A 144179-nucleotide genomic window follows, 5' to 3' on the forward strand; every position below is an offset into this window, starting at 1 on the left:
TATTTATTTACAGACAATACATTCTGGTGAGGCAGGTGCTCTGATCTGAAATGATAGATGTTCATTGAGCTACTGCAATTGGGTGAGAGTGTTTCATCATCATATGACCAGCTTAACTATCAAGTAATCCCAGCTAAAGTTCTACTCAAGATCATACCAGTCTGACCAGCTAGACCACTGTGACCAAACCAGCTATCCCGACCAGCTAATGGTGACCAGCTAGACCACTGTGACCACCATTTTAACAGCTAAACCAGCTATCCCGACCAGCTAAAGTGTCCAAAACCCTCTTAACCAGCTAATATTAAACCAGCCAGAGCAGCCTTGTTGGTCTAAGCTGTGTTTTCAGCAGGGACACTGGTTATGCCATAGTAATTAATGCTGCAAAGCTGGGTATTAGCTCTAACGCCATCGAATGGGACGTATATTTACCTTCTTTCTCCTACCGAATCGTGTGAAGTTTGTTGATGATGATGATTGTAAAGAAGTCTTGAATGTAGCAGTAACGACTGTAAAGTTGGTAGTAAAGTCGTCCCATTTGTTCCATTTAGTTTCGACAGAGCAAACCAAAACGAGTAGCGCTTCAATACAATCTGCCATTGTTGTTGTTGTTGTTGTCGATCATGTGAGGTGTTTCCGCGCGGTTTGGCTTTATGCAGGCACGCAAACGGTTACGTCATGACGCAAAACGATGACGCAATGACGCAGCACGGAAAAGCTCTAGCACGGAGCAAGAAGGGGAAAAGCCTTGGGGCCCTTCTCACTTCGGTTAAATGGATTCCTTGCGTCCCTCACTTGCGTCGTTTCCCTGCGACTAGTCCCTCCCACCAGGGAAGCATGGAGAGACGCAAGGAAACCACGAGAAGCAGGGAAATTAGTTTTAAGAGCAATGGGACGTCCTTTCCTCCGGAGCGTCACGTGAAGCGACGTCCGTTTGTGATGACGCTACACAGCTGATCGTCTGACAGCAGCCAGCTCTGTCCCTGTTATTTCCACACACACCCCCGCCTCTAGTACACATTTACTGACACAAACATTTGTATCATCTGTTGTAGACCCAAATACATTAAATAAAATAAGAACTAATTCTCAAAAAAGATAAACGCCATGCTTAAAATATAAACGAAAAAAGCGATCATGAAAATGTTTCCAATAAATGAAGAAAATGATTTTTGACCACTTTGTTGTTCAGACATATGTGTAACTAAATGATACATTAATTGAAACAAAACACGTATAAACTGAGGAGTGACTCCCGTGAGGTTCATATTTTCTTCACTCAGCTGGGAAACTGCTCTCATGTCAAGAAGCATCAGATCAGTGCATGCACTGCCTCGTCCAATCCAACACACTCTCACTCCATAATCGTCCAGGAGCGACGTTTGGTCAGTGTCCGTGGCGTGCAGTTGTGACGCTCCTAGGCTCCTTCAGCTTCATAAAAGGGACGCAAATAGCTTTCAACTGATTGCAATGTATTCCCATCTGCGGCGGGATTTGACGCTCATGGAAGCACGGCATTCGTTTGTGTCGGCTGCCCTTAAAGGCAATGTGAGCGTCCATTCCCATTGGATAACGGAGAATTGTACACCCGGAAGTAAGTATTCCCTTTATGGGTGACGTCACGGACCCTACGTCCATTTATATATACAGTCTATGGTCTTGACCCGTAGTGTCTTACAAAATATATAGCTATATAGATTGTTACAATATATTTAAAGGTCGAAAATTAGAGGAAGACATTTTCACCTACAAGACCTTCAAGTTGTATTCCTGTCTATATTCTGAAGCTTTCTAAAGATGTTATTTTTTTATATAATTCACAGACATCTGTTTAGCTGTTGACATTTAATGGTTGTGATAAAGCGTCGGCATCAGCAAAAATATTGACATTAAAATATTGATTAGAAAGAGTTATGTTATCTAATGAAAAAATGAATGGACCAAGGATAGACCCCTGTGGAACCTCTTTCTGATGGTAAAATGGCCTGAATGAGTACAGTGAGCAACGGTAATAGTTTATGGTTCAAAGCGACACTCTATCTAGCTTATATGAGACTAAGGCTCTATGCACACTTTTAGAAATCAGTAGGCTTTAGCTTGTTGTTAAATTACCACATATTTATAACATTATTACATTTAAGTGACTGTTGCCTTGTTCTTTAAGGAGCTTTGTGTGTGTGTTTGCTGTGGAAACAAATACAAGTTGACAACTGAAGTGCATGCATTTGAATATTATTGAGAACATTTGAACAACTTTCGAAATCCAAACAACATCCTTTAACAGTGAGTTGTGTCAAACAGTCCACCTCACTCTTGCTGAACAGTCAGTGCACTAGTGAAGGTGTTCTCCCATGTGGTCTGGTTCTCTGAGACTTTTCTCACAGGGAGCACAGACGTCAGGTTTTTCTCCAGTGTGGGTAGGCTGGTGGAGCTTCACACTGTATGAGTCACTGAACTCTTTCTTCCACTGGTCAAAGGAGTGGATTCGCTGGTGGCGCTTCAATGAGCGTGAGTCCCTGAAACTCTTCTCACACTGGTCACAGGTGAAAGGCTTTTCTCCAGTGTGGGTTCGCTGGTGAATCTTCAAATTGCCTGACCGGCTAAAGCTCTTCCCACACTGGTCACAGGTGAAGGGCTTTTCTCCAGTGTGGATTCGCTGGTGAATCTTCAAATAGCCTGACTGGTTAAAGCTCTTCTCACACTGGTCACAGGTGAAAGGCTTTTCTCCAGTGTGGATTCGCTGGTGAATCTTCAAATGGCCTGACTGGTTAAAGCTCTTCCCACACTGGTCACAGGTGAAAGGCTTTTCTCCAGTGTGGATTCGCTGGTGAATCTTCAAATAGCCTGACTGGCTAAAGCTCTTCTCACACTGGTCACAGGTGAAAGGCTTTTCTCCAGTGTGGATTCGCTGGTGAATCTTCAAATAGCCTGACTGGTAAAGCTCTTCCACACTGGTCACAGGTGAAAGGTTTTTCTCCAGTGTGGGTACGTTTGTGGCGCTTCAATATCCCTGAACTCCAGAAACTCTTCTCACACTGGTCACAGGTGTGTGGTTTTCCTATTGTGGCTGTAGCCTGATGTTGATCCAGCCGTTCTCCGATGATACTCTTCTCCCCCTCATCATAAAGTCTATCTGGGTTTTTGCAGGTCTCTTCCTATAAAACAAAACAACATAGAAAGTGACACAAGTGTATTAGGACACATATGAATGTCTTGATGCAAGTTAAAAATGGACGTGACAGAAGTAAAGTAAGGTTTTTAATGAAACCCGAGAATGCATTCTGACTCGTTGTAGCCTAAAATACCACTGAATAAAGGAAGTATAAATATCTATTAACTTGATACAACAAAACAACAAAGACACACTGATTGGTTGTGTGATTCAGAATGACTTGTTATTTTTAAATGAATACAAAGGGGTTGGCTCTCACAGAGACATTTTTTTAAATATTATTCAACATGCTAAATTTAAATGTGTTTTTTTCAACCAATATCATGATGGAATATTGCTTACTTATCTGTTGTGTAAGGTTAGAGTTATGTATAGCTAAATACAAAAAACTAAAAGGGTTGAAGCACACAAACTATTTCATTGTTTTATAAATTAGTTATAGTATCCAGGTATCACTATCTATTACAATATCTACACCGTGAATTTGAAAATAATTAACATTAAATGATCACATTATATCAGTAAATTCAGAGGTAGGAAGTACATTTACTCAGGTACTGTACTTAAGTACAATTTGGAGGTACTTTTACTTGACTTGAGTATTTCCATTTTATGCTACTGTGTACTTTTACTCCACTACATGTATTTAATACCTTTAGTTACTTCACAGATGTGGATGAATGATGTGAAATATAACCAAGTGTTAAATCAGACTTTAGTTCCATCTGGAGTAAATCCACCAGCTACCCTGCAGTCTACAAAGTCATTCAGACTAGCTGCACCTTCACCAGCTTTGAGAACACTTTCATGATCAATCATTATAAAACATATCATATATTTATTCTGAATTGGACCAATCTGCACAATCACTACTTTTACTGTCGCTACTTTCACTATATTTTGATGAGAATACTTTTCTACTTTTACTTCAGGAACATTCTGAATGCAGGACTTTTACTGTAACAGAGTATTCCTTCATCTGATACTCCTTACCTTAAGAACTCATTATACCCTACTGTCCTACTAGGGCATTGCGTTCCAAGAATGCAGGGTTGTTGGTTGTTCCTAGAGTCTCTAAAAGTACAATGGGAGGCAGAGCCTTTTCTTATCAAGGTCCACATTTGTGGAATCAGCTTCCAGTTTGTGTTTGGGCGGCAGACACCCTATCCATTTTTAAGAGTGCGCTTAAGACCTTCCTTTTTGATAAAGCTTATAATTAAGGCTGATTAGATTCAGCCCCTAGTTTTGCTGATATAGGCTTAGTTTGTCGGGGGACATCTTACTTCTTCCTTCTCTCTGTCTATACCTGTGTACTCTCATGTTCCGATTAACCCAGCTTCCCCAAATGCCTTTCTTTTTGGTGTCTATATACGCCGGGATCCGGAGTCATGGATGATCCTGCGGTCCAGTGCCCTGGATCACGAGCCCTGGATCTTGAGTCGTGGCTGTGGTCCTGGATCATAGGTCCTGGATGGATATCCTTGTGGATTCATCTTCCTATTATACACACATGCATTTCCAAACATTTGGACTATCTATGTTGCAAATGTATTATCTTTTCAATTTACACACGGCATCTATTGCACGTTTGTCCGTCTGGGAGAGGGATCCCTCCTCTGTTGCTCTCCCCGAGGTTTCTCCCATTTTTCCCTTTAAACTGTGGGTTTTATATTCAAGTTTTTCCTTGTACGATGTGAGGGTCTAAGGACAGAGGGTCTAAGGACAGAAGGTGTCGTATTGTCATACTGATATTCTGTACACACTGTGAAGACCACTGAGACAAATGTAACATTTGTGATATTGGGCTATATAGATAAACATTGATTGATTGATTGATTGATCTGAGTACTTCTAGTTTTACTCAAGTACAAGATCTGAGTACTTCTACCACCTCTGAGTAAATGTGAATGATCAGATGTTAACAACTCCTTGTCTATGCTACTGTAGCTTTAGCACTCACTATTTTCTACAGGTGACTTCCTGTTTACATCTTTGATTGATTTTGCCAGATGTTTCCGAGCAACCAATATGATTCACTCAATATAACGAATGCTTTTTTAATTCTTCATTGTTTGGACTCAAATGTAACCATGTAAACAATTCTGAAAACTTAAATCAACAGGACTCTAGACGGCTAAACTTTAAACAGAATATCATTGTTTTCACTCAAATATGAATAATTATTTAACCCGGATTTTTACTTTTAAAAGTTAAAGTAACTTACCTCTGCTGATGAAGTCATTCTGCTGCTTGTGTTATCGTCTACCTGAAGTTCAGCCATCTGCAATAACAGAGATTACCATATTAGAAGTTAAACTTTAAACATCCATGACTTAAACACTTTATCCAGGATCAAAGCCACAGAGCTGCACCTGCAAGGTGAATACAGCTGGAACAGAACAAGTGTTTGAATGCGTACATCAACAGGTTTATGATATCACTGCCCCGTCCAAGACACGATCTGACTTTAATTACATTTGTCTCGAGTGTTTCGTCAACTTAATGTGTTGCTCAAAATAATACTTCTGCATACAGTATGTGACACTGTGAGTGTTGCACGGCCAGATACGGCTCAGCTGACTCAGATCAGGAGATATATGATACATTATGAAGTGATATGCCGCGGACTGTACTTAATGTACTCTGATCCGGTTACTTATGTTGTGGCAGATATTTAATTAAGCTTTCTTAACGGTAATGTTATAATAGTCAGATTGCTCTGAAGATGGGAGGTGATATTCTATTAATGTTCACGTTCACACAGTCGGTGATTTGAACTGCAACGGCAGTTTAAACTGTATTTCCTTTATCCTGTAATAGGACTTGATCGCTTTAAACTCTGCACACTGTTGTTATCAGCTGTTCCACCATGATTTCTACCTCAACCTGTAATAGATGTATCCTTATTGAAACGGTTACATTCAATGAAAAATAAAATCAATGTGAACACTGTTCTTCATGAACAATATGGGCAGTTTATACATTAAATACATCAACAGTAGGTGGCGATATGCTCCAAGTGGAAGCGATCCGCCATTAAAGCAAAGAAGAAGAACTCCGCACAGTTGAGCTCTTATCCTGGAACCTATCCTGCTCCGGCGCAGGCTAGCCGTTCAGAATAAGTTATCTAGCCCGCTAAAAAGAGAACCAGCTTCGTAGGACCGGAAATCCCAGAAGTTAGCTTGCTAAACGAAAATCTTGATTCGTAGTGTTGGCCCCAGGTTAGCCGCTCAGCGTAAGTTACCATGGAGATCTATCCCGCTAAAAAGAGAACCAGCGTCGTAGGACCGGAAACCCCGAGTTTTCCCTGAAGTTAGCCCGCTAAGCGAAAATCCTGCTTCGTAGTACAGGCCTCATGATAACATTTCAGCTTCAACATTAGCTTGTTGATAAGCTTGGGATATACAAGATCTTTTTGTAGCCATTCGTGGTGCTATTGTATGCATTATTTTTGACCCAACATTTCTACAGGCATGGCAGAATATGGCACTATTTTACATTCATATTCTAGCCAGTCTATTTTGATACCACTAGCTGCAAAATGGCCGCCTTGTTTAGATATACCTGAGCAGAATCTGTTTTGTCGTGGTATCCTGGCACACAAGTTAACGGAGGGTAACGTGGCGTCCCCATCTGACCTGTTGCTACTGTCTGCAGTAGATGCAGTGTTGCTGGCGTTTAGTGATGGTTGCTTTAACCATTTTCGTATAAATGATTATCCACAGATATGTGTCACTGCTGTGGAAGCACTTTGGAAATGATGCACGCACAGCGGAGCAGGTCACGCGCACCTGACACAATTTGTTGTTTGTATTTTTTGCTCCGTTCTCTTTTTTGAATAGAGGGTGCATAACATTCAACTGGGGGTGCAATGCATGCCTATGCACCCCCGAAGATCCCGACGCGAAGCCTGAAGGGTAAACACCAGGTTTACTAATCTACCCGCACAATTTTTCTCTGGTGTCGGAATGTCTCGCTATGTTAAATATTATCTCTTAAAAAACAAAACACTAGGGATGCACGGTATTGTTTAAACCAATACCGATAACTTCCTGCTTCTCAAGACCGATACCGATAACCGACAATAATAGAATATATAAATTAAATGTACCTGTAGTTTTTGCACACCTGGTGGTAAAAAAAAGACTAGTAGTGAGCAAATGACATGAGCATTTAGCATTTTAGCATTTAGCAGCGCAGGCGTCTTCGTACGCTTTTAACACACCATCGTAGCCATGGCGATGTTTCAGGTGACTAATCAGGTTGGAAGTATTATAGCTCGTTGTCCTTTTCCCTCCTCGTGGAACTTCTGCATTGCATTTGTTAATACAAATAGCAAGCGAACCATCTAACTCTGAAACTGTGAAATAGTCCCATACTACCGACGACATGTTTGTTTACTGTCCTGGCTTCACGGCCGCACACCATTTACGTCACAGCCAGGCACGAGTTAGGGAGCGCTGGATTTGTGAAAAACTCCCCTCTTCCTAAACCACTAATACCACAGTACTGGCAAAACGGGACAAGCGCCCCTCATCCCAATCCACCCACACCGCAGTATCTTTTTCTTTTTTTACCCAAAAAATATATTGTATATTATCGGGGCTATTAATACTTTTATCGGGTTTATCGGGATGACGTCATAATTCCTAATATCGGGCCGATAATTATCGTGCACCACTAGTATATATATACACACACACATCGATCAGCAATCAATAAAACAAATCATCCAACACAAAATAGAAGAAATCTATTTATTTGTATACAACAGCATCTATTGGGACTGCTCATTGATGTCATCAAGAGTCTCCCTTTTGTAGTCGGCCTCTCAGAATGTTTATAATATCTTTGTCTCTTAACATTCCTATAATAGTTTTTTTATTGTTGGTATTGTTTTGTTCTTTATTTTTATTGAGAGAATCACTTTGCAATTGTGTAAGTGCTATATAAATAGTTATACTAATGTTATTGTTGTTACCATCATTAACAATGTTTTCTTTGTTTTCTTTATTCATCGCTGCAGAAAGGATCATGCCAGCCCACATCAAACACCTGATCAAGAACTTCAGGCAGAAAAGATGAAAGCACCTGTTCAAAGTTCCAGTTCCCTGTACATCGAACCATGCCTGTCCTCTGTTCCACATGTCTTCAGTCAGTTCTGGACCCCATGACTCGGACACTAGTTCTACCAAGGCTCATTAGAGGTAAGCAGTGGTAGGAGAGTGGAGTTATCTTTGTATTTAGGCTGCAAGTCGACAAGAATAGATTTAAAATCGCTTAAAAAATGGTTCAGACAAGAAGGACCATGTGTTACGCAGGTGTGGCGCTGATATAGTCTATATAATATGCGGTTGAACTTTAAAATTAAATTATTTCCGGTGCAGAGACAAATACTTGAGGTGGATGTATAAAGTATATACTGGTGTTAATAAAATATAGCGTATATCCCTCAATTTATCGAAATAAGAATGACAATACATACTTCCGGGTGTAAAGTAATATATCCATCATATGTAGCAGGGTGTCCGTGGGTCTTAAAAAGTAGAGTTGGGTACCGAGAACCGGTTCCGAACCGGAACCGTTCCAACCATTTCGATTCCAACGGCATCATTTAGAAATGTGAATTTCGGTCTTTCCGCTTTTCGATGGCTGAGGAAATGTTTCTTCTCGCCGCTCTCCGTAGCCTACTGTATGACTGCGGCAGGGCGGGAAATGTAGCGTTGTACCCATAGATTATATATATATAAACACATGTTTATATATATATCTATGGTTTGTACCCAGCGCCATATTCTATTATATTATACTATTTAATGGCTCTGGTTGTACCTACACTTCCTACAGCCGGCGTAACCTGAGACCAGGGCCAGCCCGTCGCACTGGCGTTATAGATGTTCGCCTAGGGCGCCAGATCTGTGGAGGCGCTGCGCTGACAGCTCTGGGGAGAAAAATAAATGTTTTGAACCGTTGGTACTCATCCTAATGTTCGGCCTTGATGTAACAACATTCATAATTAAGTAATGTAACAACCCTTTTCATTCATCCCGGTTACACTTCATTTGCCCTGTACGATGGCCGATGCAAGTGATGAAAATGGGGATGTTGGCTTATCTGGCACCCGCAGCTCACAGCCAACGTGCGAGTGAGCGAGGGAGAAAGGGAGGGTGCACCGGTACGAGCTGTTGTTATTAGCAATCTGGTGCTAGCTGCTCTAATGGAAGAAGAAGATGTTTCTACAATGATGTGGAGGGAGAGTCCTCTCCAGTCAGACTGAGTGGCTGATAACTACAGCTCAGTGAGGTAAAGGACTCTGAGGGTTTAGATAGTTCACTTAAGTCTAAGTTATCTCAGTGGGTCTCAAACGTTTTGATCACAATTCACAAACAGATTGAAGCATTTTACTTTAAAATGTTCAAACATTTCTTCCCGGTATACCTGAGAAGGCGATATGCTTGTTTTTCTCAACAAGAACTGTTTTTAAATGGGGGGGGGGGTCCTTTAAAAGTTGGACTGTTGCACTGTAGCTTCAGTGGTTCTCAGGTTACAGTTACATAGCAGTGAATATAAACAGACTGATTAATGTGAATATTACTCTAAACTAACCTGTGTAAAGTTTCTCGAATAAATGTAATTTTTTTGGTGGAAGAAGCATGTATAATTTTTTTACCCTGCCCCTCAAAGAATCGGAATCGAGAACCGTTAAGAACCGGAATCGAAAAGTAGAATCGGAATCAGAATCGTGGAAATTCAAACGATACCCAACCCTATTAAAAAGTATTAAAAGTTGATAAATCAATTTAGCGACATGTATCTAGCAAATGTTTAGCAAAATATTAGAAGTGAGGCTACTAGACTAACGTTAGGTCTACTGTAATAGCCTCACTTTTAATAGTTTGCAAAACATTAGCCAGCACTAGTGTTTTTGCAGTTGCTAGCAGCTTATTGGGATGTTATGCTAGATAGACAGATATAATAAATTAAGCATTATTGTTAGTTAAGCATGTCAGCCTGCAGCCCCACTTCTTGTCTCTCTCTAACTCATTGCAGATGGCTGCACTAAAGAAAAGGGCACAGAGAGGAAACCAGTTGTAAGATGTTTAAAAGTTAATTAAACATAATATATGCTTAAATGCATTTCAAAGAAGTTGTATTGAAGTTTGAGTTATTCTACATTTTGACGCCAAGATTTTCTGATTTTACTGCAAATGTATATCGGTTCCAAATATCGGTTATCGGTCTCCTTGATTACTAATAATCGGTATCGGCCTTGAAAAAGCCATATCGGTCGATCCCTAATCAGCAGCTACAGTGTAGAAATGTCAATGAAATTCTTCTGACCTGAGCTCCTCCAACAATGCAACATAATAAAATACAAAATAAAAAGTAGTGCAAAAAGTTTATATACATTTAATATAATATGATATTTACAAGAGCAGAATATGGAATTAAATAATGTAAATTAAGAAAAAAATGTAATGCGGTGTATTGCGTGGATAATAGACCCAATCACAGTGAATGTTCAAAACAAAATTTGATACATTTTTCTTCTCACAGTGCACATATTTCAGTAATCATAACACAAAGCTAACAGTTAATCTGTTTTTCCTTTCTTTTTGAAGAGCGCTTCAGAGGATGGCTGAATTTACAAAACGTGGAGAAGATCGAGAGGGAGAAGTTGGCCGGTTACTACATTTCACAAAAAATACAGGACCTTGTGAAAAGCGGAAAGAAACAGTTGAAGGAAACTGCTTAAAAGTACGAAGTAATGGGTGTTTTGAATTTTTTTGTGAAATGTGTGTTAGTGTTCATTGTGTGTTATAAATTATTTACCTGCTTCTAATCATTTGATGTATGAGTATTTATTTACAGACAATACATTCTGGTAAGGCAGGTGCTCTGATCTGAAATGATAGATGTTCATTGAGCTACTGCAATTGGGTGAGAGTGTTTCATCATCATATGACCAGCTTAACTATCAAGTAATCCCAGCTAAAGTTCTACTCAAGATCATACCAGTCTGACCAGCTAGACCACTGTGACCAAACCAGCTATCCCGACCAGCTAATGGTGACCAGCTAGACCACTGTGACCACCATCTTTTAACAGCTAAACCAGCTATCCCGACCAGCTAAAGTGTCCAAAACCCCTCTTAACCAGCTAATATTAAACCAGCCAGAGCAGCCTTGTTGGTCTAAGCTGTGTTTTTCAGCAGGGACACTGGTTATGCCATAGTAATTAATGCTGCAAAGCTGGGTATTAGCTCTAACGCCATCGAATGGGACGTATATTTACCTTCTTTCTCCTACCGAATCGTCGTTGAAGTTGATGATGATGATTGTAAAGAAGTCTTGAATGTAGCATGTAACGACTGTAAAGTTGGTAGTAAAGTCGTCCCATTTGTTCCATTTAGTTTCGACAGAGCAAAACCAAAACGAGTAGCGCTTCAATACAATCTGCCATTGTTGTTGTTGTTGTTGTCGATCATGTGAGGTGTTTCCGCGCGGTTTGGCTTTATGAAGCAGGCACGCAAACGGTTACGTCATGACGCAAAACGATGACGCAATGACGCAGCACGGAAAAGCTCTAGCACGGAGCAAGAAGGGGAAAAGCCTTGGGGCCCTTCTCACTTCGGTTAAATGGATTCCTTGCGTCCCTCACTTGCGTCGTTTCCCTGCGACTAGTCCCTCCCACCAGGGAAGCATGGAGAGACGCAAGGAAACCACGAGAAGCAGGGAAATTAGTTTTAAGAGCAATGGGACGTCCTTTCCTCCGGAGCGTCACGTGAAGCGACGTCCGTTTGTGATGACGCTACACAGCTGATCGTCTGACAGCAGCCAGCTCTGTCCCTGTTATTTCCACACACACCCCCGCCTCTAGTACACATTTACTGACACAAACATTTGTATCATCTGTTGTAGACCCAAATACATTAAATAAAATAAGAACTAATTCTCAAAAAAGATAAACGCCATGCTTAAAATATAAACGAAAAAAGCGATCATGAAAATGTTTCCAATAAATGAAGAAAATGATTTTTGACCACTTTGTTGTTCAGACATATGTGTAACTAAATGATACATTAATTGAAACAAAACACGGTATAAACTGAGGAGTGACTCCCGTGAGGTTCATATATTTTCTTCACTCAGCTGGGAAACTGCTCTCATGTCAAGAAGCATCAGATCAGTGCATGCACTGCCTCGTCCAATCCAACACACTCTCACTCCATAATCGTCCAGGAGCGACGTTTGGTCAGTGTCCGTGGCGTGCAGTTGTGACGCTCCTAGGCTCCTTCAGCTTCATAAAGGGACGCAAATAGCTTTCAACTGATTGCAATGTATTCCCATCTGCGGCGGGATTTGACGCTCATGGAAGCACGGCATTCATTTGTGTCGGCTGCCCTTAAAGGCAATGTGAGCGTCCATTCCCATTGGATAACGGAGAATTGTACACCCGGAAGTAAGTATTCCCTTTATGGGTGACGTCACGGACCCTACGTCCATTTATATATACAGTCTATGGTATTGACCCGTAGTGTCTTACAAAATATATAGCTATATAGATTGTTACAATATATTTAAAGGTCGTTAAAATTAGAGGAAGACATTTTCACCTACAAGACCTTCAAGTTGTATTCCTGTCTATATTCTGAAGCTTTCTAAAGATGTTATTTTTTTATATAATTCACAGACATCTGTTTAGCTGTTGACATTTAATGGTTGTGATAAAGCGTCGGCATCAGCAAAAATATTGACATTAAAATATTGATTAGAAAGAGTTATGTTATATCTAATGAAAAAATGAATGGACCAAGGATAGACCCCTGTGGAACCTCTTTCTGATGGTAAAATGGCCTGAATGAGTACAGTGAGCAACGGTAATAGTTTATGGTTCAAAGCGACACTCTATCTAGCTTATATGAGACTAAGGCTCTATGCACACTTTTAGAAATCAGTAGGCTTTAGCTTGTTGTTAAATTACCACATATTTATAACATTATTACATTTAAGTGACTGTTGTGCCTTGTTCTTTAAGGAGCTTTGTGTGTGTGTGTTTGCTGTGGAAACAAATACAAGTTGACAACTGAAGTGCATGCATTTGAATATTATTGAGAACATTTGAACAACTTTCGAAATCCAAACAACATCCTTTAACAGTGAGTTGTGTCAAACAGTCCACCTCACTCTTGCTGAACAGTCAGTGCACTAGTGAAGGTGTTCTCCCATGTGGTCTGGTTCTCTGAGACTTTTCTCACAGGGAGCACAGACGTCAGGTTTTTCTCCAGTGTGGGTAGGCTGGTGGAGCTTCACACTGTATGAGTCACTGAACTCTTTCTTCCACTGGTCAAAGGAGTGGATTCGCTGGTGGCGCTTCAATGAGCGTGAGTCCCTGAAACTCTTCTCACACTGGTCACAGGTGAAAGGCTTTTCTCCAGTGTGGGTTCGCTGGTGAATCTTCAAATTGCCTGACCGGCTAAAGCTCTTCCCACACTGGTCACAGGTGAAAGGCTTTTCTCCAGTGTGGATTCGCTGGTGAATCTTCAAATAGCCTGACTGGTTAAAGCTCTTCTCACACTGGTCACAGGTGAAAGGCTTTTCTCCAGTGTGGATTCGCTGGTGAATCTTCAAATGGCCTGACTGGTTAAAGCTCTTCCCACACTGGTCACAGGTGAAAGGCTTTTCTCCAGTGTGGATTCGCTGGTGAATCTTCAAATAGCCTGACTGGCTAAAGCTCTTCCCACACTGGTCACAGGTGAAAGGCTTTTCTCCAGTGTGGATTCGCTGGTGAATCTTCAAATAGCCTGACTGGCTAAAGCTCTTCTCACACTGGTCACAGGTGAAAGGTTTTTCTCCAGTGTGGGTACGTTTGTGGCGCTTCAAATTCCCTGAACTCCAGAAACTCTTCTCACACTGGTCACAGGTGTGTGGTTTTCCTATTGTGGCTGTAGCCTGATGTTGATCCAGCCGTTCTCCGATGATACTCTTCTCCCCCTCATCATAAAGTCTATCTGGGTTTTTGCAGGTCTCTTCCTATAAAACAAAACAACATAGAAAGTGACACAAGTGTATTAGGACACATATGAATGTCTTGATGCAAGTTAAAAATGGACGTGACAGAAGTAAAGTAAGGTTTTTAATGAAACCCGAGAATGCATTCTGACTCGTTGTAGCCTAAAATACCACTGAATAAAGGAAGTATAAATATCTATTAACTTGATACAACAAAACAACAAAGACACACTGATTGGTTGTGTGATTCAGAATGACTTGTTATTTTTAAATGAATACAAAGGGGTTGGCTCTCACAGAGACATTTTTTTAAATATTATTCAAAACATGCTAAATTTAAATGTGTTTTTTTCAACCAATATCATGATGGAATATTGCTTACTTTATCTGTTGTAAGGTTAGAGTTATGTATAGCTAAATACAAAAAACTAAAAGGGTTGAAGCACACAAACTAATTTCATTGTTTTATAAATTAGTTATAGTATCCAGGTATCACTATCTATTACAATATCTACACCGTGAATTTGAAAATAATTAACATTAAATGATCACATTATATCAGTAAATTCAGAGGTAGGAAGTACATTTACTCAGGTACTGTACTTAAGTACAATTTGGAGGTACTTTTACTTGACTTGAGTATTTCCATTTTATGCTACTGTGTACTTCTACTCCACTACAGTTCAGAGGTAAATTGTGTACTTTTACTCCACTACATGTATTTAATACCTTTAGTTACTTCACAGATGTGGATGAATGATGTGAAATATAACCAAGTGTTAAATCAGACTTTAGTTCCATCTGGAGTAAATCCACCAGCTACCCTGCAGTCTACAAAGTCATTCAGACTAGCTGCACCTTCACCAGCTTTGAGAACACTTTCATGATCAATCATTATAAAACATATCATATATATTATTCTGAAATGGACCAATCTGCACAATCACTACTTTTACTGTCGCTACTTTCACTATATTTTGATGAGAATACTTTTCTACTTTTACTTCAGGAACATTCTGAATGCAGGACTTTTACTGTAACAGAGTATTCCTTCACTCTGATACTTCTACTTTTACTAAGTACAAGATCTGAGTACTTCTACTTTTACTCAAGATCTGAGTACTTCTACTTTTAGTCAATTACAAGATCTGAGTACTTCTCCTTTTACTCAAGTACAAGATCTGAGTACTTCTACTTTTAGTCAAGCACAAGATCTGAGTTCTTATACTTTTACTCAAGTACAAGATCTGAGTACTTCTACTTTTACTCAAGTACAAGATCTGAGTACTTCTACTTTTAGTCAAGCACAAGATCTGAGTACTTCTCCCACCTCTGAGTAAATGTGATTGATCAGATGTTACCATCTCCTCGTATATGCGACTGTAGCTTTAGCACTCACTATTTGCTACAGGTGACTTCCTGTTTACATTTTTGATTGATTTTGCCAGATGTTTCCTAGCAACCAATATGATTCACTCAGTATAACGAATGCTTTTTTAATTTTTCATTGTTTTCACTCAAATATGAATAATTATTTAACCAGGATTTTCACTTTTAAAAGTTAAAGTAACTTACCTCTGCTGATGAAGTCATTCTGCTGCTTGCGTTATCGTCTACCTGAAGTTCAGCCATCTGCAATAACAGAGATTACCATATTACTTATTAGCCAACTACAGGAATTAAAATAAACATTTTGTTTTTCTAAATGTTAAAGTTGAGACCATTCATTTGACAAAAACAATCACTACCACAAAGCTCAAAGAGAGATGGAGTCACTCCAGTTAGACACTTGCACATCTGACACATAGAGACATATCTTGTTGTGCTTTAGTTTGTGCATTTTTTAAATAAATGCAGCTTTAAAATGAGGTAAAGCCATATATCACAAATATAAATGAAGACAATAAGTCAGTCTTGTGCAGAGAAACATACATTTCAGTCGCAGTATCCAACATGCAGAACAACAAACTCTATATTCATAAAATATCAAAATAAGTTTGAAAGAGTAAAATAAATCTCCCCCTGCCAGCCAAACAATAGCTCCCGTAAACATCTCATAGAAACGACCCAGCTGCAGAAATGCTGTTTTTCTTACCGTTGATGTGTGAAGGTAGTTTCAATAACTCGTGCCGGTTGATGGACGTCTTCACGTGGGTCAGGTTTGAAAGATGCAAAGGTGTTTCCATGGTAACACAATTCAAAGGTTCCAATTCAAGTTTTATTTTGATTTGTCTTTGTTGTTGTATTTGTGTCATCTGTTCCCTCTAGCTTAAATAGAGGGTTGTGCTGTGTATGTTACTTTGATGTATTGTATGCAAAATCCACCATTGTCCCGAAGTATACTTTTATCCTGCTGAAGTGTGTTTCAGGTTCAGGGGGCAGAGTATGATATGGCTTTTTCCCAAGCTCGGTGAATACTGAGGGGACGGACAGAGTGATGTAATTTTGAGATCGTAGTCTATAGCTGTACTGTTTGTGTGATATGTAGAGGGGCAGCAGTCCAAGCATGGCGGTATAGATGAATTTGTACCAGTGCAGAGATCTGCGCATTGATAGTGATGTCCAGTTAACTAAAACGTACAGCGTGCAATGGTGTGTGAGGGGTTAACAATTGGTTATGAACCTCAGAGCCCCATGGTAAACAGCGTCCAGCAGATGAAGGGAGTGAGCTGAGGCGTTCATGTACACAACATCCCTGTAGTCCAAGAGCCGCAACAATTTGGCAGCTACAAGCCATTTCCTAGCACTTGTGGAGAAGCAGGCCTTGTTTCTTAAAGAAAAAATCCCAGTTTGAATTTCAGTTTCCTTAAAAGATAGTCAATATGAGGTTTAAAGCAGAGGTTTTCATCTATAGTGATGCACAAGTATCTGTAGCTGTTAACAGCTTCTATGGGGTTATGCTGTGCAGACTTGATGCAGGGAAGAACAGTTGGTAACTGTTTCTTCTTGGAAAACAACATGACTTTTGTCTCGTCTGAATTTTACACCAACCTGAGGTGGAACAGGTGTGACTGAAACGTGTCAAAAGCAGACTGCAGACGTTCAAATGCAAGGGCAGCAGTGCTAGCACAACAGTATAGAACAGTATCATCTGCATATAGATGTACAGAGTAGGGCTGAACGATTAATCGATTTTAAATCGAAATTGCGATTTGAAATGATGCGATTATCAAATCGCAAACCGTGCGATTTTGTTTTACAATTTTTTTTTCTTATGTGTCAGTCATCCACACCAATCAGAAGTGCTGTGCTCCACATATATCAGCCATTGTTAATCAATCAGAAGTAGCCCATGATAGAAGGTGATAGACAGATTGATCCAATCACCTGCCAAGTGCTTCTGAAAGTGCCTGCTCTTTCCAAATGGCTTCCAATGGAGCTTTAGATGGTTTGGTGAACCATCTGGGTCAGGTTAGTAATGCTCCATCACATGTTTCTATTACAGGGTGAATCTTAAACTGAAGCTTGACTTTAAAGCAACCCAACGGAAGTTTCATGTAAGTTTAGTTTTTTCACTCGTAGCTCGGGCTGCGGGGGTGCTAGAGACGGGAGCACGTTGATACGACCTTCCTAGCTGGAGTTATGGCCGCATTTTACAATAAACTTCTGTTGGGTCGCTTAAAAACAAATATCGCAATTCGAATCGCAATATTTGTCAGAAAAATCGCAATTATATTTTTTCCCAAAATCGTGCAGCCCTAGACTGAAACGTGTCAAAAGCAGACTGCAGACGTTTAAATGCAAGGACAGCAGTGCTAGCACAACAGTATAGAACAGTATCATCTGCATATAGATGTACAGAGGCATCAATATGTTGACACACATCATTTATATCAATTGTAAAAAAGGGTGGGTCCCAAGACCAAACCTTGAGGAACACCTCTGGGCACATTAAGAAAGCTTGAGGAGAGACTGCTGAATTATACACATTGCTTGCGATATGAGAGATAGTTTGAAAACCAACCAACAGCTTGGTCAGACGGGCCTATGGGATAACTTCTGGTATAGAATGCCATGTCCACAGTATCAAATGCCTTGGATAAGTCTATAAAAAGGGCAGCACAGTAGCTCTTTGCGTCCAAGCCTTCAACAATGTCATTCACTTCTTTCAAAGCAGCCGTTACTGTACTGCTTCCTAAAGCCTGACTGGTGAGGAGATAGAATGTTGTTCAAGCTTAAATATTCTTTGCTTTGATCATTCACCATTATTTTGGTCTAGGCCCTTTAGAGCCTTACAAACCTCCCCAACAGAGAAAAGGTCGAAGGAGAAAGTCTGGCTACTGGAAAAAGTTAAGTAACATCTAATGTAAACATGAATGGACCAAGGATAGACCCCTGTGGAACCTCTTTCTGATGGTAAAATGGCCTGAATGAATACAGTCAGCAACGCAACGGTAATAGTTTATGGTTCAAAGTGACGCTCTATCCAGCTTTTATGAGACTAAAGGCTCTTTGCACACTTTTAGAAATCAGTAGGCTTTAGCTTGTTGTTAAATTACCACATATTTATAACATTCTTATATTTAAGTGACTGTGGTGCCTTGTTCTTTAGTGAGCTTTGTGTGTGTTTGCTGTGAAAAAAACAAAACAAGTTGACAACTGAAGTGCATGCATTTGAATATTATTGAGAACATTTGAACAACTTTTGAAATCCACACAACATCCTTTAACAGTGAGTTGTGTCAAACAGTCCACCTCACTCTTGCTGAACAGTCAGTGCACTAGTGAAGGTGTTCTCCCATGTGGTCTGGTTCTCTGAGACTCTTCTCACAGGGAGCACAGACGTCAGGTGTTTCTCCAGTGTGGGTAGGCTGGTGGAGCTTCACACTGTATGAGTCACTGAACTCTTTCTTCCACTGGTCAAAGGAGTGGATTCGCTGGTGGCGCTTCAATGAGCGTGAGTCCGTGAAAGTCTTCTCACACTGGTCACAGGTGAAAGGTTTTTCTCCAGTGTGGGTTCGCTGGTGAATCTTCAAATAGCTTGACCTGGTATACACTTTCTCACACTGGTCACAGTAGTAGGGTTTTTCTCCAGTGTGGGTTCGCTGGTGAATCTTCAAATTGCCTGACTGGTTAAAGCTCTTCTCACACTGGTCACAGGAATAGGGTTTTTCTCCAGTGTGGATTCTCTGGTGAATCTTCAAATCGCCTGACTGGCTAAAGCTCTTCTCACACTGGACACAGGTGAAAGGTTTTTCTCCAGTGTGGGTACGTTTGTGGCGCTTCAATTTCCCATAACTCCAGAAACTCTTCTCACACTGGTCACAGGTGTGTGGTTTTCCTATCCTGGCTGTAGACTGATGTTGATCCAGCTGTTCTCCGATGATACTCTTCTCCCCCTCAACATAAAGTCTATCTGGGTTTTTGCAGGTCTCTTCCTATAAAACAAATCAACAGAGAAAGTGACACAAGTGTATTAGGACACATATAAATGTCTTGATGCAAGTTAAAAATGGACGTGACAGAAGTAAAGTAAGGTTTTTAATGAAACCCGAGAATGCATTCTGACTCGTTGTAGCCTAAAATACCACTGAATAAAGGAAGAAGTATAAATACCTATTAACTTGATACAACAAAACAACAAAGACACACTGATTGGTTGTTTGATTCAGAATGATTTGTTGTTATTTTTAAATGAATACAAAGGGGTTGGCTCTCACAGAGACATTTTTTAAATATTATTCAAAACATGCTACATTTAAATGTGTTTTTTTCAACCAATATCATGATGGAATATTGCTTACTTTATCTGTTGTAAGGTTAGAGTTATGTATAGCTAAATACAAAAAACTAAAAGGGTTGAAGCACACAAACTAATTTCATTGTTTTATAAATTAGTTATAGTATCCAGGTATCACTATCTATTACAATATCTACACCGTGAATTTGAAAATAATGAACATTAAATGATCACATTATATCAGTAAATTCAGAGGTAGGAAGTACATTTACTCAGGTACTGTACTTAAGTACAATTTGGAGGTATTTTTACTTGACTTGAGTATTTCCATTTTATGCTACTGTGTACTTCTACTCCACTACAGTTCAGAGGTAAATTGTGTACTTTAACTCCACTACATATATTTAATACCTTTAGTTAATTTACAGATGTGGATGAATGATGTGAAATCTAATCAAGTGTTAAATCAGACTTTAGTTCCACCTGGAGTAAATCCACCAGCTACCCTGCAGAATACAAAGTCATTCAAACTAGCTGCACCTTCACCAGCTTTGAGAACACTTTCATGATCAATCATTATAAAACATATCATATATATTATTCTGAAATGGACCAATCTGCACAATCACTACTTTTACTGTCGCTACTTTCACTATATTTTGATGAGAATACTTTTCTACTTTTACTTGAGGAACATTCTGAATGCAGGACTTTTACTGTAACAGAGTATTCCTTCACTCTGATACTTCTACTTTTACTCAAGATCTGAGTACTTCTACTTTTAGTCAAGTACAAGATCTGAGTACTTCTCCTTTTACTCAAGTACAAGATCTGAGTACTTCTCCTTTTACTCAAGTACAAGATCTGAGTACTTCTACTTTTAGTCAAGCGCAAGATCTGAGTACTTCTCCTTTTACTCAAGTGCAAGATCTGAGTACTTCTACTTTTAGTCAAGCACAAGATCTGAGTACTTCTCCTTTTACTCAAGTACAAGATCTGAGTACTTCTACTTTTAGTCAAGCACAAGATCTGAGTACTTCTCCCACCTCTGAGTAAATATGAATGATCAGATGTTACCATCTCCTCGTATATGCTACTGTAGCTTTAGCACTCACTATTTGCTACAGGTGACTTCCTGTTTACATTTTTGATTGATTTTGCCAGATGTTTCCTAGCAACCAATATGATTCACTCAGTATAACGAATGCTTTTTTAATTTTTCATTGTTTTCACTCAAATATGAATAATTATTTAACCAGGATTCTCACTTTTAAAAGTTAAAGTAACTTACCTCTGCTGATGAAGTCATTCGGCTGCTTGTGTTATCGTCTACCTGAAGTTCAGCCATCTGCAATAACAGAGATTACCATATTACTTATTAGCCAACTACAGGAATTAAAATAAACATTTTGTGTTTTTCTAAATGTTAACCTTGAGACCATTCATTTGACAAAAACAATCACTACCACAAAGCTCAAAGAGAGATGGAGTCCATCCAGTTAGACACTTGCACATCTGACACATAGAGACATATCTTGTTGTGCTTTAGTTTGTGCATTTTTTAAATAAATGCAGCTTTAAAATGAGGTAAAGCTATATATTACACATATAAATAAAGACAATAAGTCAGTCTTGTGCAGAGAAACATACATTTCAGTCGCAGTATCCAACATGCAGAACAACAAACTCTATTTTCATAAAATATCAAATAAGTTGAAAGAGTAAATAAATCTCCCCCTAGCCAGCCAAACAATAGCTCCCGTAAACATCTCATAGAAACGACCCAGCTGCAGAAATGCTGTTTTTCTTACCGTTGATGTGTGAAAGTAGTTTCAATAACTCGTGCCGGTTGATGGACGTCTTCACGTGGGTCAGGTTTGAAAGATGCAAAGGTGTTTCCATGGTAACACAATTCAAAGGTTCCAATTCGAGTTTTATTTTGATTTGTCTTTGTTGTTGTTGTATTTGTGTCATCTGTTCCCTCTAGCTTAAATAGAGGGTTGTGCTGTGTATGTTACTTTGATGTATTGTATGCAAAATCCACCATTGTCCCGAAGTATACTTTTATCCTGCTGAAGTGTGTTTCAGGTTCAGGGGGCAGAGTATGATATGGCTTTTTCCCAAGCTCGGTGCATACTGAGGGGACGGACAGAGTGATGTAATTTTGAGATCGTAGTCTCTAGCTGTACTGTTTGTGTGATATGTAGAGGGGCAGCAGTCCAAGCATGGCGGTATAGATGAATTTGTATCAGTGCAGAGATCTGCGCATTGATAGTGATGTCCAGTTAACTAAAACGTACAGCGTGCAATGGTGTGTGAGGGGTTAACAATTGGTTATGAACCTCAGAGCCCCATGGTAAACAGCGTCCAGCAGATGAAGGGAGTGAGCTGAGGCGTTCATGTACACAACATCCCTGTAGTCCAAGAGCCGCAACAATTTGGCAGCTACAAGCCGTTTCCTAGCACTTGTGGAGAAGCAGGCCTTGTTTCTTAAAAAAAAAATCCCAGTTTGAATTTCAGTTTCCTTAAAAGATAGTCAATATGAGGTTTAAAGCAGAGGTTTTCATCTATAGTGATGCAAAAGTATCTGTAGCTGTTAACAGCTTCTATGGGGTTATGCTGTGCAGACTTGATGCAGGGAAGAACAGTTGGTAACTTTTTCTTCTTGGAAAACAACATGACTTTTGTCTCGTCTGCATTTTACCCCAACCTGAGGTGGAACAGGTGTGACTGAAACGTGTCAAAAGCAGACTGCAGATGTTTAAATGCAAGGACAGCAGTGCTAGCACAACAGTATAGAACAGTATCATCTGCATACAGATGTACAGAGGCATCAATATGTTGACACACATCATTTATATAAATTGTAAAAAAAGGGTGGGTCCCAAGACCAAACCTTGAGGAACACCTCTGGGCACATTAAGAAAGCTTGAGGAGAGACTGCTGAATTATACACATTGCTTGCGATATGAGAGATAGTTTGAAAACCAACCAACAGCTTGGTCAGACGGGCCTATGGGATAACTTCTGGCATAGAATGCCATGTCCTCATCGGGATCCCTAACAAAAGCATCCAGAAGCTCCAGTACATTCAGAACAGCGCTGCTAGGATCCTGATGAGGGTGCGCAAATATGATCACATCACCCCCATCCTTAAAAGCACTACACTGGCTCCCCGTGGAACTGAGGATCGAATTCAAGGTCTCCGTCCTCACCCACCAGTGTGTCCATGGAACTGCCCCTCCCTACCTCAAGGAACTCCTCACCCCCCATACCTCCTTGCGGACCACCCGCTCCAGCAACTCCAACTTCCTCAAACCCCCCAGGACTAAGCTCCGTACTATGGGAGACCGGGCCTTCTGCTCGGCTGCTCCCAGCCTGTGGAATGCTCTCCCCGACCAAATGAGAGCACCACAGACCGTGGAGGCTTTTAAAAAAGGCCTCAAAACCCATCTCTTCAAAAGAGCCTTTGCCTAGACATTTTTATCACCCTTTTTATTTTTTTTATTGCTTTTTTTTAATTAATTCTACCGTGTTGTGTAATGTTTATTTATACTGTTCATGCTCACTACTTGTAGCACTTCGGGATTTGCATTCAAATATGAAGTGCTTTATAAATGGAACTCATTATTATTATTATTATTATTATTATGTCCACAGTATCAAATGCCTTGGATAAGTCTATAAAAAGGGCAGCACAGTAGCTCTTTGCGTCCAAGCCTTCAACAATGTCATTCACTTCTTTCAAAGCAGCCGTTTCTGTACTGCTTCCTAAAGCCTGACTGGTGAGGAGATAGAATGTTGTTCAAGCTTAAATATTCTTTGCTTTGATCATTCACCATTATTGGAGTCTAGGCCCTTTAGAGCCTTACAAACCTCCCCAACAGAGAAAAGGTCCCCGGAGAAAGTCTGGCTACTGGAAAAAGTTAAGTAACATCTAATGTAAACATGAATGGACCAAGGATAGACCCCTGTGGAACCTCTTTCTGATGGTAAAATGGCCTGAATGAATACAGTCAGCAACGCAACGGTAATAATTTATGGTTCAAAGTGATACTCTATCCAGCTTTTATGAGACTAAAGGCTCTATGCACACTTTTAGAAATCAGTAGGCTTTAGCTTGTTGTTAAATTACCACATATTTATAACATTATTATATTTAAGTGACTGTGGTGCCTTGTTCTTTAGGGAGCTTTGTGTGTGTTTGCTGTGAAAAAAACAAACAAGTTGACAACTGAAGTGCATGCATTTGAATATTATTGAGAACATTTGAACAACTTTTGAAATCCACACAACATCCTTTAACAGCGAGTTGTGTCAAACAGTCCACCTCACTCTTTCCGAACAGTCTCAGTGCACTAGTGAAGGTGTTCTCCCATGTGGTCTGGTTCTCTGAGACTCTTCTCACAGGGAGCACAGACATCAGGTTTTTCTCCAGTGTGGGTAGGCTGGTGGAGCTTCACACTGTATGAGTCACTGAACTCTTTCTTCCACTGGTCAAAGGAGTGGATTATCTGGTGGCGCTTCAATGAGCGCGAGTCCCTGAAAGTCTTCTCACACTGGTCACAGGTGAAAGGTTTTTCTCCAGTGTGGGTTCGCTGGTGAATCTTCAAATAGCTTGACCTGATATAAACTTTCTCACACTGGTCACAGTAGTAGGGTTTTTCTCCAGTGTGGATTCGCTGGTGAATCTTCAAAGAGCCTGACCGGCTAAAGCACTTCTCACACTGGTCACAGGTGAAAGGCTTTTCTCCAGTGTGGATTCTCTGGTGAATCTTCAAATAGCCTGACTGGCTAAAGCTCTTCTCACACTGGTCACAGGTGAAAGGCTTTTCTCCAGTGTGGATTCGCTGGTGAATCTTCAAAGAGCCTGACCGGCTAAAGCACTTCTCACACTGGTCACAGGTGAAAGGCTTTTCTCCAGTGTGGATTCTCTGGTGAATCTTCAAATAGCCTGACTGGTTAAAGCTCTTCCCACACTGGTCACAGAGGAAAGGCTTTTCTCCAGTGTGGATTCGCTGGTGAATCTTCAAATAGCCTGACTGGCTAAAGCTCTTCTCACACTGGTCACAGGTGAAAGGTTTTTCTCCAGTGTGGGTACGTTTGTGGCGCTTCAAATTCCCTGAACCCCAGAAACTCTTCTCACACTGGTCACAGGTGTGTGGTTTTCCTATTGTGGCTGTAGCCTGATGTTGATCCAGCTGTTCTCCAATCATACTCTTCTCCCCCTCATCATAAAGTCTATCTGGGTTTTTGCAGGTCTCTTCCTATAAAACAAAACAACATAGAAAGTGACACAAGTGTATTAGGACACATATGAATGTCTTGATGCAAGTTAAAAATGGACGTGACAGAAGTAAAGTAAGGTTTTTAATGAAACCCGAGAATGCATTCTGACTCGTTGTAGCCTAAAATACCACTGAATAAAGGAAGTATAAATATCTATTAACTTGATACAACAAAACAACAAAGACACACTGATTGGTTGTGTGATTCAGAATGACTTGTTATTTTTAAATGAATACAAAGGGGTTGGCTCTCACAGAGACATTTTTTAAAATATTATTCAAAACATGCTAAATCTAAATGTGTTTTTTTCAACCAATATCATGATGGAATATTGCTTACTTTATCTGTTGTAAGGTTAGAGTTATGTATAGCTAAATACAAAAAACTAAAAGGGTTGAAGCACACAAACTTGTTTCATTGTTTTATAAATTAGTTATAGTATCCAGGTATCACTATCTATTACAATATCTACACCGTGAATTTGAAAATAATTAACATTAAATGATCACATTATATCAGTAAATTCAGAGGTAGGAAGTACATTTACTCAGGTACTGTACTTAAGTACAATTTGGAGGTACTTTTACTTGACTTGAGTATTTCCATTTTATGCTACTGTGTACTTCTACTCCACTACAGTTCAGAGGTAAATTGTGTACTTTTACTCCACTACATGTATTTAATACCTTTAGTTACTTCACATATGTGGATGAATGATGTGAAATATAACCAAGTGTTGAATCAGACTTTAGTTCCATCTGGAGTAAATCCACCAGCTACCCTGCAGTCTACAAAGTCATTCAGACTAGCTGCACCTTCACCAGCTTTGAGAACACTTTCATGATCAATCATTATAAAACATATCATATATATTATTCTGAAATGGACCAATCTGCACAATCACTACTTTTACTGTCGCTACTTTCACTATATTTTGATGAGAATACTTTTCTACTTTTACTTGAGGAACATTCTGAATGCAGGACTTTTACTGTAACAGAGTATTCCTTCACTCTGATACTTCTACTTTTACTAAGTACAAGATCTGAGTACTTCTACTTTTACTCAAGATCTGAGTACTTCTACTTTTAGTCAAGTACAAGATCTGAGTACTTCTCCTTTTACTCAAGTACAAGATCTGAGTACTTCTACTTTTAGTCAAGCACAAGATCTGAGTTCTTCTACTTTCACTCAAGTACAAGATCTGAGTACTTCTACTTTTAGTCAAGCACAAGATCTGAGTTCTTATACTTTTACTCAAGTACAAGATCTGAGTACTTCTACTTTTACTCAAGTACAATATCTGAGTACTTCTACTTTTAGTCAAGTACAAGATCTGAGTACTTCTCCTTTTACTCAAGTACAAGATCTGAGTACTTCTACTTTTAGTCAAGCACAAGATCTGAGTACTTCTCCCACCTCTGAGTAAATATGAATGATCAGATGTTACCATCTCCTCGTATATGCTACTGTAGCTTTAGCACTCACTATTTGCTACAGGTGACTTCCTGTTTACATTTTTGATTGATTTTGCCAGATGTTTCCTAGCAACCAATATGATTCACTCAGTATAACGAATGCTTTTTTAATTTTTCATTGTTTTCACTCAAATATGAATAATTATTTAACCAGGATTCTCACTTTTAAAAGTTAAAGTAACTTACCTCTGCTGATGAAGTCATTCTGCTGCTTGCGTTATCGTCTACCTGAAGTTCAGCCATCTGCAATAACAGAGATTACCATATTACTTATTAGCCAACTACAGGAATTAAAATAAACATTTTGTGTTTTTCTAAATGTTAACCTTGAGACCATTCATTTGACAAAACAATCACTACCACAAAGCTCAAAGAGAGATGGAGTCACTCCAGTTAGACACTTGCACATCTGACACATAGAGACATATCTTGTTGTGCTTTAGTTTGTGCATTTTTTAAATAAATGCAGCTTTAAAATGAGGTAAAGCTATATATTACAAATATAAATAAAGACAATAAGTCAGTCTTGTGCAGAGAAACATACATTTCAGTCGCAGTATCCAACATGCAGAACAACAAACTCTATTTTCATAAAATATCAAAATAAGTTTGAAAGAGTAAAATAATTCTCCCCCTGCCAGCCAAACAATAGCTCCCGTAAACATCTCATAGAAACGACCCAGCTGCAGAAATGCTGTTTTTCTTACCGTTGATGTGTGAAAGTAGTTTCAATAACTCGTGCCTGTTGATGGACGTCTTCACGTGGGTCAGGTTTGAAAGATGCAAAGGTGTTTCCATGGTAACACAATTCAAAGGTTCCAATTCAAGTTTTATTTTGATTTGTCTTTGTTGTATTTGTGTCATCTGTTCCCTCTAGCTTAAATAGAGGGTTGTGCTGTGTATGTTACTTTGATGTATTGTATGCAAAATCCACCATTGTCCCGAAGTATACTTTTATCCTGCTGAAGTGTGTTTCAGGTTCAGGGGGCAGAGTATGATATGGCTTTTTCCCAAGCTCGGTGCATTCTGAGGGGACGGACAGAGTGATGTAATTTTGAGATCGTAGTCTATAGCTGTACCGTTTGTGTGATATGTAGAGGGGCAGCAGTCCAAGCATGGCGGTATAGATGAATTTGTACCAGTGCAGAGATCTGCGCATTGATAGTGATGTCCAGTTAACTAAAACGTACAGTGTGCAATGGTGTGTGAGGGGTTAACAATTGGTTATGAACCTCAGAGCCCCATGGTAAACAGCGTCCAGCAGATGAAGGGAGTGAGCTGAGGCGTTCATGTACACAACATCCCTGTAGTCCAAGAGCCGCAACAATTTGGCAGCTACAAGCCATTTCCTAGCACTTGTGGAGAAGCAGGCCTTGTTTCTTAAAAAAAAAAATCCCAGTTTGAATTTCAGTTTCCTTAAAAGATAGTCAATATGAGGTTTAAAGCAGAGGTTTTCATCTATAGTGATGCACAAGTATCTGTAGCTGTTAACAGCTTCTATGGGGTTATGCTGTGCAGACTTGATGCAGGGAAGAACAGTTGGTAACTTTTTCTTCTTGGAAAACAACATGACTTTTGTCTTGTCTGAATTTTACACCAACCTGAGGTGGAACAGGTGTGACTGAAACGTGTCAAAAGCAGACTGCAGACGTTCAAATGCAAGGGCAGCAGTGCTAGCACAACAGTATAGAACAGTATCATCTGCATATAGATGTACAGAGGCATCAATATGTTGACACACATCATTTATATCAATTGTAAAAAAGGGTGGGTCCCAAGACCAAACCTTGAGGAACACCTCTGGGCACATTAAGAAAGCTTGAGGAGAGACTGCTGAATTATACACATTGCTTGCGATATGAGAGATAGTTTGAAAACCAACCAACAGCTTGGTCAGACGGGCCTATGGGATAACTTCTGGCATAGAATGCCATGTCCTCATCGGGATCCCTAACAAAAGCATCCAGAAGCTCCAGTACATTCAGAACAGCGCTGCTAGGATCCTGATGAGGGTGCGCAAATATGATCACATCACCCCCATCCTTAAAGCACTACACTGGCTCCCCGTGGAACTGAGGATCGAATTCAAGGTCTCCGTCCTCACCCACCAGTGTGTCCATGGAACTGCCCCTCCCTACCTCAAGGAACTCCTCACCCCCCATACCTCCTTGCGGACCACCCGCTCCAGCAACTCCAACTTCCTCAAACCCCCCAGGACTAAGCTCCGTACTATGGGAGACCGGGCCTTCTGCTCGGCTGCTCCCAGCCTGTGGAATGCTCTCCCCGACCAAATGAGAGCACCACAGACCGTGGAGGCTTTTAAAAAAGGCCTCAAAACCCATCTCTTCAAAAGAGCCTTTGCCTAGACATTTTTATCACCCTTTTTATTTTTATTTTTTTTATTGCTTTTTTTTAATTAATTCTACCGTGTTGTGTAATGTTTATTTATACTGTTCATGCTCACTACTTGTAGCACTTCGGGATTTGCATTCAAATATGAAGTGCTTTATAAATGGAACTCATTATTATTATTATTATTATTATTATGTCCACAGTATCAAATGCCTTGGATAAGTCTATAAAAAGGGCAGCAGAGTAGTTCTTTGCGTCCAAGCCTTCAACAATGTCATTCACTTCTTTCAAAGCAGCCGTTTCTGTACTGCTTCCTAAAGCCTGACTGGTGAGGAGATAGAATGTTGTTCAAGCTTAAATATTCTTTGCTTTGATCATTCACCATTATTGGAGTCTAGGCCCTTTAGAGCCTTACAAACCTCCCCAACAGAGAAAAGGTCCCCGGAGAAAGTCTGGCTACTGGAAAAAGTTAAGTAACATCTAATGTAAACATGAATGGACCAAGGATAGACCCCTGTGGAACCTCTTTCTGATGGTAAAATGGCCTGAATGAATACAGTCAGCAACGCAACGGTAATAATTTATGGTTCAAAGTGATACTCTATCCAGCTTTTATGAGACTAAAGGCTCTATGCACACTTTTAGAAATCAGTAGGCTTTAGCTTGTTGTTAAATTACCACATATTTATAACATTATTATATTTAAGTGACTGTGGTGCCTTGTTCTTTAGGGAGCTTTGTGTGTGTTTGCTGTGAAAAAAACAAACAAGTTGACAACTGAAGTGCATGCATTTGAATATTATTGAGAACATTTGAACAACTTTTGAAATCCACACAACATCCTTTAACAGCGAGTTGTGTCAAACAGTCCACCTCACTCTTTCCGAACAGTCTCAGTGCACTAGTGAAGGTGTTCTCCCATGTGGTCTGGTTCTCTGAGACTCTTCTCACAGGGAGCACAGACATCAGGTTTTTCTCCAGTGTGGGTAGGCTGGTGGAGCTTCACACTGTATGAGTCACTGAACTCTTTCTTCCACTGGTCAAAGGAGTGGATTATCTGGTGGCGCTTCAATGAGCGTGAGTCCCTGAAAGTCTTCTCACACTGGTCACAGGTGAAAGGTTTTTCTCCAGTGTGGGTTCGCTGGTGAATCTTCAAATAGCTTGACCTGATATAAACTTTCTCACACTGGTCACAGTAGTAGGGTTTTTCTCCAGTGTGGATTCGCTGGTGAATCTTCAAAGAGCCTGACTGGCTAAAGCTCTTCTCACACTGGTCACAGGTGAAAGGCTTTTCTCCAGTGTGGATTCGCTGGTGAATCTTCAAAGAGCCTGACCGGCTAAAGCACTTCTCACACTGGTCACAGGTGAAAGGCTTTTCTCCAGTGTGGATTCTCTGGTGAATCTTCAAATAGCCTGACTGGCTAAAGCTCTTCTCACACTGGTCACAGGTGAAAGGCTTTTCTCCAGTGTGGATTCGCTGGTGAATCTTCAAAGAGCCTGACCGGCTAAAGCACTTCTCACACTGGTCACAGGTGAAAGGCTTTTCTCCAGTGTGGATTCTCTGGTGAATCTTCAAATAGCCTGACTGGTTAAAGCTCTTCCCACACTGGTCACAGAGGAAAGGCTTTTCTCCAGTGTGGATTCGCTGGTGAATCTTCAAATAGCCTGACTGGCTAAAGCTCTTCTCACACTGGTCACAGGAGTAGGGTTTTTCTCCAGTGTGGATTCGCTGGTGAATCTTCAAATAGCCTGACTGGCTAAAGCTCTTCTCACACTGGTCACAGGTGAAAGGTTTTTCTCCAGTGTGGGTACGTTTGTGGCGCTTCAAATTCCCTGAACCCCAGAAACTCTTCTCACACTGGTCACAGGTGTGTGGTTTTCCTATTGTGGCTGTAGCCTGATGTTGATCCAGCCGTTCTCCGATGATACTCTTCTCCCCCTCATCATAAAGTCTATCTGGGTTTTTGCAGGTCTCTTCCTATAAAACAAAACAACATAGAAAGTGACACAAGTGTATTAGGACACATATGAATGTCTTGATGCAAGTTAAAAATGGACGTGACAGAAGTAAAGTAAGGTTTTTAATGAAACCCGAGAATGCATTCTGACTCGTTGTAGCCTAAAATACCACTGAATAAAGGAAGTATAAATATCTATTAACTTGATACAACAAAACAACAAAGACACACTGATTGGTTGTGTGATTCAGAATGACTTGTTATTTTTAAATGAATACAAAGGGGTTGGCTCTCACAGAGACATTTTTTTAAATATTATTCAACACATGCTAAATTTAAATGTGTTTTTTTCAACCAATATCATGATGGAATATTGCTTACTTTATCTGTTGTAAGGTTAGAGTTATATATAGCTAAATACAAAAAACTAAAAGGGTTGAAGCACACAAACTAATTTCATTGTTTTATAAATTAGTTATAGTATCCAGGTATCACTATCTATTACAATATCTACACCGTGAATTTGAAAATAATTAACATTAAATGATCACATTATATCAGTAAATTCAGAGGTAGGAAGTACATTTACTCAGGTACTGTACTTAAGTACAATTTGGAGGTACTTTTACTTGACTTGAGTATTTCCATTTTATGCTACTGTGTACTTCTACTCCACTACAGTTCAGAGGTAAATTGTGTACTTTTACTCCACTACATGTATTTAATACCTTTAGTTACTTCACAGATGTGGATGAATGATGTGAAATATAACCAAGTGTTAAATCAGACTTTAGTTCCACCTGGAGTAAATCCACCAGCTACCCTGCAGTCTACAAAGTCATTCAGACTAGCTGCACCTTCACCAGCTTTGAGAACACTTTCATGATCAATCATTATAAAACATATCATATATATTATTCTGAAATGGACCAATCTGCACAATCACTACTTTTACTGTCGCTACTTTCACTATATTTTGATGAGAATACTTTTCTACTTTTACTTCAGGAACATTCTGAATGCAGGACTTTTACTGTAACAGAGTATTCCTTCACTCTGATACTTCTACTTTTACTAAGTACAAGATCTGAGTACTTCTACTTTTACTCAAGATCTGAGTACTTCTACTTTTAGTCAATTACAAGATCTGAGTACTTCTACTTTTACTCAAGTACAAGATCTGAGTACTTCTACTTTTAGTCAAACACAAGATCTGAGTTCTTATACTTTTACTCAAGTACAAGATCTGAGTACTTCTACTTTTACTCAAGTACAAGATCTGAGTACTTCTACTTTTAGTCAAGCACAAGATCTGAGTACTTCTCCCACCTCTGAGTAAATGTGATTGATCAGATGTTACCATCTCCTCGTATATGCGACTGTAGCTTTAGCACTCACTATTTGCTACAGGTGACTTCCTGTTTACATTTTTGATTGATTTTGCCAGATGTTTCCTAGCAACCAATATGATTCACTCAGTATAACGAATGCTTTTTTAATTTTTCATTGTTTTCACTCAAATATGAATAATTATTTAACCAGGATTTTCACTTTTAAAAGTTAAAGTAACTTACCTCTGCTGATGAAGTCATTCTGCTGCTTGCGTTATCGTCTACCTGAAGTTCAGCCATCTGCAATAACAGAGATTACCATATTACTTATTAGCCAACTACAGGAATTAAAATAAACATTTTGTTTTTCTAAATGTTAAAGTTGAGACCATTCATTTGACAAAACAATCACTACCACAAAGCTCAAAGAGAGATGGAGTCACTCCAGTTAGACACTTGCACATCTGACACATAGAGACATATCTTGTTGTGCTTTAGTTTGTGCATTTTTTAAATAAATGCAGCTTTAAAATGAGGTAAAGCCATATATCACAAATATAAATGAAGACAATAAGTCAGTCTTGTGCAGAGAAACATACATTTCAGTCGCAGTATCCAACATGCAGAACAACAAACTCTATATTCATAAAATATCAAAATAAGTTTGAAAGAGTAAAATAAATCTCCCCCTGCCAGCCAAACAATAGCTCCCGTAAACATCTCATAGAAACGACCCAGCTGCAGAAATGCTGTTTTTCTTACCGTTGATGTGTGAAGGTAGTTTCAATAACTCGTGCCGGTTGATGGACGTCTTCACGTGGGTCAGGTTTGAAAGATGCAAAGGTGTTTCCATGGTAACACAATTCAAAGGTTCCAATTCAAGTTTTATTTTGATTTGTCTTTGTTGTTGTATTTGTGTCATCTGTTCCCTCTAGCTTAAATAGAGGGTTGTGCTGTGTATGTTACTTTGATGTATTGTATGCAAAATCCACCATTGTCCCGAAGTATACTTTTATCCTGCTGAAGTGTGTTTCAGGTTCAGGGGGCAGAGTATGATATGGCTTTTTCCCAAGCTCGGTGAATACTGAGGGGACGGACAGAGTGATGTAATTTTGAGATCGTAGTCTATAGCTGTACTGTTTGTGTGATATGTAGAGGGGCAGCAGTCCAAGCATGGCGGTATAGATGAATTTGTACCAGTGCAGAGATCTGCGCATTGATAGTGATGTCCAGTTAACTAAAACGTACAGCGTGCAATGGTGTGTGAGGGGTTAACAATTGGTTATGAACCTCAGAGCCCCATGGTAAACAGCGTCCAGCAGATGAAGGGAGTGAGCTGAGGCGTTCATGTACACAACATCCCTGTAGTCCAAGAGCCGCAACAATTTGGCAGCTACAAGCCATTTCCTAGCACTTGTGGAGAAGCGGGCCTTGTTTCTTAAAAAAAAAATCCCAGTTTGAATTTCAGTTTCCTTAAAATATAGTCAATATGAGGTTTAAAGCAGAGGTTTTCATCTATAGTGATGCCTAAGTTTCTGTAGCTGTTAACAGCTTCTATGGGGTTATGCTGTGCAGACTTGATGCAGGGAAGAACAGTTGGTAACTGTTTCTTCTTGGAAAACAACATGACTTTTGTCTCGTCTGAATTTTACACCAACCTGAGGTGGAACAGGTGTGACTGAAACGTGTCAAAAGCAGACTGCAGACGTTCAAATGCAAGGGCAGCAGTGCTAGCACAACAGTATAGAACAGTATCATCTGCATATAGATGTACAGAGTAGGGCTGAACGATTAATCGATTTTAAATCGAAATCGCGATTTGAAATGATGCAATTATCAAATCGCAAACCGTGCGATTTTGTTTTACAATTTTTTTTTCTTATGTGTCAGTCATCCACACCAATCAGAAGTGCTGTGCTCCACATATATCAGCCATTGTTAATCAATCAGAAGTAGCCCATGATAGAAGGTGATAGACAGATTGATCCAATCACCTGCCAAGTGCTTCTGAAAGTGCCTGCCCTTTCCAAATGGCTTCCAATGGAGCTTTAGATGGTTTGGTGAACCATCTGGGTCAGGTTAGTAATGCTCCATCACATGTTTCTATTACAGGGTGAATCTGAAACTGAAGCTTGACTTTAAAGCAACCCAACGGAAGTTTCATGTAAGTTTAGTTTTTTCACTCGTAGCTCGGGCTGCGGGGGTGCTAGAGACGGGAGCACGTTGATACGACCTTCCTAACTGGAGTTATGGCCGCATTTTACAATAAACTTCTGTTGGGTCGCTTAAAAACAAATATCGCAATTCGAATCGCAATCGCAATATTTGTCAGAAAAATCGCAATTAGATTTTTTCCCAAAATCGTGCAGCCCTAGACTGAAACGTGTCAAAAGCAGACTGCAGACGTTTAAATGCAAGGATAGCAGTGCTAGCACAACCGTATAGAACAGTATCATCTGCATATAGATGTACAGAGGCATCAATATGTTGACACACATCATTTATATCAATTGTAAAAAAGGGTGGGTCCCAAGACCAAACCTTGAGGAACACCTCTGGGCACATTAAGAAAGCTTGAGGAGAGACTGCTGAATTATACACATTGCTTGCGATATGAGAGATAGTTTGAAAACCAACCAACAGCTTGGTCAGACGGGCCTATGGGATAACTTCTGGCATAGAATGCCATGTCCACAGTATCAAATGCCTTGGATAAGTCTATAAAAAGGGCAGCACAGTAGCTCTTTGCGTCCAAGCCTTCAACAATGTCATTCACTTCTTTCAAAGCAGCCGTTACTGTACTGCTTCCTAAAGCCTGACTGGTGAGGAGATAGAATGTTGTTCAAGCTTAAATATTCTTTGCTTTGATCATTCACCATTATTGGAGTCTAGGCCCTTTAGAGCCTTACAAACCTCCCCAACAGAGAAAAGGTCCAAGGAGAAAGTCTGGCTACTGGAAAAAGTTAAGTAACATCTAATGTAAACATGAATGGACCAAGGATAGACCCCTGTGGAACCTCTTTCTGATGGTAAAATGGCCTGAATGAATACAGTCAGCAACGGTAATAGTTTATGGTTCAAAGCGACGCTCTATCCAGCTTTTATGAGACTAAAGGCTCTTTGCACACTTTTAGAAATCAGTAGGCTTTAGCTTGTTGTTAAATTACCACATATTTATAACATTCTTATATTTAAGTGACTGTGGTGCCTTGTTCTTTAGGGAGCTTTGTGTGTGTTTGCTGTGAAAAAACAAAACAAGTTGACAACTTCAGTGCATCATTTGAATATTATTGAGAACATTTGAACAACTTTTGAAATCCACACAACATCCTTTAACATCGAGTTGTGTCAAACAGTCCACCTCACTCTTTCTGAACTGTCTCAGTGCACTAGTGAAGGTGTTCTCCCATGTGGTCTGGTTCTCTGAGACTCTTCTCACAGGGAGCACAGACGTCAGATTTTTCTCCAGTGTGGGTAGGCTGGTGGAGCTTCACACTGTATGAGTCACTGAACTCTTTCTTCCACTGGTCAAAGGAGTGGATTCTCTGGTGGCGCTTCAATGAGCGTGAGTCCGTGAAACTTTTCTCACACTGGTCACAGGAGTGAAGGGTTTTTCTCCAGTGTGGATTCTCTCGTGAATCTTCAAATGGCCTGACTGGCTATAGCTCTTCCCACACTGGTCACAGGTGAAAGGCTTTTCTCCAGTGTGGATGATCTGGTGGCGCTTCAATGAGCCTGAGTCCGTGAAACTTTTCTCACACTGGTCACAGGTGTAAGGATTTTTCTCCAGTGTGGGTACGTTTGTGGCGCTTCAATTTCCCTGAACTCCAGAAACTCTTCTCACACTGGTCACAGGTGTGTGGTTTTCCTATTGTGGCTGTAGCCTGATGTTGATCCAGCTGTTCTCCGATGATACTCTTCTCCCCCTCATTATAAAGCCTATCTGGGTTTTTGCAGGTCTCTTCCTATAAAACAAAAAAAATAAATCAACAGAGAGTGACACAAGTGTATTAGGACACATATGAAGGTTTTTAATGAAACCCGAGAATGCATTCTGACTCGTTGTAGCCTAAAATACCGCTGAATAAAGGAAGTATAAATACTAGGGCTGTCAGTCGATTAAAATATTTAATCGCAATTAATCACACGTTTTTTATCTGTTCTAAATGTACCTTAGAGGAATATTTTTCAAGTTTTTAATACTCTTATCAACATATGAGTGGACAAATATGCTTTATGCTAATGTTTATTATCATTTGAACAATGACAAATATCCTCATGAATATTAAACACAACATCCTCTGAACATTACAAATATTCGCCTCAAGTCAACCTGGAACCTCTCTCATTCAATAATACAGTGTGTGTGTGTGTGTGTGTGTGTGTGTGTGTGTGTGTGTGTGTGTGTGTGTGTGTGTGTGTGTGTGTGTGTGTGTGTGTGTGTGTGTGTGTGTGTGTGTGTGTGTGTGTGTGTGTGTGTGTGTGTGTGTGGTGTGTGTGTGTGTGTGTGTGTGTGATGGATCGTTGGAGCTATGTGCAACTCAAGGCATATGCTCGAACGGGAGCTGCCTGGACGCTGCAATCATGTTGCACTATCCGTGCTGACTGTGCTGACTTTCGTACAATGTCCCACAGTCTGGCTTCCTGCATAAAGTCAAGTGCTCGGCGCAGTTGTGTGGATAGAGCGCTCCTCTGTTTTCATTTAAACAGCTCCTTATATCCGTTAGCGCAGCTAGCTAGCACCAGATGCTAACAACAACAATGCACGTAAGGTCTCTCTCTCGCTCGCTCAGGCCACACATACACACACCCTCCCGGTCCTCCAGATGGCCAGTCGGTGCCTGCCGGTGAGCGTTGAAGTGTGGTCTGCCACAAGCGGGCGGCAGGAGCGGGGCTGTCAGCATCAGCTTGTAGATGGTATTTTAAACTCGATGCGCTCTGAAAACTACGGTGCGGCCGAGGAAAAAAAAATACACATGTGTTAATCGTGTTAAAAATAATTAGTGGCGTTAATTTTTTTGCGTTAACGCGTTATTAACGCGTTAATTTGACAGCCCTAATAAATATCCATTAACTTGATACAACAAAGACGCACTGATTGGTTGTTTGATTCAGAATGACTTGTTATTTTTAAAATAAATACAAAGGGGTTGGCTCTCACAGAATTTAAAAAATATATATTATTCAAAACATGCAAAATCTAAATGTGTTTTTTTCAACCATATCATGATGGAATATTGCATACTTTATCATTATATCATTTATATTATAAGGTTAGAGTTATGTATAGCTAAATACAAAAACTAAAAGGGTTGAAGCACACAAACTAATTTCATTGTTTTATAAATTAGTTATAGTATCCAGGTATCACTAGCTATTAAAATATCTACACTGTGAATTTGAAAATAATGAACATTAAATGATCACATTATATCAGTAAATTCAGAGGTAGGAAGTACATTTACTCAGGTACTGTACTTAAGTACAATTTGGAGGTATTTTTACTTGACTTGAGTATTTCCATTTTATGCTACTGTGTACTTCTACTCCACTACAGTTCAGAGGTAAATTGTGTACTTTTCCTCCACTACATGTATTTAATACCTTTAGTTACTTCACAGATGTGGATGAATGATGTGAAATATAATCAATTTTTTTTTCAATGACTTTTCCATGACTTCTCAATGACCTTTACCTCATTTTCGATGACCAAAAAAAAATTCCCACTGAAAATGGTTTATTTTAACATGGAACAGGAAAATAAGGTCTGCATATGAAACATGTTGTGCCTATCTAAAAGAAATCAAATAGTAGGCTTACTAGCTTCTACACGCTAAAGCAACTGTAGTCAGGGAGGCTGGTATGAAAAAGGTGGCAAGGACCCGACCCCTGAAAGCAGCAGTGTCAATAATAACAGAAACGCCAAAGAATCACATCTAATAGAAATATATAAAAGCATTTATTTTAATTGTGTAGCAGTCAGTTTATAATTCTGGCAGCACTGTTGAGCATTTTGAAAATGTATTGCCATGCCTCTGTGCAACGCTTAGTCTTTCTATCTTTATAGCCACTGGTGTAAAGTAACCAAGTTCATAAACTCAACAAGTACTATACGTGGGTACAATTTTGAGATACTTGTACTTTATTTAAGTATTTCAATGTTTTGCTACTTTGTATTTCTACTCATCTACAGTTCAGAGGTACATGGTGTACTTCTACTCCTCTACAGTTCAGAGGTACATGGTGTACTTTATCCTTACAGTTCAGAGGTACATGGTGTACTTCTAATCCATCTACAGTTACAGAGGTAATGGTGTACTTAACTCCACTACAGCAGAGGTAAAGTTTGTACTTCTAATCCACTACATGTATTTAATAGTTACTCTACAGATGTGGATGAATGATGTGAAATATAATGAAGTGTTGAATCAGACTTTAGTTCCACCTGGAGTAAATCCACAAGCTACCCTGCAGACTACAAAGTCATTCAAACTAGCTGCACCTTCACCAGCTTTGAGAACACTTTCATGATCAATCATTATAAAACATATCATATATATTATTCTGAAATGGACTAATCTGCACAACGACTACTTTTACTGTCGCTACTTTCACTATATTTAGATGATAATACTTTTCTACTTTCACTTGAGGAACATTTTGAATGCAGGACTTTTACTGTAACAGAGTATCCCTACACTCTGGTACTTCTACTTTTACTCAAGTACAAGATCAAACTTAATGTGGAATCGGTGTGTAGTTATGCTAAAACAATGTCGGACACCGTAATCTTCTCTGGTCCCCTCCCCAATCTGATCAATGATGACATGTATAGCCGCATGTCATCATTTCAGCGCTGGTTGTCTTGGTGGTGCCCAGCAAACAATGTGGGCTTCGTAAATAATTGGACAGCCTTCTGGGGAAAACCTGGTCTGATTAAGAGAGACGGCATTCATCCTACTTTGGATGGTGCCGATCTCATTTCGGCAAACATTTCAGGGCTTTATGGACTTAATCCATGACAAACTGGAGTTGAGACCAGGAGGCGGAGTCGCAGTTTTACACGCTTCTCTGCGCTCTCACCTATGCAGTCATCCATAGGAATCCCGAACCCATTAAAATACCCAATATTAACGGTGTGTGTGTCTGCCCAAGGACAATTTAAGGTAAAACCTAATAGAGGTGTCATTAGTGCTGGGGGGAAACGATTATTTCGAAAACGATTAATCGGGCGATTATTTGATCGATTAGTCGACTAATCTAACGATTATTTTTCTGTTGTTCAATTCATAAAAAACGTAATGTAAAAAAAAACGTAATGTAAAAACAATTTTTTTCACGATACTGTGTCTCAGGGGATCTTAATATTTAACAAACTATTAATGTGTTATACCAGATTAACGGAAAAAATCTCAGCTAACTGACGATACAAACCATGTTTACCAAAACAAAACACAAGTCTCATAAGAAGCATCTAAATGACCCATGAGCGAAAAATGCTAACGGACATTGGCACAGAACTCAAGATAAAAGTACACTTATTACTTATCGTAGCTGCACATACAAGATATCCGATTAAAGCTGAGACTCCACCGATTATGTAGGTATATAGTATCATCACTGAGTGATCCGGACTCGCGACAGGGGAAGCAAATACAGTCATCACAACATGTACCTTTACAGAGCTTCTAGGGAGATCGTCTCACCACCGTAGCGGTCAATCTGATTAAAAGACGTGTTCAATGGCATTAAAATGAGAAAAAACGCGGCTGAATCGGTTAATCCATAGGTTTTTAACGTCTATGTATAAAAAAATGATTGAATTTATAATCCATAATTCCATTTTTATGTAAAAATCGGAGAGCAAATGCTAGCTGCTAATGGTAGCCACCACAGCTAGCTGCCGCTTTAAATGTTCCAACATAGCCGTTGAGCTTGTGTGATATGCCAACTCCATTTGGCAAAGACTGCAAATGACAATATCTTTGCGTTTTGGACTAACTTTAAAATATTCCCATGCTTTTGAAGACCTAGGGCGAGATGTTTTCGTTTGAGGGCTTCGTGCGCAATCCTGTGAGGAGGTGGTAGCCGTTTCAGTCTCCATTGTGTTTGAAGTGCGATTGCGAACTGCTTGTTGCTTTGTTTACACACCCACGTGTGTGTGTGTAGCGACGCGTCGACGCGGAAATATGTCGTCGACGATATTTTGAAGTCGACGCGTCGAGGTGTCATACATAATAACCTAATAAAAGTAAATGCAACAACTACTACAGTGTGTAGCGATCCTGCATAGGATGTTCAGGGTGTCACTCAGGCATCCCCCGTCTCTCTGCCAATCATAGAGCTGCACAGTGATGCTGGTTGAGGTGCGGGCCTGTGGTTGGGGGAGCGGACGGGGGAGGGCGGGGAGTTGTGACGTAGACACTGCTATATATATATGTGTAGGGGTAGGAGTTAAGTCAGTGTGGGAAGTGTGAGGTAGAACCCCCACAATGTACCTGTACCTGTGATCATCTGTAAAGAATATCTGTTATTAAAGCCTAATAACGAGAAGCCTGTTTCCGACTCACCTTGTGAACGTTACAAGTGCAACAAAACAGGAAGATTAAATGTGGTCTCTTAAACATAAGATCTCTAGCATCTAAAGCAATATTGGTAAATGATTTAATATCAGATTATAATATTGATATATGCTGTCTCACTGAAACTTGGTTGAGACATGAAGAATATGTCAGCATAAATGAGGCCACTCCACCCAGCCATATCAATACTCATATTGCCCGAGGCACGGGCCGAGGAGGTGGAGTTGCAGCCATCTTTGACACAAGTTTACTTATCAATACTAAACCAAAATTAAATTATACCTCATTTGAAAGCCTCGTTTTTAGTCTTACGCATCCGACCTGGAAAACTTTGCAGCCAATCTTATTTGTTACAGTGTACCGTGCACCAGGTCCTTATTCAGAATTCTTATCAGAATTCTCTGAGTTTTTATCAACTTTGGTTCTTAAAACAGATAAAGTAATTATCGTAGGTGACTTTAATATTCATGTTGACGATGATAAAAATAGCCTTACTGTTGCATTTAACTCTATATTAGATTCTGTTGGTTTCTGTCAGAGTGTATATAAACCAACCCACTGCTATAATCACACTCTCGACCTTGTTCTGACTTATGGTATTGAAATTGAGCAACTATTAGTCGAACCGCATAATCCTGCTTTATCCGACCATTTCTTAATAACTTTTGAAGTACTATTACGAGACTACAAAGCATTAGTCAAAAGCTCTTGCAGCAGAAACCTATCTGTTAGTGCTATAGCCAAATTTAAGGAAGAGATTCCACCAATACTTAACTCGATAGCATGTCTGCATGTAAGGGAGGAAACTTATACAAAATGTACACCACCCCAAATTGATCATGTTGTTGATAGTGCTACAGATGCGCTGCGAATAAAATTAGACTCTGTTGCTCCTTTGAAAAAGAAGAAAACAAAACAACATAGATTAGCTCCATGGCATAATGCCGAAACCCGCAAAATAAAGCAAAAGTCGAGACAACTTGAAAGGATATGGCGTTCCACTAAACTTGAAGAATCTCGTTTAATTTGGCATATTACTCTCAATGAATATAAGAAAGCACTGCGTAAAGCGAGAGCAGCCTACTACTCTTCATTAATAGATGAGAATAAGAATAATGCAAGATTTCTTTTCAGCACTGTAGCCAGGCTGACAGAGAGCCACAGCTCGATTGAGCCTTCTATTCCCATAGAACTCAGTAGTAATGATTTTATGTGCTTTTTTAACGATAAAATTGTTACTCTTAGAAACAAAATCAATGACCTCTTGCCTTTGACCAGTATAGGGTTATCAACAGCTCCCGGAAACCGAAGTTCTAATATTACACTAGATAGTAAACTAGAATGCTTTTCAGCCATAAACCTTGAACAATTACATTCAATGATTCTCTCTTCTAAACCATCAACGTGCATGTTAGACCCAATTCCAACTAAGCTGTTGAAGGAAGTTTTTCCATTAATTAGCACTTCTTTATTAAATATTATGAATATGTCTTTATTATCAGGCTATGTTCCACAATCATTCAAAGTAGCAGTGATAAAACCGCTTCTTAAAAAGCACAACCTCGATCCAGAGGTTTTAGCCAACTATAGACCTATTTCTAATCTTCCGTTCCTCTCAAAAATTCTTGAGAAAGCGGTCGCAAAACAGCTGTGTGATTACTTAAAAAACAATGATTTATTTGAAGATTTTCAGTCTGGCTTTAGAACACATCATAGCACAGAGACAGCTCTGGTTAAAGTCACAAATGATATTCTAATAGCCTCAGACAAGGGACTTGTCTCTATTCTTGTCTTGCTCGATCTCAGTGCTGCATTTGATACTATCGACCATGATATCCTATTGCAAAGACTAGAGCACTTAGTTGGCATACAGGGAACTGCTTTAGGCTGGTTTAGGTCCTATCTATCTGAACGCTCTCAGTTTGTACGTGTCAACGATTAATCTTCCACGCAAACCTAAGTTAGCCATGGGGTGCCACAGGGCTCAGTGCTCGGACCTATTTTGTTCACATTATATATGCTTCCGTTAGGCAATATTATAAGGAATCATTCTGTAAACTCTTCTCACACTGGTCACAGTTCAATCATCTAAATAAAATTCAAGACTGCCTCAAGGACTTAAAAACGTGGATGACCTTAAATGTTTTGATAAACACGACCAAAACTGAAGTTATTGTACTTGGCCGAAGAATCTACGAAACAAATTATCTATAGATATACTAACTATTGTAAAGGAAACTTCTGTGTAGCAATGTAGTGGGAGTCACCGACTCAGGAAGGAGACACGGTGGAGCAGGAGCTTTTGATGTCAAACACTGGAGGTTTATTTGGAGTTACGGCCGGAGGATTCACATCACAAGTCACAGCAATCACGGTCTGACTGCACGGGTGGTTGCCACGTCAATTCTGGAGAACCTCTCTTGTTAGCCCATTTAACTGGTTTCAAAGAGAGTAATCAACATATCTTGATAAGATAGTGTAACCAGTTGGGCACACTGAGTCACTTGCGTCCGTCACTTATGGCCTCGAAGATGTCATACCTTGGAGTCCACAAACAACAAAGAAGGAAGTGTCCTAGTGCACCCACAACAACAGACCATCTGTGACCTAGTGTTGACCGGTCACAGAATGGGAACAATAACATTTATGGCTCAAGCAGCCTATGTCCTTAAAGGAGATAAACAAACGTCAGGGTTGGTCCTGTACGTCATATCTAGGAGTCTAGGTCAATAATTTCCCGAACAACTATGGATGGCATTAATTTGGCCTCCAATGAGACTGTAAGGAATGTTGGTGTTATATTTGATCAGGATTTATCCTTTAACGCCCACATAAAATCTATTTCAAGGACCGCCTACTTCCATCTACATAACATTGCAAAAATCAGGCATATCTTGCCTCAAAACGATGCAGAGAAACTAGTCCATGCATTTGTTACTTCAAGGCTGGATTATTGTAACTCTTTATTATCAGGGAGTACCAAGAAGTCAGTCAAGTCGCTTCAGCTGATTCAAAATGCTGCGGCTCGTGTACTAACCAGAGTTAGGAAAAGGGACCACATTACTCCTGTTCTGGCTGCCTTACACTGGCTCCCTATAGAACACAGGATAGAATTTAAAATTCTTCTTCTCGCCTACAAAGCCCTTAATGGGCAGGCGCCATCTTACCTTAAAGAACTCATTATACCCTACTGTCCTACTAGGGCATTGCGTTCCAAGAATGCAGGGTTGTTGGTTGTTCCTAGAGTCTCTAAAAGTACAATGGGAGGCAGAGCCTTTTCTTATCAAGGTCCACATTTGTGGAATCAGCTTCCAGTTTGTGTTTGGGCGGCAGACACCCTATCCATTTTTAAGAGTGCGCTTAAGACCTTCCTTTTTGATAAAGCTTATAATTAAGGCTGATTAGATTCAGCCCCTAGTTTTGCTGATATAGGCTTAGTTTGTCGGGGGACATCTTACTTCTTCCTTCTCTCTGTCTATCCCTGTGTACTCTCATGTTCCGATTAACCCAGCTTCCCCAAATGCCTTTCTTTTTGGTGTCTATATACGCCGGGATCCGGAGTCATGGATGATCCTGCGGTCCAGTGCCCTGGATCACGAGCCCTGGATCTTGAGTCGTGGCTGTGGTCCTGGATCATAGGTCCTGGATGGATATCCTTGTGGATTCATCTTCCTATTATACACACATGCATTTCCAAACATTTGGACTATCTATGTTGCAAATGTATTATCTTTTCAATTTACACACGGCATCTATTGCACGTTTGTCCGTCCTGGGAGAGGGATCCCTCCTCTGTTGCTCTCCCCGAGGTTTCTCCCATTTTTCCCTTTAAACTGTGGGTTTTATATTCAAGTTTTTCCTTGTACGATGTGAGGGTCTAAGGACAGAGGGTCTAAGGACAGAAGGTGTCGTATTGTCATACTGATATTCTGTACACACTGTGAAGACCACTGAGACAAATGTAACATTTGTGATATTGGGCTATATAGATAAACATTGATTGATTGATTGATTGATTGATTGATCTGAGTACTTCTAGTTTTACTCAAGTACAAGATCTGAGTACTTCTACCACCTCTGAGTAAATGTGAATGATCAGATGTTAACAACTCCTTGTATATGCTACTGTAGCTTTAGCACTCACTATTTTCTACAGGTCACTTCCTGTTTACATCTTTGATTGATTTTGCCAGATGTTTCCGAGCAACCAATATGATTCACTCAATATAACGAATGCTTTTTTAATTCTTCATTGTTTGGACTCAAATGTAACCATGTAAACAATTCTGAAAACTTAAATCAACAGGACTCTAGACGGCTAAACTTTAAACAGAATATCATTGTTTTCACTCAAATATGAATAATTATTTAACCCAGATTTTTACTTTTAAAAGTTAAAGTAACTTACCTCTGCTGATGAAGTCATTCTGCTGCTTGTGTTATCGTCTACCTGAAGTTCAGCCATCTGCAATAACAGAGATTACCATATTAGAAGTTAAACTTTAAACATCCATGACTTAAACACTTTATCCAGGATCAAAGCCACAGAGCTGCACCTGCAAGGTGAATACAGCTGGGAACAGAACAAGTGTTTGAATGCGTACATCAACAGGTTTATGATATCACTGCCCCGTCCAAGACACGATCTGACTTTAATTACATTTGACTCGAGTGTTTCGTCAACTTAATGTGTTGCTTAAAATAATACTTCTGCATCCAGTCTGTGACACTGAGTGTTGCACGGCCAGATACGGCTCAGCTGACTCAGATCAGGAGATATATGATACATTATGAAGTGATATGCCGCGGACTGTACTTAATGTTACTCTGATCCGGTTACTTATGTTGTGGCAGATATTTAATTAAGCTTTCTTAACGGTAATGTTATAATAGTCAGATTGCTCTGAAGATGGGAGGTGATATTCTATTAATGTTCACGTTCACACAGTCGGTGATTTGAACTGCAACGGCAGTTTAAACTGTATTTCCTTTATCCTGTAATAGGACTTGATCGCTTTAAACTCTGCACACTGTTGTTATCAGCTGTTCCACCATGATTTCTACCTCAACCTGTAATAGATGTATCCTTATTGAAACGGTTACATTCAATGAAAAATAAAATCAATGTGAACACTGTTCTTCATGAACAATATGGGCAGTTTACACATTAAAAAAAATCAACAGTAGGTGGCGATATGCTCCAAGTGGAAGCGATTCGCCATGAAAGCAAAGAAGAAGAAGAACTCCCCAAAGTTGAGCTCTTATCCTGGAACCTATCCTGCTCCGGCGCAGGCTAGCCGTTCAGAATAAGTTATCTAGCCCGCTAAAAAGAGAACCAGCTTCGTAGGACCGGAAATCCCAGAAGTTAGCTTGCTAAACGAAAATCTTGATTCGTAGTATTGGCCCCAGGTTAGCCGCTCAGCATAAGTTACCATGGAGATCTATCCCGCTAAAAAGAGAACCAGCGTCGTAGGACCGGAAACCCCGAGTTTTCCCTGAAGTTAGCCCGCTAAGCGAAACTCCTGCTTCGTAGTACAGGCCTCATGATAACATTTCAGCTTCAACATTAGCTTGTTGATAAGCTTGGGATATACAAGATCTTTTTGTAGCCATTCGTGGTGCTATTGTATGCATTATTTTTGACCCAACATTTCTACAGGCATGGCAGAATATGGCACTATTTTACATTCATATTCTAGCCAGTCTATTTTGATACCACTAGCTGCAAAATGGCCGCCTTGTTTAGATATACCTGAGCAGAATCTGTTTTGTCGTGGTATCCTGGCACCTGCGGGCTACAGAGGGGCGGCGAAGACTGCTGCTCTGGGGGCGAGTCAGGCGGGAGTACGCTAGTGTCCACAAGTTAACGGAGGGTAACGTGGCGTCCCCATCTGACCTGTTGCTACTGTCTGCAGTAGATGCAGTGTTGCTGGCGTTTAGTGATGGTTGCTTTAACCATTTTCGTATAAATGATTATCCACAGATATGTGTCACTGCTGTGGAAGCACTTTGGAAATGATGCACGCACAGCGGAGCAGGTCACGCGCACCTGACACAATTTGTTGTTTGTATTTTTTGCTCCGTTCTCTTTTTTGAATAGAGGGTGCATAACATTCAACTGGGGGTGCAATGCATGCCTATGCACCCCCGAAGATCCCGACGCGAAGCCTGAAGGGTAAACACCAGGTTTACTAATCTACCCGCACAATTTTTCTCTGGTGTCGGAATGTCTCGCTATGTTAAATATTATCTCTTAAAAAACAAAACACTAGGGATGCACGGTATTGTTTAAACCAATACCGATAACTTCCTGCTTCTCAAGACCGATACCGATAACCGATAATAATATAATATATAAATTAAATGTACCTGTAGTTTTTGCACACCTGGTGGTAAAAAAAAGACTAGTAGTGAGCAAATGACATGAGCATTTAGCATTTTAGCATTTAGCAGCGCAGGCGTCTTCGTACGCTTTTAACACACCATCGTAGCCATGGCGATGTTTCAGGTGACTAATCAGGTTAGAAGTATTATAGCTCGTTGTCCTTTTCCCTCCTCGTGGAACTTCTGCATTGCATTTGTTAATACAAATAGCAAGCGAACCATCTAACTCTGAAACTGTGAAATAGTCCCATACTACCGACGACATGTTTGTTTACTGTCCTGGCTTCACGGCCGCTCACCATTTACGTCACAGCCAGGCACGAGTTAGGGAGCGCTGGATTTGTGAAAAACTCCCCTCTTCCTAAACCACTAATACCACAGTACTGGCAAAACGGGACAAGCGCCTCTCATCCCAATCCACCCACACCGCAGTATCGTTTTCTTTTTTTACCCAAAAAATATATTGTATATTATCGGGGCTATTAATACTTTTATCGGGTTTATCGGGATGACGTCATAATTCCTAATATCGGGCCGATAATTATCGTGCACCACTAATATATATATATATATACACACATCGATCAGCAATCAATAAAACAAATCATCCAACACAAAATAGAAGAAATCTATTTCTTTTTATACAACAGCATCTATTGGGACTGCTCATTGATGTCATCAAGAGTCTCCCTTTTGTAGTCGGCCTCTCAGAATGTTTATAATATCTTTGTCTCTTAACATTCCTATAATAGTTTTTTTATTGTTGGTATTGTTTTGTTCTTTATTTTTGTTGTGAGAATCACTTTGCAATTGTTTAAGTGCTATATAAATAGTTATACTAATATTATTGTTGTTACCATCATTAACAATGTTTTCTTTGTTTTCTTTATTCATCGCTGCAGAAAGGATCATGCCAGCCCACATCAAACACCTGATCAAGAACTTCAGGCAGAAAAGATGAAAGCACCTGTTCAAAGTTCCAGTTCCCTGTACATCGAACCATGCCTGTCCTCTGTTCCACATGTCTTCAGTCAGTTCTGGACCCCATGACTCGGACACTAGTTCTACCAAGGCTCATTAGAGGTAAGCAGTGGTAGGAGAGTGGAGTTATCTTTGTATTTAGGCTGCAAGTCGACAAGAATAGATTTAAAATCGCTTAAAAAATGGTTCAGACAAGAAGGACCATGTGTTACGCAGGTGTGGCGCTGATATAGTCTATATAATATGCGGTTGAACTTTAAAATTAAATTATTTCCGGTGCAGAGACAAATACTTGAGGTGGATGTATAAAGTATATACTGGTGTTAATAAAATATAGCGTATATCCCTCAATTTATCGAAGATAAGAATGACAATACATACTTCCGGGTGTAAAGTAATATATCCATCATATTGTAGCAGGGTGTCCGTGGGTTCTTAAAAAGTAGAGTTGGGTACCGAGAACCGGTTCCGAACCGGAACCGGTTCCAACATTTCGATTCCAACGACATCATTTAGAAATGTGAATTTCGGTTCCGCTTTTCGATGCCTGAGGAAATGTTTCTCGCCGCTCTCCGTAGCCTACTGTATGACTGCGGCGGGGCGGGAAATGTAGCGTTGTACCCATAGATATATATATATATATATATATAAACACGTGTTTATATATATATATCTATGGTTGTACCCAGCGCCATATTCTATTATATTATACTATTCTATGGCTCTGGTTGTACCTACACTTCCTACAGCCAGCGTAACCTGAGACCAGGGCCAGCCCGTCGCACTGGCGTTATAGATGTTCGCCTAGGGCGCCAGATCTGTGGAGGCGCTGCGCTGACAGCTCTGGGAGAAAAAAAAATGTTTTGACCGTTGGTACTCATCCTAATGTTCGGCCTTGATGTAACAACATTCATAATTAAGTAAATGTAACACCCTTTTCATCCCGGTTACACTTCATTTGCCCTGTACGATGGCCGCTGCAAGTGATGAAAATGGGGGATGTTGGCTTATCTGGCACCCGCAGCTCACAGCCAACGTGCGAGTGAGCGAGGGAGAAAGGGAGGGTGCACCGGTACGAGCTGTTGTTATTAGCATCTGGTGCTAGCTGCTCTAATGGAAGAAGAAGATGTTTCTACAATGATGTGGAGGGAGAGTCCTCTCCAGTCAGACTGAGTGGCTGATAACTACAGCTCAGTGAGGTAAAGGACTCTGAGGGTTTAGATAGTTCACTTAAGTCTAAGTTATCTCAGTGGGTCTCAAACGTTTTGATCACAATTCACAAACAGATTGAAGCATTTTACTTTAAAATGTTCAAACATTTCTTCCCGGTATACCTGAGAAGGCAGATATGCTTGTTTTTCTCAACAAGAACTGTTTTTAAATGGGGGGGGGGGTCCTTTAAAAGTTGGACTGTTGCACTGTAGCTTCAGTGGTTCTCAGGTTACAGTTACATAGCAGTGAATATAAACAGACTGATTAATGTGAATATTACTCTAAACTAACCTGTGTAAAAGTTTCTCGAATAAATGTAATTTTTTTGGTGGAAGAAGCATGTATTTTTTACCCTGCCCCTCAAAGAATCGGAATCGAGAACCGTTAAGAACCGGAATCGAAAAGTAGAATCGGAATCAGAATCGTGGAAATTCAAACGATACCCAACCCTATTAAAAAGTATTAAAGTTGATAAATCAATTTAGCGACATGTATCTAGCAAATGTTTAGCAAAATATTAGAAGTGAGGCTACTAGACTAACGTTAGGTCTACTGTCATAGCCTCACTTTTAATAGTTTGCAAAACATTAGCCAGCACTAGTGTTTTGCAGTTGCTAGCAGCTTATTGGGATGTTATGCTAGATAGACAGGCATTGTTTTGATATAATAAATTAAGCATTATTGTTAGTTAAGCATGTCAGCCTGCAGCCCCACTTCTTGTCTCTCTCTAACTCATTGCAGAAGGCTGCACTAAAGAAAAGGGCACAGAGAGGAAACCAGTTGTAAGATGTTTAAAAGTTAATTAAACATAATATATGCTTAAATGCATTTCAAAGAAGTTGTGTTGAGTTGTGTTGGAGCTTGCGTTATTCTACATTTTGACGCCAAGATTTTCTGATTTTACTGCAAATGTATATCGGTTCCAAATATCGGTTATCGGTCTCCTTGATTACTAATAATCGGTATCGGCCTTGAAAAAGCCATATCGGTCGATCCCTAATCAGCAGCTACAGTGTAGAAATGTCAATGAAATTCTTCTGACCTGAGCTCCTCCAACAATGCAACATATATAAAATACAAAATAAAAAGTAGTGCAAAAAGTGTATATACATTTAATATAATATGATATTTACAAGAGCAGAATATGGAATTAAATAATGTAAATTAAGAAAAAAAAGTAATGCGGTGTATTGCGTGGATAATAGACCCAATCACAGTGAATGTTCAAAACAAAATTTGATACATTTTTCTTCTCACAGTGCACATATTTCAGTAATCATAACACAAAGCTAAAAGTTAATCTGTTTTTCCTTTCTTTTTGAAGAGTGCTTCAGAGGATGGCGGAATTTACAAAACGTGGAGAAGATCGAGAGGGAGAAGTTGGCCGGTTACTACATTTCACAAAAAATACAGGACCTTGTGAAAAGCGGAAAGAAACAGTTGAAGGAAACTGCTTAAAAGTACGAAGTAATGGGTGTTTTGAATTTTTTTGTGAAATGTGTGTTAGTGTTCATTGTGTGTTATAAATTATTTACCTGCTTCTAATCATTTGATGTATGAGTATTTATTTACAGACAATACATTCTGGTGAGGCAGGTGCTCTGATCTGAAATGATAGATGTTCATTGAGCTACTGCAATTGGGTGAGAGTGTTTCATCATCATATGACCAGCTTAACTATCAAGTAATCCCAGCTAAAGTTCTACTCAAGATCATACCAGTCTGACCAGCTAGACCACTGTGACCACCAGCTAAACCAGCTATCCCGACCAGCTAATGGTGACCAGCTAGACCACTGTGACCAAACCAGCTATCCCGACCAGCTAATGGTGACCAGTTAGACCACTGTGACCACCATCTTTTAACAGCTAAACCAGCTATCCCGACCAGCTAAAGTGTCCAAAACCCCTCTTAACCAGCTAATATTAAACCAGCCAGAGCAGCCTTGTTGATCTAAGCTGTGTTTTTCAGCAGGGACACTGGTTATGCCATAGTAATTAATGCTGCAAAGCTGGGTATTAGCTCTAACGCCATCGAATGGGACGTATATTTACCTTCTTTCTCCTACCGAATCGTCGTTGAAGTTGATGATGATGATTGTAAAGAAGTCTTGAATGTAGCATGTAACGACTGTAAAGTTGGTAGTAAAGTCGTCCCATTTGTTCCATTTAGTTTCGACAGAGCAAAACCAAAACGAGTAGCGCTTCAATACAATCTGCCATTGTTGTTGTTGTTGTTGTTGTCGATCATGTGAGGTGTTTCCGCGCGGTTTGGCTTTATGAAGCAGGCACGCAAACGGTTACGTCATGACGCAAAACGATGACGCAATGACGCAGCACGGAAAAGCTCTAGCACGGAGCAAGAAGGGGAAAAGCCTTGGGGCCCTTCTCACTTCGGTTAAATTGATTCCTTGCGTCCCTCACTTGCGTCGTTTCCCTGCGACTAGTCCCTCCCACCAGGGAAGCATGGAGAGATGCAAGGAAACCACGAGAAGCAGGGAAATTAGTTTTAAGAGCAATGGGACGTCCTTTCCTCCGGAGCGTCACGTGAAGCGACGTCCGTTTGTGATGACGCTACACAGCTGATCGTCTGACAGCAGCCAGCTCTGTCCCTGTTATTTCCACACACACCCCCGCCTCTAGTACACATTTACTGACACAAACATTTGTATCATCTGTTGTAGACCCAAATACATTAAATAAAATAAGAACTAATTCTCAAAAAAGATAAACGCCATGCTTAAAATATAAACGAAAAAAGCGATCATGAAAATGTTTCCAATAAATGAAGAAAATGATTTTTGACCACTTTGTTGTTCAGACATATGTGTAACTAAATGATACATTAATTGAAACAAAACACAGTATAAACTGAGGAGTGACTCCCGTGAGGTTCATGTATTTTCTTCACTCCGCTGGGAAACTGCTCTCATGTCAAGAAGCATCAGATCAGTGCATGCACTGCCTCGTCCAATCCAACACACTCTCACTCCATAATCGTCCAGGAGCGACGTTTGGTCAGTGTCCGTGGCGTGCAGTTGTGACGCTCCTAGGCTCCTTCAGCTTCATCAAGGGACGCAAATAGCTTTCAACTGATTGCAATGTATTCCCATCTGCGGCGGGATTTGACGCTCATGGAAGCACGGCATTCGTTTGTGTCGGCTGCCCTTAAAGGCAATGTGAGCGTCCATTCCCATTGGATAACGGAGAATTGTACACCCGGAAGTAAGTATTCCCTTTATGGGTGACGTCACGGACCCTACGTCCATTTATATATACAGTCTATGGTATTGACCCGTAGTGTCTTACAAAATATATAGCTATATAGATTGTTACAATATATTTAAAGGTCGTTGAAATTAGAGGAAGACATTTTCACCTACAAGACCTTCAAGTTGTATTCCTGTCTATATTCTGAAGCTTTCTAAAGATGTTATTTTTTTATATAATTCACAGACATCTGTTTAGCTGTTGACATTTAATGGTTGTGATAAAGCGTCGGCATCAGCAAAAATATTGACATTAAAATATTGATTAGAAAGAGTTATGTTATATCTAATGAAAAAATGAATGGACCAAGGATAGACCCCTGTGGAACCTCTTTCTGATGGTAAAATGGCCTGAATGAGTACAGTGAGCAACGGTAATAGTTTATGGTTCAAAGCGACACTCTATCTAGCTTATATGAGACTAAGGCTCTATGCACACTTTTAGAAATCAGTAGGCTTTAGCTTGTTGTTAAATTACCACATATTTATAACATTATTACATTTAAGTGACTGTTGTGCCTTGTTCTTTAAGGAGCTTTGTGTGTGTGTGTTTGCTGTGGAAACAAATACAAGTTGACAACTGAAGTGCATGCATTTGAATATTATTGAGAACATTTGAACAACTTTCGAAATCCAAACAACATCCTTTAACAGTGAGTTGTGTCAAACAGTCCACCTCACTCTTGCTGAACAGTCAGTGCACTAGTGAAGGTGTTCTCCCATGTGGTCTGGTTCTCTGAGACTTTTCTCACAGGGAGCACAGACGTCAGGTTTTTCTCCAGTGTGGGTAGGCTGGTGGAGCTTCACACTGTATGAGTCACTGAACTCTTTCTTCCACTGGTCAAAGGAGTGGATTCGCTGGTGGCGCTTCAATGAGCGTGAGTCCCTGAAACTCTTCTCACACTGGTCACAGGTGAAAGGCTTTTCTCCAGTGTGGGTTCGCTGGTGAATCTTCAAATTGCCTGACTGGTTAAAGCTCTTCTCACACTGGTCACAGGTGAAAGGCTTTTCTCCAGTGTGGGTTCGCTGGTGAATCTTCAAATAGCCTGACTGGTTAAAGCTCTTCCCACACTGGTCACAGGTGAAAGGCTTTTCTCCAGTGTGGATTCGCTGGTGAATCTTCAAATGGCCTGACTGGTTAAAGCTCTTCCCACACTGGTCACAGGTGAAAGGCTTTTCTCCAGTGTGGATTCGCTGGTGAATCTTCAAATAGCCTGACTGGCTAAAGCTCTTCCCACACTGGTCACAGGTGAAAGGTTTTTCTCCAGTGTGGGTACGTTTGTGGCGCTTCAAATTCCCTGAACCCCAGAAACTCTTCTCACACTGGTCACAGGTGTGTGGTTTTCCTATTGTGGCTGTAGCCTGATGTTGATCCAGCCGTTCTCCGATGATACTCTTCTCCCCCTCAACATAAAGTCTATCTGGGTTTTTGCAGGTCTCTTCCTATAAAACAAAACAACATAGAAAGTGACACAAGTGTATTAGGACACATATGAATGTCTTGATGCAAGTTAAAAATGGACGTGACAGAAGTAAAGTAAGGTTTTTAATGAAACCCGAGAATGCATTCTGACTCGTTGTAGCCTAAAATACCACTGAATAAAGGAAGTATAAATATCTATTAACTTGATACAACAAAACAACAAAGACACACTGATTGGTTGTGTGATTCAGAATGACTTGTTATTTTTAAATGAATACAAAGGGGTTGGCTCTCACAGAGACATTTTTTAAATATTATTCAAAACATGCTAAATTTAAATGTGTTTTTTTCAACCAATATCATGATGGAATATTGCTTACTTTATCTGTTGTAAGGTTAGAGTTATGTATAGCTAAATACAAAAAACTAAAAGGGTTGAAGCACACAAACTAATTTCATTGTTTTATAAATTAGTTATAGTATCCAGGTATCACTATCTATTACAATATCTACACCGTGAATTTGAAAATAATTAACATTAAATGATCACATTATATCAGTAAATTCAGAGGTAGGAAGTACATTTACTCAGGTACTGTACTTAAGTACAATTTGGAGGTACTTTTACTTGACTTGAGTATTTCCATTTTATGCTACTGTGTACTTCTACTCCACTACAGTTCAGAGGTAAATTGTGTACTTTTACTCCACTACATGTATTTAATACCTTTAGTTACTTCACAGATGTGGATGAATGATGTGAAATATAACCAAGTGTTAAATCAGACTTTAGTTCCATCTGGAGTAAATCCACCAGCTACCCTGCAGTCTACAAAGTCATTCAGACTAGCTGCACCTTCACCAGCTTTGAGAACACTTTCATGATCAATCATTATAAAACATATCATATATATTATTCTGAAATGGACCAATCTGCACAATCACTACTTTTACTGTCGCTACTTTCACTATATTTTGATGAGAATACTTTTCTACCTTTACTTCAGGAACATTCTGAATGCAGGACTTTTACTGTAACAGAGTATTCCTTCACTCTGATACTTCTACTTTTACTAAGTACAAGATCTGAGTACTTCTACTTTTACTCAAGATCTGAGTACTTCTACTTTTAGTCAAGTACAAGATCTGAGTACTTCTCCTTTTACTCAAGTACAAGATCTGAGTACTTCTACTTTTAGTCAAGCACAAGATCTGAGTTCTTATACTTTTACTCAAGTACAAGATCTGAGTACTTCTACTTTTACTCAAGTACAAGATCTGAGTACTTCTACTTTTACTCAAGTACAAGATCTGAGTACTTCTCCCACCTCTGAGTAAATGTGATTGATCAGATGTTACCATCTCCTCGTATATGCGACTGTAGCTTTAGCACTCACTATTTGCTACAGGTGACTTCCTGTTTACATTTTTGATTGATTTTGCCAGATGTTTCCTAGCAACCAATATGATTCACTCAGTATAACGAATGCTTTTTTAATTTTTCATTGTTTTCACTCAAATATGAATAATTATTTAACCAGGATTTTCACTTTTAAAAGTTAAAGTAACTTACCTCTGCTGATGAAGTCATTCTGCTGCTTGCGTTATCGTCTACCTGAAGTTCAGCCATCTGCAATAACAGAGATTACCATATTACTTATTAGCCAACTACAGGAATTAAAATAAACATTTTGTGTTTTCTAAATGTTAAAGTTGAGACCATTCATTTGACAAAACAATCACTACCACAAAGCTCAAAGAGAGATGGAGTCACTCCAGTTAGACACTTGCACATCTGACACATAGAGACATATCTTGTTGTGCTTTAGTTTGTGCATTTTTTAAATAAATGCAGCTTTAAAATGAGGTAAAGCCATATATCACAAATATAAATGAAGACAATAAGTCAGTCTTGTGCAGAGAAACATACATTTCAGTCGCAGTATCCAACATGCAGAACAACAAACTCTATATTCATAAAATATCAAAATAAGTTTGAAAGAGTAAAATAAATCTCCCCCTGCCAGCCAAACAATAGCTCCCGTAAACATCTCATAGAAACGACCCAGCTGCAGAAATGCTGTTTTTCTTACCGTTGATGTGTGAAGGTAGTTTCAATAACTCGTGCCGGTTGATGGACGTCTTCACGTGGGTCAGGTTTGAAAGATGCAAAGGTGTTTCCATGGTAACACAATTCAAAGGTTCCAATTCAAGTTTTATTTTGATTTGTCTTTGTTGTTGTATTTGTGTCATCTGTTCCCTCTAGCTTAAATAGAGGGTTGTGCTGTGTATGTTACTTTGATGTATTGTATGCAAAATCCACCATTGTCCCGAAGTATACTTTTATCCTGCTGAAGTGTGTTTCAGGTTCAGGGGGCAGAGTATGATATGGCTTTTTCCCAAGCTCGGTGAATACTGAGGGGACGGACAGAGTGATGTAATTTTGAGATCGTAGTCTATAGCTGTACTGTTTGTGTGATATGTAGAGGGGCAGCAGTCCAAGCATGGCGGTATAGATGAATTTGTACCAGTGCAGAGATCTGCGCATTGATAGTGATGTCCAGTTAACTAAAACGTACAGCGTGCAATGGTGTGTGAGGGGTTAACAATTGGTTATGAACCTCAGAGCCCCATGGTAAACAGCGTCCAGCAGATGAAGGGAGTGAGCTGAGGCGTTCATGTACACAACATCCCTGTAGTCCAAGAGCCGCAACAATTTGGCAGCTACAAGCCATTTCCTAGCACTTGTGGAGAAGCGGGCCTTGTTTCTTAAAAAAAAAATCCCAGTTTGAATTTCAGTTTCCTTAAAATATAGTCAATATGAGGTTTAAAGCAGAGGTTTTCATCTATAGTGATGCCTAAGTTTCTGTAGCTGTTAACAGCTTCTATGGGGTTATGCTGTGCAGACTTGATGCAGGGAAGAACAGTTGGTAACTGTTTCTTCTTGGAAAACAACATGACTTTTGTCTCGTCTGAATTTTACACCAACCTGAGGTGGAACAGGTGTGACTGAAACGTGTCAAAAGCAGACTGCAGACGTTCAAATGCAAGGGCAGCAGTGCTAGCACAACAGTATAGAACAGTATCATCTGCATATAGATGTACAGAGTAGGGCTGAACGATTAATCGATTTTAAATCGAAATCGCGATTTGAAATGATGCAATTATCAAATCGCAAACCGTGCGATTTTGTTTTACAATTTTTTTTTCTTATGTGTCAGTCATCCACACCAATCAGAAGTGCTGTGCTCCACATATATCAGCCATTGTTAATCAATCAGAAGTAGCCCATGATAGAAGGTGATAGACAGATTGATCCAATCACCTGCCAAGTGCTTCTGAAAGTGCCTGCCCTTTCCAAATGGCTTCCAATGGAGCTTTAGATGGTTTGGTGAACCATCTGGGTCAGGTTAGTAATGCTCCATCACATGTTTCTATTACAGGGTGAATCTTAAACTGAAGCTTGACTTTAAAGCAACCCAACGGAAGTTTCATGTAAGTTTAGTTTTTTCACTCGTAGCTCGGGCTGCGGGGGTGCTAGAGACGGGAGCACGTTGATACGACCTTCCTAACTGGAGTTATGGCCGCATTTTACAATAAACTTCTGTTGGGTCGCTTAAAAACAAATATCGCAATTCGAATCGCAATCGCAATATTTGTCAGAAAAATCGCAATTAGATTTTTTCCCAAAATCGTGCAGCCCTAGACTGAAACGTGTCAAAAGCAGACTGCAGACGTTTAAATGCAAGGATAGCAGTGCTAGCACAACCGTATAGAACAGTATCATCTGCATATAGATGTACAGAGGCATCAATATGTTGACACACATCATTTATATAAATTGTAAAAAAGGGTGGGTCCCAAGACCAAACCTTGAGGAACACCTCTGGGCACATTAAGAAAGCTTGAGGAGAGACTGCTGAATTATACACATTGCTTGCGATATGAGAGATAGTTTGAAAACCAACCAACAGCTTGGTCAGACGGGCCTATGGGATAACTTCTGGCATAGAATGCCATGTCCACAGTATCAAATGCCTTGGATAAGTCTATAAAAAGGGCAGCACAGTAGCTCTTTGCGTCCAAGCCTTCAACAATGTCATTCACTTCTTTCAAAGCAGCCGTTACTGTACTGCTTCCTAAAGCCTGACTGGTGAGGAGATAGAATGTTGTTCAAGCTTAAATATTCTTTGCTTTGATCATTCACCATTATTGGAGTCTAGGCCCTTTAGAGCCTTACAAACCTCCCCAACAGAGAAAAGGTCCAAGGAGAAAGTCTGGCTACTGGAAAAAGTTAAGTAACATCTAATGTAAACATGAATGGACCAAGGATAGACCCCTGTGGAACCTCTTTCTGATGGTAAAATGGCCTGAATGAATACAGTCAGCAACGGTAATAGTTTATGGTTCAAAGCGACGCTCTATCCAGCTTTTATGAGACTAAAGGCTCTTTGCACACTTTTAGAAATCAGTAGGCTTTAGCTTGTTGTTAAATTACCACATATTTATAACATTCTTATATTTAAGTGACTGTGGTGCCTTGTTCTTTAGGGAGCTTTGTGTGTGTTTGCTGTGAAAAAAACAAAACAAGTTGACAACTTCAGTGCATCATTTGAATATTATTGAGAACATTTGAACAACTTTTGAAATCCACACAACATCCTTTAACATCGAGTTGTGTCAAACAGTCCACCTCACTCTTTCTGAACTGTCTCAGTGCACTAGTGAAGGTGTTCTCCCATGTGGTCTGGTTCTCTGAGACTCTTCTCACAGGGAGCACAGACGTCAGATTTTTCTCCAGTGTGGGTAGGCTGGTGGAGCTTCACACTGTATGAGTCACTGAACTCTTTCTTCCACTGGTCAAAGGAGTGGATTCGCTGGTGGCGCTTCAATGAGCGTGAGTCCGTGAAACTTTTCTCACACTGGTCACAGGTGAAAGGTTTTTCTCCAGTGTGGATTCTCTCGTGAATCTTCAAATTGCCTGACTGGCTATAGCTCTTCCCACACTGGTCACAGGTGAAAGGCTTTTCTCCAGTGTGGATTATCTGGTGGCGCTTCAATGAGCCTGAGTCCGTGAAACTTTTCTCACACTGGTCACAGGTGTAAGGTTTTTCTCCAGTGTGGGTTCGCTGGTGGATCTTCAAATCGCCTGACTGGTTAAAACTCTTCCCACACTGGTCACAGGTGAAAGGTTTTTCTCCAGTGTGGGTACGTTTGTGGCGCTTCAATATCCCTGAACTCCAGAAACTCTTCTCACACTGGTCACAGGTGAAAGGATTTTCTCCAGTGTGGGTTCGCTTGTGAATCTTCAAATGGCCTGACTGGCTAAAGCTCTTCTCACACTGGTCACAGGTGAAAGGCTTTTCTCCAGTGTGGATTATCTGGTGGCGCTTCAATGAGCCTGAGTCCGTGAAACTTTTCTCACACTGGTCACAGGTGAAAGGATTTTCTCCAGTGTGGGTTCGCTGGTGGATCTTCAATGAGCCTGACCTGCTAAAACTTCTCTCACACTGGTCACAGGTGAAAGGCTTTTCTCCAGTGTGGATTCGCTTGTGAATCTTCAAATCGCCTGACTGGTTAAAGCTCTTCCCACACTGGTCACAGGTGAAAGGTTTTTCTCCAGTGTGGATTCGCTTGTGAATCTTCAAATAGTCTGACTGGCTAAAGCTCTTCTCACACTGGTCACAGGTGAAAGGTTTTTCTCCAGTGTGGGTACGTTTGTGGCGCTTCAATTTCCCTGAACTCCAGAAACTCTTCTCACACTGGTCACAGGTGAAAGGTTTTTCTCCAGTGTGGATTCGCTTGTGAATCTTCAAATCGCATGACTGGTTAAAGCTCTTCCCACACTGGTCACAGGTGAAAGGTTTTTCTCCAGCGTGGATTCGCTGGTGAATCTTCAAATTACCTGACCTGCTAAAACTTCTCTCACACTGGTCACAGGTGAAAGGTTTTTCTCCAGTGTGGATTCGCTTGTGAATCTTCAAATCGCCTGACTGGTTAAAACTCTTCTCACACTGGTCACAGGTGAAAGGTTTTTCTCCAGTGTGGATTCGCTTGTGAATCTTCAAATCGCCTGACTGGCTAAAGCTCTTCCCACACTGGTCACAGGTGAAAGGTTTTTCTCCAGTGTGGATTCGCTTGTGAATCTTCAAATAGCCTGACTGGCTAAAGCTCTTCCCACACTGGTCACAGGTGAAAGGTTTTTCTCCAGTGTGGGTAAGTTTGTGGCGCTTCAATATCCCTGAACTCCAGAAACTCTTCTCACACTGGTCACAGGTGTGTGGTTTTCCTATTGTGGCTGTAGCCTGATGTTGATCCAGCTGTTCTCCGATGATACTCTTCTCCCCCTCATTATAAAGCCTATCTGGGATTTTTGCAGGTCTCTTCCTATAAAACAAATCAACAGAGAAAGTGAACACAAGTGTACAGAGGCATCAATATGTTGACACACATAATTTATATCAATTGTAAAAAAGGGTGGGTCCCAAGACCAAACCTTGAGGAACACCTCTGGGCACATTAAGAAAGCTTGAGGAGAGACTGCTGAATTATACACATTGCTTGCGATATGAGAGATAGTTTGAAAACCAACCAACAGCTTGGTCAGACGGGCCTATGGGATAACTTCTGGCATAGAATGCCATGTCCACAGTATCAAATGCCTTGGATAAGTCTATAAAAAGGGCAGCACAGTAGCTCTTTGCGTCCAAGCCTTCAACAATGTCATTCACTTCTTTCAAAGCAGCCGTTACTGTACTGCTTCCTAAAGCCTGACTGGTGAAGAGATAGAATGTTGTTCAAGCTTAAATATTCTTTGCTTTGATCATTCACCATTATTTTGGTCTAGGCCCTTTAGAGCCTTACAAACCTCCCCAACAGAGAAAAGGTCGAAGGAGAAAGTCTGGCTACTGGAAAAAGTTAAGTAACATCTAATGTAAACATGAATGGACCAAGGATAGACCCCTGTGGAACCTCTTTCTGATGGTAAAATGGCCTGAATGAATACAGTCAGCAACGCAACGGTAATAGTTTATGGTTCAAAGCGATACTCTATCCAGCTTTTATGAGACTAAAGGCTCTTTGCACACTTTTAGAAATCAGTAGGCTTTAGCTTGTTGTTAAATTACCACATATTTATAACATTCTTATATTTAAGTGACTGTGGTGCCTTGTTCTTTAGTGAGCTTTGTGTGTGTATGCTGTGAAAAAAACAAAACAAGTTGACAACTGAAGTGCATGCATTTGAATATTATTGAGAACATTTGAACAACTTTTGAAATCCACACAACATCCTTTAACAGCGAGTTGTGTCAAACAGTCCACCTCACTCTTGCTGAACAGTCAGTGCACTAGTGAAGGTGTTCTCCCATGTGGTCTGGTTCTCTGAAACTCTTCACAGGGAGCACAGACGTCAGGTTTTTCTCCAGTGTGGGTAGGCTGGTGGAGCTTCACACTGTATGAGTCACTGAACTCTTTCTTCCACTGGTCAAAGGAGTGGATTCGCTGGTGGCGCTTCAATGAGCGTGAGTCCGTGAAACTTTTCTCACACTGGTCACAGGAGTAGGGTTTTTCTCCAGTGTGGGTTCGCTGGTGAATCTTCAAATGGCCTGACTGGTTAAAGCTCTTCCCACACTGGTCACAGGTGAAAGGCTTTTCTCCAGTGTGGATTATCTGGTGGCGCTTCAATGAGCGTGAGTCCGTGAAACTTTTCTCACACTGGTCACAGGTGAAAAGATTTTCTCCAGTGTGGGTTCGCTTGTGAATCTTCAAATGGCCTGACTGGCTAAAGCTCTTCCCACACTGGTCACAGGTGAAAGGCTTTTCTCCAGTGTGGATTATCTGGTGGCGCTTCAATGAGCGTGAGTCCGTGAAACTTTTCTCACACTGGCCACAGGTGAAAGGATTTTCTCCAGTGTGGGTTCGCTTGTGAATCTTCAAATGGCCTGACTGGCTAAAGCTCTTCTCACACTGGTCACAGGTGAAAGGCTTTTCTCCAGTGTGGATTATCTGGTGGCGCTTCAATGAGCCTGAGTCCGTGAAACTTTTCTCACACTGGTCACAGGTGAAAGGATTTTCTCCAGTGTGGGTTCGCTGGTGGATCTTCAATGAGTCTGACCTGCTAAAACTTTTCTCACACTGGTCACAGGTGAAAGGCTTTTCTCCAGTGTGGATTCGCTTGTGAATCTTCAAATCGCCTGACTGGTTAAAGCTCTTCCCACACTGGTCACAGGTGAAAGGTTTTTCTCCAGTGTGGATTCGCTTGTGAATCTTCAAATAGCCTGACTGGCTAAAACTCTTCTCACAGTGGACACAGGTGAAAGGTTTTTCTCCAGTGTGGGTACGTTTGTGGCGCTTCAATATCCCTGAACTCCAGAAACTCTTCTCACACTGGTCACAGGTGAAAGGTTTTTCTCCAGTGTGGATTCGCTTGTGAATCTTCAAATCGCATGACTGGTTAAAGCTCTTCCCACACTGGTCACAGGTGAAAGGTTTTTCTCCAGCGTGGATTCGCTGGTGAATCTTCAAAGAGCCTGACTGGTTAAAGCTCTTCCCACACTGGTCACAGGTGAAAGGTTTTTCTCCAGTGTGGATTCGCTTGTGAATCTTCAAATCGCCTGACTGGTTAAAACTCTTCCCACACTGGTCACAGGTGAAAGGTTTTTCTCCAGTGTGGATTCGCTTGTGAATCTTCAAATCGCCTGGCTGGTTAAAACTCTTCTCACACTGGTCACAGGTGAAAGGTTTTTCTCCAGTGTGGATTCGCTTGTGAATCTTCAAATAGCCTGACTGGCTAAAGCTCTTCTCACACTGGTCACAGGTGAAAGGTTTTTCTCCAGTGTGGGTACGTTTGTGGCGCTTCAATATCCCTGAACTCCAGAAACTCTTCTCACACTGGTCACAGGTGTGTGGTTTTCCTATTGTGGCTGTAGCCTGATGTTGATCCAGCTGTTCTCCGATGATACTCTTCTCCCCCTCATTATAAAGCCTATCTGGGTTTTTGCAGGTCTCTTCCTATAAAACAAATCAACAGAGAAAGTGACACAAGTGTACAGAGGCATCAATATGTTGACACACATAATTTATATCAATTGTAAAAAAGGGTGGGTCCCAAGACCAAACCTTGAGGAACACCTCTGGGCACATTAAGAAAGCTTGAGGAGAGACTGCTGAATTATACACATTGCTTGCGATATGAGAGATAGTTTGAAAACCAACCAACAGCTTGGTCAGACGGGCCTATGGGATAACTTCTGGCATAGAATGCCATGTCCACAGTATCAAATGCCTTGGATAAGTCTATAAAAAGGGCAGCACAGTAGCTCTTTGCGTCCAAGCCTTCAACAATGTCATTCACTTCTTTCAAAGCAGCCGTTACTGTACTGCTTCCTAAAGCCTGACTGGTGAGGAGATAGAATGTTGTTCAAGCTTAAATATTCTTTGCTTTGATCATTCACCATTATTTTGGTCTAGGCCCTTTAGAGCCTTACAAACCTCCCCAACAGAGAAAAGGTCGAAGGAGAAAGTCTGGCTACTGGAAAAAGTTAAGTAACATCTAATGTAAACATGAATGGACCAAGGATAGACCCCTGTGGAACCTCTTTCTGATGGTAAAATGGCCTGAATGAATACAGTCAGCAACGCAACGGTAATAGTTTATGGTTCAAAGCGATACTCTATCCAGCTTTTATGAGACTAAAGGCTCTTTGCACACTTTTAGAAATCAGTAGGCTTTAGCTTGTTGTTAAATTACCACATATTTATAACATTCTTATATTTAAGTGACTGTGGTGCCTTGTTCTTTAGTGAGCTTTGTGTGTGTATGCTGTGAAAAAAACAAAACAAGTTGACAACTGAAGTGCATGCATTTGAATATTATTGAGAACATTTGAACAACTTTTGAAATCCACACAACATCCTTTAACAGCGAGTTGTGTCAAACAGTCCACCTCACTCTTGCTGAACAGTCAGTGCACTAGTGAAGGTGTTCTCCCATGTGGTCTGGTTCTCTGAAACTCTTCACAGGGAGCACAGACGTCAGGTTTTTCTCCAGTGTGGGTAGGCTGGTGGAGCTTCACACTGTATGAGTCACTGAACTCTTTCTTCCACTGGTCAAAGGAGTGGATTCGCTGGTGGCGCTTCAATGAGCGTGAGTCCGTGAAACTTTTCTCACACTGGTCACAGGAGTAGGGTTTTTCTCCAGTGTGGGTTCGCTGGTGAATCTTCAAATGGCCTGACTGGTTAAAGCTCTTCCCACACTGGTCACAGGTGAAAGGCTTTTCTCCAGTGTGGATTATCTGGTGGCGCTTCAATGAGCGCGAGTCCGTGAAACTTTTCTCACACTGGTCACAGGTGAAAAGATTTTCTCCAGTGTGGGTTCGCTTGTGAATCTTGTCAACGATTAATCTTCCACGCAAACCTAAGTTAGCCATGGGGTGCCACAGGGCTCAGTGCTCGGACCTATTTTGTTCACATTATATATGCTTCCGTTAGGCAATATTATAAGGAATCATTCTGTAAACTCTTCTCACACTGGTCACAGTTCAATCATCTAAATAAAATTCAAGACTGCCTCAAGGACTTAAAAACGTGGATGACCTTAAATGTTTTGATAAACACGACCAAAACTGAAGTTATTGTACTTGGCCGAAGAATCTACGAAACAAATTATCTATAGATATACTAACTATTGTAAAGGAAACTTCTGTGTAGCAATGTAGTGGGAGTCACCGACTCAGGAAGGAGACACGGTGGAGCAGGAGCTTTTGATGTCAAACACTGGAGGTTTATTTGGAGTTACGGCCGGAGGATTCACATCACAAGTCACAGCAATCACGGTCTGACTGCACGGGTGGTTGCCACGTCAATTCTGGAGAACCTCTCTTGTTAGCCCATTTAACTGGTTTCAAAGAGAGTAATCAACATATCTTGATAAGATAGTGTAACCAGTTGGGCACACTGAGTCACTTGCGTCCGTCACTTATGGCCTCGAAGATGTCATACCTTGGAGTCCACAAACAACAAAGAAGGAAGTGTCCTAGTGCACCCACAACAACAGACCATCTGTGACCTAGTGTTGACCGGTCACAGAATGGGAACAATAACATTTATGGCTCAAGCAGCCTATGTCCTTAAAGGAGATAAACAAACGTCAGGGTTGGTCCTGTACGTCATATCTAGGAGTCTAGGTCAATAATTTCCCGAACAACTATGGATGGCATTAATTTGGCCTCCAATGAGACTGTAAGGAATGTTGGTGTTATATTTGATCAGGATTTATCCTTTAACGCCCACATAAAATCTATTTCAAGGACCGCCTACTTCCATCTACATAACATTGCAAAAATCAGGCATATCTTGCCTCAAAACGATGCAGAGAAACTAGTCCATGCATTTGTTACTTCAAGGCTGGATTATTGTAACTCTTTATTATCAGGGAGTACCAAGAAGTCAGTCAAGTCGCTTCAGCTGATTCAAAATGCTGCGGCTCGTGTACTAACCAGAGTTAGGAAAAGGGACCACATTACTCCTGTTCTGGCTGCCTTACACTGGCTCCCTATAGAACACAGGATAGAATTTAAAATTCTTCTTCTCGCCTACAAAGCCCTTAATGGGCAGGCGCCATCTTACCTTAAAGAACTCATTATACCCTACTGTCCTACTAGGGCATTGCGTTCCAAGAATGCAGGGTTGTTGGTTGTTCCTAGAGTCTCTAAAAGTACAATGGGAGGCAGAGCCTTTTCTTATCAAGGTCCACATTTGTGGAATCAGCTTCCAGTTTGTGTTTGGGCGGCAGACACCCTATCCATTTTTAAGAGTGCGCTTAAGACCTTCCTTTTTGATAAAGCTTATAATTAAGGCTGATTAGATTCAGCCCCTAGTTTTGCTGATATAGGCTTAGTTTGTCGGGGGACATCTTACTTCTTCCTTCTCTCTGTCTATACCTGTGTACTCTCATGTTCCGATTAACCCAGCTTCCCCAAATGCCTTTCTTTTTGGTGTCTATATACGCCGGGATCCGGAGTCATGGATGATCCTGCGGTCCAGTGCCCTGGATCACGAGCCCTGGATCTTGAGTCGTGGCTGTGGTCCTGGATCATAGGTCCTGGATGGATATCCTTGTGGATTCATCTTCCTATTATACACACATGCATTTCCAAACATTTGGACTATCTATGTTGCAAATGTATTATCTTTTCAATTTACACACGGCATCTATTGCACGTTTGTCCGTTCTGGGAGAGGGATCCCTCCTCTGTTGCTCTCCCCGAGGTTTCTCCCATTTTTCCCTTTAAACTGTGGGTTTTATATTCAAGTTTTTCCTTGTACGATGTGAGGGTCTAAGGACAGAGGGTCTAAGGACAGAAGGTGTCGTATTGTCATACTGATATTCTGTACACACTGTGAAGACCACTGAGACAAATGTAACATTTGTGATATTGGGCTATATAGATAAACATTGATTGATTGATTGATTGATCTGAGTCCTTCTACTTTTACTCAAGTACAAGATCTGAGTACTTCTCCCACCTCTGAGTAAATATGAATGATCAGATGTTAACAACTCCTTGTATATGCTACTGTAGCACTCACTATTTTCTACAGGTGACTTCCTGTTTACATCTTTGATTGATTTTGCCAGATGTTTCCTAGCAACCAATATGATTCACTCAATATAACGAATGCTTTTTTAATTCTTCATTGTTTGGACTCAAATGTAACCATGTAAACAATTCTGAAAACTTAAATCAACAGGACTCTAGACGGCTAAACTTTAAACAGAATATCATTGTTTTCACTCAAATATGAATAATTATTTAACCCGGATTTTTACTTTTAAAAGTTAAAGTAACTTACCTCTGCTGATGAAGTCATTCTGCTGCTTGTGTTATCGTCTACCTGAAGTTCAGCCATCTGCAATAACAGAGATTACCATATTAGAAGTTAAACTTTAAACATCCATGACTTAAACACTTTATCCAGGATCAAAGCCACAGAGCTGCACCTGCAAGGTGAATACAGCTGGAACAGAACAAGTGTTTGAATGCGTACATCAACAGGTTTATGATATCACTGCCCCGTCCAAGACACGATCTGACTTTAATTACATTTGTCTCGAGTGTTTCGTCAACTTAATGTGTTGCTCAAAATAATACTTCTGCATACAGTATGTGACACTGTGAGTGTTGCACGGCCAGATACGGCTCAGCTGACTCAGATCAGGAGATATATGATACATTATGAAGTGATATGCCGCGGACTGTACTTAATGTACTCTGATCCGGTTACTTATGTTGTGGCAGATATTTAATTAAGCTTTCTTAACGGTAATGTTATAATAGTCAGATTGCTCTGAAGATGGGAGGTGATATTCTATTAATGTTCACGTTCACACAGTCGGTGATTTGAACTGCAACGGCAGTTTAAACTGTATTTCCTTTATCCTGTAATAGGACTTGATCGCTTTAAACTCTGCACACTGTTGTTATCAGCTGTTCCACCATGATTTCTACCTCAACCTGTAATAGATGTATCCTTATTGAAACGGTTACATTCAATGAAAAATAAAATCAATGTGAACACTGTTCTTCATGAACAATATGGGCAGTTTACACATTAAAAAAATCAACAGTAGGTGGCGATATGCTCCAAGTGGAAGCGATTCGCCATGAAAGCAAAGAAGAAGAAGAACTCCCCAAAGTTGAGCTCTTATCCTGGAACCTATCCTGCTCCGGCGCAGGCTAGCCGTTCAGAATAAGTTATCTAGCCCGCTAAAAAGAGAACCAGCTTCGTAGGACCGGAAATCCCAGAAGTTAGCTTGCTAAACGAAAATCTTGATTCGTAGTGTTGGCCCCAGGTTAGCCGCTCAGCATAAGTTACCATGGAGATCTATCCCGCTAAAAAGAGAACCAGCGTCGTAGGACCGGAAACCCCGAGTTTTCCCTGAAGTTAGCCCGCTAAGCGAAAATCCTGCTTCGTAGTACAGGCCTCATGATAACATTTCAGCTTCAACATTAGCTTGTTGATAAGCTTGGGATATACGAGATCTTTTTGTAGCCATTCGTGGTGCTATTGTATGCATTATTTTTGACCCAACATTTCTACAGGCATGGCAGAATATGGCACTATTTTACATTCATATTCTAGCCAGTCTATTTTGATACCACTAGCTGCAAAATGGCCGCCTTGTTTAGATATACCTGAGCAGAATCTGTTTTGTCGTGGTATCCTGGCACCTGCGGGCTACAGAGGGGCGGCGAAGACTGCTGCTCTGGGGGCGAGTCAGGCGGGAGTACGCTAGTGTCCACAAGTTAACGGAGGGTAACGTGGCGTCCCCATCTGACCTGTTGCTACTGTCTGCAGTAGATGCAGTGTTGCTGGCGTTTAGTGATGGTTGCTTTAACCATTTTCGTATAAATGATTATCCACAGATATGTGTCACTGCTGTGGAAGCACTTTGGAAATGATGCACGCACAGCGGAGCAGGTCACGCGCACCTGACACAATTTGTTGTTTGTATTTTTTGCTCCGTTCTCTTTTTGAATAGAGGGTGCATAACATTCAACTGGGGGTGCAATGCATGCCTATGCACCCCCGAAGATCCCGACGCGAAGCCTGAAGGGTAAACACCAGGTTTACTAATCTACCCGCACAATTTTTCTCTGGTGTCGGAATGTCTCGCTATGTTAAATATTATCTCTTAAAAAACAAAACACTAGGGATGCACGGTATTGTTTAAACCAATACCGATAACTTCCTGCTTCTCAAGACCGATACCGATAACCGATAATAATATAATATATAAATTAAATGTACCTGTAGTTTTTGCACACCTGGTGGTAAAAAAAGACTAGTAGTGAGCAAATGACATGAGCATTTAGCATTTTAGCATTTAGCAGCGCAGGCGTCTTCGTACGCTTTTAACACACCATCGTAGCCATGGCGATGTTTCAGGTGACTAATCAGGTTAGAAGTATTATAGCTCGTTGTCCTTTTCCCTCCTCGTGGAACTTCTGCATTGCATTTGTTAATACAAATAGCAAGCGAACCATCTAACTCTGAAACTGTGAAATAGTCCCATACTACCGACGACATGTTTGTTTACTGTCCTGGCTTCACGGCCGCTCACCATTTACGTCACAGCCAGGCACGAGTTAGGGAGCGCTGGATTTGTGAAAAACTCCCCTCTTCCTAAACCACTAATACCACAGTACTGGCAAAACGGGACAAGCGCCTCTCATCCCAATCCACCCACACCGCAGTATCGTTTTCTTTTTTTACCCAAAAAATATATTGTATATTATCGGGGCTATTAATACTTTTATCGGGTTTATCGGGATGACGTCATAATTCCTAATATCGGGCCGATAATTATCGTGCACCACTAATATATATATATACACACATCGATCAGCAATCAATAAAACAAATCATCCAACACAAAATAGAAGAAATCTATTTCTTTTTATACAACAGCATCTATTGGGACTGCTCATTGATGTCATCAAGAGTCTCCCTTTTGTAGTCGGCCTCTCAGAATGTTTATAATATCTTTGTCTCTTAACATTCCTATAATAGTTTTTTTATTGTTGGTATTGTTTTGTTCTTTATTTTTGTTGTGAGAATCACTCTGCAATTGTTTAAGTGCTATATAAATAGTTATACTAATATTATTGTTGTTACCATCATTAACAATGTTTTCTTTGTTTTCTTTATTCATCGCTGCAGAAAGGATCATGCCAGCCCACATCAAACACCTGATCAAGAACTTCAGGCAGAAAAGATGAAAGCACCTGTTCAAAGTTCCAGTTCCCTGTACATCGAACCATGCCTGTCCTCTGTTCCACATGTCTTCAGTCAGTTCTGGACCCCATGACTCGGACACTAGTTCTACCAAGGCTCATTAGAGGTAAGCAGTGGTAGGAGAGTGGAGTTATCTTTGTATTTAGGCTGCAAGTCGACAAGAATAGATTTCAAATCGCTTAAAAAATTGTTCAGACAAGAGGGACCATGTGTTACGCAGGTGTGGCGCTGATATAGTCTATATAATATGCGGTTGAACTTTAAAATTAAATTATTTCCGGTGCAGAGACAAATACTTGAGGTGGATGTATAAAGTATATACTGGTGTTAATAAAATATAGCGTATATCCCTCAATTTATAGACCGGCCTTGATGTAACAACATTCATAATTAAGTAAATGTAACACCCTTTTCATCCCGGTTACACTTCATTTGCCCTGTACGATGGCCGCTGCAAGTGATGAAAATGGGGGGTGTTGGCTTATCTGGCACCCGCAGCTCACAGCCAACGTGCGAGTGAGCGAGGGAGAAAGGGAGGGTGCACCGGTACGAGCTGTTGTTATTAGCATCTGGTGCTAGCTGCTCTAATGGAAGAAGAAGATGTTTCTACAATGATGTGGAGGGAGAGTCCTCTCCAGTCAGACTGAGTGGCTGATAACTACAGCTCAGTGAGGTAAAGGACTCTGAGGGTTTAGATAGTTCACTTAAGTCTAAGTTATCTCAGTGGGTCTCAAACGTTTTGATCACAATTCACAAACAGATTGAAGCATTTTACTTTAAAATGTTCAAACATTTCTTCCCGGTATACCTGAGAAGGCAGATATGCTTGTTTTTCTCAACAAGAACTGTTTTTAAATGGGGGGGGGGGGTCCTTTAAAAGTTGGACTGTTGCACTGTAGCTTCAGTGGTTCTCAGGTTACAGTTACATAGTAGTGAATATAAACAGACTGATTAATGTGAATATTACTCTAAACTAACCTGTGTAAAAGTTTCTCGAATAAATGTAATTTTTTTGGTGGAAGAAGCATGTATAATTTTTTTACCCTGCCCCTCAAAGAATCGGAATCGAGAACCGTTAAGAACCGGAATCGAAAAGTAGAATCGGAATCAGAATCGTGGAAATTCAAACGATACCCAACCCTATTAAAAAGTATTAAAAGTTGATAAATCAATTTAGCGACATGTATCTAGCAAATGTTTAGCAAAATATTAGAAGTGAGGCTACTAGACTAACGTTAGGTCTACTGTCATAGCCTCACTTTTAATAGTTTGCAAAACATTAGCCAGCACTAGTGTTTTGCAGTTGCTAGCAGCTTATTGGGATTTTATGCTAGATAGACAGATATAATAAATTAAGCATTATTGTTAGTTAAGCATGTCAGCCTGCAGCCCCACTTCTTGTCTCTCTCTAACTCATTGCAGAAGGCTGCACTAAAGAAAAGGGCACAGAGAGGAAACCAGTTGTAAGATGTTTAAAAGTTAATTAAACATAATATATGCTTAAATGCATTTCAAAGAAGTTGTGTTGAGTTGTGTTGGAGTTTGCGTTATTCTACATTTTGACGCCAAGATTTTCTGATTTTACTGCAAATGTATATCGGTTCCAAATATCGGTTATCGGTCTCCTTGATTACTAATAATCGGTATCGGCCTTGAAAAAGCCATATCGGTCGATCCCTAATCAGCCAACACATCCTCACTCCCAGGTCGGCCTATGTTGACGTTATGTCAAGTCCCCTGCCGGCTTTTTCCAACGCAAGGGGGGGGGCCTTAGCGTCCATTTTCAACGCGAGGGGGGGGGCCTTAGCGTCCATTTTCAACGCAAGGGGGGGGCCCTTAGCGTCCATTTTCAGCTTTCCGGGATGTCCATGTGCTTCTATGGACGCTCATGGAAGCACGGCATTCGTTTGTATCAACTGCCCTTAAAGGCAATGAAGACACTACACTACCCAGAATCCCCAGCTATCGTTTGGACTACACCATGTGCTCTGTTTGACAAACCCCGTGATAGTCCTCAAGCTCTGTGATTGGAGAGTGTGCTCCGAGGGTTACCGAGCCTCGAACAGCACTTGAAATGGAATGGAACCACGGCAGACTGTTCAAAACTGGATTTGAACCGGTCCACCGCGTATTGCGTGGATAATAGACCCAATCACAGTGAATGTTCAAAACAAAATTTGATACATTTTTCTTCTCACAGTGCACATATTTCAGTAATCATAACACAAAGCTAAAAGTTAATCTGTTTTTCCTTTCTTTTTGAAGAGCGCTTCAGAGGATGGCTGAATTTACAAAACGTGGAGAAGATCGAGAGGGAGAAGTTGGCCGGTTACTACATTTCACAAAAAATACAGGACCTTGTGAAAAGCGGAAAGAAACAGTTGAAGGAAACTGCTTAAAAGTACGAAGTAATGGGTGTTTTGAATTTTTTTTTTAAATGTGTGTTAGTGTTCATTGTGTGTTATAAATTATTTACCTGCTTCTAATCATTTGATGTATGAGTATTTATTTACAGACAATACATTCTGGTAAGGCAGGTGCTCTGATCTGAAATGATAGATGTTCATTGAGCTACTGCAATTGGGTGAGAGTGTTTCATCATCATATGACCAGCTTAACTATCAAGTAATCCCAGCTAAAGTTCTACTCAAGATCATACCAGTCTGACCAGCTAGACCACTGTGACCACCAGCTAAACCAGCTATCCCGACCAGCTAATGGTGACCAGCTAGACCACTGTGACCACCAGCTAAACCAGCTATCCCGACCAGCTAATGGTGACCAGCTAGACCACTGTGACCACCATCTTTTAACAGCTAAGCCCGACCAGCTAAAGTGTCCAAAACCCCTCTTAACCAGCTAATATTAAACCAGCCAGAGCAGCCTTGTTGGTCTAAGCTGTGTTTTTCAGCAGGGACACTGGTTATGCCATAGTAATTAATGCTGCAAAGCTGGGTATTAGCTCTAACGCCATCGAATGGGACGTATATTTACCTTCTTTCTCCTACCGAATCGTCGTTGAAGTTGATGATGATGATTGTAAAGAAGTCTTGAATGTAGCATGTAACGACTGTAAAGTTGGTAGTAAAGTCGTCCCATTTGTTCCATTTAGTTTCGACAGAGCAAAACCAAAACCAGTAGCGCTTCAATACAATCTGCCATTGTTGTTGTTGTTGTTGTTGTTGTTGTTGTCGATCATGTGAGGTGTTTCCGCGCGGTTTGGCTTTATGAAGCAGGCACGCAAACGGTTACGTCATGACGCAAAACGATGACGCAATGACGCAGCACGGAAAAGCTCTAGCACGGAGCAAGAAGGGGAAAAGCCTTGGGGCCCTTCTCACTTCGGTTAAATGGATTCCTTGCGTCCCTCACTTGCGTCGTTTCCCTGCGACTAGTCCCTCCCACCAGGGAAGCATGGAGAGATGCAAGGAAACCACGAGAAGCAGGGAAATTAGTTTTAAGAGCAATGGGACGTCCTTTCCTCCGGAGCGTCACGTGAAGCGACGTCCGTTTGTGATGACGCTACACAGCTGATCGTCTGACAGCAGCCAGCTCTGTCCCTGTTATTTCCACACACACCCCCGCCTCTAGTACACATTTACTGACACAAACATTTGTATCATCTGTTGTAGACCCAAATACATTAAATAAAATAAGAACTAATTCTCAAAAAAAGATAAACGCCATGCTTAAAATATAAACGAAAAAAGCGATCATGAAAATGTTTCCAATAAATGAAGAAAATGATTTTTGACCACTTTGTTGTTCAGACATATGTGTAACTAAATGATACATTAATTGAAACAAAACACAGTATAAACTGAGGAGTGACTCCCGTGAGGTTCATGTATTTTCTTCACTCCGCTGGGAAACTGCTCTCATGTCAAGAAGCATCAGATCAGTGCATGCACTGCCTCGTCCAATCCAACACACTCTCACTCCATAATCGTCCAGGAGCGACGTTTGGCGTGGCGTGCAGTTGTGACGCTCCTAGGCTCCTTCAGCTTCATAAAAGGGACGCAAATAGCTTTCAACTGATTGCAATGTATTCCCATCTGCGGCGGGATTTGACGCTCATGGAAGCACGGCATTCGTTTGTGTCGGCTGCCCTTAAAGGCAATGTGAGCGTCCATTCCCATTGGATAACGGAGAATTGTACACCCGGAAGTAAGTATTCCCTTTATGGGTGACGTCACGGACCCTACGTCCATTTATATATACAGTCTATGGTATTGACCCGTAGTGTCTTACAAAATATATAGCTATATAGATTGTTACAATATATTTAAAGGTCGTTAAAATTAGAGGAAGACATTTTCACCTACAAGACCTTCAAGTTGTATTCCTGTCTATATTCTGAAGCTTTCTAAAGATGTTATTTTTTTATATAATTCACAGACATCTGTTTAGCTGTTGACATTTAATGGTTGTGATAAAGCGTCGGCATCAGCAAAAATATTGACATTAAAATATTGATTAGAAAGAGTTATGTTATATCTAATGAAAAAATGAATGGACCAAGGATAGACCCCTGTGGAACCTCTTTCTGATGGTAAAATGGCCTGAATGAGTACAGTGAGCAACGGTAATAGTTTATGGTTCAAAGCGACACTCTATCTAGCTTATATGAGACTAAGGCTCTATGCACACTTTTAGAAATCAGTAGGCTTTAGCTTGTTGTTAAATTACCACATATTTATAACATTATTACATTTAAGTGACTGTTGTGCCTTGTTCTTTAAGGAGCTTTGTGTGTGTGTGTTTGCTGTGGAAACAAATACAAGTTGACAACTGAAGTGCATGCATTTGAATATTATTGAGAACATTTGAACAACTTTCGAAATCCAAACAACATCCTTTAACAGTGAGTTGTGTCAAACAGTCCACCTCACTCTTGCTGAACAGTCAGTGCACTAGTGAAGGTGTTCTCCCATGTGGTCTGGTTCTCTGAAACTCTTCACAGGGAGCACAGACGTCAGGTTTTTCTCCAGTGTGGGTAGGCTGGTGGAGCTTCACACTGTATGAGTCACTGAACTCTTTCTTCCACTGGTCAAAGGAGTGGATTCGCTGGTGGCGCTTCAATGAGCGTGAGTCCGTGAAACTTTTCTCACACTGGTCACAGGAGTAGGGTTTTTCTCCAGTGTGGGTTCGCTGGTGAATCTTCAAATGGCCTGACTGGTTAAAGCTCTTCCCACACTGGTCACAGGTGAAAGGCTTTTCTCCAGTGTGGATTATCTGGTGGCGCTTCAATGAGCATGAGTCCGTGAAACTTTTCTCACACTGGCCACAGGTGAAAGGATTTTCTCCAGTGTGGGTTCACTTGTGAATCTTCAAATGGCCTGACTGGCTAAAGCTCTTCTCACACTGGTCACAGGTGAAAGGCTTTTCTCCAGTGTGGATTATCTGGTGGCGCTTCAATGAGCCTGAGTCCGTGAAACTTTTCTCACACTGGTCACAGGTGAAAGGATTTTCTCCAGTGTGGGTTCGCTGGTGGATCTTCAATGAGTCTGACCTGCTAAAACTTTTCTCACACTGGTCACAGGTGAAAGGCTTTTCTCCAGTGTGGATTCGCTTGTGAATCTTCAAATAGCCTGACTGGCTAAAACTCTTCTCACAGTGGACACAGGTGAAAGGTTTTTCTCCAGTGTGGGTACGTTTGTGGCGCTTCAATATCCCTGAACTCCAGAAACTCTTCTCACACTGGTCACAGGTGAAAGGTTTTTCTCCAGTGTGGATTCGCTTGTGAATCTTCAAATCGCATGACTGGTTAAAGCTCTTCCCACACTGGTCACAGGTGAAAGGTTTTTCTCCAGCGTGGATTCGCTGGTGAATCTTCAAAGAGCCTGACTGGTTAAAGCTCTTCCCACACTGGTCACAGGTGAAAGGTTTTTCTCCAGTGTGGATTCGCTTGTGAATCTTCAAATCGCCTGACTGGTTAAAACTCTTCCCACACTGGTCACAGGTGAAAGGTTTTTCTCCAGTGTGGATTCGCTTGTGAATCTTCAAATCGCCTGGCTGGTTAAAACTCTTCTCACACTGGTCACAGGTGAAAGGTTTTTCTCCAGTGTGGATTCGCTTGTGAATCTTCAAATAGCCTGACTGGCTAAAGCTCTTCTCACACTGGTCACAGGTGAAAGGTTTTTCTCCAGTGTGGGTACGTTTGTGGCGCTTCAATATCCCTGAACTCCAGAAACTCTTCTCACACTGGTCACAGGTGTGTGGTTTTCCTATTGTGGCTGTAGCCTGATGTTGATCCAGCTGTTCTCCGATGATACTCTTCTCCCCCTCATTATAAAGCCTATCTGGGTTTTTGCAGGTCTCTTCCTATAAAACAAATCAACAGAGAAAGTGACACAAGTGTACAGAGGCATCAATATGTTGACACACATAATTTATATCAATTGTAAAAAAGGGTGGGTCCCAAGACCAAACCTTGAGGAACACCTCTGGGCACATTAAGAAAGCTTGAGGAGAGACTGCTGAATTATACACATTGCTTGCGATATGAGAGATAGTTTGAAAACCAACCAACAGCTTGGTCAGACGGGCCTATGGGATAACTTCTGGCATAGAATGCCATGTCCACAGTATCAAATGCCTTGGATAAGTCTATAAAAAGGGCAGCACAGTAGCTCTTTGCGTCCAAGCCTTCAACAATGTCATTCACTTCTTTCAAAGCAGCCGTTACTGTACTGCTTCCTAAAGCCTGACTGGTGAGGAGATAGAATGTTGTTCAAGCTTAAATATTCTTTGCTTTGATCATTCACCATTATTTTGGTCTAGGCCCTTTAGAGCCTTACAAACCTCCCCAACAGAGAAAAGGTCGAAGGAGAAAGTCTGGCTACTGGAAAAAGTTAAGTAACATCTAATGTAAACATGAATGGACCAAGGATAGACCCCTGTGGAACCTCTTTCTGATGGTAAAATGGCCTGAATGAATACAGTCAGCAACGCAACGGTAATAGTTTATGGTTCAAAGCGATACTCTATCCAGCTTTTATGAGACTAAAGGCTCTTTGCACACTTTTAGAAATCAGTAGGCTTTAGCTTGTTGTTAAATTACCACATATTTATAACATTCTTATATTTAAGTGACTGTGGTGCCTTGTTCTTTAGTGAGCTTTGTGTGTGTATGCTGTGAAAAAAACAAAACAAGTTGACAACTGAAGTGCATGCATTTGAATATTATTGAGAACATTTGAACAACTTTTGAAATCCACACAACATCCTTTAACAGCGAGTTGTGTCAAACAGTCCACCTCACTCTTGCTGAACAGTCAGTGCACTAGTGAAGGTGTTCTCCCATGTGGTCTGGTTCTCTGAAACTCTTCACAGGGAGCACAGACGTCAGGTTTTTCTCCAGTGTGGGTAGGCTGGTGGAGCTTCACACTGTATGAGTCACTGAACTCTTTCTTCCACTGGTCAAAGGAGTGGATTCGCTGGTGGCGCTTCAATGAGCGTGAGTCCGTGAAACTTTTCTCACACTGGTCACAGGAGTAGGGTTTTTCTCCAGTGTGGGTTCGCTGGTGAATCTTCAAATGGCCTGACTGGTTAAAGCTCTTCCCACACTGGTCACAGGTGAAAGGCTTTTCTCCAGTGTGGATTATCTGGTGGCGCTTCAATGAGCGTGAGTCCGTGAAACTTTTCTCACACTGGCCACAGGTGAAAGGATTTTCTCCAGTGTGGGTTCACTTGTGAATCTTCAAATGGCCTGACTGGCTAAAGCTCTTCTCACACTGGTCACAGGTGAAAGGCTTTTCTCCAGTGTGGATTATCTGGTGGCGCTTCAATGAGCCTGAGTCCGTGAAACTTTTCTCACACTGGTCACAGGTGAAAGGATTTTCTCCAGTGTGGGTTCGCTGGTGGATCTTCAATGAGTCTGACCTGCTAAAACTTTTCTCACACTGGTCACAGGTGAAAGGCTTTTCTCCAGTGTGGATTCGCTTGTGAATCTTCAAATAGCCTGACTGGCTAAAACTCTTCTCACAGTGGACACAGGTGAAAGGTTTTTCTCCAGTGTGGGTACGTTTGTGGCGCTTCAATATCCCTGAACTCCAGAAACTCTTCTCACACTGGTCACAGGTGAAAGGCTTTTCTCCAGTGTGGATTATCTGGTGGCGCTTCAATGAGCGTGAGTCCGTGAAACTTTTCTCACACTGGTCACAGGTGAAAAGATTTTCTCCAGTGTGGGTTCGCTTGTGAATCTTGTCAACGATTAATCTTCCACGCAAACCTAAGTTAGCCATGGGGTGCCACAGGGCTCAGTGCTCGGACCTATTTTGTTCACATTATATATGCTTCCGTTAGGCAATATTATAAGGAATCATTCTGTAAACTCTTCTCACACTGGTCACAGTTCAATCATCTAAATAAAATTCAAGACTGCCTCAAGGACTTAAAAACGTGGATGACCTTAAATGTTTTGATAAACACGACCAAAACTGAAGTTATTGTACTTGGCCGAAGAATCTACGAAACAAATTATCTATAGATATACTAACTATTGTAAAGGAAACTTCTGTGTAGCAATGTAGTGGGAGTCACCGACTCAGGAAGGAGACACGGTGGAGCAGGAGCTTTTGATGTCAAACACTGGAGGTTTATTTGGAGTTACGGCCGGAGGATTCACATCACAAGTCACAGCAATCACGGTCTGACTGCACGGGTGGTTGCCACGTCAATTCTGGAGAACCTCTCTTGTTAGCCCATTTAACTGGTTTCAAAGAGAGTAATCAACATATCTTGATAAGATAGTGTAACCAGTTGGGCACACTGAGTCACTTGCGTCCGTCACTTATGGCCTCGAAGATGTCATACCTTGGAGTCCACAAACAACAAAGAAGGAAGTGTCCTAGTGCACCCACAACAACAGACCATCTGTGACCTAGTGTTGACCGGTCACAGAATGGGAACAATAACATTTATGGCTCAAGCAGCCTATGTCCTTAAAGGAGATAAACAAACGTCAGGGTTGGTCCTGTACGTCATATCTAGGAGTCTAGGTCAATAATTTCCCGAACAACTATGGATGGCATTAATTTGGCCTCCAATGAGACTGTAAGGAATTTTGGTGTTATATTTGATCAGGATTTATCCTTTAACGCCCACATAAAATCTATTTCAAGGACCGCCTACTTCCATCTACATAACATTGCAAAAATCAGGCATATCTTGCCTCAAAACGATGCAGAGAAACTAGTCCATGCATTTGTTACTTCAAGGCTGGATTATTGTAACTCTTTATTATCAGGGAGTACCAAGAAGTCAGTCAAGTCGCTTCAGCTGATTCAAAATGCTGCGGCTCGTGTACTAACCAGAGTTAGGAAAAGGGACCACATTACTCCTGTTCTGGCTGCCTTACACTGGCTCCCTATAGAACACAGGATAGAATTTAAAATTCTTCTTCTCGCCTACAAAGCCCTTAATGGGCAGGCGCCATCTTACCTTAAAGAACTCATTATACCCTACTGTCCTACTAGGGCATTGCGTTCCAAGAATGCAGGGTTGTTGGTTGTTCCTAGAGTCTCTAAAAGTACAATGGGAGGCAGAGCCTTTTCTTATCAAGGTCCACATTTGTGGAATCAGCTTCCAGTTTGTGTTTGGGCGGCAGACACCCTATCCATTTTTAAGAGTGCGCTTAAGACCTTCCTTTTTGATAAAGCTTATAATTAAGGCTGATTAGATTCAGCCCCTAGTTTTGCTGATATAGGCTTAGTTTGTCGGGGGACATCTTACTTCTTCCTTCTCTCTGTCTATACCTGTGTACTCTCATGTTCCGATTAACCCAGCTTCCCCAAATGCCTTTCTTTTTGGTGTCTATATACGCCGGGATCCGGAGTCATGGATGATCCTGCGGTCCAGTGCCCTGGATCACGAGCCCTGGATCTTGAGTCGTGGCTGTGGTCCTGGATCATAGGTCCTGGATGGATATCCTTGTGGATTCATCTTCCTATTATACACACATGCATTTCCAAACATTTGGACTATCTATGTTGCAAATGTATTATCTTTTCAATTTACACACGGCATCTATTGCACGTTTGTCCGTTCTGGGAGAGGGATCCCTCCTCTGTTGCTCTCCCCGAGGTTTCTCCCATTTTTCCCTTTAAACTGTGGGTTTTATATTCAAGTTTTTCCTTGTACGATGTGAGGGTCTAAGGACAGAGGGTCTAAGGACAGAAGGTGTCGTATTGTCATACTGATATTCTGTACACACTGTGAAGACCACTGAGACAAATGTAACATTTGTGATATTGGGCTATATAGATAAACATTGATTGATTGATTGATTGATCTGAGTACTTCTAGTTTTACTCAAGTACAAGATCTGAGTACTTCTACCACCTCTGAGTAAATGTGAATGATCAGATGTTAACAACTCCTTGTCTATGCTACTGTAGCTTTAGCACTCACTATTTTCTACAGGTGACTTCCTGTTTACATCTTTGATTGATTTTGCCAGATGTTTCCGAGCAACCAATATGATTCACTCAATATAACGAATGCTTTTTTAATTCTTCATTGTTTGGACTCAAATGTAACCATGTAAACAATTCTGAAAACTTAAATCAACAGGACTCTAGACGGCTAAACTTTAAACAGAATATCATTGTTTTCACTCAAATATGAATAATTATTTAACCCGGATTTTTACTTTTAAAAGTTAAAGTAACTTACCTCTGCTGATGAAGTCATTCTGCTGCTTGTGTTATCGTCTACCTGAAGTTCAGCCATCTGCAATAACAGAGATTACCATATTAGAAGTTAAACTTTAAACATCCATGACTTAAACACTTTATCCAGGATCAAAGCCACAGAGCTGCACCTGCAAGGTGAATACAGCTGGAACAGAACAAGTGTTTGAATGCGTACATCAACAGGTTTATGATATCACTGCCCCGTCCAAGACACGATCTGACTTTAATTACATTTGTCTCGAGTGTTTCGTCAACTTAATGTGTTGCTCAAAATAATACTTCTGCATACAGTATGTGACACTGTGAGTGTTGCACGGCCAGATACGGCTCAGCTGACTCAGATCAGGAGATATATGATACATTATGAAGTGATATGCCGCGGACTGTACTTAATGTACTCTGATCCGGTTACTTATGTTGTGGCAGATATTTAATTAAGCTTTCTTAACGGTAATGTTATAATAGTCAGATTGCTCTGAAGATGGGAGGTGATATTCTATTAATGTTCACGTTCACACAGTCGGTGATTTGAACTGCAACGGCAGTTTAAACTGTATTTCCTTTATCCTGTAATAGGACTTGATCGCTTTAAACTCTGCACACTGTTGTTATCAGCTGTTCCACCATGATTTCTACCTCAACCTGTAATAGATGTATCCTTATTGAAACGGTTACATTCAATGAAAAATAAAATCAATGTGAACACTGTTCTTCATGAACAATATGGGCAGTTTACACATTAAAAAAATCAACAGTAGGTGGCGATATGCTCCAAGTGGAAGCGATTCGCCATGAAAGCAAAGAAGAAGAAGAACTCCCCAAAGTTGAGCTCTTATCCTGGAACCTATCCTGCTCCGGCGCAGGCTAGCCGTTCAGAATAAGTTATCTAGCCCGCTAAAAAGAGAACCAGCTTCGTAGGACCGGAAATCCCAGAAGTTAGCTTGCTAAACGAAAATCTTGATTCGTAGTGTTGGCCCCAGGTTAGCCGCTCAGCATAAGTTACCATGGAGATCTATCCCGCTAAAAAGAGAACCAGCGTCGTAGGACCGGAAACCCCGAGTTTTCCCTGAAGTTAGCCCGCTAAGCGAAAATCCTGCTTCGTAGTACAGGCCTCATGATAACATTTCAGCTTCAACATTAGCTTGTTGATAAGCTTGGGATATACGAGATCTTTTTGTAGCCATTCGTGGTGCTATTGTATGCATTATTTTTGACCCAACATTTCTACAGGCATGGCAGAATATGGCACTATTTTACATTCATATTCTAGCCAGTCTATTTTGATACCACTAGCTGCAAAATGGCCGCCTTGTTTAGATATACCTGAGCAGAATCTGTTTTGTCGTGGTATCCTGGCACCTGCGGGCCACAGAGGGGCGGCGAAGACTGCTGCTCTGGGGGCGAGTCAGGCGGGAGTACGCTAGTGTCCACAAGTTAACGGAGGGTAACGTGGCGTCCCCATCTGACCTGTTGCTACTGTCTGCAGTAGATGCAGTGTTGCTGGCGTTTAGTGATGGTTGCTTTAACCATTTTCGTATAAATGATTATCCACAGATATGTGTCACTGCTGTGGAAGCACTTTGGAAATGATGCACGCACAGCGGAGCAGGTCACGCGCACCTGACACAATTTGTTGTTTGTATTTTTTGCTCCGTTCTCTTTTTTGAATATAGGGTGCACAACATTCAACTGGGGGTGCAATGCATGCCTATGCACCCCCGAAGATCCCGACGCGAAGCCTGAAGGGTAAACACCAGGTTTACTAATCTACCCGCACAATTTAATTTTTCTCTGGTGTCGGAATGTCTCGCTATGTTAAATATTATCTCTTAAAAAACACTAGGGATGCACGGTATTGTTTAAACCAATACCGATAACTTCCTGCTTCTCAAGACCGATACCGATAACCGATAATAATATAATATATAAATTAAATGTACCTGTAGTTTTTGCACACCTGGTGGTAAAAAAAAGACTAGTAGTGAGCAAATGACATTTAGCAGCGCAGGCGTCTTCGTACGCTTTTAACACACCATCGTAGCGATGGCGATGTTTCAGGTGACTGATCAGGTTGGAAGTATTATAGCTCGTTGCCTTTTTCCCTCCTCGTGGAACTTCTGCATTCGTTAATACAAATAGCAAGCGAACTATCTAACTCTGAAACTTTGAAATAGTCCCATACTACCGACGACATGTTTGTTTACTGTCCTGGCTTCACGGCCGCACACCATTTACGTCACAGCCAGGCATGAGTTAGGGAGCGCTGGATTTGTGAAAAACTCCCCTCTTCCTAAACCACTATACCACAGTACTGGCAAAACGGGACAAGCGCCCCTCATCCCAATCCACCCACACCGCAGTATCTTTTTCTTTTTTTACCCAAAAAATATATTGTATATTATCGGGGCTATTAATACTTTTATCGGGTTTATCGGGATGACGTCATAATTCCTAATATCGGGCCGATAATTATCGTGCACCACTAATATATATATATATATATATATATATATATATATATATATATATATATATACACACATCGATCAGCAATCAATAAAACAAATCATCCAACACAAAATAGAAGAAATCTATTTCTTTTTATACAACAGCATCTATTGGGACTGCTCATTGATGTCATCAAGAGCCATTGAGTCTCCCTTTTGTAGTCGGCCTCTCAGAATGTTTATAATATCTTTGTCTCTTAACATTCCTATAATAGTTTTTTTATTGTTGGTATTGTTTTGTTCTTTATTTTTATTGAGAGAATCACTTTGCAATTGTGTAAGTGCTATATAAATAGTTATACTAATATTATTGTTGTTACCATCATTAACAATGTTTTCTTTGTTTTCTTTATTCATCGCTGCAGAAAGGATCATGCCAGCCCACATCAAACACCTGATCAAGAACTACAGGCAGAAAAGATGAAAGCACCTGTTCAAAGTTCCAGTTCCCTGTACATCGAACCATGCCTGTCCTCTGTTCCACATGTCTTCAGTCCGTTCTGGACCCCATGACTCGGACACTAGTTCTACCAAGGCTCATTAGAGGTAAGCAGTGGTAGGAGAGTGGAGTTATCTTTGTATTTAGGCTGCAAGTCGACAAGAATAGATTTCAAATCGCTTAAAAAATTGTTCAGACAAGAGGGACCATGTGTTACGCAGGTGTGGCGCTGATATAGTCTATATAATATGCGGTTGAATTTTAAAATTAAATTATTTCCGGTGCAGAGACAAATACTTGAGGTGGATGTATAAAGTATATACTGGTGTTAATAAAATATAGCGTATATCCCTCAATTTATAGAAAATAAGAATGACAATACATACTTCCGGGTGTAAAGTAATATATCCATCATACTGTAGCAGGGTGTCCGTGGGGTCTTAAAAAGTAGAGTTGGGTACCGAGAACCGGTTCCGAAACGGAACCGGTTCCAACATTTCGATTCCAACGGCATCATTTAGAAATGTGAATTTCGGTTCCGCTTTTCGATGCCTGAGGAAATGTTTCTCGCCGCTCTCCGTAGCCTACTGTATGACTGCGGCGGGGCGGGAAATGTAGCGTTGTACCCATAGATATATATATATATATATAAACACGTGTTTATATATATATCTATGGTTGTACCCAGCGCCATATTCTATTATATTATACTATTCTATGGCTCTGGTTGTACCTACACTTCCTACAGTCGGCGTAACCTGAGACCAGGGCCAGCCCGTCGCACTGGCGTTATAGATGTTCGCCTAGGGCGCCAGATCTGTGGAGGCGCTGCGCTGACAGCTCTGGGAGAAAAAAAAATGTTTTGACCGTTGGTACTCGGCCTTGATGTAACAACATTCATAATTAAGTAAATGTAACACCCTTTTCATCCCGGTTACACTTCATTTGCCCTGTACGATGGCCCCTGCAAGTGATGAAAATGGGGGGTGTTGGCTTATCTGGCACCCGCAGCTCACAGCCAACGTGCGAGTGAGCGAGGGAGAAAGGGAGGGTGCACCGGTACGAGCTGTTGTTATTAGCATCTGGTGCTAGCTGCTCTAATGGAAGAAGAAGATGTTTCTACAATGATGTGGAGGGAGAGTCCTCTCCAGTCAGACTGAGTGGCTGATAACTACAGCTCAGTGAGGTAAAGGACTCTTGAGTGTTTAGATAGTTCACTTAAGTCTAAGTTATCTCAGTGGGTCTCAAACGTTTTGATCACAATTCACAAACAGATTGAAGCATTTTACTTTAAAATGTTCAAACATTTCTTCCCGGTATACCTGAGAAGGCAGATATGCTTGTTTTTCTCAACAAGAACTGTTTTTAAATGGGGGGGGGGGTCCTTTAAAAGTTGGACTGTTGCACTGTAGCTTCAGTGGTTCTCAGGTTACAGATACATAGCAGTAAATATAAACAGACTGATTAATGTGAATATTACTCTGAACTAACCTGTGTAAAAGTTTCTCGAATAAATGTAATTTTTTTGGTGGAAGAAGCATGTATAATTTTTTTACCCTGCCCCTCAAAGAATCGGAATCGAGAACCGTTAAGAACCGGAATCGAAAAGTAGAATCGGAATCAGAATCGTGGAAATTCAAACGATACCCAACCCTATTAAAAAGTATTAAAAGTAGATAAATCAATTTAGCGACATGTATCTAGCAAATGTTTAGCAAAATATTAGAAGTGAGGCTACTAGACTAACGTTAGGTCTACTGTCATAGCCTCACTTTTAATAGTTTGCAAAACATTAGCCAGCACTAGTGTTTTGCAGTTGCTAGCAGCTTATTGGGATGTTATGCTAGATAGACAGATATAATAAATTAAGCATTATTGTTAGTTAAGCATGTCAGCCTGCAGCCCCACTTCTTGTCTCTCTCTAACTCATTGCAGATGGCTGCACTAAAGAAAAGGGCACAGAGAGGAAACCAGTTGTAAGATGTTTAAAAGTTAATTAAACATAATATATGCTTAAATGCATTTCAAAGAAGTTGTGTTGAGTTGTGTTGGAGTTTGCGTTATTCTACATTTTGACGCCAAGATTTTCTGATTTTACTGCAAATGTATATCGGTTCCAAATATCGGTTATCGGTCTCCTTGATTACTAATAATCGGTATCGGCCTTGAAAAAGCCATATCGGTCGATCCCTAATCAGCCAACACATCCTCACTCCCAGGTCGGCCTATGTTGACGTTATGTCAAGTCCCCTGCCGGCTTTTTCCAACGCAAGGGGGGGGGCCTTAGCGTCCATTTTCAACCCGAGGGGGGGGGCCTTAGCGTCCATTTTCAACGCAAGGGGGGGCCCTTAGCGTCCATTTTCAGCTTTCCGGGATGTCCATGTGCTTCTATGGACGCTCATGGAAGCACGGCATTCGTTTGTATCAACTGCCCTTAAAGGCAATGAAGACACTACACTACCCAGAATCCCCAGCTATCGTTTGGACTACACCATGTGCTCTGTTTGACAAACCCCGTGATAGTCCTCAAGCTCTGTGATTGGAGAGTGTGCTCCGAGGGTTACCGAGCCTCGAACAGCACTTGAAATGGGATGGAACCACGGCAGACTGTTCAAAACTGGATTTGAACGGGTCCACCGCGTATTGCGTGGATAATAGACCCAATCACAGTGAATGTTCAAAACAAAATTTGATAAATTTTTCTTCTCACAGTGCACATATTTCAGTAATCATAACACAAAGCTAAAAGTTAATCTGTTTTTCCTTTCTTTTTGAAGAGCGCTTCAGAGGATGGCTGAATTTACAAAACGTGGAGAAGATCGAGAGGGAGAAGTTGGCCGGTTACTACATTTCACAAAAAATACAGGACCTTGTGAAAAGCGGAAAGAAACAGTTGAAGGAAACTGCTTAAAAGTACGAAGTAATGGGTGTTTTGAATTTTTTTTTTAAATGTGTGTTAGTGTTCATTGTGTGTTATAAATTATTTACCTGCTTCTAATCATTTGATGTATGAGTATTTATTTACAGACAATACAGTCTGGTAAGGCAGGTGCTCTGATCTGAAATGATAGATGTTCATTGAGCTACTGCAATTGGGTGAGAGTGTTTCATCATCATATGACCAGCTTAACTATCAAGTAATCCCAGCTAAAGTTCTACTCAAGATCATACCAGTCTGACCAGCTAGACCACTGTGACCAAACCAGCTATCCCGACCAGCTAATGGTGACCAGCTAGACCACTGTGACCACCATCTTTTAACAGCTAAACCAGCTATCCCGACCAGCTAAAGTGTCCAAAACCCCTCTTAACCAGCTAATATTAAACCAGCCAGAGCAGCCTTGTTGGTCTAAGCTGTGTTTTTCAGCAGGGACACTGGTTATGCCATAGTAATTAATGCTGCAAAGCTGGGTATTAGCTCTAACGCCATCGAATGGGACGTATATTTACCTTCTTTCTCCTACCGAATCGTCGTTGAAGTTGATGATGATGATTGTAAAGAAGTCTTGAATGTAGCATGTAACGACTGTAAAGTTGGTAGTAAAGTCGTCCCATTTGTTCCATTTAGTTTCGACAGAGCAAAACCAAAACGAGTAGCGCTTCAATACAATCTGCCATTGTTGTTGTTGTTGTTGTTGTCGATCATGTGAGGTGTTTCCGCGCGGTTTGGCTTTATGAAGCAGGCACGCAAACGGTTACGTCATGACGCAAAACGATGACGCAATGACGCAGCACGGAAAAGCTCTAGCACGGAGCAAGAAGGGGAAAAGCCTTGGGGCCCTTCTCACTTCGGTTAAATGGATTCCTTGCGTCCCTCACTTGCGTCGTTTCCCTGCGACTAGTCCCTCCCACCAGGGAAGCATGGAGAGACGCAAGGAAACCACGAGAAGCAGGGAAATTAGTTTTAAGAGCAATGGGACGTCCTTTCCTCCGGAGCGTCACGTGAAGCGACGTCCGTTTGTGATGACGCTACACAGCTGATCGTCTGACAGCAGCCAGCTCTGTCCCTGTTATTTCCACACACACCCCCGCCTCTAGTACACATTTACTGACACAAACATTTGTATCATCTGTTGTAGACCCAAATACATTAAATAAAATAAGAACTAATTCTCAAAAAAGATAAACGCCATGCTTAAAATATAAACGAAAAAAGCGATCATGAAAATGTTTCCAATAAATGAAGAAAATGATTTTTGACCACTTTGTTGTTCAGACATATGTGTAACTAAATGATACATTAATTGAAACAAAACACGGTATAAACTGAGGAGTGACTCCCGTGAGGTTCATATATTTTCTTCACTCAGCTGGGAAACTGCTCTCATGTCAAGAAGCATCAGATCAGTGCATGCACTGCCTCGTCCAATCCAACACACTCTCACTCCATAATCGTCCAGGAGCGACGTTTGGTCAGTGTCCGTGGCGTGCAGTTGTGACGCTCCTAGGCTCCTTCAGCTTCATAAAAGGGACGCAAATAGCTTTCAACTGATTGCAATGTATTCCCATCTGCGGCGGGATTTGACGCTCATGGAAGCACGGCATTCGTTTGTGTCGGCTGCCCTTAAAGGCAATGTGAGCGTCCATTCCCATTGGATAACGGAGAATTGTACACCCGGAAGTAAGTATTCCCTTTATGGGTGACGTCACGGACCCTACGTCCATTTATATATACAGTCTATGGTATTGACCCGTAGTGTCTTACAAAATATATAGCTATATAGATTGTTACAATATATTTAAAGGTCGTTAAAATTAGAGGAAGACATTTTCACCTACAAGACCTTCAAGTTGTATTCCTGTCTATATTCTGAAGCTTTCTAAAGATGTTATTTTTTTATATAATTCACAGACATCTGTTTAGCTGTTGACATTTAATGGTTGTGATAAAGCGTCGGCATCAGCAAAAATATTGACATTAAAATATTGATTAGAAAGAGTTATGTTATATCTAATGAAAAAATGAATGGACCAAGGATAGACCCCTGTGGAACCTCTTTCTGATGGTAAAATGGCCTGAATGAGTACAGTGAGCAACGGTAATAGTTTATGGTTCAAAGCGACACTCTATCTAGCTTATATGAGACTAAGGCTCTATGCACACTTTTAGAAATCAGTAGGCTTTAGCTTGTTGTTAAATTACCACATATTTATAACATTATTACATTTAAGTGACTGTTGTGCCTTGTTCTTTAAGGAGCTTTGTGTGTGTGTGTTTGCTGTGGAAACAAATACAAGTTGACAACTGAAGTGCATGCATTTGAATATTATTGAGAACATTTGAACAACTTTCGAAATCCAAACAACATCCTTTAACAGTGAGTTGTGTCAAACAGTCCACCTCACTCTTGCTGAACAGTCAGTGCACTAGTGAAGGTGTTCTCCCATGTGGTCTGGTTCTCTGAGACTTTTCTCACAGGGAGCACAGACGTCAGGTTTTTCTCCAGTGTGGGTAGGCTGGTGGAGCTTCACACTGTATGAGTCACTGAACTCTTTCTTCCACTGGTCAAAGGAGTGGATTCGCTGGTGGCGCTTCAATGAGCGTGAGTCCCTGAAACTCTTCTCACACTGGTCACAGGTGAAAGGCTTTTCTCCAGTGTGGGTTCGCTGGTGAATCTTCAAATTGCCTGACCGGCTAAAGCTCTTCCCACACTGGTCACAGGTGAAAGGCTTTTCTCCAGTGTGGATTCGCTGGTGAATCTTCAAATAGCCTGACTGGTTAAAGCTCTTCCCACACTGGTCACAGGTGAAAGGCTTTTCTCCAGTGTGGATTCGCTGGTGAATCTTCAAATGGCCTGACTGGTTAAAGCTCTTCCCACACTGGTCACAGGTGAAAGGCTTTTCTCCAGTGTGGATTCGCTGGTGAATCTTCAAATAGCCTGACTGGCTAAAGCTCTTCTCACACTGGTCACAGGTGAAAGGTTTTTCTCCAGTGTGGGTACGTTTGTGGCGCTTCAAATTCCCTGAACCCCAGAAACTCTTCTCACACTGGTCACAGGTGTGTGGTTTTCCTATTGTGGCTGTAGCCTGATGTTGATCCAGCTGTTCTCCAATCATACTCTTCTCCCCCTCATCATAAAGTCTATCTGGGTTTTTGCAGGTCTCTTCCTATAAAACAAATCAACAGAGAAAGTGACACAAGTGTATTAGGACACATATGAATGTCTTGATGCAAGTTAAAGTAAGGTTTTTAATGAAACCCGAGAATGCATTCTGACTCGTTGTAGCCTAAAATACCACTGAATAAAGGAAGAAGTATAAATACCTATTAACTTGATACAACAAAACATCAAAGACAGACTGATTGGTTGTTTGATTCAGAATGATTTGTTGTTATTTTAAAATAAATACAAAGGGGTTGGCTCTCACAGAGACATTTTTTAAATATGATTCAAAACATGCTAAATTTAAATGTGTTTTTTTCAACCAATATCATGATGGAATATTGCTTACTTTATCTGTTGTAAGGTTAGAGTTATGTATAGCTAAATACAAAAAACTAAAAGGGTTGAAGCACACAAACTAATTTCATTGTTTTATAAATTAGTTATAGTATCCAGGTATCACTATCTATTACAATATCTACACCGTGAATTTGAAAATAATGAACATTAAATGATCACATTATATCAGTAAATTCAGAGGTAGGAAGTACATTTACTCAGGTACTTAAGTACAATGTTGAGGTATTCTACTTGAGTATTTCCATTTTATGCTACTGTGTACTTCTACTCCACTACAGTTCAGAGGTAAATTGTGTACTTTAACTCCACTACATGTATTTAATACCTTTAGTTACTTTACAGATCTGGATGAATGATGTGAAATATAACCAAGTGTTGAATCAGACTTTAGTTCCACCTGGAGTAAATCCACCAGCTACCCTGCAGTCTACAAAGCCATTCAGACTAGCTGCACCTTCACCAGCTTTGAGAACACTTTCATGATCAATCATTATAAAACATATCATATATATTATTCTGAAATGGACCAATCTGCACAACGACTACTTTTACTGTCGCTACTTTCACTATATTTTAATGAGAATACTTTTCTACTTTTACTTGAGGAACATTTTGAATGCAGGACTTTTACTGTAACAGAGTATTCCTACATTCTGGTACTTCTACTTTTACTCAAGTACAATATCTGAGTACTTCTACTTTTACTCAAGATCTGAGTACTTCTACTTTTAGTAAAGTACAAGATCTGAGTACTTCTACTCAAGTACAAGATCTGAGTACTTCTCCTTTTACTCAAGTACAAGATCTGAGTACTTCTACTTTTACTCAAGTACAAGATCCGAGTACTTCTACTTTTAGTCAAGCACAAGATCTGAGTTCTTCTACTTTTACTCAAGTACAAGATCTGAGTACTTCTACTTTTACTCAAGTACAAGATCCGAGTACTTCTACTTTTAGTCAAGCACAAGATCTGAGTTCTTCTACTTTTACTCAAGTACAAGATCTGAGTAATTCTACTTTTACTCAAGTACAAGATCTGAGTACTTCTCCCACCTCTGAGTAAATGTGATTGATCAGATGTTACCATCTCCTCGTATATGCTACTGTAGCTTTAGCACTCACTATTTGCTACAGGTGACTTCCGGTTTACATTTTTGATTGATTTTGCCAGATGTTTCCTAGCAACCAATATGATTCACTCAGTATAACGAATGCTTTATTAATTCTTCATTGTTTTCACTCAAATATTAATAATTATTTAACCAGGATTTTCACTTTTAAAAGTTAAAGTAACTTACCTCTGCTGATGAAGTCATTCTGCTGCTTGTGTTATCGTCTACCTGAAGTTCAGCCATCTGCAATAACAGAGATTACCATATTACTTATTAGCCAACTACAGGAATTAAAATAAACATTTTGTGTTTTTCTAAATGTTAACCTTGAGACCATTCATTTGACAAAACAATCACTACCACAAAGCTCAAAGAGAGATGGAGTCACTCCAGTTAGACACTTGCACATCTGACACATAGAGACATATCTTGTTGTGCTTTAGTTTGTGCATTTTTTAAATAAATGCAGCTTTAAAATGAGGTAAAGCTATATATTACACATATAAATAAAGACAATAAGTCAGTCTTGTGCAGAGAAACATACATTTCAGTCGCAGTATCCAACATGCAGAACAACAAACTCTATTTTCATAAAATATCAAAATAAGTTTGAAAGAGTAAAATAAATCTCCCTCTGCCAGCCAAACAATAGCTCCCGTAAACATCTCATAGAAACGACCCAGCTGCAGAAATGCTGTTTTTCTTACCGTTGATGTGTGAAAGTAGTTTCAATAACTCGTGCCGGTTGATGGACGTCTTCACGTGGGTCAGGTTTGAAAGATGCAAAGGTGTTTCCATGGTAACACAATTCAAAGGTTCCAATTCAAGTTTTATTTTGATTTGTCTTTGTTGTTGTTGTTGTATTTGTGTCATCTGTTCCCTCTAGCTTAAATAGAGGGTTGTGCTGTGTATGTTACTTTGATGTATTGTATGCAAAATCCACCATTGTCCCGAAGTATACTTTTATCCTGCTGAAGTGTGTTTCAGGTTCAGGGGGCAGAGTATGATATGGCTTTTTCCCAAGCTCGGTGAATACTGAGGGGACGGACAGAGTGATGTAATTTTGAGATCGTAGTCTATAGCTGTACTGTTTGTGTGATATGTAGAGGGGCAGCAGTCCAAGCATGGCGGTATAGATGAATTTGTACCAGTGCAGAGATCTGCGCATTGATAGTGATGTCCAGTTAACTAAAACGTACAGCGTGCAATGGTGTGTGAGGGGTTAACAATTGGTTATGAACCTCAGAGCCCCATGGTAAACAGCGTCCAGCAGATGAAGGGAGTGAGCTGAGGCGTTCATGTACACAACATCCCTGTAGTCCAAGAGCCGCAACAATTTGGCAGCTACAAGCCATTTCCTAGCACTTGTGGAGAAGCAGGCCTTGTTTCTTAAAAAAAAAATCCCAGTTTGAATTTCAGTTTCCTTAAAAGATAGTCAATATGAGGTTTAAAGCAGAGGTTTTCATCTATAGTGATGCACAAGTATCTGTAGCTGTTAACAGCTTCTATGGGGTTACGCTGTGCAGACTTGATGCAGGGAAGAACAGTTGGTAACTGTTTCTTCTTGGAAAACAACATGACTTTTGTCTCGTCTGAATTTTACACCAACCTGAGGTGGAACAGGTGTGACTGAAACGTGTCAAAAGCAGACTGCAGACGTTCAAATGCAAGGGCAGCAGTGCTAGCACAACAGTATAGAACAGTATCACCTGCATATAGATGTACAGAGTAGGGCTGAACGATTAATCGATTTTAAATCGAAATTGCGATTTGAAATGATGCGATTATCAAATCGCAAACCGTGCGATTTTGTTTTACAATTTTTTTTTCTTATGTGTCAGTCATCCACACCAATCAGAAGTGCTGTGCTCCACATATATCAGCCATTGTTAATCAATCAGAAGTAGCCCATGATAGAAGGTGATAGACAGATTGATCCAATCACCTGCCAAGTGCTTCTGAAAGTGCCTGCTCTTTCCAAATGGCTTCCAATGGAGCTTTAGATGGTTTGGTGAACCATCTGGGTCAGGTTAGTAATGCTCCATCACATGTTTCTATTACAGGGTGAATCTTAAACTGAAGCTTGACTTTAAAGCAACCCAACGGAAGTTTCATGTAAGTTTAGTTTTTTTCACTCGTAGCTCGGGCTGCGGGGGTGCTAGAGACGGGAGCACGTTGATACGACCTTCCTAGCTGGAGTTATGGCCGCATTTTACAATAAACTTCTGTTGGGTCGCTTAAAAACAAATATCGCAATTCGAATCGCAATATTTGTCAGAAAAATCGCAATTATATTTTTTCCCAAAATCGTGCAGCCCTAGACTGAAACGTGTCAAAAGCAGACTGCAGACGTTCAAATGCAAGGGCAACAGTGCTAGCACAACAGTATAGAACAGTATCATCTGCATATAGATGTACAGAGGCATCAATATGTTGACACACATAATTTATATCAATTGTAAAAAAGGGTGGGTCCCAAGACCAAACCTTGAGGAACACCTCTGGGCACATTAAGAAAGCTTGAGGAGAGACTGCTGAATTAGACACATTGCTTGCGATATGAGAAATAGTTTGAAAACCAACCAACAGCTTGGTCAGACGGGCCTATGGGATAACTTCTGGCATAGAATGCCATGTCCACAGTATCAAATGCCTTGGATAAGTCTATAAAAAGGGCAGCACAGTAGCTCTTTGCGTCCAAGCCTTCAACAATGTCATTCACTTCTTTCAAAGCAGCCGTTACTGTACTGCTTCCTAAAGCCTGACTGGTGAGGAGATAGAATGTTGTTCAAGCTTAAATATTCTTTGCTTTGATCATTCACCATTATTGGAGTCTAGGCCCTTTAGAGCCTTACAAACCTCCCCAACAGAGAAAAGGTCGAAGGAGAAAGTCTGGCTACTGGAAAAAGTTAAGTAACATCTAATGTAAACATGAATGGACCAAGGATAGACCCCTGTGGAACCTCTCTCTGATGGTAAAATGGCCTGAATGAATACAGTCAGCAACGCAACGGTAATAGTTTATGGTTCAAAGTGACGCTCTATCCAGCTTTTATGAGACTAAAGGCTCTATGCACACTTTTAGAAATCAGTAGGCTTTAGCTTGTTGTTAAATTACCACATATTTATAACATTCTTATATTTAACTGACTGTGGTGCCTTGTTCTTTAGTGAGCTTTGTGTGCGTTTGCTGTGGAAACAAATACAAGTTGACAACTGAAGTGCATGCATTTGAATATTATTGAGAACATTTGAACAACTTTTGAAATCCACACAACATCCTTTAACAGCGGGTTGTGTCAAACAGTCCACCTCACTCTTTCTGAACAGTCTCAGTGCACTAGTGAAGGTGTTCTCCCATGTGGTCTGGTTCTCTGAGACTCTTCTCACAGGGAGCACAGACGTCAGGTTTTTCTCCAGTGTGGGTAGGCTGGTGGAGCTTCACACTGTATGAGTCACTGAACTCTTTCTTCCACTGGTCAAAGGAGTGGATTATCTGGTGGCGCTTCAATGAGCGTGAGTCCGTGAAACTTTTCTCACACTGGTCACAGGAGTAGGGTTTTTCTCCAGTGTGGGTTCGCTTGTGAATCTTCAAATGGCCTGACTGGCTATAGCTCTTCCCACACTGGTCACAGGTGAAAGGCTTTTCTCCAGTGTGGATGATCTGGTGGCGCTTCAATGAGCCTGAGTCCGTGAAACTTTTCTCACACTGGACACAGGTGAAAGGATTTTCTCCAGTGTGGGTACGTTTGTGGCGCTTCAATTTCCCTGAACTCCAGAAACTCTTCTCACACTGGTCACAGGTGTGTGGTTTTCCTATTGTGGCTGTAGCCTGATGTTGATCCAGCTGTTCTCCGATGATACTCTTCTCCCCCTCATTATAATGCCTATCTGGGTTTTTGCAGGTCTCTTCCTATAAAACAAAAAAATAAATCAACAGAGAGTGACACAAGTGTATTAGGACACCTATGAAGGTTTTTAATGAAACCCAAGAATGCATTCCGACTCGTTGTAGCCTAAAATACCACTGAATAAAGGAATTATAAATACTAGGGCTGTCAGTCGATTAAAATATTTAATCGCAAATTAATCACACGTTTTTTATCTGTTCTAAATGTACCTTAGAGGAATATTTTTCAAGTTTTTAATACTCTTATCAACATATGAGTGGACAAATATGCTTTATGCTAATGTTTATTATCATTTGAACAATGACAAATATCCTCATGAATATTAAACACAACATCCTCTGAACATTACAAATATTCGCCTCAAGTCAACCTGGAACCTCTCTCATTCAATAATACAGTGTGTGTGTGTGTGTGTGTGTGTGTGTGTGTGTGTGTGTGTGTGTGTGTGTGTGTGTGTGTGTGTGTGTGTGTGTGTGTGTGTGTGTGTGTGTGTGTGTGTGTGTGTGTGTGTGTGTGTGTGTGTGTGTGTGTGTGTGTGTGTGTGTGATGGATCGTTGGAGCTATGTGCAACTCAAGGCATATGCTCGAACGGGAGCTGCCTGGACGCTGCAATCATGTTGCACTATCCGTGCTGACTGTGCTGACTTTTCGTACAATGTCCCACAGTCTGGCTTCCTGCATAAAGTCAAGTGCTCGGCGCAGTTGTGTGGATAGAGCGCTCCTCTGTTTTCATTTAAACAGCTCCTTATATCCGTTAGCGCAGCTAGCTAGCACCAGATGCTAACAACAACAATGCACGTAAGGTCTCTCTCTCGCTCGCTCAGGCCACACATACACACACCCTCCCGGTCCTCCAGATGGCCAGTCGGTGCCTGCCGGTGAGCGTTGAAGTGTGGTCTGCCACAAGCGGGCGGCAGGAGCGGGGCTGTCAGCATCAGCTTGTAGATGGTATTTTAAACTCGATGCGCTCTGAAACTACGGTGCGGCCGAGGAAAAAAAAATACACATGTGTTAATCGTGTTAAAAATAATTAGTGGCGTTAATTTTTTTTGCGTTAACGCGTTATTAACGCGTTAATTTGACAGCCCTAATAAATATCCATTAACTTGATACAACAAAGACGCACTGATTGGTTGTTTGATTCAGAATGACTTGTTATTTTTAAAATAAATACAAAGGGGTTGGCTCTCACAGAATTTAAAAAATATATATTATTCAAAACATGCAAAAATCTAAATGTGTTTTTTTCAACCAATATCATGATGGAATATTGCATACTTTATCATTATATCATTTATATTATAAGGTTAGAGTTATGTATAGCTAAATACAAAAACTAAAAGGGTTGAAGCACACAAACTAATTTCATTGTTTTATAAATTAGTTATAGTATCCAGGTATCACTAGCTATTAAAATATCTACACTGTGAATTTGAAAATAATGAACATTAAATGATCACATTATATCAGTAAATTCAGAGGTAGGAAGTACATTTACTCAGGTACTGTACTTAAGTACAATTTGGAGGTATTTTTACTTGACTTGAGTATTTCCATTTTATGCTACTGTGTACTTCTACTCCACTACAGTTCAGAGGTAAATTGTGTACTTTTCCTCCACTACATGTATTTAATACCTTTAGTTACTTCACAGATGTGGATGAATGATGTGAAATATAATCAATTTTTTTTTCAATGACTTTTCCATGACTTCTCAATGACCTTTACCTCATTTTCGATGACCAAAAAAAAATTCCCACTGAAAATGGTTTATTTTAACATGGAACAGGAAAATAAGGTCTGCATATGAAACATGTTGTGCCTATCTAAAAGAAATCAAATAGTAGGCTTACTAGCTTCTACACGCTAAAGCAACTGTAGTCAGGGAGGCTGGTATGAAAAAGGTGGCAAGGACCCGACCCCTGAAAGCAGCAGTGTCAATAATAACAGAAACGCCAAAGAATCACATCTAATAGAAATATATAAAAGCATTTATTTTAATTGTGTAGCAGTCAGTTTATAATTCTGGCAGCACTGTTGAGCATTTTGAAAATGTATTGCCATGCCTCTGTGCAACGCTTAGTCTTTCTATCTTTATAGCCACTGGTGTAAAGTAACCAAGTTCATAAACTCAACAAGTACTATACGTGGGTACAATTTTGAGATACTTGTACTTTATTTAAGTATTTCAATGTTTTGCTACTTTGTATTTCTACTCATCTACAGTTCAGAGGTACATGGTGTACTTCTACTCCTCTACAGTTCAGAGGTACATGGTGTACTTCTACTCCTCTACAGTTCAGAGGTACATGGTGTACTTCTACTCCTCTACAGTTCAGAGGTACATGGTGTACTTCTACTCCTCTACAGTTCAGAGGTACATGGTGTACTTCTACTCCACTACAGTTCAGAGGTACATGGTGTACTTTTCCTCCACTACATGTATTTAATACCTTTAGTTACTCTACAGATGTGGATGAATGATGGTAAATCTAATCAAGTGTTAAATCAGACTTTAGTTCCACCTGGAGTAAATCCACCAGCTACCCTGCAGTATACAAAGTCATTCAAACTAGCTGCACCTTTACCAGCTTTGAGAACACTTTCATGATCAATCATTATAAAACATATCATAAATATTATTCTGAAATGGACCAATCTGCACAATGACTACTTTTACTGTCGCTACTTTCACTATATTTTGATGATAATACTGTTATACTTTTACTTGAGGAACATTCTGAATGCAGGACTTTTACTGTAACAGAGTATTCCTACACTCTGGTACTTCTACTTTTACTCAAGTACATGACCTGAGTACTTCTACTTTTACTCAAGTACAAGACCTGAGTACTTCTACTTTTACTCAAGTACAAGATCTGAGTACTTCTACTTTTACTCAAGTACAACATCTGAGTACTATACTTTTATTAAGTACAAGATCTGAGTACTTCCACTTCTACTAAAGTACAAGATCTGAGTACGTCTACTCGAGTACAAGATCTGAGTACTACTTATCTGAGTACTTCTACTTTAACTCAAGTACAAGTCCTGAGTACTTCTACTTTTACTCAAGTAAAAGAACTGAGTACTTCTACTTTTACTCAAGTACAAGATCTGAGTACTTCTACTTTTAAGAACAAGATCTGAGTACTTCTACTTTTACTCTAGCACAATATCTATACTTATACCACCTCCGTTTATAGCCTATGAAAAAAACTATTAGAAAACTAAGGCTAGAGCTAACGTTAGCAGATAGTGACAATGTATGCTAGCTAGCTAGCTCAACGATTCCTTAATGATATTGTGACAGAAACATATTTCAGTTCACATCACGCTCTGCCGCTCTGCTCTGAACACCTGAACGGCCCGTTCTAACAGCTGTTCACCAGCGGTGCAGTCTGCGCCACAGTGACTCCGCACAGTTAACGAACGCACCGTAGCTAATCTAGCTGACCGTCATACCGGAGCAGCAGAGTTCAACCGACAGGCAGGAAGACTCGAGCACACAGCTCGCGCTTCATATATTAAAAAATAACACCATGCGCGTCATGATGGCACATAACAGCTCGCGACAGCAGATTATTTTGGCGATTAGATCAAATGTAAATTATATTTGACGCAACTCTATTTACATTTCCATGACTTTTCCAAAACTTTGGGATAAACATCGTTTTCCATAACTTTTCCAGGGCCTGGAATTTGCATTTTGAATTTCCATGACTTTTCCAGGTTTTCAATGACCGTACGAACCCCGTAAAATGGCATTAAAACGATAAAAACGATGATGTAGTTAATCCATAGGTTAATATCCAATGGGGCTGTGTCCCCTTTGACATTTTCTGATAATCTATAAGCAATAAAACTGCAATTCCGTTATCTGCTGTCCGCTCTGTGCTCCGTGCACTTTGAAATCAAATCAAAATGTGTTTACCTCAGTTCTTTGGCGTTTCTGCATTACCCGGCTCTTTCGTTCTTTCGGTTGTTTTTTGTGCTCAAATATGGAGGGGACGGCTCCGGGTTTCAGCCTCCGATGTACTTTAAATGCTTCTCCACCAACAGACTTGACGATGGCAGGATCAACATCGTATGCATCAGACGCGAAGTGGTCAGAGCACAACTTGCTCCATTTTGTCGGCTGCCAGCCAACACGATTCACTAAAATAATCCAGTTTCGGCGGATGATTTTGTCTTGGGGAAATTAATGAAAAATTCTCCCAGATCCCGCACCGTTCGTACATCCGAAAGCACAACAATAACCCATGTTTTGCGTGATTTCGCGGATATAATTCAGAGTTTTCTGCACCAGTCATGAGCGAAAAACACCGCTGACATGTAGTGTTAATTTCGTTGACTAAAACTATGACGAAATATGTTCGTCAACGACCTTTTTTTCCATGACGAAAACGAGACGATGACGAGACGGCAGTAAACCATAACTGTAACGAAATCATCATGCAATATCGTTGACGAAAAGTGACGAGACGAAAATGTAGTTTACTAAATAAAAACTATGACAAAATCTCTCTTTACTTTCGTTGACGAAAAATGAGGAGATGAAATATTATCAAAGATAACGTTAAATCCCTGATCGTCAGTTTTTCTCCCAGCAGTTCCTTTTCCGGTGCTGCGGCAGAGCAGCAGCTGTTTCTGTGCTGCGCGCGGCGGTACATTTGAATTACACCGGGCAGCGGCACAATATGAACCGTCAGGAAGACTCGGGTCTAACCCTATGGGTCTAACTAACCTTATTTAACAGAAAATAAAATGGCAACAACAGGGCTTGGGAGCAGTGGTCGCGTTAACCGAATACCCCCCCGTCAGCGCGAGTGAGTGATACAGTGTGCACTCGACGGATAATAATGGATTATGACGGAAATGTTACAATCCTGTCCGTCAAAATGACTGACAACGAAAAAGTCTAAAGCCACCACTGCGTGGGAGAAAGAAACGATGTGATATTTGGGCCCATCTTCGCTACAATGAGGCGGAGAAAAAAAGCGAATGCATTGTTTCATCAGAAGGGAAGCAATGTGGCCATAACACAGCTGGTACAAACACCACCAACCTGATACTCTGCAAAGCTGCTTAATCATTCAACCTGTGTTTTTCATCAAATAAGGACAAGATATAATCTTATTTATTTATATACTAAATGACAAATTATTGGTTTTGGCTAGACCAGTTTGACTGAAATGTTCTATATAATCTGATGACTAAAAAAGACTCAACAGTTTTCATTGACAAAAAGTAGACTAAAATAATTAGTTTTCTTTGACTAAAATAAGACTAAAATGCTCAGACTTTTAGTCGACTAAATCTTGACTAAAATGTTTACTGTTTTAGTCGACTAAAATAAGACTATAATGCTCAGACTTTTAGTCGACTAAAACTTGACTAAATAAAAACAGGATGAAGGTGACTAAATATGACTAAAACTAAAAAGGAAATTTAACACAGGACTAAGACTAAAACTAAATAAAAAAATAGCTGACGAAATTAACACTACTGACATGTGAACAGCGCACGAGACTGCCGACCGAGTCGGGGGAAAGACCCTTTTTGTGTTTGTACACAATGATGACGTAGAACGTATGCGCGCGCATAGTGGCAACAGAAGGATGGCAGAGATAAACAGCTTGTCAAGCTACGCAAGGGGATTATCAAAGATCGTGAATGTTACCTTAACAACAAACTCCTGTCGCAGGTTGACATATTCCTCCTGAAGTTGACTGTCTCTCATGTTCAGATCCTCGTACTCTCTCTTTGGAACTGGGATATCCTCTTCAGCTTTAATATAGAAAAGTGAAAAATTAGCATGTGCTGCAACCAATGCAAACAAGTTCACAATTCAGGGGTTCTCACACATTTTTACCAATGAATTTTCAAAACTTTTCCATGACAGAAGAGAAGATACATTATTGATCCCAGGGGGAGATTTTTCCTCTGCATTTGACCCATCCAGGGGCCAGTGTACACGTCACACACAGACATACATAGCCATTGGAGCAGTGGGCCTGGCAGGAGCACACACACACTAGGAGCAACTCTTTCAGTGAGGGTGGGAACCCTGACAATCAATCAGTTAATTGTAAGATGAAATATTCATAAATATATTCATACCAGGACAATGATCCATGCTGCATTCTTGTTCTGGAGTTTCAGAAGTAACACGTTGATTTGCTGCAGTGTCAGCTCTCCTCCTTTTCCTATGGTACCTACAGTAACAGCAGAAATGTATAGTTAGACTAATCCATATCTCAAAACAGCAGCTGTAGGCACCACAGCTTATGCAAGAGAGGAAAACAAAACATAAAACGACTGAGAGGAGGACAACTCTAATCTTACCTGTCCATCTTTGCATTTGGGTTCTGGCTTTGTTTTGTGTACATGAACACAGATGGCACAAAATCAGGACTACTAGAGTCCAATGATGCCTCGCCTGCAAAAATAAAACACAAACACGTTTGTTTAGCCTAGCAAGCTACTAGGCAAATCTAACGCCAGCTTATCAATCTTTAGCTGCATTTGATTATTATTCTACATCATACAGACAATCACTAATGTAAACAAGGCTTTCCCGTAAAATGAAAGAGTAGGCTAGATAACCTCATTACCTGATATAAAGTGGGCGTCGCTGTAAAAGGGTCAGAGTCTGGCTGCAGACCGCAGCAAGGAGGCGGATCGTATAGGGGCGTTTCCTAAAGGGTTATAAACTCCGCCCCCACGTATTTCTTAAAGGTATATGACGCTCTCTGTTTCTCATTTATTTTAATGCTTTGAATGAATCATAAACGAACTTTGAAAAATAATAATTATAATTAATTTGCATAAAGAATGAGTATACAACCCACAGAGAAGACAAATTCATAAATTGTAGGCATATCATTTTTCACTGTTTGTGCAGTGGTAGTAATTATTATTCAAATCAATCAACTACGTTTTATGGAAGATATTGCTGTATATCATTTAACAACATGAGTAGAGGTTTCTGTACACCTAAAATACTGAAGTTTAAGTTACTGTCCTGATGTGTATCATTCATTTGTTCATGTTGTGTCTGGTGGTATGATTAATTACAAAATATATACAGTACATACAAAGAGTAAAGTCTTTATTAAACAAACATTTTATTGGCTGTTCTAATTATTATTAACCCCATCAGCCATTTTCATGGAAGGTGCCTGCAGCATCATAAAAACAGACAATTGTGTGTTAAGAAAAATGACATTACAATAAATATAAACATGCATCTCAGGAAAATACTATTACCCTTATTTTTTTAATAGTTTTTATAGGTGTTGCTATCTGTTTTGTGTAGCGTGGTTCTACAAGCAAGTTAATGCATTCATTGGGTGGTATCAGAGAGTTACACGGGTCTGTAAATGCAAGGAAAACAATTGGCCACAGCAAATAATTTATATTAAACATGTAATTTTTACTTTTGAATACTTCAGTACAAAGGATGTATTGAATAATTTAAAGGAGACCTATCATGCTATATTTAAATGATATAGTGTATGACCATACATATATAAGGTATATTTATACATTTTATTTTTCAAAATACCAAACAGATCATTTTTTAGACATGCCTCGTTTCGCTCATTTTCGCTCTATTCCAAGCCCGTCTTTGAAAATTCTGAGCAGCAGCTGACCACGCCCCCCTGCAGAAGAGCAGGCATGAGCCGGCGAGAGTCACGTTACCGTGCTTGCTGTGATTACGAGTGTGGAATAAACATGTCATCTCAGAGCAATGCATGTGTTCAAGCATATTATCAATTTGATCCAGAAACTGACCCTGAAGCAGCGGAGGTTTTGGTGGAGGTGCAAAAATCTCGGTTGCAACAGGACGTTTCTGAATGGTTAGCTGACAAGCTGTTGTCCCTATTTATTTTACTCTGTTACGATGCTTGCTCCTTATTCCGTTCATATTTTGGCTAATTAGCAAGAATGCAATGTGTACAGTTTGTAACGCAAAAACAGCGATATATATATATATATTTATAAAGGGAGACATTCATATTTTCAGCATATATACAATGGCCTCATTGCGTTTATTAATAGTTTACAGTCGTTTTCTTCCAACATCGTGCAACAACCGTTGGAAAGTTGAATAACTTAGGATGATAAAAAGTATAACTCCAACAACACCTCAGTTGTCAGCAATGTGTGTAGTTTCATGTGTTTTTAAAAGCTCAGTTATTGACTTCTTTGTGCAAATTGCGCCACGATGCCTTCTGAACGGAGAATGTGTGATGCATGGAGATACCACAGGTAACATTTTTGACAGCTTTACTAAGTTGTCTGTTTAAATACATTTTTCATATGTCATTCAATATATGTTTATCACAATGTGTCAAGACGGATGCAGTAACTTGAGGACTGTTACCTGTATGGTGGACCATCCTGGATTGGAGCCTGTGTGCCTAAATGTGTTCTCCCTGCAGAATGCGTTGGATATTTACAGAGCTGAACATGGTGGACTACAGTTGAGGCAAATAGAGCAGTGAGTGGTTTGTTTGTTTGTTTTGACTGAAATTGTAAAACGAATGCTAATATTGTTCATGGAAATAAATACTGGTGTATATGGCTTTATGCAATCTTTCATTCTTTCATTGTACATGTACTATTATATACTACACAGCAATGGCATAACACACCCATGTGTACGACAAAAAGGTCCACACACACAACCTTATGCTTTTGAAATCAGAATATTCTTTACCTATCCAAACATGAATAATCACAACACATTTTGATATCAACTTGGAACTTTATTGTCAAAATCAACGGTTAAAAAAACCCATAAAAAAAAACTAAATGTAGCCTACTACTATTTTGTATAAATGACACTAAATATTTTTACAGAAGCTTTGTGAGCTGGTGCTGGGGCTTCCTTGGACGCAGGATCAGAGTGGTGATTCCGGCCTGCGTTGTCCTCAGGATACGAAGGGAGTTTCCTGATCCGTGAAATGACGATGTTGGGTTCAGACAGCAGCCAAATTGAACCGTGTAGCATACCCGGCGATGACCTCCTCCCTGTCAGGTCGCTCATAATGGTGCAGGGTCCACAAAGACTTGGTCGAAGATGAGGTCCATCAAGTTGGCCACGTAGGGCTGTGCAATGGTAAAAAAAGCACAACAAAAAATGTGGTTTAGATTAGAATATGCATGTAAAAAACTGAAACTTCTTTCTAATTTTTTTATTTTATATTTGTAAATAGTTGTATAATAAATATTTTAAACACTTACGGAATGTGGGGTCAGTCTTTACTGGTTTTGCTCTGCATTCTCCCTTCCTGGCCTTTGGGAACTGCAGTTTCAACCTGATCTCACCAGAATGCGTGACTCCACCACGACTCCTTAACACCACAATGCGTGGTGGAGTCACGAACTTTGTTACATTTGCGTGTCGGCACCACGCAAACAACCCCAATGTAAAGTGAATGAGGCTCCTTTGTCGTGGTGCACACACGCATTTCTACAACGTGCATTGTGTGTAATGCAACTGTTAATTTTATTAAATTAGTTTGTTTTTAAGGAAGGCCAGAGCTTCAGCTGTGTCAAATAGATTGTTCCCTTTAGTTAACGTTATTTAAAAGATAATGATCATGTCTTGTATTATGAGCGTCCATTCCCATTGGATAACGGAGAATTTTACACCCGGAAGTAAGTAGCCTATTCTCCTTACTGTCGATTGATTTTACAGTGATATCTGCACTACTCATCGACTAAAAAACACCAAATTGTCCTTTTTAATTACACAACATTGATTGGTTTGAATTGTGTGCAATGCTTTTGTATTTTCCCCATATTTTTTCGGAGTTTTTGGACGGCAGAAGACACTACACTACCCAGAATCCTCAGCTATCGTTTGGGACTACACCATGAACCCCGTGATCAGTCCTCAAGCTCTTTGATTGGTTGACCTCCAACTGCATTCCATATGAAAAAAAAACGTTTCGTAAAAGAGAAAATCATACTTTATTCAGCAGTGCTTGCTTTACTCTTTGATAGTCATCACATGAATGCATTGTAATAAATGGTTTGGCTGCATTAAATATTACACATCTGTCTTAGTTCTTTATTTATCTACAGAGATCGGGCATCAGAATACACCGGAAACTATTCTTTTACCGTTCTGTTTTAATTTCACAATAAAGTTAGTAGTAATATTTTGTTTTGATATTATTGTTTTTTATTAACTACTAGACGACTGGGTCATGTTAAGACCATCTTTTTTTGGTTGCTATGGGTTTTTTCCATCGCTTTTGTGTTACAAATATCAAAACAATAACAAAATAATATTCGTCGTAAACTAAACCGGAAACAGCAGTATATTTTATTTTGTTAACACTGTAAACTTGACAGCCTTTTAACCTATGCTTTTAACCCAAACCACCTACTGGTTAAAGCACGTTATTACACGTTTAGAGTAATTGCAATGCAGGAAGATTGTGTTGCTTTTTAATGACTGTTTAAAATGCCTTTTTCTTAATGTCTTTCATTTTTGTAACGCACTTTTGAATGTGTTATATTTTATGAAAACATTCAAATATTAAGAGTACATACAAAATAGTCAATTATATAAATATAGAATAGAAAATATCAAGAAGATACTCAAATGATATCTAGAGTAAAACAGTTTAGTGCCTGATAGGAGGATGTGCTAACTAATAAGGCTTTAATTAAAGAAATGTGCAGAATACGACAGTGTAATGGTGGAAGTATACACACATTGATAGATGTCTTGTAATGCACTGTTGATGAACCTGTGACCCAAGTTGTTCATTCATTGCATAACTACACTGTTGTGTATTATGATATGTCAATAAACCTTAGAAAATCTTGAAATCTTGAAAGGGATGTGCAAAATAGCAATTATATACAGTCTTTAATGAACTATTAGAGAATAACGAGTAATGCATATGCTTTAAACGGATCTGCAGATAAATATTTAGTCTTCTCAAGCACCAACTATCAAATATCTTGCCTGATTGTTGGCACTTGACAATCACCTTCACTGAATTTCATTCAGGTGTAACTAAAGTCTGATTTAAGGGTTGTTTATATTTCACATCATTAATCCAAATCTGTAAAGTAACTAAAATAAATGTAGTGGATTAAAAATACCAGGTTAACCTTAAAGAAAGCCCTCAGGATTATAAAAGACCACCATCACCCCAGCCACAAACGGTTCTGTCTGCTGCAGTCTGGCAGGTGGTACCACAGCATTCGGACTAAAACCACCAGACACAGAGACAGCTTCATCCCACAGGCCAGAAGACTATTAAACACCTGAATTTAGAAATAACATTCATCTGGCTGCTACTTAGAAATTATTTATCTAATATATCATATTCCAATCACTTGTATATAGACTCTTATTGCACTATTTCACTATTTTTTCTGTGCATCTGTTTTATTGCGTAGCACTGTTGGAGGAGCCTGTGACCTAAGAGGGGGAGGGGGGTAGGACACGTTCGATTTCTGTTTTGAATAGTGTGCCGTAGATGGGTTTCATTCCATTTCAAAGTCCTTTTGGACGCTCTGTGTAAACGTCGCACATCCAATCACAGAGGTTGAGGACTGATCACGGGGTTTGTCAAGCTAAGCACATGGTGTAGTCCCAAACGATAGCTGAGGATTCTGGGTAGTGTAGTGTCTTCTGCCGTCCAAAAACTCCGAAAATATATTTGTTTCTCCGAATCGAAGGGGGAAAATACAAAAGCATTGTACACAATTCAAACCAATCAATGTTGTGTAATTAACAAGGACAATTTGGTGTTTTTTAGTCGATGAGTAGTGCAGATATCACTGTAAAATCAATCGACAGTAAGGAGAATAGGCTACTTACTTCCGGGTGTAAAATTCTCCGTTATCCAATGGGAATGGACGCTCGTAATACAATACAGGGGACATGATCATTATCTTTTAAATAACGTTAACTGAAGGGAACAATCTATTTGACACAGCTGAAGCTCTGGCCTTCCTTAAAAACTAACTAATTTAATAAAAATAACAGTTGCATTACACACAATGCACGTTGTAGAAATGCGTGTGTGCACCACGACAAAGGAGCCTCATTCACTTTACATTGGGGTTGTTTGCGTGGTGCCGACACGCAAATGTAACAAAGTTCGTGACTCCACCACGCATTGTGGTGTTAAGGAGTCGTGGTGGAGTCACGCATTCTGGTGAGATCAGGTTGGCAGTTTATACAGAGGGTTTCCAGTGGATGAAGTGGCTTGTGCACGCTCAGCGTTTTCATTGTAGTGCAGGGCTGCCAGGTACAGTCTTTCATTTCCGCCATGATAAATAAAAATGTAAATAATAGCAAAGGATGTACAAATTGTCACTAATTAGTAAGTATGTGAGGTGCTGGCCTGTAAAGAAGAACACATAGTTGGAACAAAATCATCTCAACTTAGTAATCAGGATGAGAAAATACTATTTGGATAAATATAGTCTGAAATCCCAAAAGATGGGGCTAAAACTCTCTATTTAGCAAAGCTCTCTATTTAGCAAAGCTCTCTATTTAGCAAAGCTCTTTGCTTAGCCTTTTCCAATCTGAGTTAGTTTTGAACCGTAACGTGCATGCTGTGTTTCTGACTCAATGCAGGTGATGTGTTGGAGAGGGGCTGAGCTCAGTAGACTGACTGTAATGAGTGCTAGCCACTAATTAGCCTGTTGCTAGAGGTAAGGCCTTGTCAACAACAACAGACCGACGGGGCTTTAGCTCAGTTTTACTCGTGGTGTCCCCCCCCCCTCGCATACATACAGTGTTGTATCCTAACACACCCCCATTTATATTCATGTGCGCAAACAAGTAAACACACAAAAGCTTTTACATATAACGCTGCAAAACACGGCATGTCTCATTAGCGTAGCGTAGCTTAGCTTACAGATCGATGATATCTGATCGTTCTTACAGACTACAATCACAAAAGCGTTTACATATAACGCTGGAAAAAACGGCACTTGCCTACAGAAGATTACGTTTGTTATTATAACTTACTCAATATGATTGTAGAGGATACAAAATACTAATAAATAGTAGAATAAATACTTGTGTTATCGCCTAGGGCGTGGCTGTACAGCCTTCACACAGATCGCCATTACGGCAGTATGTCTGAACATGTTAGCAAATGCCTGATAATTCAAATGACAAAGCAAAGACTGCGGAGCGTACAAAATAAAATGCTACAAAAATATATAAACACCTAACCGATTACTATTTGGGTTTGAGGCGACATTGATACGGCGAAGCTACATGCTACATGCTACAAGCTAGAGATAGCTTTATCAGGAAAAACACCGCTAAATAAAAACTTACAGCTTCAAAATTGGATGTGTCCTCACTGGCCTGGTCCCGGATGGTTGGTATTGATCCCGGGTTTAGCATTACTTTTGGAGGCATATCCGTGTTGGACTTGTTCATAAACATGTCCGTCGTAAAATGTTCGGAACACACAAACAGAAATCTGCCGTGGTCTTCTGGCACATGTCCCTTGTAAATGAAGTCTAGCCACAGATTCATTTATTTTTCCACTGATGGCATTGCATGCAGTCCCCTGTCCCGAGTCTTGCAGCCAACAACAGCACAACGTTTAACTATCTTAGACATCCTGGCAAGAGCAGGCAAAAACACAGATGTGGGTTGATTTAGCCTGCCGATAGCCTATATGCGAATGAGAGGTTTGGCAATGCACGTGGCCGTGGCTCATTCCCCTGATAGGTGGAGAGTTGACCAATAAGCCGAGGACTTCTCTGTGACGTAGAAAAGTATTGAAATCTGGATCCGTTTTTTTCAGATCCGTTGCAGCCCCTTTTTTAGAGATTTGGCGAAGGAGAAAAATAGAGAGGGTTGTGTTTTCTGACACTTGGTGAGTTCCCTGGAACACCGGGGACACATATTCATGTATAAAAGACGTACAAAGGTGCATTTTGCATGATAGGTCCCCTTTAAGTGATGTGTACTGTAGTGGAAATTGTTCATGTGCTATCATATCAGATCCTTCATATGCTTAAACCAAATGAATGTTATTTCCTCTTGTTGTGCTTTCACCATTATCATCCTATTATATTCTCTTCTTCCTCTTCTTCAAGGCCAAAGAGCTGCTTTGGCTACTGGGAGACTCACACAGACACACACGAACTTCCCTGCTCTGAGAACCGTTATGCTATCTACTCAAGGCCACTGGGTGTCTCATAAACAATCTGACTGTTTGAATCCAGATTTCTCACTTTCCCACTCATTTCCTTATATAACCTCTGTTTATTCATTGTTCTGCGCACTCTCGGGCAGACTTTTCATACTCTGTCCGACCTGTGACATTATATTATTGTATCGTGTATTTGAAGCTTCAAATAAATAACCAAAAGACAGCTTTGCTTGATTCACCATTTATTTGTTTTGATCACTTTTGACTTGTACTCTCCAGCCGTGTTTGGGTCCTAGATTTCCATAACAAATGGCGTTGTCGGCAGGATCTCTGTATGTTTGATCGGGAAAACCTCTGGACGCTGGTGGGTGCGCGCTCCGGGATCTTTTGGTCTTCCTCTACCTCGACGAAAAAAAAACGTACGGGACGAGGGGACCAGCGCGAGGGGTGGAACCGATTGACTTCACGAGATCCAGCGAACTAAAAGGGGCTTCCAATATTGGGTGAGATGTACAAAGTCTAAATTGTTTAAAGTTAAACGTAATTAAACTCCATGACATTTATGAGAGGGACTGCTCGAAAGCAGAGATATTTGGAAATATCTGGCATCGACGGATGAAAAAATAGTGTTTTGGTAACACGGAGTGTTTTGGTAACACTTTAAAAGACGTTGCTATGGAAGCAAAGCAGGGGAGGGGGTGTGTACAGCCTCCTGAGGGTCCGATTGTTGATGTCATGCGAGCAAAATATGGTGAAGGAAGTCTGTCTAAATTAAATATATGGACGGAAATGTTCGGATTTCCTAAGGGAGGTTCTTTGAGTAAATTAAAAATCAAAAACCTAAGAGATAAATTACAAAAGTGTGAAGATGGAATGAAAAAGAAGAGTACAATTAAAGTAAAAGACTTGGAAAAACTGGACACTCATAGAAAGTGTTTAAAATACTGGGAGGATGAAGCAGAGTGCCGTGAAAGAAGGCAATTGGCCGCGGCAATAAAAAAGATACAGGCTAAGGATAAGACTGAAGAGGAAGATAAAAAGTGTTTTGTGTTACCTCCACAATATAAATCACATGCTTCCCTTTATCCTCTGGTTTCAGGCGTGCGGGACCCTCTCCCTCACCTAAGTTCCCCATTCCCCCCTTCCTCCCCCCGTCTGCTACCTGCTGAGGAGGCTCCTGGAGGGGCTGCTGCTGCTGGACCAGAGGTCAACATACCAGCCGCCGCTGGAGCAGCTGCACAGCAAGACACACAGACAGGGAGCAGAGACGAAGAGACACAGAGAAAAGAAAATGAAGAAGAAGAAGCAGGACTGAAAAAGATCCATGACAAGAGAGAGAAAAAGAAAAGAGACGCGAAGAAAGCTGAACTCTACAGAAAAGAACACCTCCAAAAAGGAATAACTACATGCTCCGCTTTCCCCGGCCAGCTGACCATGGTCCAGGCTATTACAAACACCTGGACCCAAAGTGATGGCCAGGGCAGAGGAGGGGGTTTCCGTGGCCGGGGAGGAAAAGGCAGAGGCCGCAATAACCACAATCGCTGTCTTTCAACTTTGTGTGAAGGGGAATAATATATATGATATGTTTTATAATGATTGATCATGAAAGTGTTCTCAAAGCTGGTGAAGGTGCAGCTAGTTTGAATGGCTTTGTATTCTGCAGGGTAGCTTGTGGATTTACTCCAGGTGGAACTAAAGTCTAATTTAACACTTGGTTAGATTTCACATCATTCATCCACATCTGTGAAGTAACTAAAGGTATTACATACATGTAGTGAAGGAAAAGTACACCATTTACCTCTGACTTATGTTCACTTCCAACCTAAAAGTACCTCAAAAATAGTAATCAATAATGTATAGAAAAGTTATTTGCTGATTGGTTTTTATATCGGCTCAGACAGGTTATATGGGAGGCCCAGTCTACGTACACTCTAACAACACATGCCTTGGCTAAACAAAGAAAATCAAGGCAATAGGTTGCATCGATGGTTATTGAGTTAAGACAACTTCTATTGAAATGTTGTTAAAGCAACAAAGTTATTTGGGTTAGGGGAAAAGGCTTTTCCTCTACAATCAGAGGTGTTTTCAATTACCACTTACTTAATAATTGGTAGCGTAAACACAAGTTTTTAAGTTGATTACTCCAAAGTTCCAACTTGTTTTACCGTATGATTTAAATATAATCTTAAATTGTATGTACTTAATTACCACATGTTGAACATGAACACATGTTTTTAAGTTGACAACCATTTATAAATTAAGTTGCTCCAAATAATATTGTATTCAATAGGGTTTTTCTCTTAGCTTTTTCATGTTTTTGCCTTTAAAGAAAGAAATTAATTGATTCCACAACAAAATATATTAGGCAATTCATTTTTTTTATTTTTGAACTGCAGGTGTTTATTTCAACACATGATGTTTCAAAAGGAGAAACTTCATTGAGTTTGAACATTGCCTGAAGACGGTTGACGTACTTTCCATTGTGTGCACACCTAGACCGGACTTAAAAGACAGACAGGTTTTTATTGTTTGGACTTAAAAGACGTTTCTCTGACCAACGCTGACCTCATTTTGTATGTTGATGGGTCTGCCTCTCGCGACCAAGGGGGCACTAATCGGGTGTTTTTTTTTGTTTTTTTTTCAGATTCTGCTGTACTCCGTTCTGGACCGCTTCCATGTCACCTCTCAGCACAGGCAGCAGAGCTCATCGCACTAACTGAAGCCTGCACGTTTGCAGAAGGCAAAACCGTGACTATTTACACTGACTCACGCTATGCTTTCGGGGTAGTACACGATTTTGGGGCTATTTGGAAGTGTAGACCATTTCTGAAATCTGATGGCAAACCAGTGCTTAACCATGTGCTGGTTGCAGGCTTACTAGACGCCATTCTGCTCCCATCTGAGGTTGCAGTCTGTAAATGTGCCGCACACGCAAGCAGTACAGACCCAGTTTCCCTAGGAAATGCGTCTGCTGACTCAGCCGCAAAGGCAGCTGCTCTGACCCCTCTCGCACCTCACGCACACTCATTTGTTAAAATCCCTGTCCCCTCCTGCACTGACAAAATGTCATCACTGACTTCCATGCAGCAGCTAGCTACGCCAGTTGAGAAGGCTCAATGGAAGGCTGCTGGGGCTGTTTTTGACCCAAAATCCAGCATCTGGGTTGGCCCAAATTCCAATCCATGTCTTCCCAGACATTTTTTCCCTCATTTCGCTAAGTTGACACATGGGTGGGATCATGTGTCAAAAGGAGGGATGTTAGAGTCTATCAATCAGGAGTGGTTCACAAGGGGATTCACAGTAACAGCTCAAAAGCACTGTGAAGCATGCCTAATCTGCATTATGCAAAATTCTGGTAGACCAGTTCTACAAACTAGCAAAATGCTGTGCAGACACAGGTCTGTCATGGACACAAGCTCTGCCCATTGTGCTGATGTACATGAGGATGCGGAAAAGAACACGGAGTCAACTCAGCCCATTTGAAATCCTTTTTGGGGCTCCTCCACAGATTGGACTCAAGGCTCCAGGATGTCCTCTTCCCTCCACAACTTTGTGTGAGGATGCTATGTTGTCATATTGTGTTAACCTATCATCCACTTCACCGCCTTCAACCCGGCGATTTCGTGCTGATCAAGGATTTCCGGAGAAAGAGCTGGAAATCCAATCGTTGGCAAGGTCCCTACCAGGTGCTTCTCGTCACCCAGACAGCGGTCAAGGTCGCCGAGAGAGCTACGTGGGTCCACGCCAGCCACTGCAAGGTCATAGTCACAGGAAAGGAGAAACGATAGAAGCAGACGACAACAAGTGACGTGTCCAAGTCACCAATAGAAGCAGACGACAACAAGTGACGTGTCCAAGTCACCAACAGAGATGACAACAAGTGACGTGTCCAAGTCACCAACAGAGATGACAACAAGTGACGTGTCCAAGTCACCAACAGAGATGACAGCAAGTGACGTGTCCTAGTCACCACCAGCACCACACTTGCACTACATACACCAAAACACACTACACACAAGGTGTCACGAGCGAGTGCCAGCTGAGCGGTTCCATATGCTCTCTGGTTCTTCGTTTGTGTTATCAGTGTGCGAAGTCTGACGGTCCGTGTCACGAAATCGACCGAGAGAATACACTCACACACACCATGGAACATTTCCCCCTCGTGATGAGGGCTCGCCTGGAGAGACGACAACGCAACCGTGAGCAATGTGAATACTACTGGAGAGCCTGGACACTCATAGAATGGTTCCTCTGCATACTTGCCATGATAGTTGTGTTAGGACTAGTCCTATATTTTATGTATCCAGGGTCAGCATACAGCATGTTAGCCAAAATCGAGGTATCTAAGAGGTACATGGGGAAAGCAGGGCGAACCACATTTATTTTATTTTGTTGTCTGTATGTATGTATCCGGCGCCGACCCATGTGGCACATTTTACATAGACATCGCGCCCAAAACTCAGACCCCGGAAAAGCGTAAGCAACCTTTGACGCCACTGTTGACATCCATAGGTACATCTACATTTAATCTATACATAGGCGATAACGACCATAGCAACATTGATGTGGGTCAGAGCAGTAATGGGATCACCGGTAACATCTGGTGGCACACTCTGAGATCATTCTTGCAGGCAGCAGGACAACATGGGTCATGTTATGCATGCACCCTTTTCCCCCAGGACTCATCAATGTCCGTGCCAGTTCGTCCGCGCTCTCTGACCCAGGTTGAACACCTCTGTGCGTTTATGGCTCTGACAAGGCCCATCAAGGGTGAAGACAGCGTAACCGAGTGGCGTTATGCTAGGCAGCTTCCCCCACCATGTAGTAATCGGTCTAACTCCTCTTTGCGTGCATCCACGCTTGACACCACATACGCAAAGTACCAACCCGTCAGCCATGTGCACCCCAGTCATTTGAGAGGGATGAAACACAGCCTATGCATCCAGAGAGTTTACCACAAAACGTCTCTTACACCACCTTATTTTTTCCTAGGCACTACTACTGGTTGTACCCGCATCCTACGGAACACATGCGGTGACGGTGCTTACAACATCTCGTATTGTCACATATCTGGTGCCCCTGAGAGAATCCTTTCTAACGTAGCATTCCCTGATGTTAAACATATTTCCCTCCAACTGGCGTGGCCCAGTGATGCTGGGTTTAGCGCGCCAGAGGATTACGTTTGGCTGTGCGGCGACAAGCTCTATCAAGTTCTGGCTCCCCTCTGGATAGGTACATGCACTCTAGTGGATTTTGAATCCAGCAGTCACTGTACTCACGTCCTTAATGTACACGACACATCATTACCCAGAGTTCCAACACCCCGACCACCACAAGGTAAAAAGAGATCTGACGTCCGCTGGAGCTAAATTCATGGGTGGCCTGTTCCCATGGTGGGGTACAGTAAACAATGCCCATAAAATAGATACCTTACACGACCGGCTAGAGAATCTCACTTAGGAGACGACGCAAGGCTTCCAGGCATTTCCCCCATTCATAATAGCCTCTAGGAACATGCTCATGCAGCACCAATTTGCTCTTGACCTTTTGTTCGCCTCAAAGGGTGGCCTGTGTCATGTGATCGGTGACTCCTGTTGCACTTACATTCCCGACGCCACCAAGAACATCACTGACACCGTGCTGCATCTCAACGACCTGTTAGCCGACATGAAAGCGATAATTTTTGGCCTATTAATCAGTTGTACCTGTTTGATTATCCCAATACTGAAGAAGTGTGTTTCCAGCATGGTATCCTCAGCTTTCGTTCAGTATACTGCTATTCCATTACACGACAATCCTTTGCGCCACAGTGAGATAGACCAGCTAGAATCAGAAGAGTCTGATTCCGACACTACAATATAATCATGTGTGTATCTCCTCTCTTATGCTTACATTATATTGGAGTCTGTCCTCCACAAAAACAGCCAGTTTTCTATGATATATTTGTGATGTGTTTACTTAAACCAGCGATGGAGTGTATTCATTGATGTGTTATATCAGTCTATCCTGTCATTTGTTTTTTTTATTGATCAAGTATGATCAAAAGGGGAGAATGTAGTGGACATTTTTATTATATCCTTATATGCTTAAACCAAATGCTTCTCATACATGTCATGTGCTGTTTTCTTCTTCTTCTTCTTCTTCTTCTTCTTCTTCTTCTTCTTCTTCTTCTCTACTTTGGGTTTATTCCCAGGCGCTTCAAGGCCACAGAGCTGCTATGGCTACACAGTCACACAAGAACTTCCCTACTCTGAGAACCGTTATGCTATCTACAGCTCAAGGACAGATGTCTAATAACAATGTGACTGTGTGAAGACAGATTTCTCACGTTCCCACTCATTTCCTATATAACCTTCGCTTTTTCATTGTACTACGCACACTCTGGCAGACTATTCTATGCTCTGTCAGACATGTGTCTATATTTATTGTATCTTATGTTATTTGAAGCTTCAAATAAATAACCAAAAGACAGCTCTGTTCGATTCACCATTTATTTGTTTTGATCACATTGACTTGTACTCTCCAGCCGTGTTGGTTCCTAGATTTCCATAACACCTGTCAGACATGCGTCCGTGGTGACCACTTTCCGTGAAAGGACAGCACCCATAGGCACACCTCGTACTAGAAAAGTTGGGTGCAGCCAGTGGCGCAGTGCCATTACGCATTTCACAGTAACCATCACTCTTTTTGGTTTAGTTTTAGGGTGCCACCCAGCGTTGAAACTCCCTCATGTGTAAGCGTCCCAGTCGTACGACCAGGATGGCTGACGCCATGAGCCCCAGCAATCGCAGGCATGATCTGAAGAGAACATGTTTGCGCAGCTGGAAAAGAGCGAGACAAGCTCTGAAAGCTTTCACTCTTTCCGCTGACAAGCGAGCTGAAAAGGGCACCGAGTTCAGGCGTAAATCCAGGAAGAGTATAGTCTGCGTGGGGCACAACATGCTCTTCTCTGTGTTTATTATGAAACCCAGGTTGAGCAGGTGCTTTACGAGGACATTTGTCTGCGTAAGAGCCTCCTGCTCCGACTGTGCGAGAAGCAGCCAGTCGTCCAGGTAGGTCGCCAGGCGAATACCCTGTTGTCTTAACGGCGCTATCGCGGCTTCCGTACATCGTACAAACACCCTTGGACTGAGAGACAGCCCGAAGGGGAGTACTCTGTATTCATAACAGATCCCCTGAAATGCGAATGTCAGATATTTCCTGTGTGGGTAATATACTGGGATGTGAAAATACGCATCTTTCAAGTCGACTGATGTAAACCAGCCGCAGCAGAGATGTGTGAGTGAGCATTCTGAACTTATATCTTTTTGGATATTTGTTCAGAGCCCTCAAATCAAGTATTGGCCGAATTCCGTTCCCTCCCCGTTTGGGAACGAGGAAGTACTTGGAATAGAAGCCGCCCTGACTCTGTTCGGCGGGTACAATAGATATAGCATGACGGTGGTGTCTTCACAACTCCAGCCGGCACTGCGCATGCACGTGACGGTGGTGCCCTTAAAGCCCCAGCCGGCACTGCGCATGCGCGTGGCGGTGGTGCCTTCACAGACCCGCCTGTAATCCGCCTTTTGAGAGATGCCGTAGCTGCTCTCAGAAGGGGAACAGTTGACGGGCTGTTTATTGGTTTTATTGTTTTTCTTTTCATTTTTTTGAGCTGCGCCCTAGGTCTGAAGCCTGGATGCGTCAGCGGAAAATGTTTTATGACAGAAAAATCAACAAATGTGTGACATGTGTTTGTGCGGACTTGAGGATGGTGTTGAGGCATCTCTCGAGGCGGCGGGAACAGATTTAGAGCTGGGGAACCGTGGACTTCCAGCTCTGTCACAGAGGGGAGAAGGAAGGGCTGTCACACCGCTCGCTTCTTCTTCCTCGACTGCTGGCCGAAATTCTGGGTTGGCTGCGCCTGAGCTGCAGCCGGAACCGGAGATTTTCTAGGCCAGCTCGCCCTCGTCCCCTGCCTGGGCTGGGGACTCGGGGCGGGCTGCGACCTCTGCGTCTTCGGTGATTTAAACCGAGCAGGGTTCGAGGCAGCTTGGGCGAAGGACTGCTGCTGCGAAGGACTGCTGCTGCGAAGGACTGCTGCTGCGAAGGCAGCGGCTGGACCCTTCGAGGGAGGCAGAGGTGGAGTGCCTCGTCCTCCTTCTTTTTCGACTCACACCTCCTTTGCATGGAGGCGAGAGCGGAGTCAAAAATTCCCTCGGGAACGATGGGCATATCCAGCACATCCTCCATTTCCCGGTCTGGGAGGTTGGTGAGGTTGAGCCATCTCGCTCTTTCCTGCACCACCCTGATCCCCATTGCCTTGCCCGTGGCCTGGACGGCGCAACGTTGGACACGGAGACAAATGTCCGTGACCGCTGCCATCTCGTCCAGAGGGGCTGCCCCCGGGTTACCCGACAGGTCCTTGCAGAGCTCCGCTTGGTAAGCGGTTAGCAGCGAGGACACATTCAGGGCCCTGGCGGATAACGCTGCGGCTTTGTAGGACCGTTCAGTCATTGTCGACTGAAATCGGTCCGACTTTGCTGGCAGCGTGGGGTTCCTGCTTGGTGACGGCCCCATCCTCGGTAGGAGTTGGGCCGCTATCAGCGGTTCCATGGGCGGTATGTGGAGCAGGCCGAGCTTCTCCATTCCGTCACAGTCTAGGGAGGAGGCACCCTGGATTGGGACCTTGTTGCTGAAGGGCCGGTCTCTCCACGAGACCGACACCTCATCTAACATCTCCGGGAAGACCAGAAGGAGTTGCCTCTTCGTCCGCGCTGCTTGGGGAAAATGTTTCCCTTCGTAGCGGGACCTGGAGGTCTCCTTGGCCATTTCAGGCCACGGGATGTCGAGTCTGGCCGCAACGCGTTTACACACGGCCTGCAGGTCCATGCTCAGACAGGGCGAAGCTGGTGTGCCATCGCCCGGGAGAGCAGCCCTCGCTCCAGGCTTTGCAGCCTGAGCCGATGACATGAAGGTGTCCTCTTCCTGTTCATCCGTCTCGGACAGGAGGAACGCCAAGGCGTCCTCTTCGTCCTCATCGTAGTCCAGCTCGAGGACATCCTCTGTGGCTGAGACCATGGTGAGGTCTAACCGGGAGCCCCAGCTCGGTAAAGCGTGGGGTCCCGTTCCCACGTGTCTTGCCATCACCGGGTGCCGGCCTGCTAGGGCGCGGGATTCCGGTTCTGTAGCCATCGCAGATAATGAGCCCCAGACCGACACGGAGAGGGGTTCACTCTCTGCAGCGGACGCCCCCGTGTCTTGACTGCCGGCAGGCGGGTCAGTGGACATGGGGGGGTCCTGTTCCGACAGGCTCGCTTGGCGTGCTAGCCGTCGGCGGAGGCTCTTCACGGTGAAGCGGACGAGCCGGGGTTGTCGATAGCGCCTCGGGCGTGTTCAAGCCCGAGGCAGGACGAGCAGACCTGGTGTGTGTCTTCGCCCGAAATCTTCAACGCGCAGCCGCAGAGTCGAGCCACCGAGTCGAGCCACCGAGTCCCTGACTCCTCTGGTGTGAGGGAGAGCGGCGTCCATCTTGTTCACCTCGTGGCGTGGAGAGGGCCCGCTCTCAACAGGTAAGATGGGAGAAAAAGACGTTATCACCCTGTCCTTAATCCGGAGAAAAGGACCGTGTGGGTCTTTTATTCCCGGAGAGTCCTGACTGGTGTGACAGTATGCTCCTTTAATCCTTTCTTCCTCCGTGGAGAAGAGAAAAGAAAAAACTTCCTCGGTACCGTGGTGTCGATAGTGAGGGAGCGAGCTAACAACAGGTGTGTTGCTAGCTTAAAAAAATCAGACCTACCTTACTTTCCGGGGAAGAGAAGGGCGAGGTCGATTTTAATACTAACTGGCGTTAGTATTACCGTCTTCCTGCAAAGCAGAAGGAGTAGCCGGCGAGCGCCCTTCGACCGAAATGGATATTTGGGTTCAGTCTGTGGACCGTTAAGCTTGTCCGGCTACTATAGAGATGTGCTCTGAAGCGAGAAGAGGTGTTTAAATGACGCATGCGTCGTGGCGCAAGCTACTTATAGGGAGTGAATTCCCTGACGCTGACGTCAAGATCACCAGCCAATCAATCAATCAATCAATCAATGTTTATTTATATAGCCCAATATCACAAATGTTACATTTGTCTCAGTGGTCTTCACAGTGTGTACAGAATATCAGTATGACAATACGACACCCTCTGTCCTTAGACCCTCACATCGTACAAGGAAAAACTTCCGAAGAAAACCCAGTTTAAAGGGAAAAATGGGAGAAACCTCAGGGAGAGCAACAGAGGAGGGATCCCTCTCCCAGGACGGACAGACGTGCAATAGATGCCGTGTGTAGATTGAAAAGATAATACATTTGCAACATAGGTAGTCCAAATGTTTGGAAATGCATGTGTGTATAATAGGAAGATGAATCCACAAGCATATCCATCCAGGACCGATGATCCAGGACCACAGCCACGACTCGCGATCCAGGGCTCGCGATCCAGGACACAGGACCGCAGGTACATCCATGACTCCGGATCCCGGCGTATATAGACACCAAAAAGAAAGAAATTTGGGGAAGCTGGGTTTCTCGGAACATGAGAGTACACAGGTATAGACAGAGAGAAGGAAGAAGTAAGATGTCCCCCGACAAACTAAGCCTATATCAGCAAAACTAGGGGCTGAATCTAATCAGCCCTAACTATAAGCTTTATCAAAAAGGAAGGTCTTAAGCGCACTCTTAAAAACGGATAGGGTGTCTGCCGCCCGAACACAAACTGGAAGCTGATTCCACAAATGTGGAGCTTGATAAGAAAAGGCTCTGGCTCCCATTGTACTTTTAGAGATTCTAGGAACAACCAACTACCCTGCATTCTTGGAACGCAATGCCCTAGCAGGACAGTAGGGTATAATGAGTTATTTAAGGTAAGATGGCGCCTGCCCATTAAGGGCTTTGTAGGCGAGAAGAAGAATTTTAAATTCTATCCTGTGTTCTATAGGGAGCCAGTGTAAGGCAGCCAGAACAGGAGTAATGTGGTCCCTTTTCCTAACTCTGGTTAGTACACGAGCTGCAGCATTTTGAATCAGCTGAAGCGACTTGACTGACTTCTTGGTACTCCCTGATAATAAAGAGTTACAATAATCCAGCCTAGAAGTAACAAACGCATTGACTAGTTTCTCTGCATCGTTTTGAGGCAAGATATGCCTGATCTTTGCAATATTACGTAGATGGAAGTAGGCGGTCCTTGAAATTGATTTTATGTGGGCGTTAAAGGATAAATCCTGATCAAATATAACACCAAGATTCCTTACAGTCTCACTGGAGGCCAAATTAATGCCATCCATAGTTAGTATATCTTTAGATAATTTGTTTCGTAGATTCTTCAGGCCAAGTACAATAACTTCAGTTTTGGTCGCGTTTAACATCAAAAAGTTTAAGGTCATCCGCGTTTTTAAGTCCTTAAGGCAGTCTTGAATTTTATTTAGATGATTAATTTCATCAGGCTTGATTGATAAATATAGTTGAGTATCATCCGCATAACAATGAAAGTTTACAGAATGATTCCTTATAATATTGCCTAACGGAAACTATAATGTGAACAAAATAGGTCCGAGCACTGAGCCCTGTGGCACTCCATGGCCAACTTTGGTTTGCGTGGAAGATTCATCGTTGACACGTACAAACTGAGAGCGTTCAGATAGATAGGACCTAAACCAGCCTAAAGCAGTTCCCTGTATGCCAACTAAGTGCTCTAGTCTTTGCAATAGGATATCATGGTCGATAGTATCAAATGCAGCACTGAGATCGAGCAAAACAAGAATAGAGACAAGTCCCTTGTCTGAGGCTATTAGAATGTCATTTGTGACTTTAACCAGAGCTGTCTCTGTGCTATGATGTGTTCTAAAGCCAGACTGAAAATCTTCAAATAAATCATTGTTTTTAAGTAATCACACAACTGTTTTGCGACCGCTTTCTCAAGAATTTTTGAGAGGAACGGAAGATTAGAAATAGGTCTATAGTTGGCTAAAACCTCTGGATCGAGGTTGTGCTTTTTAAGAAGCGGTTTTATCACTGCTACTTTGAATGATTGTGGAACATAGCCTGATAATAAAGACATATTCATAATATTTAATAAAGAAGTGCTAATTAATGGAAAAACTTCCTTCAACAGCTTAGTTGGAATTGGGTCTAACATGCACGTTGATGGTTTAGAAGAGAGAATCATTGAATGTAATTGTTCAAGGTTTATGGCTGAAAAGCATTCTAGTTTACTATCTAGTGTAATATTAGAACTTACGTTTCCGGGAGCTGTTGATAACACTATACTGGTCAAAGGCAAGAGGTCATTGATTTTGTTTCTAAGAGTAACAATTTTATCGTTAAAAAAGCACATCAAATCATTACTACTGATTGCTATGGGAATAGAAGGCTCAATCGAGCTGTGGCTCTCTGTCAGCCTGGCTACAGTGCTGAAAAGAAATCTTGCATTATTCTTATTCTCATCTATTAATGAAGAGTAGTAGGCTGCTCTCGCTTTACGCTGTGCTTTCTTATATTCATTGAGAGTAATATGCCAAATTAAACGAGATTCTTCAAGTTTAGTGGAACGCCATATCCTTTCAAGTTGTCTAGACTTTTGCTTTATTTTGCGGGTTTCGGCATTATGCCATGGAGCTAATCTATGTTGTTTTATTTTCTTCTTTTTCAAAGGAGCAACAGAGTCTAATTGTATTCGCAGCGCATCTGTAGCACTATCAACAACATGATCAATTTGGGGTGGTGTACATTTTGTATAAGTTTCCTCCCCTACATGCAGACATGCTATCGAGTTAAGTATTGGTGGAATCTCTTCCTTAAATGTGGCTATAGCACTAACAGATAGGTTTCTGCTGCAAGAGCTTTTGACTAATGCTTTGTAGTCTCGTAATAGTACTTCAAAAGTTACTAAGAAATGGTCGGATAAAGCAGGATTATGCGGTTCGACTAATAGTTGCTCAATTTCAATACCATAAGTCAGAAGAAGGTCGAGAGTGTGATTATAGCAGTGGGTTGGTTTATGTACACTCTGACAGAAACCAACAGAATCTAATATAGAGTTAAATGCAACAGTAAGGCTATTTTTATCATCGTCAACATGAATATTAAAGTCACCTACGATAATTACTTTATCTGTTTTAAGAACCAAAGTTGATAAAAACTCAGAGAATTCTGATAAGAATTCTGAATAAGGACCTGGTGCACGGTACACTGTAACAAATAAGATTGGCTGCAAAGTTTTCCAGGTCGGATGCGTAAGACTGAAAACGAGGCTTTCAAAGGAGGTATAATTTAATTTTTGTTTAGTATTGATAAGTAAACTTGAGTCAAAGATTTCTGCAACTCCACCTCCTCGGCCCGTGCCTCGGGCAATATGAGTGTTGATATGGCTGGGTGGAGTGGCCTCATTTATGCTGACATATTCTTCATGTCTCAACCAAGTTTCAGTGAGACAGCATATATCAATATTATAATCTGATATTAAATCATTTACCAATATTGCTTTAGATGCTAGAGATCTTATGTTTAAGAGACCACATTTAATCTTCCTGTTTTGTTGCACTGTAGTAGTTGTTACATTTACTTTTATTAGGTTATTATGTATGACACCTTTATTAGGTTTCACCTTAAATTGTCCTTGGGCAGACACACACACCGCTAATATTGGGTATTTTATTGGGTTCGGGATTCCTATGGATGACTGCAAAGGAGAGAGCGCAGAGAAGCGTGTAAGACTGCGACTCCGCCTCCTGGTCTCAACTCCAGTTTGTCATGGATTACGTCCACAAAGCCCTGGAATGTTTGCCGAAATGAGATCTGCACCTTCCAAAGTAGGATGAATGCCGTCTCTCTTAATCAGACCAGGTTTTCCCCAGAAGGCTGTCCAATTATTTACGAAGCCCACATTGTTTGCTGGGCACCACCAAGACAACCAGCGCTGAAATGATGACATGCGGCTATACATGTCATCATTGATCAGATCGGGGAGGGGACCAGAGAAGATTACGGTGTCCGACATTGTTTTAGCATAACTACACACCGACTCCACATTAAGTTTGGTGCATTCTGATTGGCGTAAACGAACATCAACCACCGACGTGAATAACAATCCTACTGTATTTACGTTTATTTTTAGCCAGCCGTTTAAGATGCGCCTCAACGTCGCCCGCTCTGGCCCCCAGAATGCATGTGACTGTGGAGGCTTCGGTCTCTAAATTCACGTGTCTCATAATAGAGCTACCAACAACCAGACTTGGCTTCTCAGCGGGTGTCTCGCTGAGTGGGGAATATCTGTTAGATACGTGAACGGGTTGGTGGGGACCTGCAGGTTTCGTGTTATGCCCCTTCTGAACAGTCACCCAGTCTCCCTGCTGCTCGGGAGTTGCCGGGGGACGGCTAAGAGGAGCTACCGTTGGCCGGTCCGCACTGGCTAACATGGGCTTTACTGTAGCTGAGTTACTTTCTAAGATGCGGAGCCGGGCTTCTATGGCTATGATTCCCGCCTCCAACCTAACAACTATACTACATTTAACACATGTATCCTTACCAGTAAGGGAGGCCGGGAAGTAACCAAACATGAGACAGGAAGAGCAGGAAATAACACCCGAGGGTGGGGAAAGAGCCATGGCTAGCTATCAAGCTAAAGTAGCTACCGTTAGCAAACCCGAAAAGAGTGTAGGCAACTGTGGAGTTACAGTCGCTAAGAGAAGGAGAGTTGTGAGTGCTTAAGCTGTAGTAACGTGTGATTACAACGTCAGGCAGTTGCCGTGATCAAGAGTTTTAAAACGATCAATTAAGTTAAGATAATAAGCTATCAGCAACAGAACAGGCACACCCGGAGATGACAACAACCGGAAGTTACAACATGCTCACCGCAATAGGTTCCTCCTCCCTCCATCGAACGGAGTGTTATGAATGAGAACTCCCAAATGGTTTTGTGAAGCCGCCATTTTATTATCCTCGCATTAGCATTATTAGCATTAGCCCAGCGCAGAAACGCAGAGAGACTAACTTATGGCAACACAAAATAAAACATGGGAGCGGTGGAGATGAGGAGGTGTCGGCGTTCTGGCGATTTACTCGGAAGGCCAATCCCCAACTCCGGGGACTCCGGGCGGCAGTATACGCCGTGAAGTGGTTTGCGGCATGCCAGTAAACCCAAAGCAAAAGAAGAAGAAGTGACGTCAGCGGCTTCATTTGCCTAATCCTCCCCCAGGGACTTCTTCCGGTGTGAACGCGATCTGTACTTAGTTCATGAGAACTAAAGAGTTCTCATGAACTAAGTTCTCATGAACCTTTGTGGGAAAAGTACTGTGGTGTGAAAGCGCCTTTTGACTCTATTTTGGCTTAGTACAGGGGTCTGCAACCTTTTTGACCAAAAGAGCCATTTTGCCCCCTTTTCCAACACTTTTTTTTGTCTGGAGCCGCAAAACATATTTGATAGCTTGATAAATAAGTAAATTCTTAACATGTGACACGTTGTTAATACAGTACAGACCACTGTCAAGGACTATAATGAAGGTTGCTAAGGAGGATCAAGAAAGAGAAAGGAAAAGAGGTTAAAAGACAGAGCGCTGGAAGTCAGATAAATCACCAGAAGAAGAAATAATAACAGGACACGGAATGGGCTCTGTAGTGTGTTTAGTATATGGCCGTGTACAGGCCCGGTTCCAGAACAAAATGACTTGGGGTGCCTTTGAGATTACAGGGGGTTACAGCAGTACAGCAGTAGGTTTACATGAGCAATAGTTGCCGGCAACAGCAATGAAAAATAGCATTGATGTTATGGTTCCCAATGAACAGATTAGGGCATTTGTTTTGAAACCAAGCAAGTGATAACATTTCATTCATTTTCATTATGGCAAGGACAAAAGCTTCAAAACTGTAGTGATAAAAGAAATGAGAACATATCGTAAATCAAGGCAAATATTATTTGAACCAGCTCATGGTTTGAAATGGCAAACATTGAAAAGCAAAAGTATTATTAAAACCATACTACATCATCACCTTGGTCCCATCATATACTCTGGGAAGAGAATATTTACTGTGCTTGAAAACTGGTATCCCATCATCATGTGAGGTTGACTTTGTGACCAGAGGCCTGTACTACAAAGCTGGTTCAACATATCCTGGATATGTTTTGAGTTATCCGGTTGACTTAATCCAAAACAAAGCCGCTGTCGCTAAACTGTCCTACAACGCTGGTTATCAACTCGTTCGCTCAAGCCAGCCGTGTCCTATCTAGTTAGGTGCGCGTTCAAATAAAAAGGGGTGGTATTTGGAGCATTCGACCAATCACAAACATGGAGAAGCGTACTGACAGAGCAGCGTCATACTTCCTGAATGATAAGTCAACTATAATATTAGACATATGAAGAAGTTGAACTTTAAACATCCATGACTTAAATACTTTATCCAGGATCAAAGCCTCAGAGCTGCACCTGCAAGGTGAATACAGCTGGGAACAGAACACGTGTTTGAATGCGTACATCAACAGGTTTATGATATCACTGCCCGTCCAAGACACGAGTGGATCTGACTTTAATTACATTTGACTGGAGTGTTTCGTCAACTTAATGTGTTGCTTAAAATAATACTTCTGCATACAGTATGTGACACGTAAGCATTGCACGGCCAGATACGGCTCAGCTGACTCAGATAAGAAAATATATGATACATTATGATGTGATATGAATGATAATGGGACACATCGACGTCTGCACTCACAGTGCCGCGGACTGTACTTAATGTTACTCTGATCCGGTTACTTATGTTGTGGCAGATATTTAAGTAAGCTTTCTTAACGCTAATGTTATAATAGTCGGATTGCTCTGAAGATGGAGGTGATATTCTATTAATGTTCATGTTCACACAGTCAGTTGATTTTTTCCGGCCGTCTTTCCTGCAACGCCAGTTTAAAGATCAAATGCAAAGATTTTTTTATAATTGCCAGTAAAATCAAAATCATATAGCTTTATTAGATCCATTCTATCTAAGATATTGCAGTATTAAAATCGGAGATAATATGCGTCTGGCAATGCGTAATATTTATTTTGTTCAACCCTCAACACCAAGTCCGACGATTTATTTCTCAGCCGCTCGTCTCCGCAAGATGGCGCTACGCGTGACGTCAGAGTGTAAAAACATATTTCCACTTGGCTTATCGCTCCATCAGTTCCATTTGAACTTTTTCACTGTAAAAATCATTTTATTACTTTGAATTATCACTATAGGTATTCATTCCATCCAAATACAACTGTTGTGAAAAAAAATCAAAAATCAAATATACTCTGTTATCCTCTTAGGCCCCACGGACCCGAAATCGCGTCATTTGCAGGAAACGACGTCTAAGGAACCTTAATATTTAATAAACTATGAATATTTTATATCCATATAACTGGAAAAAACTCATTTAAGTGATCTTTTTCATTTATTTAAAAAAAACAAACACACAATGCCAACAGTGAGCCTCTGAATTAGCCCTGAGCGAAAAATGCTAACCTATTACTGCACCGAAAATCACTCTTTGCTCCCTTATTACTTATCCTAGCTGCACATCCAACACATCGTTTATGATCGTAAAGACACAGAATCTAACGGTGCCCACCTCAACACTGAAAGATACAAACTCGTGAGGTTATCAACAAAAACGTACTTCAAAACAAGTGGCGCTAGGTACTAACATGCGCTAGGCTAACATGGCTTACCTTCCTCTTTGTCTGGTCTAAACTAGTCTTCAATGGCATTAAAACGATAACAACGATGATGTAGTTAATCCATAGGTTAATATCCAATGGGGCTGTGTCCCCTTTGAAATGTTCTGATAATGTATAAGCAATAAAACTGCAATTCCGTTATCTGCTGTCCGCTCTGTGCGCTATGAAATCAAATCAAAATGTGTTTACCTCAATTCTTTGGCGTTTCTGCATTACCCAGCTCTTTCGTTCTTTCGGTTGTTTTTTGTGCTCAAATATGGAGGGGACGGCTCCGGGTTTCAGCCTCCGATGTACTTTAAATGCTTCTCCACCAACAGACTTGATGATGGCAGGATCAACATCGTATGCATCAGACGCGAAGTGGTCAGAGCACAACTTGCTCCATTTTGTCGGCTGCCAGCCAACACGATTCACTAAAATAATCCAGTTTCGGCGGATGATTTTGTTTTGGGGAAATGAATGAAAACTTCTCCCAGATCCCGCACCGTTCGTACATCCGAAAGCACAACAATAACCCATGTTTTGCGTGATTTCGCGGATATAATTCGGAGTTTTCTGCACCAGTCATGAGCGAAAAACACCGCTGACATGTGAACAGCGCACGAGACTGCCGAGTCTGGATATTTGGCCCAGAGACTGTTTGTACAAAATGACGTCACACGCGCGGAGGCTGCTGGGAATGACATGTCAGAAATTCAGACGGCTTTGGGTCGAGTTTTGTATCAATAAAAAGCTTTTTTTTCGGGTGTATTATCTCGATTTAAATTAAAATTACAGGCAGTCTTAAAAACAAAATTTCTATAAAAATGTAGCATATTTGGAAGCTTTGCATTTGATCCCACTGTATTTCCTTTCTCCTGTAATATGACTTGGTAGCTTTAAACTCTGCACACTGTTGTGGCAGGGTCATTCTTTGGTGGGGGCTCTAAGGCCCCCCTCTGCCTCCGCGTGTCCTTTTGTGAATGGGTCAGATTAACAGAGGAAGAATTAACAGCAACCATTGGTAAAGTTATAACAAATATGCTGATTTAATGGCAAAAGATACAATAACACAACTTCACGAAGTAATCCGGATTATCCCGGCTCTTGTTCCTCCCGCCGGGAGATCTAACTTACTTGTCTTGTCAGCCGGAGAAAGAAGAGAGCGAACACACAAACACAGACAGGAGATACAGAGGTACCATGGGGAGGAGCCGGGGGAGATTCTCCTCCATCCTGCAGCATTTCAGAAACTTTGTTTGTGTCTAAAGAATATTCCCTTGTTCACAAAGATATATACAAAGGTTTAATTTTCTCATATTTCCAGCTCCTGGTTACACAGTGGCTTATTATTAATACAAAGTAATTAAACCCACACATATACTATTCAAGATATGTAGACTTCCCTGAAACATGACATGCTAGAGATCTTAAGCAGAATATACTCTCATCCACCTAGCCCCCTGTCCTGCATACCTACACCTCCCCCACAGAGCAATACAACCCTGTTTACTCCAACCAGCCCAGAATGTTTATAGCCATTTTAGTCCTCACATTTATGAAAGGATAAAACAGAGAAATCAATATAAAACACACACACAGGTATTGTTTTGAGCAGTAATCCCATCTAGCTGCTGCTAGACACACTTCTTCCCCAAACATCTTTAATGCACACACATGTTTATCATTAACATAAGTTGATTGTTCTTTTTAGCTTAAGGGCTTCTGTGAACTTCCTTTCACCTTGAAGTCTGCTTTACTGGACTCAATGCATTTATTGATTATTCAGAAGGACTATTGTCTCTCTTAACTGTGTGACTCAATTCTCAAGGCTTTTTATGGGTCTGCCTGTCATGCATCATTAACTACAAGAATGTAACTGCATTCAATCTGAGGAAAATCCCCCCCCTGGCTTCCCCTGTTACTTTCCCAGACTATTGATAATTAACAGAGAAACTCAAGGGGCTAACTTCCATATCTGGAAATTGCAACAAGACTTTTTGCCATTTCAAATGTAACACACTTCTTAAATATCAGATGATAATAATCTTCAAAACTCTTCGGTTCTCCACGAGTTACACAAGTCACCCAAATCAGCTTTAAAAAAGCTGAGCTACAGTATTGCAAATATGCAGGGAGCAGTGCTTACCTCCCCTCCCCCTCTCACACACAGCGGAGCCGTACAGGCCCAGCATGCTTGATTAGCTTACATTAGCACTGTACACAGCAACGAATTGCAAAACAAAGGACAGAACAGGCGCATGCACACCGCAGTACTTTTCCCACAAAGGTTCATGAGAACTCTTTAGTTCTCATGAACTAAGTACAGATCGCGTTCACACCGGAATAAGTCCCTGGGGGTGGATTAGGCAAATGAAGCTGCTGACGTCACTTCTTCTTCTTCTGCTTTGGGTTTACTGGCAGGCCGCAAACCACTTCACGGTGTATACTGCCGCCCAAAGTCCCCGGCCGGAAGTCCCCGGAGTTGGGGAAGGCTTCAGTAGAAGCTGCTGGGAGTCCCAGCAGCTTCTACTGAAGCCTTCCGAGTAAATCGCCAGAACGCCGACACCTCCTCATCTCCACCACTCCCATGTTTTATTTTGTGTTGCCATAAGTTAGTCTCTCTGCGTTTCTGCGCTGGGCTAATGCTAATAATTCTAATGCGAGGATAATAAAATGGCGGCTTCACAAAACTTTTTGGGAGTTTTACGGGGCGTGGTTTGCAATCCGCCCAGCCAATCAGACATAGGAACCTTTTTCTGAAAAAAGGGACTGAAAAGGGGGTAAAAAGGTTCTCATTAACTACATTTTAGTACCGGTTCTTTTTGGTGTGAACGCGACAAAAGAGTTCTCATGAACTAAGTTCTTATGAACCTTTGTGGGAAAAGTACTGAGGTGTGAATGCGCCTAACGTCAATAATAATAAATAATAATATATTTTATTTATAAGCGCACTTTTCATTTGCGTAAACAAAACTCAAAGTGCTACAAAATTAAAAATTAAAAAGGGTGAAACAAAACAACAATAAAAAAAAAAAACAATTAAAACAACATAATAAAAGCTGTGACATTCATGCCCGCATGGCATAATGTGGGGGATTTAAAAATCTAGTTAAAGGCTATTCTAAAAAGATGCGTTTTTAGGCCTTTTTTGAAAGCCTCCACAGTCTGTGGTGTCCTCAGCTGGCTTGGGAGGGCATTCCACAATCTCGGAGCAGCGGAGCAGAAGGCTCGGTCTCCCATGGTCTTCAATTTTGTCCTTGGTGGGATGAGGAGGTTTGCCTTTACTGAACGTAGGTTCCTCGTGGAGGTTTGTGGGGTGAGCAATTCCTTGATGTAGGAGGGAGCATTTCCATATATGCACTGATGAGTGAAGAGGGTGATTTTGTAGTCAATCCTGAGTGAGACCGGGAGCCAGTGCAGTGATTTGAGGATGGGTGTGATGTGTTCGTACTTCCGCACTCTCATCAGGATCCTAGCAGCTGTGTTTTGGATGTATTGCAGCTTCTGGATGTTCTTGCTAGGAATCCCAATGAGAGTGCGTTACAGTAGTCCAGCCTGGAGGAGACAAAGGCGTGGACAAGCTTTTCAGCATCTGGCAGACTGAGTGTGGGGCGGAGTTTCGCAATATTTCTCAGGTGGTAGAAAGAGGTCTTGCATATTTGCTTGATGTGGGCCTCAAAGGTCAGGTGAGGATCCATTTTAACTCCCAGATTGGTAACCGTTGTTGAGAGTGGAATGTTCTGACCGGAGAAGGTGATGCTGGTGATGGCAGATGAACAGACCTGATGTGGAGTGCCAATAAGAATGGCTTCAGTCTTGGAGCTGTTTAGCTGGAGGAAGTTGTGCTTCATCCACACCTTTATCTCCTCCAGGCATCTGGTTATTGTGGATGATGGCAGAGGTGCAGAGGGGGTTGGGTTTGCTCTGATGTAGAGTTGTGTGTCATCAGCATAGCAATGGAAAGATATTCCATGCCGGCTGATGACACGACCAAGGGGGGATATGTATATGGTGAAAAGGGTGGGGCCAAGGACTGATCCTTGGGGGACACCGCAAGTTACAGAGTGAGTTCTTGATTTAGCCGCTCCCAAGGTGACGTGCTCAGTCCTCCCGGTGAGATAGGAGGTGAACCAGTTTAAGGCAGAGTCAGAGAGTCCAATTGTAGTGTGAAGACGGTGGAGTAGGATGTCATGGTCGACGGTATCAAATGCTGCAGTTAGATCCAGGAGGATGAGGAGAGATGGAGATCCGGTGTCAGCTGTCATCAGCAGGTCATTGGTCACCCTGACTAAGGCAGTTTCTGTACTATGGCCCTGGCGGAAACCAGACTGGAATTTTTCAAATAGTTTATTCAGTGTTAGATGTTCCTGGATCTGAATGGCAACTACTTTCTCCAGTACCTTGGATAGGAATGGCAGGTTGGAGATGGGTCTGTAATTGGCTAGGACTTCAGGGTCTAAAGTGGGTTTTTTGAGGAGTGGTTTGATGACAGCAGCTTTTAATGGTGGTGGAACATGACTAGACTGGATGGACTGGTTTATCACTGAAGTGATCAGCGGACTTATGGCATCAATGTTCGATTTAACCAAAGCTGTGGGAAAGGGGTCCAGGGCACAGGTGGAGGGTTTCATCTTTTTGATGATGGCCTCAACTTCATGCTGCGAGATGTTAGTGAAGCAGCAAAGAGGCTGGGTCGGTCCAGGCTGGGGGTTGACGGTCAGGACTAGCAGAGCAGCGGAGTTTGTGAGGAGAGAGCGGATGGTCTCTACCTTTTTCCTGAAAAATGTGATGAAATTATCACACTGCTCCTCTGTGGTGTCTTTGTGTAGCGGAGTCTGAGGTTTGAGGAGATGGTTTATGGTGGAAAAAAGTAGCTTGGAGTTGCCAGGGCTATTGTTGATGATGGCGGAGTAGAATTTTGACCGTGTGTCTCTGAGGGACTTTGCGTAGGCATTTTGGTGGTCCCGGTATGCCTGTCTGTGAACAGAGAGGCCTGAAGCCTTGAAGCGCCCGCCTCAAGGACACGCCCCGCTGTCTTCATTTTCCTCAGCTCGCAGGTGTACCAGGGGGCTGACCGTGAGAAAGTGACTGTTCTAGTTTTGACAGGGGCGTGGAGATCCAGGAGACTGCTCAGAGATGTATTGTAAAAATCCACAGATTCATTTACTGATGTAGGAGTTATTGTGGAGAGATGCTGGAGATCCGAGGTCATGGTGTCCGGGTTGATGTTTTTCAGATTTCTGAAACGGATTTGACGCTTGGGTTTGGTGTGGGGTAGCAGCAGTGGCAGCTCCATTGAGATGGCCTTGTGATCCGACACACCTAGATCGTAAACGGATAGTTTACTAATGGGGGCAGAGTTTGTGATTACAAGGTCCAGTGTGTGTCCCCTAGTGTGTGTGGGGACATCAACATGTTGTGTTAGGTTGAGGCAATGAACGTGTTAGCACTTTCACACATCAATATAATACTTGTAATATATGACTCACGGTTTCAAGAGCTGCATTCACACCGCAGGACTTTCCCTGGTACTTTGGTTCTTTAGTTCCGTTAGTACCAATAATGTCGCGTTCACACCGCCGGGACTACTCAGTGCCGGGAACTCTTTTGGCCATTTTCAGTCCCTGCTAGAGAGGTGGTACGAACCTGGTGATAAAAGAGTGCCAATTTCTATTCTATTTCTATTGGCTGGGCGAATTGCAAACCGCGCCCCGTTAGACTCTGAATTTTTTTTGTTAGGCAGCCATTTTTTTCCTCGCTACAAAACCACATCCACACCTGAGCGAGTAGTTTTTTTGTACTTTAAAGCAGTTATGACCACACGTACTACAACACCGGAGCGGTGGAATGATGAGGAAGTGTCTGCGCTTCTGGCAATTTACTCCAAGGACGGGATGCAGCAGCTTCTACAGAAAGCAGTTCCCAACTCCAAATGTTTTGAGCGATGTTCGCTACTTGAGCTGGGAATCGTGCACAGTGCACACGGATGCCGGGTAAAAATAAAGAAACTCAGGCAGGACTATAACAAAATTAAAGACCACAATAATAAGAGTGGTAACGATTTTCTATTGTTATTATATATATATTGCCACTGTTTTTTAATACTGACACCTAACTTGCACTAAGGCGTGTCTGCTGCTATATATATTGCCACTGTTACATTGTTTTGAAACTACTTACACTTTATTTTACATTTCACACTGTTATTTAACTTGTCCTGCGGTATGAAAGCGGCTAAGGTAGAGCAGAACTGTTATGCACTTGGATGGATGGCTGATGTTTCTCGCAGCTAGTGGCTTGTAGAGTCGCCGGAACCTCGCAGCGGTAGTATGCAGGCTACTGTCCCACAGCTGCTGCCTCTCTGTTGGACTCCGGTACTGCACATGACTCACGAGACATTTGTCAGTGACAGATTCGTGCCATTACCAGTGACCACATTACCACATAGCAACTGTAGACAATATAATAACTATACTCAAAACAATATAGAGTAATTGACAGAGGTGCAGCACCAAACGAAACGCTATAAAGTCACTCAATGAAACCAACAAGGCAATGTATCATCTCCCTAAAAAGCTGAACTGCGAAGTTGTCAGCCCTGGACAGTATGCAGGGCCGTCCCTGGCCAACTTGGGGCCCAAAGCCACATTGTGAGCCCCCCCCCCACTGACAGGAGTGACATTTAAAATGTTGTATCCAACGTGTGTTGCATATGGGGCGGTGGTGGCGAAGTCGATAGGGACTTGGCTTGGCAACTGGAAGGTCACCAGTTCAAGACCAAGTGCTACCGAGGTGTCCCTGAGCAAGGCACCGTTCCCCACAAAGCTCCCCGGGCGCCGTTCAAAATGGCAGCACACTGCTCCTAACACTAGTATGCAGATGCAGAGAAACCATTTCCCCATGGGGGTTAATAAAAGTCCATCTTATATTTGAACAACCATATGCGAGTAGTTTGGAGTAATGTGCGACATATAAATCGTCCAAAGTTGTATATTCTCTGTTAGCTTACGACCGGCCCGATTGAGCTAGCAACATCTTTACTCCCAATTTAGCATGGCTGTGGATATGGTCTGAACTGGTCCAGGAATGTATTTTTTCCGATAATTTCCCCAAGTGTGCGAAAATGTGCTCAAAACGCATGAAAATCGGCCATCTTTCGAAATTGCCATTTTTGTGGGGGGCGGGGCTAATCAAAAGCCATTTGAATGTGTGTGCCATTATAATAGCAATGTGTATACAGCATTTTGTGAATATCTGGAAAACTATATGCGAGTAGTTTGGTAGTTTTGATGTAAATCGTCAAAAATGGTATATTCTCTGTTAGCTTACGTTGGCCCCGATCAGGAATGTCTGTGGCAAGATTCGGGTAGTTTGGAGAAACTATATGTGACTATCGCACAATAGGGGGCGCTACTGAGCTGGTGTACAAAAACGTACGATTTTTTTTGTACAGTCTGGAAAAGGTAGTGGGCTGACGTGTGTTCTAAGTTTAGCGTCCGAAGCTCATTTTAGCGATTTTGTGACATTTAAAATCGTCAACAAATTTACATTTTCCGTTAGCTTATGAGCACCCCGTTTGAGCGGTCGACTATTCATTCGCAATTTAGCATCACATTGGATATGGGCTGATCTTGTCCTGGTTTGGAATTTTTCCGATCATTTTCCTAGGAGAAGTATGCAAAAATGCGCTTAAAACGGACATTTTTCAAAATGGCCGACTTCATGGGGGGCAGGGATAATGGAAGCCATTTTGAAATATGTCCGCAATTCCATGAGGAATGTCTGTGCCAAGTTTCGGGTAGTTTGGAGAAACTATATGTGACTACTGAACAATAGAGGGCGCTACTGTAGAGGGCGCTACTGAGCCGTATTTGCTAAAACGTAAAAAAATGTTGTACAGTCTGGAAAAGGTTGTGGGCTGTGACCATAGACTGTATATATAAATGGACGTAGGGTCCGTGACGTCACCCATAGGATTCTGCAGAGTTGCCGAGAAGCCCTTAGTAGGTGGAGTCTGCCACCAACGGCTCGACAGTGACGTCAGAGTTCAACTCCCGCCTGCTCCAGACTTTCCTCGTCGTGAAATGAAGCGACGCAGGGCCATAAGGAATCCAGGCAGGTCCAGGTGAACACATCTGGTAGTGAGGCATTTGAAGATAATGCCCCAGCGTTTTTACTGTCGTCTGCCTATTTTGATACTAAAAGGCTGGAAACAGTCAACACCAGTAGACGAGAATGGCGGCTGGTGCAGACGCAGCCTGGCGGCTGGAAGGTAAGCCATTTTAGGGACGACAGGGTTTCCACGCCATTTTCTGCATTCCAGGCACTGACGTTGATGTTTACGAACTGCCTGTCTGCCTTTCAGTATCCAGTACATCCATCGCAGCTCTGCAAAGACGCGCTCTGGGCCCGGATGCAGTAGGCGGTGGTCATAATCCTTTATGATGATCTGGGTGGTAGGATGATCAGGTGACAGCAAGATGGGATGGAGAGTGTCAGCTGCTAGATGTTCTGCCCTGCAAAGACGTCCGCCTACTCTGATGAGACTCAGACTGACGTCATATTCTGGTGACAGGTTACTCAGCTTGCTGCTTGTCCTCACTTCCTTCCCGGTTTATAGAGAATGTACCTCTTCCAGAAAGGTGTCAAGCTGTGCTTGTCTCAGGAGTTGAACTTCGGTGTCTAAGCGCTGTGAGGCTGACATGGATGGGCCGTTGGCTCCGTGTTCAGACTGGTATGTGGTCTGCACCAATTCTGCCCACGTCTGGGGTTGTGCGGTGATAGGCAGAGGGGAAATGTTGACGGCAACGTGAGCGCAGAATGCAGACTTCTTTAACTCACTTTCATCACTTGTCCTCTGTGAAGGCTGAATAGGCCAACATTCCGATGCCTGTTTGAGGAAGTCAGGGCCTTGGTTCCACTGATACAGATTTCAGTATTCTGAGGCTCTGAGCCCCATTTATTTTCCTCACAGACGGCAACAAAAGTCCGAAATTATACGATTTAAAATAAAAGCAATAACTGTGGCTTGATATTGAGTAAGAACATGTTTTTATGAACCACACAGCTTCCGGTCTTCCACGACCCGACTGGAGAAAAAGAAGTGCTGCAGGCACGAAACACATTACCAGTAGAAATACATTGCTTTTAAAATCATGCTGTGCAACACAATTAAAAGGGGAAAATCGTGTTGGTGAACACGAATCAATAGATTAAAAATCGTGTTGGTGAACACGAAATTTCATGAGACTGGGTTGGATATGGACATAAACGCGAGTAAAGTCTAATCTGACGGGAGAGAGAGATCAGCTGCTGCTGACGAGTCGACACACAGCTCTGCATAATCACCTGCAGCGGTGAGCGGAACAAAACACACACTTCAGGTTAGAATATCACACGCGTAGCTATTTTAATGACCTCTTAAACTACCGTAACTAGTTATAGATAAGTTTAGTTTTACTGTCCGGTCACTCATTACTGATCCGCGAGCTGCATAATACTGACAGGCTGTCAGGAGAAGGAGAGAGCGCTCCGTTTATTATTCCCGTGTTATTATAAGTTACTGTACACGTTTGAATAGTTAATCTACTATGATTAGTTTGTTTAATATCGAATCATATCAATTTGTTTTAAAGCACAATAAATAACAAAGAAGACCTTTGACCGGCACTTTTCTCATTTTGTCCGGAAGATTTAAACTTTAACGGACATGTTGACCGGCGAAAAAATATTCTAACGGGAACTCTGGGCAGCACAGGAACTCTGGGCAGCACAGGAACTCTGGGCAGCACAGTAGCTCTTTGCGTCCAAGCCTTCAATAATGTCATTCACAACTTTCAAAGCAGCCGTTACTGTACTGTGCTGCTTCCTAAAGCCTGACAGGTGAGGAGATAGAATGTTCTTCAAGCTTAAATATTCTTTGATTTGATCATTCACCAGCCTTTCAAGTTCTTTAGCTAAAATAGAGAGCTTGGAAATTGGTCTGTAATTATTCATCAGCATGGGATCACCACCTTTCAATAAGGGGAGAACATTTGCAGTTTTCCAAACATCTGGAATGACATTGTTTGTTATAGAAAGATTAAAAACAGGACACACTGGTTGGGCTATAATATCTGCAGCTAGACGTAAGAAACAAGGGGAGAGATTGTCTGGGCCTGCTAATTTATTGGGGTCTAGGCCCTTTAGAGCCTTACAAACCTCCCCAACAGAGAAGGGGTCAAAGGAGAAAGTGCGGCTACTGGAAAAAGTTAAGTAACATCTAATGTAAACATGAATGGACCAAGGATAGACCCCTGTGGAACCTCTTTCTGATGGTAAAATGGCCTGAATGAGTACAATCAGCAACGGTAATAGTTTATGGTTCAAAGCAACGCTCTATCCAGCTTTTATGAGACTAAGGGCTCTTTGCACACTTTTAGAAATCAGTAGGCTTTAGCTTGTTGTTAAATTACCACATATTTATAACATTATCAAATTTAAGTGACTGTTGTGCCTTGTTCTTTAGTGAGCTTTGTGTGTGTTTTCTGTGGAAAAAAATACAAGTTGACAACTTAAGTGAACATTTGAATATTATTGAGAACATTTGAACAACTTTTTAAATCCACAACATCTTTTAACAGCGAGTTGTGTCAAACAGTCCACCTCACTCTTTCTGAACAGTCTCAGTGCACTAGTGAAGGTGTTTTCTGAAACTCTTCACAGGGAGCACAGACGTCAGGTTTTTATCCAGTGTGGGTAGGCTGGTGGAGCTTCACACTGTATGAGTCACTGAACTCTTTCTTCCACTGGTCAAAGGAGTGGATTCGCTGGTGGCGCTTCAATGAGCGTGAGTCCGTGAAACTTTTCTCACACTGGTCACAGGAGTAGGGTTTTTCTCCAGTGTGGGTTCGCTGGTGAATCTTCAAATGGCCTGACTGGCCAAAGCTCTTCCCACACTGGTCACAGGTGAAAGGCTTTTCTCCAGTGTGGATTATCTGGTGGCGCTTCAATGAGCGTGAGTCCGTGAAACTTTTCTCACACTGGTCACAGGTGAAAGGATTTTCTCCAGTGTGGGTTCGCTTGTGAATCTTCAAATTGCCTGACTGGCTATAGCTCTTCCCACACTGGTCACAGGTGAAAGGCTTTACTCCAGTGTGGATTATCTGGTGGCGCTTCAATGAGCGTGAGTCCGTGAAACTTTTCTCACACTGGTCACAGGTGAAAGGATGTTCTCCAGTGTGGGTTCGCTTGTGAATCTTCAAATGGCCTGACTGGCTAAAGCTCTTCCCACACTGGTCACAGGTGAAAGGCTTTTCTCCAGTGTGGATTATCTGGTGGCGCTTCAATGAGCGTGAGTCCGTGAAACTTTTCTCACACTGGTCACAGTTGAAAGGATTTTCTCCAGTGTGGGTTCGCTGGTGGATCTTCAATGAGTCTGACCTGCTAAAACTTTTCTCACACTGGTCACAGCTGAAAGGTTTTTCTCCAGTGTGGGTTCGCTGGTGGACCTTCAAATGGCCTGACTGGTTAAAGCTCTTCTCACACTGGTCGCAGGAGTAGGGTTTTTCGCCAGTGTGGGTTCGCAGGTGAATCTTCAAATCGGCTGACTGGATAAAGCTCTTCTCACACTGGTCACAGGTGAAAGGTTTTTCTCCAGTGTGAGATTGCTGGTGGACCTTCAAATTCCCTGAACTCCAGAAACTCTTCTCACACTGGTCACAGGTGAAAGGTTTTTCTCCTGTGTGCGTTTGCTGGTGGACCTTAAAATTGCTTGAGATACTAAAGCTCTTCTCACACTGGTCACAGGTGAAAGGTTTTTCTCCAGTGTGGATTCTCTGGTGGACCTTCAATGAGTATGAATGGCTAAAGCTCTTCTCACACTGGTCACAGGTGAAAGGTTTTTCTCCAGTGTGGGTACGTTTGTGGATCTTCAAATTCCCTGAACCCCAGAAACTCTTCTCACACTGGTCACAGGTGTGTGGTTTTCCTATCTTGGCTGTAGACTGATGTTGATCCAGCTGTTCTCCGATGATACTCTTCTCCCCCTCATCAAAAAGTCTATCTGGGTTTTTGCAGGTCTCTTCCTATAAAACAAAACAACAAATCAACAGAGAGTAATATTAGAGCAGGGGTTCCCAAACTTTGCAATGCCAAGGACCCCCATATAGCATTATTCTCTGGTGGGGATCCCCTTGTTGCCATTTTTTTGAATTACTTTATGATGGAAAATATGACAAATTAATCATACATCTTAATACAGGGTATATGCAGGAATCCTGAAGTCAAATTTAATACCTTTTAAGACCTTTTTTAAGACCCTTTCCATACATTTTAAGACCTCATCGCAACTTCGAGTTCTAACCGGTTACATTGGCGACACACTTTACCTCACATTTACTATATTCAGGCATGAAAACAGGTCAGGGGTGAAAAAGGTGAGAAGGATATTATCCCTCTAGGGGGGTCCGGGGGCATGCTCCCCCGGAAGAACATTTTGAATATTCCATATTTTAAAGCATCAATCTGATGCATTTTGAGATGCATTTTTTTGCCAACCTGGGGAGAGCTGGAGAAACTTAACTTCAGCCATGAGTCAAACATATTATGACCTCCTTACTAAGTATTATCAGGGATGCAAACTCATAAGGTCTGGAAAAGGTGACAAGGACCCGAGCCCCCCGACCCCACGGAATATCGGCTTTAAAATGAGGAATAACAGAGGATTTTAGCAGTCAAAACAACTAAAGCAGCAGTGTTAATAATAACAGAAATGGTAAAGAGTCACATCTAATAGAAATATATAAAAGCATTTATTTTAATTGTGTAGCAGTCAGTTTATAATTTTGGCAGCACTGTTGAGCATTTTGAAAATCTATTGTCATGCCTCTGTGCAAGGCTGAGTCTTTCTATCTTTATGGCATCTGGTGTAAAGTAACTAAATTCATAAACTCAAGTACTATACTTGGGTACAATTTTGAGATACTTGTACTTTATTTAAGTATTTCAATGTTTTGCTACTTTTTTCTTCTTCTCCTCTACAGTTCATAGGTAAATGGTGTACTTTTACTCCACTACATGTATTTAATACCTTTAGTTACTTCACAGATGTGGATGAATGATGTGAAATATAACCAAGTGTTGAATCAGACTTTAGTTCCACCTGGAGTAAATCCACAAGCTACCCTGCAAAAAACTAAAAGGGTTGAAGCACACAGACTTGTTTCATTGTTTTATAAATTAGTTATAGTATCCAGGTATCACTACCTATTAAAATATCTACACCGTGAATTTGAAAATAATTAACATTAAATGATCACATTATATCAGTAAATTCAGAAGTAGGAAGTACATTTACTCAGGTACTGTACTTAAGTACAATTTGGAGGTATTTTTACTTGACTTGAGTATTTCCATTTTATGCTACTGTGTACTTCTACTCCACTACAGTTCAGAGGTAAATGGTGTACTTTTCCTCCACTACATGTATTTAATACCTTTAGTTACTTCACAGATGTGGATGAATGATGTGAAATATAACCAAGTGTTGAATCAGACTTTAGTTCCACCTGGAGTAAATCCACAAGCTACCCTGCAGTATACAAATTCATTCAAACTAGCTGCACCTTTACCAGCTTTGAGAACACTTTCATGATCAATCATTATAAAACATATCATATATATTATTCTGAAATGGACCAATCTGCACAACGACTACTTTTACTGTCGCTACTTTCACTATATTTTGATGAGAATACTTTTCTACTTTTACGGGGCTAATGGAAGACAATTTGAAATATGTCCGCAATCATAAGAGCAATGTGTATACAGCGTTTCGTGAATATCAGAAAAACTATATGCGAGTAGTTTGGAGTAATTTGTGACATGTAAATTGTCAAAAATGGTGTATTCGCTGTTAGCTTACTACCTCCACGATTGAGCTATCAAAACATTTATTTGAAATTTAGCATCATATTGGATAGGGGCTGAACTTGTCCTGGATTGGAATTTTTCCGATCATTCCCCTAGGAGGAGTTCGCAAGAATGTGCTGAAAATGCATGAAAAACGCACATTTTTCAAAATGGCCGACTTCCTGGCGGGCGGGGCTAATGGAAGGCAATTTGAAATATGTGTGCAATCATAATAGCAATATGTATACAGCGTTTTGTGAATATCGGAAAAACTATATGCAAGCAGTTTGGAGCAATTTGCGCCATGTAAATCATCAAAAATGGTGTATTCGCTGTTAGCTTACGACCTCCACGATTGAGCTATCAAAAATGTTCTTCTCAATTTAGCATCATATTGGATAGGGGCTGAATTTTTCCGATCATTCATTCCCCTAGGAGTTCGCAAGAATGTGCTTAAAAATGCATGAAAAACACACGTTTTTCAAAATGGCCGACTTCCTGGGGGGCAAGGCTAATGGAAGCTATTTACAAATATGGTAACTCCATGAGGAATGTCTGTGCCAAAATTCGTTTAGTTCTGAGAAACTATATGTGACTACCACACAATAGGGGGCGCGCTAGTACAGATGTAGCACCCCAGATAGGACTCACATGGGTGTGTCCCAGTCAAAAGCCCAGCGGATGCCAGTGGCTGGGGGTGTTGCCAAATTGCTAGAGGGCGTTGCCCAATTTCCCCATTTGTTCAATTACAGGATTTAACCATGAGATGGCGCTTTATTCACAAAATACACAAGGACAACTGGGTGTTGTAGAAACATCAATATTTTTAGATCAAATAAAGTATATAGTTTGCTTTATGCAGTATATTTCTTGTAATATTGTTGGGGTGTTTTTACACAGTACAGTAGATTGAAGTAAATCAACTTATACATTAAGATAAGATATTGTGGGGAAATTCAGTAGTTCAAACAGCAACAGGGTGAGAGTGAAAAACAGGATAGCACAGATTCACACAGATTAATAAAATCAAAAATAAGATGAGCGATACAAATAATAATAATGAGAAACTATGAAATAAGAAATGAATAAAACTCAAATGTAATTATCATATCATATATTATAATGTATTGTATTATTAAGTAATATCATACATTAACCCTATTATAGCAGATGCCACATTGAATGGATGAACACATGTATGCATCAATAATTACAACGGAGTATTTCTAAATACAAGTTGTAAAAATACTTATATGTATTTAATATTAACCCTTTGGAGTCGACCGTCACGCCGGCGTGATCAGATCACATGACCTGTTCAAGCCGGTGCCGCATAAAAACAACAGTCCGGACAACATTGCCGTGTGTTTCTGTCGAAAGTACTGGCTTGAAACTATATGCCAGTCTTTGTTTCATGCAAATAGACCCAGTAAACACGGAGATACGATGATATAAAGTTAATACATTTTAAAAGTGTTAAAAATGGAAGCACATATTTGAATATCTTCGCCGTATTTGATCATTTTACGAAACTGAAAATACTGGAAACTGTAGATCCTGCTCAACAGGATGTATATGTGTAATTCTGTCGAAAGTACTGGCTTGAAACTATATGCCAGTCTTTGTTTCATGCAAAAAGACCCAATAAACACGGACATACGATGATATAAAGTTAATACAGATATATTTCAGAAGTATGAATAATGGAAGCACATATTTTAATATCTTCACCCTATGTTATAATTTTACGAAACGGAAAATACTGGAAACTGTAGATTCTGCTCAACAGGATGTATTTACCAGGGAGGGCGTGAGGTAATCAGGTAAACGGAGTGATACGAAACGAGACGAAAATAGACGAAGAGGGACGGTGAGAACCGAAGAGAGACGGCAGGAAATGGAGAGAGACGAAGATATACGAAGAGAGGCGGCGGGAGACGAAGAGAGATGGCGGGAGACTGCGATTGAAGTAAAGTGACAGACAAACATTGAGAATTTAGATATAGTTAGATAGATTTAGAGTTTTGAAGATTCAACTATGATGAAGAGAACTCTGAACGTGAGTCAAGCTTTAAGCTTGTTTTTTGACCTGGAGGAGGAGGAATCTGTGATGTTGCCCTGCCCTCTGTGTCGTAGTTGACAGAAACCGCTTTGAAGCGTGGCACAGATAAAGACAGAAAAAAACTGATTTTTGTACATAATGTGTATATATATATATATATATATTTGTATTATATTTATAATAACACTTTTGCCTTATCAGAATGAAATACCATGCTACCTCAATCAAACTTTCACATTATCATAGTGACATCCCATGTATATATTTCCAGCTTTTAAATGGTTTCGTTGTGTATGTTTGTGTTACCTATATGAAAAATAATATCATTTTCAAAATCTGTTTTTACGTTTTTTTGTGATTTTGGGTCCAACATGTTCATATAGTAGAAGATCACTGCTCTAAACAAAGTCAAAAATCCTACATATATTCTCCTGAGAGCTGTGGAATGTGACCCTTCCTCCACACATTCCGATGGCCAATTCGTTTTAAACAAAGAGTTCGCAACACAGGACAGCATAGGCAACATGGGGGGTGGTGGGGGGTGGTGAACGGTCTGGTGAATGTTTGTAAACACAATCCCCAGGATGTGTCCTAATCAAAACAAAAGAGAAAATGCAGATATCATTCTCTCTCTCGACTCGCTGGTATCTCGAGCTGAGCGCTCATTGGTGTTCATACTGCTCACAGGCTGGGCTGCTGTGTATATGTAGTGTATTCATACTGTACCCCTCCTCACTGTTTATTCATCATTCAAACATGTACACCTTCCTTTTTTCCTATGTTTCCAATTGGTTCCCAAATCTGAACATTGACCAGTGGCATAACATCAGCAGCCGGGTAAATGAGAGACTGCGGAGTCCCCGAAAAACAGATCCCGAAATAGCTATGGTGTCTGTTATGTCAGTTATTTTAAATAAAACGTTGAAAACTGAACTTGAAAATTGTTTCCTCTTTTTATTTTATTTATCATTTTCGGGACGGGGAGACGTGTGTGATTATCTAACTAAGTTATATTCATATTCTTGACGGGAAGAGCCGTGCAAATGGGTGGCCATATGCATTTGAAAAGCAATATAAATCACACAGTTATACAATAGGCTATAAAAGCACCATCGATAACCATTACCTTTATCCAATTCAAACTTTGGACGGGAAAAAAGGAAGGTGTACATGGTTGGGCTGTAATGTAGGCCTACTGTATACATACAAAGGCCATTCAAGCTAGAGTTCTTCTGGAAATGTTCACACAGGCCAGAGTCCTGCATCGGGTGACCCACAAAAAAGGTGATTCGCGGGTGGTATTTTTTCAGACGCTTTTT

The 144179-nt window shown here is 41.2% G+C and overlaps 8 protein-coding genes and 1 pseudogene across 11 annotated transcripts in view; all 9 read right to left on the reverse strand.

Annotated features, from left to right (window-relative positions):
- LOC117457066 (zinc finger protein 729-like) overlaps positions 1-16385 on the reverse strand; it is a 30114-nt pseudogene extending 13729 nt beyond the window's left edge.
- Positions 16386-18827: 2442 nt separating this feature from the next.
- LOC139434950 (zinc finger protein 239-like) lies at positions 18828-21776 on the reverse strand. Of its 2 annotated transcripts, none has more exons than XM_071205224.1 (3): positions 21676-21776; positions 21156-21212; positions 18828-19562 (listed from the first exon to the last, which is right to left on the reverse strand). In XM_071205224.1, exons 2-3 carry the CDS (start codon positions 21210-21212, stop codon positions 18906-18908), a joined length of 714 nt encoding a protein of 237 aa, XP_071061325.1. In that variant the 5' UTR covers positions 21676-21776; the 3' UTR covers positions 18828-18905. The 2 variants fall into 2 exon arrangements, with proteins under 2 accessions (XP_071061325.1, XP_071061326.1); XM_071205225.1 differs by lacking the exon at positions 21676-21776 and adding an exon at positions 21331-21419.
- Positions 21777-24104: 2328 nt separating this feature from the next.
- LOC117457821 (zinc finger protein 271-like) lies at positions 24105-56300 on the reverse strand. Of its 3 annotated transcripts, XM_071205222.1 has the most exons (4): positions 51486-51919; positions 45263-45319; positions 30061-30961; positions 24105-24986 (listed from the first exon to the last, which is right to left on the reverse strand). In XM_071205222.1, exons 1-4 carry the CDS (start codon positions 51597-51599, stop codon positions 24223-24225), a joined length of 1836 nt encoding a protein of 611 aa, XP_071061323.1. In that variant the 5' UTR covers positions 51600-51919; the 3' UTR covers positions 24105-24222. The 3 variants fall into 3 exon arrangements, with proteins under 3 accessions (XP_071061323.1, XP_071061321.1, XP_071061322.1); XM_071205220.1 differs by lacking the exons at positions 24105-24986; positions 51486-51919 and adding an exon at positions 56216-56300 and having other exon boundaries at positions 29766-30961; XM_071205221.1 differs by lacking the exons at positions 24105-24986; positions 45263-45319; positions 51486-51919 and adding exons at positions 32516-32572; positions 33035-33140 and having other exon boundaries at positions 29766-30961.
- On the reverse strand, positions 53324-73379 carry LOC117457822 (zinc finger protein 721-like). The gene is made up of 7 exons (XM_071205176.1): positions 72918-73379; positions 66978-67034; positions 61465-63134; positions 58845-60509; positions 56216-56234; positions 55696-55752; positions 53324-54142 (listed from the first exon to the last, which is right to left on the reverse strand). The coding sequence occupies exons 1-7, from the start codon at positions 73029-73031 to the stop codon at positions 53402-53404; spliced, it is 4323 nt and encodes a 1440-aa protein (XP_071061277.1). The 5' UTR covers positions 73032-73379; the 3' UTR covers positions 53324-53401.
- On the reverse strand, positions 63979-64552 carry LOC139434984 (oocyte zinc finger protein XlCOF26-like). The gene has a single exon (XM_071205257.1). It carries the CDS (start codon positions 64550-64552, stop codon positions 64088-64090), a length of 465 nt encoding a protein of 154 aa, XP_071061358.1. The 3' UTR covers positions 63979-64087.
- A 982-nt stretch (positions 73380-74361) lies between the features above and the next one.
- Positions 74362-87508, reverse strand: LOC139432865 (zinc finger protein 271-like). Its single transcript, XM_071205219.1, has 3 exons — positions 87017-87508; positions 80601-80657; positions 74362-76247 (listed from the first exon to the last, which is right to left on the reverse strand). Exons 1-3 carry the CDS (start codon positions 87128-87130, stop codon positions 75240-75242), a joined length of 1179 nt encoding a protein of 392 aa, XP_071061320.1. The 5' UTR covers positions 87131-87508; the 3' UTR covers positions 74362-75239.
- Positions 77093-78169, reverse strand: LOC139432849 (oocyte zinc finger protein XlCOF6-like). The gene is given in 1 exon segment (XM_071205258.1): positions 77093-78169. A coding segment is annotated over 1 exon segment (969 nt). The 3' UTR covers positions 77093-77200.
- Positions 87509-88855: 1347 nt separating the features above from the next.
- On the reverse strand, positions 88856-101681 carry LOC117457068 (zinc finger protein ZFP2-like). Its single transcript, XM_071205177.1, has 8 exons — positions 101671-101681; positions 101402-101495; positions 101177-101271; positions 100737-100843; positions 94484-95055; positions 91850-91868; positions 91329-91385; positions 88856-89674 (listed from the first exon to the last, which is right to left on the reverse strand). Exons 2-8 carry the CDS (start codon positions 101443-101445, stop codon positions 88934-88936), a joined length of 1635 nt encoding a protein of 544 aa, XP_071061278.1. The 5' UTR covers positions 101446-101495; positions 101671-101681; the 3' UTR covers positions 88856-88933.
- Positions 101682-137355: 35674 nt separating this feature from the next.
- LOC117457819 (oocyte zinc finger protein XlCOF6-like) overlaps positions 137356-144179 on the reverse strand; it is an 18675-nt gene continuing 11851 nt past the window's right edge. The window contains exon 2 of the mRNA XM_034098056.2: positions 137356-138973. Coding sequence (XP_033953947.1) covers positions 137633-138973 — 1341 coding nt within the window. The 3' untranslated portion in view covers positions 137356-137632. The remainder of the gene's footprint in view (positions 138974-144179) is intronic.

The sequence above is a fragment of the Pseudochaenichthys georgianus genome, chromosome 13 (assembly GCF_902827115.2).
Source record: "Pseudochaenichthys georgianus chromosome 13, fPseGeo1.2, whole genome shotgun sequence".
Classification (NCBI taxonomy): domain Eukaryota; kingdom Metazoa; phylum Chordata; class Actinopteri; order Perciformes; family Channichthyidae; genus Pseudochaenichthys; species Pseudochaenichthys georgianus.

Excerpts from the sequence above, each read along its gene's own strand:
- LOC139434950 (XM_071205224.1), bottom strand. The coding sequence starts at position 21,212 with ATGGCTGAACTTCAGGTAGACGATAACACAAGCAGCCGAATGACTTCA. Across the intron at positions 19,563-21,155 it reads GAATGACTTCATCAGCAGAG|GAAGAGACCTGCAAAAACCC; the intron begins GTAAGTTACTTT and ends TTTGTTTTATAG.
- LOC117457821 (XM_071205222.1), bottom strand. The coding sequence starts at position 51,599 with ATGGAACAAATGGGACGACTTTACTACCAACTTTACAGTCGTTACATG. Across the intron at positions 45,320-51,485 it reads GATTCGGTAGGAGAAAGAAG|ATGGCTGAACTTCAGGTAGA; the intron begins GTAAATATACGT and ends CTGTTATTGCAG. Across the intron at positions 24,987-30,060 it reads GAAGACTTTCAGGGACTCAC|GGAATTTGAAGCGCCACAAA; the intron begins GCTCATTGAAGC and ends TCTGGGGTTCAG.
- LOC139434984 (XM_071205257.1), bottom strand. The coding sequence starts at position 64,552 with ATGGCTAACTTAGGTTTGCGTGGAAGATTAATCGTTGACAAGATTCAC.
- LOC117457822 (XM_071205176.1), bottom strand. The coding sequence starts at position 73,031 with ATGGAACAAATGGGACGACTTTACTACCAACTTTACAGTCGTTACATG. Across the intron at positions 60,510-61,464 it reads ACACCTTCACTAGTGCACTG|GAAGAGACCTGCAAAAATCC; the intron begins ACTGTTCAGCAA and ends TTTGTTTTATAG. Across the intron at positions 54,143-55,695 it reads GAATGACTTCATCAGCAGAG|GAAGAGACCTGCAAAAACCC; the intron begins GTAAGTTACTTT and ends TTTGTTTTATAG.
- LOC139432865 (XM_071205219.1), bottom strand. The coding sequence starts at position 87,130 with ATGGAACAAATGGGACGACTTTACTACCAACTTTACAGTCGTTACATG. Across the intron at positions 80,658-87,016 it reads GATTCGGTAGGAGAAAGAAG|ATGGCTGAACTTCAGGTAGA; the intron begins GTAAATATACGT and ends CTGTTATTGCAG. Across the intron at positions 76,248-80,600 it reads GAATGACTTCATCAGCAGAG|GAAGAGACCTGCAAAAACCC; the intron begins GTAAGTTACTTT and ends TTTGTTTTATAG.
- LOC117457068 (XM_071205177.1), bottom strand. The coding sequence starts at position 101,445 with ATGTACACAAAACAAAGCCAGAACCCAAATGCAAAGATGGACAG. Across the intron at positions 100,844-101,176 it reads CAGCATGGATCATTGTCCTG|CTGAAGAGGATATCCCAGTT; the intron begins GTATGAATATAT and ends TCTATATTAAAG. Across the intron at positions 95,056-100,736 it reads GACAGGAGTTTGTTGTTAAG|GAAGAGACCTGCAAAAACCC; the intron begins GTAACATTCACG and ends TTTGTTTTATAG.